Source organism: Rhipicephalus sanguineus, chromosome 6, assembly GCF_013339695.2.
Source record: "Rhipicephalus sanguineus isolate Rsan-2018 chromosome 6, BIME_Rsan_1.4, whole genome shotgun sequence".
Taxonomy (NCBI): Eukaryota; Metazoa; Arthropoda; class Arachnida; order Ixodida; family Ixodidae; genus Rhipicephalus; species Rhipicephalus sanguineus.
Window position 1 is genome coordinate 161,145,894 of NC_051181.1, and position 132,391 is coordinate 161,278,284.

Below are 132,391 nucleotides of genomic sequence, written 5' to 3' on the forward strand. Positions count from 1 at the left end.
CAATGCACGCCGAAGAAAACAGCACGCATCCTACGTGGAATGATCATCCTTTTATAAAGTACGTTAATCAGCTTTTTTTATGTCTTAGAACAAAACACACTTTTTAGAAGGCATATGATTTCTATCATTTGGGCTACTTTTAGTAGAAAACATTGCAACTTTTGAAGCATTAAAACCTGCAGCTGCTTGCCTGACCAGCTCACCAGGCGTGAGGCGCAGTAAATGAAAATACTATGCATTTAAGAATTACGCATAATTTGACTACCTGTTTTTTGTTATGAAACGAAGGAAGATATACAGGGTGTCCCAACTATCATGCAGCATCACTTTTTAAAAATTCAGGGACGGCGTTACGCGAAGCAAACCTAGTACATATTGCTCACAGTAGACTGGGGTACCCACTACTAATTTCTTCATTAATTGGGTTAACTCGACAAATACAAACGTAGTTATGAAAATATCCATGAGGCATATGTAGACATGTTCAAACAACGTCTAACTGCAATTTCCACAACGTACTAATTACGTGCTCATTTTCCCGGCTGATAATGAAAGCCCGCGAAATATGAAAAGTAGCATGTGACTGCGCTCCCACCCGCAAATGAAACTAGCGCTCTCAAATATTCTTACTGCAAACAGCCGCTTTGCAAGAGACAGCGTTCCACATTTTGGCAACGGTACAGCTTGGGCACCAACAATATGCGACGCAATTTCGCTAGGATTCGCTCTGTACGCCACTATCATTATTCACATCTCACGGCCGACTGTTCTCATTGATAACGCGGCCGGAGCGCTGTTCTGATTACGGCCTGACTCTGTAAAACCAAGCGGTGCGTTTCTTCGGCGGGAGAGTGGTAGACAGGACGATGAATAATTTTTTTAATGCGAGTGAGTGAGTGAGAACTTTATTGTGGTCCAAAAGTGGCAGAAGCTGAACGCGACTGGAGGTCCCGCTAGCTCAGCCAGGTGGCTCCACCCAGGAAGGTGCCGGAAGCTGGAGCCTCTCGGCGATGTCCCGGGCCCTCTGGACTGCCAGGAGTTGGTCGTTGAGTTCCATGCTGCGCACGGCAGCCTCCCAGGCGGGTTTGTCTGATAATCTTGACCCCGAATTAAAGGGGCACAGCCAGAGCATGTGTTCGAAATTGCAGTGCTCGTGATTACAGTGCTGACAGTGAGGTGAAAAGTCTGGATCGATTCTGTTTAGCATGGCTGGAGTGATGTACGTTTTTGTCTGCAATGCGAAGCATTTCTTAGCGAACCTCAGGTACTTTGGCCGTTTCTATCTATATGTGTCTATCTATCTATCTAGCCGCCTGCGTCTGGGCGCTCTCCTGGTCGTCTCCATAACTTCTAGTATGCCAAAATTGGCATAGCAATGGATCATTGTATGACCAACACAATTCACTGGTCATGACATGAATAACGCAAAACGCCTGTCGCGTACGTCATGAAACCCTTTTCCTCAGTCCCGTGTGTCAAATACCCGCATTAATTAGAAATAACAGACCAGAAAGCCAAGGAAGGTATAAGGGATGTTATTTGTAGTAATTAACGTAAATATGAAGAAAGTAAAGTGGACGAAAAAATAACTTGCCGCTGGCAGGGACCAAACCTGCGACCTTCGAATAACGTGGCCGATGTTCTACCACTGAGCTACGGCAGCGCTCATCCTCCCGTCCATTTTATGGGGCATATATGTGCATTTAAGCCTAGGAGTGTTAGTCAGCGCCGCTAGTAGCCATGGTGGCGGGTTGCCTGTTCTGCCTGCACATATAAGAACACGGCGATGCGCAACTTCAACGTAGGCCGCATACCACTTCGCCGGCAGCCAGACACAGAACAGACAGACAAGCAGCGGAATCGGTGAGGTCTGCGCTGCGCACGTCAATTAAAAAAACAAAGACATTCCGCTCACTGCCTTCTACGTGAGAACTCTCAAGAAACCCTTTCACGCATGCACCCGGGTTTGTGAAAGGTGCGTGCGTTCTCCATCATGCGTTCTCCATCATAAGCACTACATATCAGCTTAACGCGTCTGGTGTTGTTAATACCCATGTTGCTGTTGGCATCGTTAGCAACTGTAAACAGCTGGTTATATAACACATGTGTGACTCTTCGACATATGTGTGTGCGTATATTGGCGCTGAGCGCGAAAATTACGCCACAGTTACTTTCCTGCCACATGCTTCGCATAACATCGATTCCCATGGTACGTATGATCTGCCGAATTTTTTCTTTCTGCATTTTTTCCTTTATACTGGCTACATCGCAGTGAGCTTGTTTGAGGGTGCAGGTTCTGATGCGCGCAGCGGCCTAGTCACGTGTCTCTTTTCATATTTCGTGGGCTTATCTTGATCAACCGGAAAAAATGAACGCGCCAATAGCGCGTTGTTAGATGTCACTTGAACATGCCCACATACGCCTCCTTAACATTTTGACAATTAGGTGAGCACTTGTTGACTTACAAATATAATTATGGCTAAATAACGAAACCTCATTAAAGAAACATTCGGCAGATCCCACGCGTTGTGGGAATTGGATTTCATGAGAAGCAGTAAGCGAGTACTTCAATGCTGTATATTATGGCTTTGAGCCCAGCGTTACGAGGTGGATCGACGTATTTCAGTAAGTGCAGTAGCTGTGAGTACATCGTGGGCTTACCAGGCACGTCGACACACACTGGCGTTTAAAGGGTAACTTGTGGTCTGAGGTAACGTTAGCACTCACGTTAGAGCACTTACGTCAGCATTATCGAAACGAAGTGCACCTCACGGTGCAATTATATGAATATGACACGCAACTTTAGTTAATGTATTAATCCGGGGTCGAGCAATGCTTCAATATAGCTTGTTGAATCATAGGAACACAAATGTAACGTTTATTATGCTGCTATAAAAGCGGAGCCAACACTGGAACCACAGACGTCTGACATGACGGCTTTATCGAAGAAGTACATATGTAGTGTTTATTGCTTTCTTGTAAAATTAGATAGCGAGCACCACAACCACAGTTGACGTTGCACCGACGTTACACCTGCATAGGCTGTTTTTCCCAACCAATTTATAGACCGGGCGTGGCTCTGTGGTAGAATACCTGATTTCCACGCAAAATGTTTGGGTTCGATTCCTGCTGGGACCCTCACACTTATTCTTTGCATTTGTCTGGTCAACGCTGCCGATGTCATTTTTTGTTAACACTCTCGCGTTTAAATTACCAATGTCTGTTGTCGCCGTTCCTGGGTAAATAGCAATTGTCCATCACCTGTGGCGCATACCCGTAAACCACGGCCAGTGGTAAACGGGTATGTGCCACACGGGTCTGGAGGAAAGGTTTTGACGACGTACGCGACAGGATTTTCACGTTATTCGTCTCATGACCCGATAGTCGTATTCGTGAAATCCTCTTACCCTCCCATGCCAATTTTGATCTACACCAAGTTAAGGAGGTGATCATGAGAGCACCCAGACGTAGGCGGCTAGATAGATAGATAGATAGATAGATAGATAGATAGATAGATAGATAGATAGATAGATAGATAGATAGATAGATAGATAGATAGATAGATAGATAGATAGATAGATAGATAGATAGATAGATACGCTCAAAGTGCGACAGGTTCGCTAAGAAATGCTTCGCAAATTAAAAGTTAGCAGTGGCTACTCCAGTGTAGTGGGACCAATATGCAGTAGGATTGCTTCGCGTAACGCCGTTTATCTTTTTTTTTTAAATCGTGTTCCGTGATAGCAGGGATGCCCTATATACAGTCAGTGTTTGCAGTGACTAACAGAAAAAAAAAACGCCAGGCCTGCGCGGAAAGCGCAGCACAGTCACAGCGAAAGTTGGAAAAGCGCCATTTCTAGAGCCCGTTATAAACTCTCTTGGGACAAGTACACTAGCAACGTACCCACTACGCCACAAATCATAATTTTTGTGAAGTTGGGAAGCATCCACTACACCATTATTCGTCATTCTGCGTAGAAGCGAGGTACCACTTAAAATCAGCGATTCGCAACTACACCAAAGGCTGGGTATCCGAGGAGGTGGCTCGCATGCTCAACCCCAGGGCCGGGGACTTCGGGTGAGGCACGATTACGGACAAAGCCCTCAAGTTGTTCGCCGCGCACATGGGGGACATTGCAGCTTACTACACCAGCAGCCGTAAAAGCAACATCAGCAATGCCAACGGCCAAAGACCCACTGGCACCCTGCCCAGCCAAAATGAGCTCGCCCACCTCGTCGCGAGGCAACTCACCCGCAGCGACGCGGTCACCCAGGGAGCAGCCGTCCGCCATTGTTGTGAGGGACTCCGGTGGACGAACGGCGGTGGAGGCCACCGGCTCCGGCACCGCCGCTATTGACACCACCACCACCCCCGTTGCTGCGGCAATCGAAGTCGTGGCGGAAGGAGCAAGGGACCAGAGGTACGCCGACTGCTATGCCGAAGAGTTCCCGACCACGTACCACGAGGCTCTTGGGCACTAGGAAAGACCGAAAGATATATCCGGAACCCCACGTGCGTCTGTACAGGTCGCAGGCGGTGGACCTGAGGCGGCTGCAGACGGGAACTTCCACCAACCCCTATCACCTGCACCGCCTGTGGCCCGCACTGTACCCGTCGCCTGGCTGCCCGTGGTGCGAGCACGGACGGGCCGATATGGCCCATGTACTTTGGGAATGCGAAAGAAATGAAGATAGGCTACGAGGAAGGACGAGGACAACCGAAGGGCCCTCTGAAGCGGGGCGCCTTGCTGAGCGATGGCGAACCGCTCTTCTCAGCGAAGTCTCCGAAGACCAGGATTGGGTCTTCCAGCGGGTCAGGGCCGTCGCCGAGGACCTCGGAAGATGTTCCTCGAATGGTGGATCCCTGGCAGTCTAGCCCCGGGCACAATAACAGCCGTTGGACAAATAAAGTTTATTCAACTCAACTCAATCTGTAAGGCATTATGTGCACTTTGTTGATGCGATGGCTGATGACGATGAAGAATTATGGCTGAGCCCTTTGTAATGGGTTGGAAGCATTAAACGACCCACTAGTTACGTAATTCGCATTGTGTGACACCTGGTTACAGAATTCGCGTTCTGTGTCGCCTGATTGTTATTTTACTCTTCTACCACGCTACACGAAGCCTGTATAGGGTCTTTTCTACTTCTTCTACCACGCTACACGAAGCCTGTATAGGGTCTTTTTGCAAAGCAGCTTCAAGCACCGGCATGGCTCTGAGGTGGAATACTGGGCTCCAACGCAGAGGACCCAGGTTCGAACCCCGTTCCATCCTGGCAATTTTTTCTGCCTTTTTTTTGTGTGACAGCGGTTACGGATACCGGCGGCGGCAACGACGGACAACTACGGCGCCAAAAACAGCCCTTGTTGTGATCTCATCGCAGAAATTTCGCAGTAAAAGCAGGCACGCATCCAAACAAGCGAAAACAGAATAAACAAGCACGTGTTTAAATATGGCAAGTGCAAAAACAAGAGTGGTCTCCGCATGCGCGAACCCGCGCCTTCCAAAAAACGCACACTCTTTATCACACTCAGTGAAATGAACGTATATATATATATATATATATATATATATATATATATATATATATATATATATATATATATATATTTACTGCAGAACGATGTCATTGTACAAGCCAAGATTTCTAGACAAGTAGACGGCACCGTCTATAAAGTCAAAGTTAATTTTCCATTCTGCCGTACAGAAAGAAAGGACTGTGAAAAAAAGCTATGTTTTAAAACACCTTGACTAGTTCACAGCCCCATACAAAAAAGAAAGCAGAAAAATAAATATACTTATAAGTATAAATATAAGTATATATATAACTATGTATGCATATAGTATATATTATATACAGAGTATATATATAGATATATATAAAGTACCCACATTTCGAACATCGATAGTAATTTTCAAAAAAAAAAGATTTCGAAGGACTTTTTAAAACAAAGTATATGGTACCTCAAGTAACTTCACACACCATCCAGTAAGCACTCTAAAGTTATCTTTTTTGAACATGATTAACAATTATGTTCAGTAACATATATGGAATGATTAACATATTATGAAGGACGATGATTCAGTGAACTAGATAAAGTCACAATGAACCATAGCGCGTGCGCCTTTCAATTGCCTCAAGACTTCAATGAAACAGGATCTAATGTCAAATATTGTCTTCGCCAGACCGTTCTTTTTTACGAAAATGCACTGGGTGACGAGAAGTTGTCCTCCTTGGCAGTATGCGCGCGGCGTGCCTCCATGAGTCGGAGGGTACTCTTGAAAAACTCGAATCAAGAAAAATGTTTGTCATGGCAGGAACCCGCAGGCTAATATAATAATAATATCTGGGGTTTAACGTCTCAAAACCACGATATGATTATGAGAGACGCCGTAGTGGAGGGCTTTCGAAATTTCGACCACCGTGGGGTTCTTTAACGCGCACCTAAATCTAAGTACACGGGCCTAAAATATTTTCGCCTCTATCGAAAATGCAGCCGCCGAGGCCGGGACGAACCCGCAGGCTAGCTTCTGGTAGCAGGACAAAAGCCACCGAAAGAAACAAAAAAGGCTAACGAACGGTTTCGGAAGAATGGGAGACAAGGTGTCCGTTCCGGTCGCTCAGCAAGGCTAGCGCATGTACCATGCATTCATCGCGCCAGTCGACGACAATGGCCACAATGAAAACGTGCGAGGTGCGCGAAAAGAGAGGGATGCAGAGGAGAACTCGCTTCCTCGCTCCACTCCACAGGCGGCGGCGGTGGCTCACCGACGGAAGAGACAATGAGGCCCTTTTGCTTTGCCTCGTCACCCTCCCTCCCGCCATTCATTCTGTTAATGCTTGTTCAGCGCAGACACGTCCCAGCTGCTTCCGCTACTAGAAAGCACGTGCAGCTCACCACAGTGACAAGCAAAGGAGCGTCTGTAGCACGGGCGAGGCGAGGTAGGAGGTCTGAGCTTGAGAAACGCCTCATTAGCAATCTAATTAAAAGCGAAAGGGACGAGCATAGCAGGTAAGAGAACGAACGAGGTCGTGCAAGGGACGAACGAACGTCATTGTTTTCACGACGGTGTTGGGCAAAAAAGCAAAGAAAAGGTAAACATTGTACAAGAACATGTAAAGGGGCACTGCTGTTCTCTTTCACTTTGTCAGCACTTTGCAGCGCATGCAGAAACACCGATTGGGGCATGTTCTCATCGGAACAACGTGAACTGTGTGGTGAGGGAGACCAGTTTTGGCCGTTGTGTATTTCTCTGTCATAAGACAAAGACTTTAAAACATCAGCAGTCATTCTGGCTTAAAAAAAAGCACTCGCAAATACCACTCTATAACTTTTCGAAAATCTCCCGCACGTAATATAGTTAAACAGTAGATTCATTAAAGAGTGGGACCACTGAGTTACAAGTAACGCTGCTCTTTGGTGTTAGGCAGAGTTCGTAAGTTTCCGTTGCTTTCTTCTGCTATTACACGTCTATTTTGAAATCAAGGTCGCTGCGTACACCATGGAAAAGTACAGGAAATTCTGTTCGTGAAAATAAACAAAATGTTTGCAGTGTTTCAGCTAATATATCTAGCACTACCACGGTCACAGACTCTTGCACTCCAGCGTTTCACCACCATCACCCGAAAACAGTGCTCCAGAAGAAGCCTTAGAAGATTAAAAGCAAATCATGATTACACAAGCGCAGTGCATCTTGCAGATGTCCTGGTCACACATAAGATTCAGCTTATATACATTTCTGTAGTACAAACCTCGTTTGACTAACATTTGCTACCCATTAAAGAAAAACTGGCAGACAGCTCAATCCCTTGACTGAGTGGCTGAAGACAATAGTGGTGTTACAACAGCGGATAGTCAACACTAGCCAACATTTACCAAGCTGCTGAGGTGGCCTAATAGTTACGGCACTCGGCTACTAACCAGAAAGACCCAAAACACTGTATATATTACCTGCTGCATTGAATGCAAAATTAGGATGCATTTGTGATGGCGTTATAGGCACAACCACAACCTTGTTATGGGTTAATGCGAATTACTTTTGACCATCTGGGGCTTTTCAGCACGCACCCAAGTCTGTACGAGCTCTCTTCCACGCTCTCCAGAATCACGCGCTCGGGAAGAGAATAAGCTCGCTACTTCGAGCTTTAGCATAATGTCATTGTCACCAAAGAACCGCGGAGTGTATCATCGCTTCCTGTAAACATTTTATAATACCCTTCGATTGCAGAGGTAGCTGTAACCGTTGCTTTATTATACTTCGAAGTTTAGATAATTTCCTAAACTCCCCACTTCGCCAACTATGGTGCGACACGCGAATGCAATATACTGCTTGCGACTGTACCACACCTAGAATACGCTAAAATTTACGGACTGATTTGTTTTTAGGTTTATATTGAGCATATACATATAATATAATGTAATGGACTTCGCTTTCGAAGCCTTGAAGCCTTCATCTGGTGCCCGAATCTTTTTGCAAAGGACTAAACCGGAGGAGAGGTGAAAGAAGAACAGAAGCTCTGTGTAATACTCCTTATGCGTTTCACTGCAGCTCTCGTACTCGGAATTTATGCAGTTGTCAGCGTGCTAGATCAGAAACTTTCGAGCGCAGCACATAACGCATGCAAAAATCCAACTGCTCCGAGAACGCACTGAGCTTCGGATGAGAAGCCCTACGCAGCGCTTTCCGGCAAACAAAAGAGGCATGCATAACTGTGCAAAAGCTAAAGAGTGTCATTCTTGCATTATGCATGTGCGCCGAGCCTATGGACTACGGTTCATGGCTTTGATTTATAATTCATGCACTCAACTGGGGCGCATACTTTTCTTGTAATTATTACCTTTTCTCTATTCTTTTTAGCGCGCCTCCACGCTGTGATTTGTATGCAGTCTTAGTGCTTTATAAACTTCTGAGCCTCCGAAACGTACATCTGTAAGGCCCGCTCATTTCCTCCGTTGGTGAATCATTCATGTGCACTTTTGACTGCAGCGACGAGCTTGGAGAGGCGCAGTGGGGCTCGGGAGGCAGAAATGCACTGACATGTAGTGCAAAGATAGAAGCTGAAATAGGAGATGCACGAAACGAAAGATTTAAATTGTTGTTTTTCTCGTTTTGTATTTTTTCCTGCAATATATTATTATTCTTACACACAGCGGGTGCCTTTGGACTATTGCAGGGGTGAGGATAACAATAAATAATAATTGTAGACAAACATTTTCGATGTAGCGAAGTGTTAACAGAAGATTTAGGTTAGACTAGATAGGTTTGCTGAAGGGGAGCATCACTATTATATCTACATTATACAAAACGTATAACATTCTGCGTAGACTCAGTCCTGTTAACATAACTTTCATTTTTCTGAATAGGGCTAGATACTATTGATGCATACTTATTTATCGGGTCATTTATTGATTTCTATGCTTTTATTTGTGGGCACAGAATACACCGATGACAAGATAGAAAATTACATTCATTGCACCGCGTTACTGCGTTGAAGTACAGTGACCTGACAAGTCGGATTGCACAAGTCCATATAGCGTGCCGATGTGACATGTTGCGTAATCAAGAAGTTTGACTCACCCAGTAAGGATATGGAGCGAGTGATGTTCACTCCTGTAAGGAACCCGCCCCTATGTTCTCGTAAACTGAGGCCTACAGACGAAACGGGAGAGCGTTCGCTGTATAGACTCGTGGTGCTAAACAGCGGACGCCCTCCCCTTTCGTCTATATGCCTATGCACTGCAATGACTGTATGCCTACGCATTTGGAATATTATCTTAATTGTGATAATAATCAGTGGAGTAAAAGCACACAAAAATCCCATTTACCAGTATGTTTCATGGTTGTAGCGAGACATAACTGCGCAAATGACTTCTCGAGCTGACATGAGCACATTACTCGCATGCACGTTTTCCTTGGTTGTGTATGCTTTCCCTGAACAGCCCTCCACTCGCAGACATCTTTAATAGACACTGTTTACACGTTCCTTCTGTAAAACGCATCTGCCACTGCCCATATTGGCTGATGCACTTTAGTTGCAGGCTGGTGTTCTGCGTGATAGCGACCATAGTATTTCCAAAACAGATGCACAAAGCACCTGCGACGTTCTAGCGCCTGCGTCGTGTACATTCTCCTTATCCTGTGTCTAGTCCGCGCTGGCCATCGTGACTGAGGTGAAACTTTACTTGTGATATTATTAAACGTGCACCCCTCTAAAATGTCGGCGGTGTACTGAAGGCATCCCTGCAGTTAGAACATATTGCTAACGGCGCTCTTCTTTGAAGTGCTACTACTTCAGCAGAACGTTTTACACAGAACAGAAGCTCAGAATGTAATTGCTTTATAGGACATTTCAACATAGGTTTTGCCAGGAGGCCGTTCAGCGATTTCTCCCGCCACTAGCCGCTTCGTAGAAGAAATTGGCATCGTTTGTGTTTGATGCTTCAAGACTAGAGCGCGTCTCAGCAGCCTCGGGGCCGTTTTGAGGAGCGTTCCGTACTTTCAAGTAGACCTGAGCACCTTAAGTGTTTTGCGGAACTTTCTTTCATCGCGCGCTTAGGAACCGCGCTTTTATCGACCCCCTTCCTGCGACCACTTCAGTACGTTTTGGTTTGTAATGACGCTTTTAGAAACGACCGGTGAGAGCATAAAATGGACTTTCCTACTTTCCGACGTGGACTCTTTGAAAGCAGGCTCTCTCTCTGAGCACACGAACACAAGGGGGGGGGGGGGAAGGTGCCTCAAAACGCGTCCGCGTCCACCACTCAGAAAGTATATGAGACGGGAAACCGATATGTTGCTAATCGGTCTATGTAGTATTAAAGCACCACAGTGAGCTGAAGCGCTATTCACACGCGAAACGTCGTTCGTGACTATAGAAGGCAAAAGTTTTAAGCGAAAATGAGAGGAGCTAGCAAAGTCAATAGTCTAGGCTCATAACGATTCGAGAATGAGATAAAGGTGAAGACGCTAAATTGTTTCTCTTTGCCTTTATAATTTAAAGAAACGTAATATGCATAAAAATCTATCCTCACAACTGTTTGCAAAAATAGTCACGTGCGTTCTTGATCGCATGTAGCAGTGTTCAGTAATAGCGCAACAGCAGTATTTCATTGCCAGGAGAAGCATGACTAACTGCTCTGTCCTTGCTTTGCCTTTTCACTCCATCTCTGTTTGACAAATGAGCCAATAAGCTGTAATATTGATGGCATGTTTTGAGGCTGGAAAGCACAAATACTAAAACGAGTAAGTGATGACGACATCTCGCGTTATCGAGAGAACAGCTGTGAATCATTTTTCAAAAACATGTTAGCGCAAGCACATAAGTGAGAGAGAGAGAGAGAGAGAGAGAAATAAAAATTAACACCATCTTCCCAAAGGGAACCCTGATGGGATGCGAAGCAGCAGCGTTGCGCACTGGTGGCGTCACGGGGTGAATGGCGCTAACAGCGGTGGAGAGGGTGAAGCGAGAGAGAGGTGACACGTACAGACATGCTTCAACGCGTACATTAGGCGCGCGTCAGGTTTATTGCGCGTGAACCGACGAGTCGGCGGCGTAGCGAGCGGCGGTCGCGGTAGCGGAAGGTGCTGCGGGCGAACGGACGAGGCGGCAGCTGCGGGCGCTGCGGCGAGCGCGCGGCAGGCGAGGGAGAGAGTGACGTCAGTGCGCACTGCGCGGGGAGCGTGACGTCAACGCGCAGCGACGGCGTGACCTACTTGGCACCGCTCCAACACCTGCGGCGAGGGGAGCGCGTTGCGGCGCGTTCGTACGGACGCACGGAGGGACAGCGTTACACAGGCTAGTCAAAGAGCTGCTTCGCATCTAAAACGTTTATTTGCGAAACAGTGTTCCGAGCACTGCTCGGTATCATCCGAAGGTCAGAGGGCTCCCTAGTCCAGGAACCCTCTGGCTTCAACTGCCCTCTTGGCCTTGGTGACAATTGATAGAGAAAAACATAGGTACAACAGTGCACTTTTTTATGCGAGCAAGTTATACGAATTAATTAAGAGCGTCAGAAGCGGTCTTTCGGTCTGTTTTTATGTCTGCGTTAAAAAAAAACATTTTGCGAGCTAGAATGTGGAAAACGAAGTCTTCAGGCATAAAAGCACAGCACAAAAGCTATCTGATAACACTATAAACAAAACGAGGTATAAACTAAAACATTCAATTAATTTAGAAAAAGAGGTATATGGTTGGCGTGAGGCTCACCGTATTTATTCACGCCATACCATAAGTAGGGTAACATCGGCTACTCTTATTGGCTATGTTGGCTATCGGCTATTATGACAATGTAATAATACCGGTGTCACATAGAGACTTTTGATCGAGATTAGGCCGATCCGGATTAGCCACGATTCGAATAAGGTCACGGTCACTTTTAGGCTGTGTTCCAAACCTAGACAGCATCGTACTGGCAGTCTGCGCTGACAGCTTCGAAGACAGCATCGAGCCCCTGTCTTCCGAGTAATGGAACACGTCTGCGTGACGTCTGTGCGACGTGCAACTACCTCACGTCCACAAGAGAAAGCTTATGAAAACAAAAGGAATTGTTGTTTTTCTAACTTATTTCGTGTTAGAATGTATGAAGAACTGAACGTAGGTCACATTAAGTGCGCAAGGAAGAGTCTAGTTCTGGACACACCACCATACCAGAGAGATCCCAGAATTCCGCTCAGCCGCGATCTTGTTTGGACAGCAAAGTACGTGTTTATCTTCAATGCTGTCTTCGCGAAGCTGACTATTTTGCGGGCTATGTGAGCACTAGAATGATATTTAAAATGGCCGCTGTACGCTTAGCTGCCTATTTCGCCCTCTACGGCGAGTAGGGATCGCCGTAGAGAGCGATCGGGATCAAAACAATCGCAGTCTTCGCATCGGGATCTGGCTCCAAGATTGCGATTTGGATGACGTCTGCACCAAACTCGATCCGAATTTTTTTTGACCGTGTAGCAGCTACTATTATTCATATCGATTAAGAAATGCGATCCGGATCGGCCCTGATCGCAATCAAAGGTGTGACACCGGTATAAAATCACTAATGTCTACTGTAATATGACTGCGCCTCAGTGCACTAAATATTTTGCCCACTACCACCGTTCTTTTCGCCGCCAATCCCTTTCGTCAGCAATTTATTCTCTGCAATATAACATACACCCAGTGTTCAGTCTAAAAATGATTAGCCGGACTAGTTGGAATATTGATGTTTGATGCATTTCCAGTGCTGAGCAGAAAAGCAAAAAGACACGGGGACGTAGACAGACTAAAGATCAAGGAAATATAAGGATGAGAAATTTCGTTTGTTTCACAAAGGTTCTTGCACTTCAGAGAAAATGAAAAATGCGTAGGCACAGCATCCATCGCATCGTCGACGAAAGAAACAGATAATATTTCTGAAAACATCTCTGCCGTGCATTTCCAATGAGGGGCATCATGCATGCGCCACAATTCCTGTACCGACACATGTTGACGCGCGATCAGTTAGCATAAAAGCCTGCTTCTTCTGTGCAATGAAGCCAGATGAAGCGCAGTGTTCTTACAGTTCTTTAAGATTTCCGTGTCTCCATATTTTTTCCAACTTCTGTTAAGCCCTGGTAATACATCGAACGTTATTTTAGTGTTCATTCGACTACACTTGACGAATAAAAATCATGTCGTACTGCTGCGTTATTCTGTGCAGTAGAAAGGTCAATAATAATTAACAAGAAGGGATCTTCGTTAAATAGAGCCGTGTCTACATTCGGTTTCTCTCAAAGACCTTTCCATCGTGCACATTTGTGCACGCACACGTACCTTAGCTTAGCTTTGGCCTGCATACTGCGGCTCCCATTCTATGAAAAAAACTCTCTCTCTCTTCCTCCCTCTCTCTCTATTTATCTCCACTTACACGCACGACGTTTGCATGGACGTTTCCTCATGCATAATTTTTCAGCGCAGGATTAGCGAAATGCAAAAAGCACTGGGAGGCATGTAGCTCAGGGCGCATTTCTCTGTCTTTAATTTATACAGGATTAGCTCGGAAACACACAGAGAATAAGAAGCAATCGTTATACATTGTATTTTATGTTGTTTGTTACAAACATCAAAACGCTGTTTTTGCTGCGTTATTAGATGTGACAGCACCTGTTCCAGAATGTGCTGATGCTGTATTTTACGTTTGTGGTGGAAGCAGCTCTAGCAACAAAGACAATGTAGAGTTAGAAAAAAATGCGACACACTGCAGTTATGTGACATCATCAGTGGTTGCTTTTTAAATGACTTTACTTTGCCTCTGCCTTTAGCACTGCTCCCTCCTGAAAAGGAATAACCATCTAGTCAATCTGTTCACGTTCAAAACCCTGTTTTAATGCGCCTTGCAAGTTATAGACGAAAAAGAAACGTCTGAGCTGCTCAAAAAGTACCCCGGCTAGGGAACACTTAGTCAATCGCGAAGTGACTTAGATGTACGTCCACGTCAGATGCCAACCTTTTGGTACAGCTTTCGGAGCCATACTGTTCTTCTCTACCCTTTCCTTTCTATCATTCCCCCTCTCCCCCACCCCAAGTGTAGGGTAGCCAATCGAGTCAAAACTTGGTTAACCTCCCTGCCTTTCCTCTTCGTATCTCTCTCTCTCTTTCGGAGCCCAACTTGTGTGCTTTTGAAGATACCGAAGAAACAGTATGAAAACTAATATTTATATATTCCATGTCATCAATAATTTCTGTACTGTCCAAATACCACTTGTCTACGATGTCTGCTCATAGCGAAATTTTGTTCGATTCGTCTTTTTGAGCTCGTCGGCTTTGTTTCTTCATAGAATTTGCTCGCTAATCCGCCGATACACGGGCGCAACCGTGGATGCGTTCCTCTGGCTCTGAAAAAAATCTGTTGGTTCGTTGTTTACGTCAGTCTATCGAGTCACGCAATAAAAGTTTCAGAGCCAAGCCAGAGTTTCTGATTAGTCTGTCGTAGAGCGTAGCTATTAGGCAAGCCGTTACAATGGCCGCGCGAATTCCCCGAAACGGAGTAAGACAGAGTAGACATAATAAAAAAAAGATGCAAATAGCGCACAAAAGCAAAGCTTCCAAAGGCCTCGGCAACTCACACGGGAATTGAGCGCATAGGATCCCGTTGCAGGATCAGAGCCTAGAGCCATCCGCCCGGAGAGAAAGGAGGTACGGCACCGGGGTGTGTTAATTGGCTTAAAGAAGCGCGCCTCTCTCTCTCTCCTTCCGCGTTCCCCGTTTTCGTCTCAACGTCCCTTTTCACTCCGGCAATTTGATTAGCCCCATTTTCACCCCGGAGCCGAGCTGACTGAGGCCCGCTGTATATAGGGAAATGCCGGCGGTCTCGCGCCAAGCTTTTCGGCCCGCTTGTTTCTACACGTTATGATACACACAGCAGGCCGGTGTGACGGTGTTAAAGTCTACCCGGTGCACGCGTATGACCGCGGTTGTTTGACTCTTAAAGTAAACGGTGAAGCCGTGAGAACGAGAGAGAGAGGGAGACGAGAAAAGTCGGGAGGTCATGTTAAGGCAGGTAGCGCAAAGAAACACGGACACAAGCGAAGAATACTAGCCCAGTTATCCGTTCCCGGGAGGTCAACCAGACGCGCGTCCGGTTTTCTATCCTATACAGAAGAAAGAGGAATAAAATTAAGGGAAGGGGCGAGCACGAAAAACACCGCTTCGTCGGAGAGTTCACTTAAAGCACAGCTTGTCACCAAGTCTGCAGTGGTCGGTTGCCGAGCTTCATGTTTGCATTCTCATCACGGCGCTAAGCATCGCACTTGGAATGCATGCGAAGTCTACGAATACATAAGTGACAATTTTACGGTGGACGCCGCTAGTCGGACAGTTCGTTGAACGTAATGGTAACTGCCGCGGGCACCATTTTTTGAAATCATTCGTACCATAGTGCAATTATATTTATAGGCCGCAATAGCAGCCGATCTGTGAAGCGTACCGATGTACGAGTCCTTGTACAAAATGATTTCAGCAGGTGTTCTGAAGGTATGCCTTTCAGGGCCTTTTAGAGGAACAAAGGAAAGACAGGGAGCTTCACCGGAGGATATCTCCACTTGGCTGTCCTGTGCTTAAAAGGAAAAGGGTGATATGAAAGTTTGAAAGAGAATGATAAAGGAGAAGAGTCTATGAATGCGGCACACTATTTCTATGGCTGTGGCAATGACCAACTGTAGGTAAACATTTTTCCCAAAAGAGTTCTGTGGAATCCCGCAAGGTGATGATCAGGAAAGGGAAAATTGACATCCATCCGTTCGTAGCACGAATCCACAAGGAAATCCATACGAATTTCTCATAAAGAAAGCTTCTTAGTTGCGTTGCTGAAAAAAATTTTCAGCAATTAAGAAGCTTTCTGAGAAATCCGCATGGATTTCCTTGCGGCTTCGTGCTACGAACGGGTGGATGTCAATTTTTCTTTCTTAATCGTCACCTTGCGGGATTCCGCAGAACTCTTTTCTAATAATATGTGTTCACGTGCTTTGAGTTGTTGATGAATTCACATTCGCGCTGCTAATGGCTAGCTTCCTGGTTAGCTCAATTGGTAGAGCGACCATCCCGGAAAGGCGTTGGTCCCGGGTTCGATCCTCGGACCAGGACGAATTTTTTGGCAACTTGGCAACTAAGAAGCCTTGTTTCTGAGAAATCCGTACGGATTTCCGTGTGGCTTCATGCTACAAACGGGTGGTTGTCAATTTTTCCTTTCTTCTACACAAATATTTTATCAATGCACAGTCTGAATGTGTTGTTCAATCCGGTATACCTAAACATATATATATATATATATATATATATATATATATATATATATATATACAGGGAGAGATCGAGAGAGAGGGGGGAGGAAGTATCACGCAGGCCCCGATACTTTCATTTCATTTCATTTATTTGGGAATTTTCACAAAATGTCCAGGAGGAGATCAAAAAGAGAGTGTCTGTCTCCTGACTTGGCCCACTCTTCGTGAGGCACTTCGGGCAGGTACAGCAAAACACATGGCAACATACAACAATACACATACAAAAACAATAAATAAAGGAATACTGCAATAGGAGAAATATAAGACAAAGATGCAAGCAAAACTGTTCCTCAGCGAGAAATACAAAATGCACTATGATCAGCACCATTTAACATATATTTAAATACATGCAAATTGAAATGTAATATGGAAAACAATGAATACATTACATACAATAAATACTTTCAGCACACGCACCATAGAATTGTCTTCAATTTATTACATTCATAAGTCGTTTCCTAAATTGTGTAACGTTTGTAGCCTCCCCAGCGTATTGAATTATTTCAGAAATCTTGCTGCAAAATAGAACAATTTGGTTATCAGTTGACTGTACGCCATAGTTAGACCGGCACATTGGCCCGAACAACGCAAAAGTACGCAAATTATATGTAATATCTCTTCTTAACTCTGTATCAGAAGATATTTGAACGTTACCTCTAATTTTCTTAAAGATAAACATGGCTAGTTGGATCCTATAGCACTGGCAATGGCAGTACATTGTACACACGAGAAAGAGACATGTCTATGGGGACCGAGGTAGTTATTAAACTTAGTGCGCGTTTTTGGAGAAGAATGATCATTTCTCTCTTTGTGGCTAGCAGCGCGAAACACGTATGCACGAAGGAACTAGAAGTGGACACAACACAGCGCTGTTGTGTCCACAGCGCTCAACACAGCGCTGTGTTGTGTCCACTTCTAGTTCCTTCGTGCATACGTGTTTCGCGCTGTTAGCCGCAATGAATCTACACCAACTCGCCCAGTTTTCCATCCTTCTCTCTTTGTTTTGTTACACGTACCCCAGCCTAAAATGCAATACCTGATTTGCGAGTGGATAAAAGAAAAGTAAAGCTGCCGTTTAACTCTCCCTGGAAGGAGATGCTGCGTGCGTCGAATGAGACCGATCGACCTTGATATCTTTATTCCAAGGTCGTCCACATGGTCAAACCAACTAAGCTCGCTTTGAAAACATACGCTGAAGAATTGGATTTTATTTACCTAGGCAGTATTTTCCTCATTGAAAATCAAAAAGATAGCATGATCTAGGGGCCTATTTTTTATTTTTGCAGAGAGAGAATAAATTCAGTTTTTTTATGTTTAATTCTAGCTGGTTGACCGTAAGCCATGATTTTAGTTCATCCGACCAGAAACTTGCGGTTATCTCAATATCGCGGAGCTCTAAACCAGAAAAGAATGCATTGGCATCGTCGGCATACATGACTATGTTTGGAGTGAAAGGAACGCTTACTATATCGTTGATATAAAGTATAAAAAGCAAAGGACCAAGTATCGATCCTTGGCGAACCCCATATTTAATTACACCCAAGTCAGACTTAGAATTATGAAGCTGTACATATTCTTTTCTGCCACAAGGATACCTTATCATAAGATCAAGCGCAATCCAACGTATTCTATAGATTTACAGTTTCCTAATTAATATGTGATGCTTTATCGAGTCAAAAGCATTACGAAAATCCAGAAATATTCCTACAGTGTAAAGCTTTTTCTTTCAAAGTTACGAAGTAGGCTATCCTTAATACGGAGTAGAGCAGTCTAATTTGACCTCCCTGGTTGGAATACACACTGTCCTTCAGAAATGACATTTCTGCTTGCTGTAAAAAAATATACCCTCTTATATATCAAGCGTTCCGCGACTTTAGAGAAAAGCGGCAATATGGATATTGGGCGATAATCACGAAGTTCATTATTGTTACCTCCTTTAAAAATTATTGCTACGCGAGCTTTTTTCAGATATATTGGTATTATCAGGCAGGCATTTCAGCCTTCGTCAGGGCTTTATAATATATATATATATATATATATATATATATATATATATATATATATATATATATATATATATATATATATATATATATATATATATATATATATATATATATATATATATATATATATAATGCGGGCGCGCGCGCGCGCGCGTGTGTGTGTGTGTGTGTGTGGCTTCCGACACTGAGGGGAAGATGTACACAACACAAGCGCTGCGGAAAATATATACATAAACTATGAACGAAAACAAAGCAACAGAAAATGCCAGATGTTAGGCACGTTCTAAGAATATGGGTGAGGAAGCAGCAACCATAATATCACTACATGTCCATTAGCCAGACAAAAGCGCAATCTCCTTTTCAATGAGATTAAGTAATTTTCTTGGCTTGTGTGCTTCTTCCCCTGTGTCCCATTTTCACGCTATTTTTCATCAAAGTGAGTTTGGTAGCCATTAGGTTATTATAAATATACTGTACAAAACATTTTTTTTGTTTTCTAAATTGATTCTCCTACGAAGCTCTGCGCGCGTGAAAGGAGGCCCTAAAAGCAAAAACTGCGCTTGATCACCAGAGGAATGATGTCATCTTCACAAGGTTCAACGTAAAATAGAATCTATTCTAAGATTTCAATAAGCTGCCGATGGATTCTTCCGGAATAGGCGACCTCTGACATCTTTATTATTATCTTTTTTCGGTTTATACGACGGATATCTGAAGCTGTGCGTCGGATCAGAGAAGCTTTCAGGAAAAATCGATCCCAGCAAGAAAAAAAGGAAAGCAATATTTCGATCCGCAACATGAGCACGTCTTGGCCAATGGTCGAAAACGTAATCCTCAGGACCCACTTGGTCTCTCAAAAAATGGAGGCAGCTAAAAGGGTCGATAAGAAGTATGTAGCAAAAGAAGCGCATCACAATTTGCTCCAATCGGACAACGCTGCTATAAAAACTACGGCCTTTAATGCTTAACTAAGGGAGTTTTGCAGTTATTTATACGTAAATGTTCGAGCACTGAGGCCCCGGGAACCGCCAAAGGTGTTCGTTCATGAAGGGAGTTGCCTATATAAGGCGACAAACCGGTAAAGCCAGACGGCTGTTCAAATATCAATCAATGGTGTCTCAGTCATCCTATTGGTGTGGCATAGGTTGCCTTTTAGAAAATTTTGAAAGCCGCAAAAAAAAAAAAAGAACGCTCGCCTAGAGTGGTACCTGGAGCATAACAGATATGCCCTGATGCTATGACCGGCTTTCGGCGTGGACGGTGTTCTACAGGTAATGTTATTGACCTTGTCACGTCTGTACAGCAACAAAAAAAGCCTAAAGAGGTTATCTGCGGCGATCATGGACGTGAAAGGCGCATATGACAACGTATTGCAGGAAGCTATCCTTGGGCAACACTGGATTGGGGGGCCGTGTCTATCCATGGATTTACAGCTGTTTGAAGGACAGAACCTTCTGTGTTCAAACAGAAGATGGTACAACAACGCAGCATTGCACTTGTCGCGGCGTACCTCAAGGTGGAGTCCTGAGCCCCATACTCTTTGACCTTGCGCTCATCGGTCTTGTTGACGTCCTTCCGCGGTCCATGCATATGTCAATATACGCAGGCAACATCTGCATCTGGGCATCAGGGGTCACGCGTCTGCACGTACGAGCCAGGCTTCAGCGAGCGGCTACACTGACGTCAAACTACCTCCAAGGACGGGGACTGGAGTTGTCGTCGGAGAAATGCTCACTGGTGGCGTTTACGCGCAAGGTAATGACCCCATACGCCATTAAAATCAAAGGGCGCACTATCCGCTATGAGAAGACCCACCGTTTCCTGGGAGTGATAATAGATCGGGACTTGTCCTGGAGCCCCCACGTCGCCTATATGAAAAAGAAACTCGCTATGATCACCGACGTCCTAAGGTTTCTTGCGGGAAAATCGTGGGGTACATCTGTACGAGCGATGCGTCAACTGTATACTGTACTTTTCCTCGGCTTCATGCGCTACAGCTTACCTGTGCTGGGCAGGACCCAAAGAGCAAACGTACGCGTCCCCCAGTCGATTCAAGCTCAAGCATTGAGAATATGCCTCGGCCGAGATGCGTGTTCTCAGCAGCGACTGCCGTCATCGCTCGTGATCACTCAATCACAAAATACATTCGCGTTGATATTTTAAGAATACACATAAGACATGCCGCCCGGATTCCATCACACCACCTTGCCTCACTTCGAGCTTCTAGGCCACACTCTGCGTTAAATGGTATTATTGCTTCGCATCGCACAGTGATTGCCGCGAACTTCACGCACGCAGCAAGGCCACCGTCACCGTTGTGTGTCTACATCCACTGGAAGCCCTCACCACCATTCCCGGAATACAAAAGAAAAAACAGTCGTCACATGTGGCCCTACAACAAGCCATACTACGGTTCCTGCATGAAAAACACAGTGGGCGCCTTCATATTTACACGGACAGATCAGTTTCTTCTACAAGCTCAGCAGGGGCAGTGCTCATACCCGAGAAATCCTTCACTATAAAATTCAAGACGTCGCATTTAACATCATCGACGGCTGCAGAACTAACCGCCATCCGTGCTGCTCTAGAATTCGTAGTTGAAGAACAGCCACATGCACGGTCAGTCTTTTCAGGCTCCAAAGCTGCCCTCCAGCATTATGTCGCCATATCGTGATGGACCAAATGAACAGTTAGTGGCCGACATCAAACTGCTTCATCACCGCGCCATAGAGAAGCAGCACAACATAACTTATCAGTGGATTCCGGGGCATTGCGGTATCCACGGAAATGACCGTGCAGATGAAGCCGCCCGATCCGCTCATGATGCTCTCCATTGTGTAGCTATACCGTTATCAAGAACGGACGCCGCTACAAGGCTTCGGTCACTCGCACGTGAACTGACACTAGCACAGTGGAACTCGACGGAACTTACCAAAGCCCGTCTTCACAACTTGGACCCAACTCTACAGCTCCGTCTTCCGTCGGGAATAACACTCATGTGCCGCCTGTGTCTCGGGGTGGCCTTCAAGAATGCTTACTCGTTTCGAATCGGAATGGCCAGCAGCCCGACATGCGATAACTGCAGCTGCGAGGAGACAATCGCCCATCTTCTCTGTTAGTGTCCTCGCTTCAATGCACCAAGAAAAGAACTGGAAAAAATGTTAGATAGACTTGACAATCGCCCAATGTCGGAGGAAAAGGTCTTAGGACACTGGCCGAAACCGTCCTCGGCACAGAAAGCTTTGAGAGCGTTGTTGCGCTTCTTGCGGACAACTAGTCTCGGAGACAGACCTTAAGTAGTATCGTTTATCGCATTACTATCCTTTTTTTTCTCTCTCTCTCTTCTTTCATTTAACATCTCTTCTCTATCAACTTTTATTCCCCTTACCCCTTTCCCCAGCACAGGGTAGCCAGCCGGCCTGAGAACTGGCTAACCTCCCTGTCCTTCCGTTTTTCATTTCCTCCTTCTCCTTGAAAGCCGCAATCCACAAAATCTCCGTATTTATTCCAATTGTAGGCAGATTAGGAAGGATATCGACATTGATATAACATATTAAAAAGGTGTGCTATATATTATGTGGCATGGGCGTATAGTGCACAAGTACATTTTGTCTCCAGTAGAGCCTCAGCGTTCTTTTTATGCGTCTGCCTGCGAGCGTAACTGGCTCGGTAATGTAATGGCAGTGTTCAAGTTAATGTCTACAGCTCTCACGCTATCATGTGGCGCGTGTTTTACCGTAATCAAACGGGTAGCAGTGGCAGTGCTGGTCCTCATCAGCGAATGGATGAACATAGTAAGAGGCTGGCGATGCTTTCCGAAGAAGAGAAGTGCACCCTTCGGCGAAGCAAAGTGAGCGCGGACAAAGGGAACGGCTGTCCACGGCGGGAACCAAGGAAACCCGAGCAACGCGAATGTTGCGCGGGAGAGCAAAGAGAATGGACAGCTTTTCTCCGCGAACGCCGATCTCATTGTCTCAGAACGAGAGGAACCCGCCAGGCCCTCGGGCAAACTAGGTGGCTCAGCTTGGATAAGGGTGCGAGACAGCGGAGACGGGATTTTCCCCTCCTTCCGCTGTGCGGTTTCCCGGCGGCAACTGGAGTCTCTGGAAATGTGAGAAGTGCGTGCCACTTCTGGCGGCTCTGTGTGGTCGGGTGTATATTTTAATCGTAGATAAGGAGGAAATTGGGGCATGCTATGTTCGCTACTCTTTGTTCTACAGAGCATGCGCAATACATATGGCATGAATCGGTAAATTCGTGCCCTATGGAAAATAATGCATTTCGTTAAGAGCCTCCATGTATGACCTTATACATTGGCCCGCTCGCTCACATGCTAATGCATTCGTGCATGCATGCCACGGTATCGTTGCTGTGCCTCTTGAGATGTCCTCGCTTACATGGTAACCGCTTTGGATGACCTGGATCTATATGATGACACATATTATATTATATATATATATATATATATATATATATATATATATATATATATATATATATATATACTCGAGGAAATGAAGGCGCACACTCACGAAAATTGCATATTCTTTCTCATTTACGTTTCGGCCGTGGCACGGCCTTCGTCAGAATAAACTGAAGTACAAGCATACAGCCGCTTTTATGGGCATCAACACGTGGGTGAAGTGAATATACGAAATTTACAAAACAATGATAAAACAGCTATAGTACATCAGGCAGCATCAAGGGCATGAACAAGCGCTTACAACGATGAGCGATTGACTGCACTGGTCTCGATGGTTGCACGTGAAGAGACAGGACGATAACGACTGTTCAATAATCAAACTTTTTTTGCAGACGTGTTAGGCATGTTTCATTGAAGTTATGAGAAAAGTTCGAACATCAAGACATCACAGAAAGGCACGACACTTTATATATATATATATATATATATATATATATATATATATATATATATATATATATATATATATATATATATATATATATCATGCCTGAGTACCACCAGCACCATCCAGCTCCTGCACCACTCAGTTACGCCCAAGTTGTCGCCAGGACAACTTGTGGCGAAGCAATTGGTACTGTTTAACGGTTGCGTTCTCCAGCGGCTCCTAGTGGGTCGTCCTCTTATAAACGCCGCTCGCTCTCGGAGCCCGTGCTCTTGCCTTGACTGTCGCCATAGTGAATTGTCGCCGAGTCCCGTCCAATAAACCGCTTAACAATATATATATATATATATATATATATATATATATATATATATATATATATATATATATATATATATATATATATATATATATGCTTCCAGGCACTTTATTATGTCAACGTCATTACACTTGCCATAAGAGATCTACTTATGAACAACTGTCACGAGATCAAGTACTGCTTGCATTTGTGGCTAGTATTATGTACATATGTACTATGTACAATTCCCAACCGGATTTGAAAAAAAAAAATCCGCGTGATGATGGAATTGTGTAAAAAGGCCTGGGGTGCAGCCTCACTGGCGACCACAGCCAGCAATGCACTCCCTCACCAGAGCAGGATTGGCCACCCTGGTGTAGTACTTGGCCACTACCTCCCACATGAATACACCAATTAACCCTCGGCCCTCAGTCCCCAGCGGCTGCGAAGCAACTCACCAAGGCGGCGGCCAGACCTGCGACGCAGCGGAGGGTGCTAAGAATCTCTGGGTCCGGACAGGCCGCCTTTGGAATCTGAACTTGGCTACGTATAACGCTAGAACTTTATCTAGTGAGGCGAGTCTAGCTGTACTATTCGAGGAATTAGAGGGTGTTCAATGGGATGTAATAGGGCTCAGTGAGGTTAGGAGGCCACAAGAGGCATATACAGTGCTGAAGAACGGACACGTCCTATGCTATCGTGGCTTAGCTGACAGAAGAGAACTAGAGGTGGGATTCCTTATTCATAAAAATATAGCTGGTAATATAGAGGAATACTATAGCATTAATGAGAGGGTGATATGTATCGTAATTAAGTTTAATAAGAGGTACAAGATGAAGGTGGTACAGGCCTACGCGCCTACATCCAGCCATGATGATCAACTGGTTGAACGCTTCTACGAAGACGTAGAATCAGCAATGAGTAAGGTAAAGACACAGTATTCTGTACTGATGGGCGACTTTAATGCAAAGGTAGGCAAGAAGCAGGCTGGAGATCATGCAGTTGGGGAATATGGCATCGGTTCTAGAAACGTCAGAGGGGAGTTACTAGTAGAGTTTGCAGAACGCAATAATTTACGCATCTTGAATACCTTCTACAGAAAACGGGCTACTCGTAAGTGCACGTGGAGGAGTCCTAATGGCGAAACTAAAAATGAAATAGACTTCATAATGTGCGGCCACCCGGGCATTGTACAGGATGTGGAAGTAGTTAACAAGATCCGATGCAGTGACCATAGAATGGTAAGATCTAGAATTCAACTAGACGTGAGGAAGGAACGGCAGAAACTGATACGCAAGAAGCCGATTAATGAACTAGCTCTGAGAGGGAAAGTACAGGAATTCAGAGTTTCACTTCAGAATAGGTATGCGGCTTTAACCGAGGAAACCGACCTTAGTGTTGACGCAATAAATGATAATCTGACTAGTATCATTAAGGAGTGTGCAGTGGAAGTCGGGGGTACAGTCGTCAGACAGAACACTGGTAAGCTATCCCAAGAGACGAAAAACCTCATTAAGAAACGTCAAGCTATGAAAGCCTCAAGTGCAACAGACAAAATAGAGCTGGCGGAGCTTTCGAAGCTAATCAATAGGCGTAAAGTAGCCGACATAAGAAAGTATAATATGGAGAGAATTGAGCATGCTCTAAAGAACGGAAGAAGCCTCAAAGCTATGAAGACAAAACTGTGCATAGGCAAAAATCAGATGTATGCACTAAGGGACAAGGAAGGCAATGTCACAAACAATATGGATAGAATAGTTGAGGTAGCGGAAGAGTTCTACAGAGATCTGTACAGCAGCCGAGACAGTCAGGATGATAACGTAAGAAGCAGTATTAGCGCAGAGGAATCTGACATCCCACCAGTATTGACGGGAGAAGTAAAGAAAGCCCTAAAGGGAATGCAAAGAGGCAAAGCAGCTGGTGAGGATCAGGTAACATCAGACCTGTTGAAAGACGGTGGAGAGATTATGTTAGAAAAACTGGCCACCCTGTACACGAAGTGTCTCTCGACGGGGAGGATACCAGAATCTTTGAAGAATGCCAACATTATCTTGATCCATAAGAAAGGGGACGTGAAGGACCTGAGAAATTACAGGCCCATAAGGTTACTGTCCGTTGTCTACAAACTATTTACAAAAGTAATTGCTAACAGAGTTAATACGACATTAGAGTTCAATCAACCAAGGGACCAGGCAGGATTTCGTACAGGCTTCTCAACAATAGACCATATTCATACTATCAATCAGGTGATAGAGAAATGCGCGGAATACAACCAACCCCTATACATAGCCTTCATAGATTACGAGAAGGCATTTGACTCGGTGGAGACATCAGCAGTCATGCAGGCACTGCGGAATCAGGGCATCGACGAAGCCTACATAAACATAATGGAAGAAATCTACAGCGGCTCCACGGCCACTATAGTCCTCCATAAAGAAAGCGAGAGAATCCCAATAAAGAAGGGCGTACGGCAGGGAGACACGATCTCTCCAATGTTATTCACCGCGTGTTTACAGGAGGTTTTCAGGGCCCTAGATTGGGAAGAATTAGGGATAAGAGTTAATGGAGAGTATCTCAGTAACCTGCGATTCGCTGATGACATTGCATTGATGAGTAACGCGGGAGACGAATTACAGCTCATGATTACTGAACTGGATACGGAAAGTAGAAGAGTAGGTCTGAAAATTAATATGCATAAAACTAAAGTAATGAGGAACAATCTTGGCAGAGAACAGCGCTTTGCGATAGGTGGAGAGACACTGGAAGTTGTAAAGGAGTACGTCTACTTAGGACAGGTAGTAACCGCGGAGCCGAACCATGAGAGTGAAATAACTAGAAGAATAAGGATGGAATGGGGCTCATTCGGCAAGCATTATCAAATCATGAATGGTAATCTACCACTATCCCTCAAGAGAAAGGTATATAACAGCTGCATCTTACCAGTACTTAACTACGGAGCAGAAACCTGGAGACTTACAAAGAGGGTTCAACTTAAATTGAGGATGACACAGAGAGCGATGGAAAGGAAAATGATAGGTGTAACCTTAAGAGACAGGAAGAGAGCAGAGTGGGTCAGGGAACAAACGGGGGTTAAGGACATCATAGTTGAAATCAAGAAGAAGAAATGGATATGGGCCGGGCACGTAGCACGTCGGCAGGATAACCGGTGGTCGTTAAGGGTAACTGACTGGATTCCAAGAGATGGTAAACGCATGAGGGGGAGACAGAAAATTAGGTGGGTAGATGAGATTAAGAAGTTTGTAGGTATAACGTGGCAGCAGAAAGCACAGGACCGGGTTGATTGGCGGAACATGGGAGAGGCCTTTGCCCTGCAGTGGGCGTAGACAGGCTGATGATGATTATATATATATATATATATATATATATATATATATATATATATATATATATATATATGATCCACTGGACGCTAATCAACCGAACTCTACAGCGTGGGTACCTCCCTCTCATCGCCCTTATTACTTCTCCCTTAATATAACAGAGAGCTGAGCTATAGTTGGTAAGTATTCATTTTAAAGAGACAGGGTGTGCAAACACGGACACAAGAGAGAAGTCAGGACACCACAAATGGCGTTTGTGCTTGACTTCTCTCTTGTGTCCATGTTTGCACGCCCTGTCTCTTCAACATGAATATTTCTCCCTCTCCTCTGCATATAACGAGCAGCAAATATTCGATGGAAGACGTTCATGTAACTACGACATCACTACATCGAGAATTGCGGTATTTAGGATGGTTTACTGTGAGAGACTGATTGCCAAAGCGCATCTTCTGAGATTCTTTATTTCTTAGCCAGTCTGCACGTAGGTTGTAAAAAGCTGCTTGTAAAAAGCTGCTTGTAGAAATGTTGCTTGTAAAAAGAAAATGACAGTGAAGGGTAGCGCCTGTTATTAACATCTACAAGGATAGCAGTTAAATCCGTGCGTTTATTGTTGTTAAATATTGATTAATATGTCTTCTCAATCATTCATATCACGCAGTGGAATACCTCCACTGTTGACCCGCAAGTCGCAGGATCGAATTCCGGCCGCCACGGCCACATTTCGATGTAGGCGAAAATGTTTAAGGCCCGTGTACTTAGATTTATGTGCCCTTTAAAGAACCCCAGGTGGTCGAAATTTCGGGCGCCCTCCACTAGTGCGTCCCTGGTAATCATATCGTGGTTTTGGGACGTAAAAAACCCAACAATTATTCTTATTTACAAAGGAATATAATACGTGACACCATCCGTGTCGCAGGCCACCGTACAAAAACCAGATAAATTTTGGCAAGGCCCTTCGTCTTCTCGGCAACTGCCTGCCACCGTAGCCCGAGGAAAATACCCGAGGCATTGATCTTCGAAATGGCCTATTATCGAAGCGCAGCCACACGTTGAGACGCATCAACGTAGGATAATCCGGCCGGCCGGGCATGCAGACCCGCAGAAACGTGAGCGCTAACAGGCAGCCGTGCAGCCGGGCAGAATAACTGAGCTCGAGAGGACGCCCACCCTTCTTGGACGACCGGTAGCAAGGACAAAGGAGATGATTACATTCTGCGCGTTATCGATATAGAACGCCCAATGTGCCACGGGGAACACACTCGCTCCCTTCGGGAACGTGACACGCCAATCCGGGATCGTCTAGTCGTTTCTTCTTCCGCGCCCGGTCATATTCCGCGTTGGTTTATTTTTCCTGCCTCCTCTTCTGGGAGCCCTGGCGCATGTGGCTCGGTACCCTGCTATGACGCCCCGCTGCCTTCTGCTCACCGGCAAAGGATCGAGAGTTCTGGTTGTGCGATCGCATTTATATGCATGCAGTCTGTCATGAACGACGTGTCATAGCGTCGGTAACGAACCTTTGTCGAGGCATGCTCACGTGCAGATAATAATAATAATAATAATAATAATAATAATAATAATAATAATAATAATAATAATAATAATAATAATAATAATAATAATAATAATAATAATAATAATAATAATAATAATAATAATCAATCAATCAATCATTTATTTAACGTGCCCAGGAACAACCGTGAGGTCTTTGTGCAGGCGCACGCAAAAATAAATCAATAAAAATAAACAATACAATACAGACAGTCTTCAGAAATAAAAAAGAGCAAAAACACGTAGACAAAGAGAAATGAACACTAAAGGGGAGGAGTAAAATAAGACAATATGAGAAATATTGAAGGGGAATAAAAAATTAGATTGCACATATACAACTATGCGGAAAGACGGAGAAGGGAAGACTTTGTACACTGTGCCATACTATGTCAAAACAGTGCAAAGCTCGGATAAAAACAGTGATTGTGGACTATGAAAAACGTCAAGATCAAGAAAATTAATATTATAAAGACTTTGTATTCTGTGAACGGTAGAGTGTTGGAAGAAGCAGGCGGGTACATGAAACGGTCTGTTCTCTCTGGTTAACTTACGCGGAATTCGAAAATTAACACAATTGAGAAGTACAGGGCAGGATATGAAACCGTGGACTAGCTTGTAGAGAAATAAGAGATCAGAACGATTTAACGAATAATAATAATAATAATAATAATAATAATAATAATAATAATAATAATAATAATAATAATAATAATAATAATAATAATAATAATAATAATACATATCTTTTTCACCATTATGATGTTGATGGACACAAACTAAAGACGATTGCGACGATGCCGGGATGGGGGTGGTGGTTCTTCGTCAGAAAGCAAAGCTATCATTTATAACTTCCTGACGTACGCGTTAAGTACGGTTTAACTGGAATTGAAACGCATTTAGACGCCCACTTTAATATCAGATACCTCGAAGCGCTGTTATTTTTCCCTCTTTTTTTTTCACCTTTTTCTGGCCTGACTTCATTTTATTTCTGTTTTTGTTGTTGTTGTCGTCGTTGCTTCAAAACTCTTTTTAATAGATTGTGAGAGATAACGCAATTCGGACGGTTCAAGTGGAACTCATAAAAAGGTTCACATTACTGTGACGAGAGTAGAAGTGTAAACTTCTCAACTGAAACCAATCACTACTGAATTTATAGGGTTGTTCAGTATTTGTGTTAGCAGGAATTTTAAGATTTCTTTTTAGCCTGATTTTCATGTCTTGAGAATAACTTCATGAACTTCGCCAGATCCCCGTATTGTGGGAATCGGTTTCCTGCAAAGTAAACAGCGAGTAACTTTCGATGCTGCATTTTTCGGCTTTAAGTCAAGCAATACGTGGGGGATCGACGTGTTTTTGTAGATGGGGTAGTTGTGTGCACATCGTAGGCTTGCCAGACATGTTTAAAGGGTAACTTATGGTCTTACGTAACTTCAGTACTGACGTTAGAGCAGAAACGTCAGTTTTACCGCAACGAAGTGCTCGCTACGGTGCGATAATGCGAATATCATACGTAGCATTCGTTAGCGCATTCCTCCGGGGTCAAACAACGCTTGACTATAGCTTCCGAAGTCATAGGAGTATACATGTAATGTTTATTAGACTGTTATAAAAGCGGTGCCAACACCGGCACCAAAATCACGTTAATCAGACATGACGCCCGTATCATAGGAGTGCATATGTAATTTTTATAATCTCGTTACAAAATTACATAGCCAGCACTGCAACCAGGATTGACGTTGCACCGATCTTTTTACGAAGTAGTTTCAAGGTCTGGCGTGGCTCTGTGGTAGAATACTTGACTGTCACGCACAATGCCTGTATTCGATTCCTGCTGGGATCCTGATTTTTATTCTTTGAATTAGCCGGGTCAACGCAGCCTATGCCGCATTTCCTTAACGCTCTCGCGTTTAAATTACCAGCCTGTTGTCGCCGTTCTTGGGTAAATATAAACTGGGAATCACCTGTGGCGCATACCCGCTTACTGTGGCCCGTGGTATACGGGTATGTGACACACGTTACTGAAGGAAAGGGTTTCATGACGTACACGACAGTATTTTCGCATTATTCACGTCATGACCAGACAGTTGTCATGACCAGACGTTATTCACGTCATGACCAGACGCCGTGTACACCAGCGTTGCTGGGAGCTCATATTGAGTCCATTATTCACTGATTTAGTTCATTATTGCTTTATTGTTTTTGTTGGTCATGCGCTAGCTTCATCAGTTTACTTGTAGGTGAAGTGTTGCCGCGATTTCGGTGTCATTTTATGTGAATCGCTTTTTTTTTGTCTATCGGTTTTCGCTGCTGTTTCATCCTCGTTTCTCGCTTTTTATTGAGTCGTGGCTTACAGTGTTCTTGTGAGCACAGCTAATTTAAAGGATCCGTGCAAAGGTTCCATGTTAGGGTACATATAGCTCACTTTCTGGTAATTTCGCGAGGAATTCCGATATAGCTCTGTGCGCACATACAAATGTGGCTGGCGTCGCAAACTTCAATCGTAAGTCAGCGCCGTCTCGTGTACTGTGTCTTCATTGTTACTGCCTTGTCTCGCTGCGTTTGTCCCTACTTAAATATGAACCAGATTGCCGAAATAAAAGTCCTACAATCAGGGCGTTTTGAAATAAAATATTCGTTGAACATCGGACTTCTCCACTCGCTACGCAACCGATTCAGCAGGAGAGGCGAGCGCGTAACCTATTTCTGCGCGATCCCTCATGCGACGTCATGCCGACGGTATAGCGTCAGTCGTTGCAGTGGTGGAACGACTGGCGCACGCAGTCATAACAAAACGAAACAAACAGTCTATAAGACGATGCAAAGGACATAAATGCATTTGCGCAGGCTTGAGCTTTATTATTACCGTGTGCACAACCTTCTAATGTCAACCTCAGCAGTTTTTCCTCGATCAAACTCCCTTCCTCTCTCCCTGCCTAACAACCAGCCGCCAGATACTTTGAGATTTTGCCGGGCGCTTCAGCTAGAAATAGAGCTCGGCGCACATCTCAAAGTAACAAGGATTGTTCCTCCCTCCTCCCATCTCGACAGAGGAAGTCGCACCGCACTGCAAGGCCCATCCGAGCGAGTCCAATCCTTCAAACTCAGCGCTTCGGCCGACCAGAGTCGTGCATCAGCGGCGTGGCGCGAAACGAAGCCGAGACCGCCGGTTCTGAGGAACTTTCCAAAATGCGTGCCTGCGTTCACTCGCACGCACACACGAATGCAGATGCGTGTTGTAGGCTCCTACCGCAGAATAAACGAATGTAATACAAACGCACAAACACACTCACGCGCACACACATATATAGCACGCATGAGTGGGATCCCTTAAAGACCGGAAAAGAAGCAAAGCTGGGGTACGCGCAGACAGATTTTGAAAAGGAGCTCAGAAGCAATAAAACATAATAAAAGAAGGAAAACTCGCACATAAAAAAATTATTAAGCAAGAAAGAGGCACTAACCAACGAGCTCGCTTCGGAGGAAGCCCGATGCGCATCCCTGCTAAGCCTCAAAGACAGAAATGCGTGGTAAGCGAGTAAAAGGAATAGCGACGCCAGGGAGATCAAGACGAAAGGCGGCGGTGCGAATAAAGGAGAGAGGGAGAAAAACAAGGGACACATCTGGCAACGATGCATGCGAATCGGGCACTCTGTTTACGTTTCGCGTGCACTGCCGCTTGGACGTGAGCAGTGCTGTACTTACATAGGCGGTAACCACATGAAACGCGTTCTTCATCTACGCGGAATAAGGTGTATTCCGTAGCGGATTGTTCTCGAGCTGTAATGAATATACCGCATATGGCCCGGTGTACGGGCAAACTTTTACAAGAAATGTTTTACGAGGAAAGCGACATATATATATCATAACGTTTAGTCAGACACATGCAGCGCCCTGTTATGCTGACTGCTACGAAGTATGCAGAGCTAGAAATCTTTGGAAATAGCGCTTCGTTGCTTCGCGGTATGTCAGTGAAGGATGAGCAGTACAAGCAGGACAATTTACCAAGTGTAACAAGTTACCTACATGTCGTCCCCCATACGGTTAGTGAAGGACGCTGTTGGCGTGGTGCCGTCGCCAGTTTTGCCTAGAAGAACAACTGCCATAGATGAAGCGCGGTTATGTGTGAACGCTTCTTTACCGAAACTAAAAGCAAAATGAGAAGAATGTGGCAATTCTGAAAGAACTCCTTATTGGGCAAGTTGGCACTATGGCTTACTATGTCTACTTTGTCCATGTCTACTCCGTCTTGCACGAAATACAAAGACTTGACAGACAGCGACTCATAACTCTCTTCTCTGTACCTTTTCACGATATGTATTTCGTGCAAGGTACAACTAGACACATAAATAGGGTGGAAAAACAACGAGTACATAACTTGTATAATTGAAATTGACTGCAGTCATTTAGTTAATATCGAAGCGCACGAATTTATTTCATTGACACATCTACTTGAGGAACATTAAACGAAAAGGAGAATGAAATGATCGATGGTTTGCTCTTGCAACACGGCGATGAATAATTTATGAAGATTGATAATAAAACCGGCTGCTTCGAATGTATTCATACCCGAAAAAGGTTTTGCGATGCAATTCTTATTTAGCCAATTTAGAAAGTACCGTAATACCTGCAATCGACGTGCCTCGGTTAAGAGCTGGAAACGTGAGAGAAAGACCGGCTGTGTAAGTGCAATGTCGCAATGCTACAGGCAAGAGCAGCGTTGTTCCTTATTCGAACGAAGCCCACCATTGTGCAATGAAACTCGATTAAAGCTAGGCTCGGTTTCTCGTATATTATGTACCATTATAGCGCTCAATCTATGTTTCGACTTTCTTCTAAATCCACGATGGATTGGCTGTTGGAATGCGTAAGCGGAGCAGCTAGACCAATCGTAACGGTGTTTAGAAATACTAAATTTCGTTGTTTCCCTTTGACTGCCGCTTTCACCATAGCGCGAGTTTGGTGAGTCTTCGTCAGAGTGAGTCATCCCAAATCAAGCATTGCTGATCTTGAGTCTGAGTGAGTGTCCGGATGAGGATAATTTTGGTGAGCCTGAGTCCGAGTGTGCCCCAAGCGAAAAATATGTTCCTGGAGGTAGTCTGGAGTGAAATAAGTTGGCTATCATGAGCACAGGTAGTAAAGAAAGCGTAAATAATAACAGCACAAATAATTTTATGTGTAAACTCTGATCTTTGTTTACTTTTCTTTTTGTATTCGTCATTGGACCGTCATTAAGACACGTGAAGTTCCAAACAGCCCGAAGATTGCACCACCTGCTTCCCACTTATGTTCCGAAAAAAGGTTCGCGAGGACGAACGTGCTCAGATGAATTTTTCTCTCGGAGCACGGCGCACAGCATTCAATGCATGGGGCAATACTGCCAAGGGCACACAAGCCTCCGTCTCCTTTTTGTTCATCCCGTAAAGCGCGCACGTGTCGCGCGCGGACCGCGGCGAGCCGCTCATCGCGCGCGCACGCCGGACGCAGAGCGAGGAGCCTCTCCCGCATCCCGCAGCCAGGCAGGGAAGAAGAGCAAGAGGAAGGGAGGAGAGAGAGGTGAGCAGCTGCGAAGAGCGCGCCCCCGTTTCGGGACGGCTCCCTCCTCTTGGCGCCGGGGATGTGCGCATGCGCTCTGGAGGCAGGCGCGCACTAGTGGCCGTGGAGAAGAGGAGCGTGGGGAAATCGATTCCGGGCCGCCCCGAGAGTGGGACACAGTGCGCTGTTCGGTCTGCACCGCGTAAGGAGCACGGCAACGCTGCGGTGGCTGGGCGCTGTGCCGCGGCGGCGAGGCCAGGATAAGAAAAGAGGCGGCGCGCCTCCCGCGCGCGAAGAAAACAAGGCGCCGGGGCTTGGGGAGAAAAAAAGACGGCGCCTCCCTGGCGCGGCGCGCGTGGCTTGGAAACCGAGCGTCGAAGGCAGCCTGTCGCCGCTTGCCTCTTCGGTCGTCGTCGTCGTCGTCTGCTTGCGCGCCCTGGACGAAGACAACGCCTAGGCCGGCTTCTCGGGAGCTGGCATCGACTGACTGTCTGCACACCCAAGCGCCCCGGGACCTCGGTCGCATTTGTCTTCGCAGGACCGGCGCTACCGCCGCATGGTAGGTGGGAATCATAGAGTTGTCTCAGTTCTCGAAACGCCGCGTCGATTGGGGCGCGTTCATCGCCGGCGGACGTTCACGTGCTCCCGTTTCTCCACGGGAAGGGTTTGGCAGCCCCGCCTTGTGCGCTGAAGGCTAAAGCCCGTTTAACGAAATCCTGGCAGCTGCATGTCAAGCACGGCGCCGCTGAGATGCACTTCAAATGGAAGGAAACCATCGCTATCGTAAGCTTGGTATTGGTTGTATGGCGACAGGAATGTTCTCTGCATCATTCAAAGTGGCCTTCGTTGTGGCTGCGACTGTCATCAGGGCCATCTCGCACAATACAATCTCCTACTTTGTCGTTTCCGTTAAGGATCAAACTCTACTTACAGTGGTATATCAACACAAGGACGTTCTGCGTTCGTCACTCTGTGCACGAGGAGCAGCCACGTGTGTTCCGCAACATAGTTCAGGGAACGGAATAAATGAAACACATAACCACCGGGATTCAACATCAGACGCCACATAAGCTTAACGCGTTGATATAAAAAATTCCACTTGTGGCAAAAGTGCTGGAAACAACATAGTACGCTTAACATAAAAGCCGAGAAACGCCGACAGTGAAAGCACTTCAGCACGTACATTCTTCCTCGTGACACACGTGCTTTTTACTCGGCTTTCAGCCAAGTAGTGCGCATACAAAGTACGCGCTCTGTAGATCAGCCGTCGCTTCTTTAAGATGCACTAAACTACTGAATTTCGCATTGTCTCTGTGTCAAGTACTTTTTCTTTTTTAAAATTTACAGCAAGGAACACCAGCAGAGTAGGTGGCAAACTGTAATATCGCACGTCATATTTACAAAGCTGAATAAGCAATAATATAAATGTTCCTGCGAATAAATTGTTTGGTGATTTCGGCCTCGGCAGCGCGTTTTCTTAAAGAAAGAAAGTGGATGTTTGGGAGCGTTGGCACGACATAGTGGAAATTAAAACAGCGAAAAAGGCCGAGAATCAATGAAAGAAGAACGCAGAAAACAGCACTGTCAGTGTCCACCCGCTGGGCACAGACCATACGCTTTGCACATGCTGGAACAGTGGTGTTGTCTGTGGCCTTCTCTTACTGCTTCTCTGTAATTTGCCCTGCCTTAACTTCTAAAGAAATAAAAGCTATTCTTCCGTTTACTGTGAACGGAATCACAAAAGCGCACGACTACGAGCGTTCGCCCTTTAGAAATTGTGCCTCGATACCAAAAAGTATTTCCGTGTGAAGAGCCATGGTCTCAGTAACCGCGTCGACATTTATAAGGTGAAATAAATTGGGGACTGCCACATTATTCATGTGGTAGCAGCTGCAGTAAAAAGTGACACATTGAACACTCGTTTGGACGACAAAAAATCAACATTTACCCGCGTATGTAACGGCAAAGTACGCTTTTATGAAGTTGAAAGAAAGGAAGGTGCATTCATGCACGTACGTGCCCGCAGCTTTCATTTAAAAAGCGAGCCATGATATATACGAAAGCACTAATATATAATAAACACGGTAAGCTTTGAGGCTCTATATGTTTTTATTATATTTATGTACACAATTTTGTTAACGACCGTTAGTCGCAACGCTTTCAATTTAACAAGGTGTCTGCTCTCGCTGATGCCCATGGGAGACATTTGCGAGCCGAATGTCGTCTCGCGAAGTTTAGCCACGGACTGTTTCAACAAACTAAAGCGTTCTCCTAAAACCCACACCCAACCAACCACCTGAGCATTTCACAAAGCGACGGCTATTTGCACGTTTATTTCAAGTGCTTCTCCGGTGAAACTCAACGTTCCGCAAGCTCCAGTTTCGTTGTTCCGCGGCACGCACGCTGTACTTACTGCAGCACACACATGAGATGTACGCCGCGCACTCGGGACCAACTGGGTGCAATCAGCATTTTCCAGGTGTGCTCAACAGGGACCCACAGCAACAGGAAAAGAAGAGAGGAAAACGTCAGTCCAATAAAAACCACGCAATACTACAGAACTTTCTTTGAAAAAAGTTACTTTGCAAACAAAATTAAATGGAAAGGCACCTGTCTCTCGTGTTTATGCTGCCTTTTGTGGCCATGCTGTAGCAAGCCATTCTCACGCCCTTAAACTAATGCAAAAAATTAAGATGAATGAAATTCCGCAACCGTGGTATTGCGCTACATAACATCTCCGCAATAAGTTCGCGGGTATTTAATTTTCTTTGCCTCCTTTCTCGTCATTAACCGGCGTGGTAGCTTAGCGTTTAAGGCGTGGCGCAGCTAAGCGAGAGGACGCGGGCTCGATTCCCGGCCACGGCGGCTCCATTTTGACAGGGCCGAAATGCAAGAACACCAACGTAATTGAATTTATGTGCACGTTAAAGAGCACCACAAGGTCAAAATTAATCCGCAGTCCCACACTACGGCGTGCCTCATTATCACATATCGTGGCTTTGGGACGTAAAAATCATGCATCTTCTCGTCATATCTTGGTACGTTTTAATGGCATAACACTTATTTGCGGTGAACTTCCATTGTTCCAACACGGACAAAAGGGGCCAACCACACAATTATTTGTGGTAATATGAAAGACATTGGATTTCTGAGCAAAAAGAAAACCAAACTGAATTGTTTTATGAAAAAAAAAAGGCAGACGATTCACAACAATCACATACGCATTCTGCTTGATTGCTGCAGTTAAAAATCGTCGTTAGTTGCCTAGCACTCCCGCCGGCATTACTATCCGGAATATTACTCGAAAAGGTAAACGTAGGTTGCTCGCGCGCCGTATTTCACAGTGATCCGTTCAAATGTCGTCATGTCAGCGTGATCGTTTTAATAGGGAGTTTTCGAATAGGGGCCCCAAACGTCTTGGGGCCCCACAGAAATAGCGTCGAGGCCATTACGCATGCACGAGATCCAAACACCGTTTGGGTCTTGCGTTGGGAACGCTATTTCTTGAACTTAGCGGGAGCCCCAAAACCTGCCCCAAAGGTTTTGCGTCAAACACATATGACACCATCCACTGATGCGATGGCTCTTGGCCAAGACTAGAGTTACCTATAGAATTGGGGGAGTGTCCAAAGCGCCGCAGACCCTATTCGAAAACTCTTAGCTCCTACTTGACCCAAATTTAAGCGAGCACACGCAAAGGGCTTTGGGGCCCCTATTCGAAAACTCCCTAATATAAGCACCACAAATAGCGTATGCAGACAGAGAAAACGCGGAACCAATCGTCGACACATGATGTTCAAGTAGATCAAGACAACGGAGACATGTCGTATGTGGTTATATCCTGAGGATGGCAGCTTCGCATGTAAGAGTACTGCCAGTCGCCCTTACTTCTTAATTTTAATGTGGTCGGGTTTCACCAACAAAGACTGTTAGCACCACTCGGAGCAAACCGCACAGCAATATTTCGGAAGCTTCTCAATTGTTTCAGATTGTTCCTTTAAGATTACTTGCAGGACGCGACTAGTCAAGCTTATTCGAGAGCTTACACGAGCACCAGTGATAACACTGGAAGGTTCGATCACTGATGTATAAAAGACGACGCATTCCGACGACGATCAGATTACCGACGGTCGCCGACTGTGGTCGCCGCTATCAGAGTATACAGCGTGTGTTGCTTGTACTTTGACCTCTCATTTTCGAGCTTTCATCGTCACGACCACTTGAGAGCAAGCCCCACGCAACCGTAAAGTGCAGGCAGCGGCTGTAGCGAGAACGAGAGGTCTTTCTCACTGTACGTTATGCATCGAACACCCATCTCTGAGGCACACTTTAGTTCCTGCAAACCGCACTGTATAGAGATAGCCTGCTCAGGAGACGCAGTCTAGGCCATCGTAGATTTTTCTTTTCGCGAAGCAAACAACATTCGAATAGAAGCAGGCGAGCCTCTTTTCTTTGTATTCTTCGAGCCGATCGCCGTTTTCGGTCTTCGGAAGTGCGGGCAAGTATGCGTTCGCCCGAGCAGACTGGCATTTCTGTGTTTTCTTCATGGCTTTTGAATTGCGAGTGCGACCAGCACTGGAAATGAAGCGCGCAGCAGCGCGGAGAAACTAGTCTTCTGCTCGTGCGGGTTTCCCGTTTCTAGCGAAGCCTGCGCTGCGCGTTGCTTCTATAGGCATCACCCGCGGCATGTGGACTTTATCTGCGCAACGGGGTTTCTCCCGTTCGCAATTTATGTTTGTATGCTGTAATGTTTTTCTAACTCCACTTCTTTACAACAACATAAATAACAACCAGAAAACCGAGCGCATTAATAAGGACAAGACAATCTTTTTATGTGAAAATTGACTCGTAAAACCTATGTTGATATTGTAATGATGAAGAACGGCACAGGGCACGGGCGTGCGACCGGCTTGGGGAAGGAAAAGAAGGACGACGTTAGAGAATAAAAACAGCCGGCCCAGCGAACGGGTGCTGTGTCTGTCTGTTCTTCTACAATGGCGCAGTCGTCGAAAACGAAGCCTTAAAGAAGACACCGCCTGTGCTCGTGCGTCGTCGGCTTTCCGGACCGCCATCTAAGGAAAGCCGTCCACGCCTCCTTGGCCATGGAGCCCGCCTACCTGCCAACGCTTCAAGCACCGTTCGGTGACGGTGTCTATGCCCCCTCGGCGGCTCGACTTTTGTGCACCGGCGCCGCGGTAACACTTCACGCGATGATGATGATGATCGAAACTTTATTTCCGAAGACGCCGCAGGGGCTCCACTTGTCTAGGAACGCGGTTAACGCTCCCAATTGCATATGGATCCCGTGGATAGGACTCTGTCATCATGTCAGCCTCTAACGGACGCCGTCCACGCGTCCTTGGTAATGGACTGTGCCGCCGTGAGTAGCGGAGCTGATGTATCCTCCGCAGATGCCTGCCCTGGCTCTCCATGCGAGTCACCCGAGAGCGCCGGGGAGATTTTGCGTGCCCTAACGCAACTCTCGCAAGAGCTCCACCGCTTTGCTTCGTTGCGTTGCGGGTTCTGGCCGGCCGCCTTACCGTATCTCACGCATTCGGAAGTACCGGTGTTCCGCGGCTTCCAGGATGACGCCGATGTGTGGGTAGCGACCATCAATGCGCTCGGCTTGCGCCATGCCTTGCCCGAAAATTAAAAAAAAATGGCTGGTAGCCCTCGACGAGTACGAAGATGTCAAGCAACGTTCCTGGACCGAATGAAGTGGAATAAACACAGGCCTACAAAGGAAAAGGAAAGATGAAGGACTCGGTAAGAGAAAAAGCAGCGTGGTTAACCAGAAAAGCGTCCTGTTGGCTACCGTATTCTGGGGAAATGGGAAAGGCGAATGCGCACGTGAGATGGAGGCGGAGGAAGCTGCGCTGGTGAAATCGTATTAAGCGATATTATTGAGGGTCAAGTCTTGAAACCACCAGCACACACACGAAACGAGAAAATAATAATAAAAAAAGCTGACAGGAACAGATGTCATTCGGCCGCGATTATCATCGGTCTTCCAAGGGATAGAGGTTTTGATAATAAGCCTGTTTCAATAAGCTTTATTGTGGATAAACAGTGTCCTATATTACCAGCTGGGCTTTTAAACGCAAGGCTCGTAACCGACGGAAGATTAAGTACACACTGTATAATTATAACTATAAGTTTTGCGGGCATATGGAAACATTTTATGACATTTTACCACAATAGATAACAAGTTCGACGCAAGAACAACGAAAGAAAAAGACAAAAAAAAACAGTGATTGCCTGCTTCTGGGCTTCCTGTCAAATCCCGGTGATGATATTACAACAGCGAACCAGCTGATATTTCATAGGCCTCTCGTTGCCTTAAACCTATTTCTCTTATTTTTTTCTTCAACGCAGTAAAACGTTATAGGTCCACTGATAAAGGTGACTACGGAAGCCCGTCGTTCGACACAAACAATACCGGCGCTGTTGTAGGCGCAAGAGATCGCGCCGCCGCTCAGATGCCGCTGACAAATAAGGCCGCGGGCGGCAAACGCGCAGCCAAACGAACCCGGCGGCACGGTACCCCAGCCACGTCAAACACCCCAGCTCAACGGGACGAAACGCCGGAAGAAGGAAGAAAACTCTTTCTTTACCGAGCGGGCAGGAGCTCTAACAAACCCTTCGACAGGAAATATAAAAAAGGCAAAGTGAGGGGAGCGGATAGAGGACGTGTGGCTCGAGTGGTGTGGGCGACGTGGGAGACGGAAGAAGCGGTGCAGTTATTTGCCGGAGAGGATTGAAATAAGAATGGACAGACGGCGAAAACAAGAAAGACTGCGAGAACAACAATGCATAAAAGAGGAAGCGCAAGAAGAGCTGTTGGAGCGGCTGCCGCGCGGCGCGACCTTCCTGCAAGCAGTGAACGAGGTTGGCCGCACAAAACAAGTAAATCTCGGCCCAGTAGCAGAATTCCAGCAGTGCGCGCCATGCCGAGCGCTCAATACTGGTCCCGAGACTGCGGCGCGCGGTTCCGACCACGAACGGGCCCCCCACCTCCTTCCTTGCGCCTAAGTCTTTTATTTCGGCGTCCTGAGGGGGAGACGAGAGTAATAAAATTACGGCCGTCCGGCGGACTCGGTTGTCCGCGCGTTCGCCTGGCCGATTCTCTTAGCTGGGCCACCAACGGACGCGGTGGCAACGTGGCTCCTTCTCGCTCAAACTTTTCCGAGTCCTTCCGGCCGAGAGAAGTTTAAATACGTGGTGGCCCTTCGCGGTGCGCCCGGCAGGCGAAGACCACGGCCGACGCGGAACTACGCCCAAGTGAAGGGCGAAGCTGAACTTCCTTCGGTGTAGGCCGCCTAGACGAGGAAACGGCTATGACGTTGCTTGGCTGTTCATTGATGATGAGATAATCATTTCTTTCGCGCCTACGGTAATACAGTGATTTAAAGGAGACGTCAAGCCGTCTATCTACGCTCTTTTCTGACAAATGCGCTACCACTGTGATGTCGTCTCATTTTCAGTCAGTTAAAGTGTTCGATATAAAATTCGATATAAAAAATGGCTCAGTGCTAATACGTAATCGCCAAGTTTGTGTAGACAGCGTTAAAGTTGGGTAAAACATAAAGAACAGTTAAATTTGCAACAATTCTTATCTCACCATCTACCAATCATGGCCGGCGGATCCCGATACTGCAGTGAGTGAATTGTCGCTCGGACAAATAAGAAAGCGGGAAAATATATAGCAGTGGGATATCGTAGTTAAATTATTTTGTATGTGATCTCAAACGAGGCTGCACACTCTTGATAAAAACTGCAGCGTCTTGTTGAGCGGATCAGGAGCTGCGAATGTTACTGATACTGTAAAATTTGAGTGAGCCAAAATGATTACATTCAGCGAAGCGACACGCCAACGAAAAGGAGAAGCGAAAAAACTTTGCTTTAAAACGAATGTAGTGTTAGGTAGAGTAATGACTCCTTTTCTGCCAATCTGTAAGGAAAAGAAAGCCGATGTAGGTACACAAGTCTTTTGGCGTCATAGTAACAGTGAAACCCAAGTGCAGAAACCTTCTCCAGTCGGGGCCTTGGCAACAAGAAAAGAAACACTGCAACGCATGTGCCTGTTTTGAAAGTAATACGCGTTTTGTGTATATGGGGACCGTGCTACAGTTTACCATGCTCATCTCACGAGACTGAAAAAAAAACTGGTTTCATTAGTCACCCTGTAGTGAAGACGGTGAGTGCTACTCGGAAAGGCAGGGGGTATCACAAAGGCGAAAAGAAGACGACGTATGGTTGGCTCGACACTTCCGCTGGCTCCGCCATTACCCCGTAATTTGCCGTGACTGCTGTTTTGTTTTATAAACAAGTGCTGCTCCTAAACGCCTTGTTTTAACCCCATTATTTGTGATGCTAAATAGCTAAAACGTGGTCTTTAAGGGCGCGCGAACTTGAGCTTGTTGGTACATATCATTGTAACGCGGTGTTTTCTGCTACAACGTGGCGCATGCTCGTGAAGAGGATGGATCACACTCTCACTTATCCATAGTCAGTTCCTTCCCCCTACTTTCACTGTCACAACGCATGGCTATCTGCAAGAATATGCATATCTCGAAACTGCAATTGATTGTGGTTCCGCTGAAAATGACGTCCTAGTAACTTGACTTAATACCCAACAAGCAGGCAAAAAATACAAATAACCGCGTCACTACGAGTCGTCGCCGTGAGATTTTGAAGCACTGACACGAATTAAGAAGCTAAAGTTCGAATTTATCCACCTCATCACAGAGAGAGTAAATTATTAACAATGTCAAAGGCTTAAAGGCCTGCAGTTTACCGCCATTAGAGTTCGGGTTGAATTATATCCTTCGGTATTATGGCATCAGAATTTTAATATTAGCTGACGTACATATCAGCGGCGCAGCCCCAAATGCAAGGATGATCGGCTATAAGCGCGACACGTTTTAGGCAGAAAATATTTTGTAAACGATGACTTGTCAAATGCTTCATTATCACAAGCATCGTGCTCTGTATCAGTTTTTTACACACAGCTTACGGCCCAGTTGAATAATCGGAATTTGGAACACAAACTTAGCTGCTCCTTGGTTTCTATTTCACTTGATAGCATAGGCAGCACGGTTAGAAGCATTAAAAATGTGAGGGTAATGAAAGTAATAACGAAATAAAAATTCCAGTAGGATATAAGTGTAGAAGCTTGGGCGGGTTGGTTTCAGTTCATGACGGCGTATAATACAGCGCGAGAACTTACGAGCAACGGGGCAGAGTAGAAAAAATGGTTGATCCCTCCATCATAGGAATCGGAATAACACGAAAGTAAAGCGCGCCCTCACATAATTAACTGAATGTTTACTGTACATTGATATAAGAGAGTTTCCACGCTGTATATCGATGTCTGGCAGCTATAGCACCGTTTAAAGTGGATGCATCCACTTTGATTATTGGTGGTACATCTCCATCCCGACGACTAACGTCCATGTTAAATGATTAAACAAACCCTTGTGGTAGCTGTAGTAGTTAACGGTGAAAGCGTAGTGAAAAGAACGAGGTGTGATAGCCAGAAGAGCGTCGCATATTGGACGTGGAACTTGGTCGTCATCCCGCGGCATGTTAAAATGTGATTGAACACCACGGCCGGACTAGAGGGAAACGCAAAGCGCGTCGTGCCGCTCCGGTAGCCCGGCCGCGATTTTTCTCGGGGCAAGCGCGTGAGCGGGGAACGCTGTGTTACAGCCAGGTGAGGCAGGCGAGCGTCGCAGAGCTATTTTAAATACGATAGTCTTTCTTGGGGAACTTAAACGCAGAAACTTTGGTCTGTCTTTCTGTCTGTCTTTCTGTTTGTCGGCACGTCCCTCGATTCAGCCACTCGGCCAAAGTTGAACCACTTGCACAAGGGCCAGCCATCATGAACGGCTCACTAGGTTCATACTTGTGTACATGGTTGATCAAAAAGCAAACATTACGCATATCTGAGGCGCAACATCACTAGGTAAGTATCAGGTGGTGTGTTCCTTTATTAGAAAATACATAGATACGTAATTCTAAAGACCCTAGTTTCTTAAGCTGCGCTGAAAATGCGACTGCGCCGAAACTTGGCTTCCTCCGTGCCCTCTGCGCGAGCTCATGGCTGTGTTTCGGTTTCAGTTCAGTATTGCACAGTACGAGTGCCATAGGGCGCCGCTCTGGCATTCCTGCTTTACCCAGGCGACGTGAATATAAAAGAGTGTGTGGAGAGTACTCGTTGAGTGCGGACGTTACTTCTGCTTCGGCGCTTCGCGCCAAACCACGTGTTCGGGCTGGCTGGCGTCCCCGCCGGTCGCGTTGGTCACCGCCGGTCTTGCCTGCTGCTGCGCCGGGACTACCAGCCCGCAACACAGCATTCACGTTTCCTGACGTATTGTCAGATGGCGTTCATATCTCACGCAGCGCCTCTTCTATCGTCTTTAGACGACGTTTGCAGCGAAGCACGCAGATACGCGGCCAATTTTTTTTGTTTGGATTAGCGCAATACTATGAGCGAGGCCGACGCTTTTACGACGCTAGGGCTAAGGTCGCCACCTCGCGATGTGTTAAGGCATTGACACAAACTGAACTTCTACTGAAAACGCGCCGAATGGGACGGACGTGTAACGCGTTGCAGGGGCTAATCGCGGAGACCACAGTAATGACGAATTACATTACCGCTCCCACAGGGCAACACCACCCCGCCGACCGGCAGAGTGGTAGATATAAAAGGCGCTTTTGTAAAGCCTCTGTAGTCTGTGGCAGTGGCGCACTGGATAGCGTGCCCGGCATCTGTTGTTGCGGACCGAGCGGTCGTGGGTTCGATGCCCGTTGACGGAATTTTTATTCTTTGCCATCTGATCGTGTAAATTTTTTTCACGTCATTTCCGTGACGGAAATACGTCAATGAAGTCTTGGTGGACCCCGGCATAAAACACTTTCGTGTTAAAAGAGCTTCCAACTGACCTCCGAACTCTTTAACCGACTTCCAACTGTTCCAAGTGACTTACAACTGATCAAAAGGCCAGCTGGAAGTAAGCGCTGCTCTTTTTCTACTCCGTCCCTTTTTTACCTATTTGTTCATGCGCTGTATTATACGCCGTCATTTCCAGTAGGATGTACCATGCCGTCACGCGTACATGGCGGTCCCATCATAAATGACACCGATGCTATGTCTGGCGCTTTTGTATGTACTTGTCTCGAGATGCATTCTAGAAAAGAGCAAACGCTTTGTCTCATTAACAAAACCTTTTATGACACAAAAAATTCGGCAGATCCCACGCCTTGTGGGAATTGGCTTCATGTGAAGCAATTAGTGAGTAGTTCTTTATGCTATATTTTTTGTCTTTGAGCCAAAAGTTTCGAGGTGGATTGACGTGTTTTTCTAAGCGTAGTAGTTGTGTGCCCATCGTTTTTTACCATACACGGCGCCTACACTGGCATTTAAATGGTAACTTATGGTATGACTTAACATCCGCACTCAGTTTAGAGAACTGACATCAGTATTATCGAAACGAAATGCGCTTTACGGTGCGATAATGTGAATATCATACGTAGTTTTTGTTACCGTATTCCTCCGGAGTCGAGCAACGTTTGAATATAGCTTGCTGAATCACAGCAATACAAACGTAATGTTTATTACACTTCTACAAAAGAGGAGCCAACGCTGGAACCACTATTTACGTTGACCTGGCATGACACCTGTATCATATATATATATATATGTGGGATGCGGAGTCGTGAAGGACGGATCCCAACATAAAACAAAATGATGTTTATTAACGTAGTAGCAGTAGCAGGGCAAGCATGCCGATGCTGCGCTTCGAAAGGTTAGAGAAACAAAACATGAAACCAAGCTTGGTAGCTTGGGTTATATAGCCAGCGGTGGTGACGTAAGCCTCCGACGGAACTGCGTGGCGCTGTCTTTTATCGGAAACGTGTTGCAGCAGGTAGCTGTGTCACGCCGGGCTAATCAATGACGAGACGGAGGCTGCGTAAGTCTGTGTGTGTGTGTGTGTATATATATATATATATATATATATATATATATATATATATATATATATATATACACGATAAATATTTCATCTTTATTGCATTCTTATCCACAATTGACGTTGCAGCGACATTACACCGGCATAAGGTCTTTTCCCAAAGCACTTTCAAGACACGGCGTGGCTCTGTGGTATAGCATACCCGACTGTCACGCAGGATGCTTGGGTTGGATTCCTGCTGGGATTCTGATTATTATTATTTGTATTGGTCAGGTCAATACTGTCGATGCCTGCTTTTCTTAACGCTCTCGCATTTAAATTTTCGATGTCTGTTCTCGCCGTTCCTGGGAAGATATAAACTGTCAATTACCTGTGGCGCGTACCCGCTTACCATGGCCTGTGATATACGGGTATGTTCCACACGTGTCTGGAGGAAAGGGTTTGACGACGTACGCGACAGAATTTTCACGTTATTCATGTCATGACCAGACAGTCAAACCTTCTTACCCTCCCATGCCAATTTTGGTCTACACCAAGCTAAGGATGCGATCACGAGAGCACCCAGACGTATTCGGGTCGATAGATACGCTCAAAGGGGGTTAGGTTCGCTAAGAAATGCTTCGCATTTAATACCTATTTTAGTAGTTGTGCGAGCAAAAGAGAACTCGATAGGAAGGTTTCAGCCAGCCTCCAAAAATGATATGCAAACAGCTAATCACTATTGCACTTCACAAAGCTCATACAAGCAAAAGCGCGCAGGCGCAGTACTAATGCACACTCTCTCCCTCGGGCGCGCGCGACACACCGTGGGTTGGATCTTGTTTGCCAGCTTAATGCACCTCCGGGAGAAGAGAAATCTGAAAAGCCTTGCAAAGGTCACAGACGATGGATTTGGCGGGCTCGGCTTATCCCACGTGAGACCGAAAGAGAACCGAGGCAGAGAGCGGAAGCTAAAGGAAGTACGCAAGCGGCCTCTTTATTTCTACCTCTTCTGTGATATGCTTGCTCACGGATAGCCAAGAGGCGCAGAAATAGATAATCTACTACAGCAAGCGTAGCAACGCAAAGGATCTTTGTGGACGCACGTCGGTTGACACATTTTCGCTGCGGCAAGAAGCGTGGCGGCACGGCAAGGCGGAAAGCTGCGGGCAGCTTTTAGCAGCTCGGATGCTCCCTCGCTTCCATTCACTCGCCCCTTCGATTCCCTCGCACCGGTGCGCTGCTCCGATGCGAGGACGAAGGGGGAAAGGCCAGAGAATACGGCCTTCCGCTCTGCTTGTTGCGTCGTCGCGCGGAGGGGATTTGGCCGCAGGACGCTGGGGCAACGAGGCGCTAATTGAAGGCTTGGCATGCCGATTCAGCGCGGACCAGGGGCCTTGGGACGCACTCTGGCCTGCTCTTGCCCCCCACGAGCAGCCGAGCGGAGCTGATTAACCCTCTGGAATGCACGCCCCGCGTGTGCGTGCGTGTGTGTGTGCGCGAACGACGAAGTTTGCGTCCCCTAGTACTTACCTATCTTTCATAACGAAAAGCAACGCGATGGTATCTCCTCTCGCGGCGAGTCTTCTATCTCCTCTAGGTTCCTGCAACGAGAGACCTTTTGATTACGCGGAGGTCGAGACAAGGGCATGGTTTAAGTGAACACGATATTATCCCACAATTATTAAGCTAATAAACAGAAGCAATGTCCGAATTTCTTTTGGATAGTAGGAGTTCCTAGTGCTCTGGTCAAAACCAAACATTCGTAGTCTATGCTTAGAGCCCCGAGATTAACACAATACAAGTGCTATCTTCCTGCAAGCCTGCGCGCGCATTATCTTTTTCTCTTATATTATAGTCTAGTGGGGGAGGTACACCACGCTCTCTCATCGTACTAAAATGTAGAAAAGCGGCTTTGCTTGACCTATCAAAGAAAATGGCAAACCTCGTGCGTCACAGGAGTCTTGCGTAAAATGACAACGAGCGTGGTTTAACTGAACTAAGCGCGATAAGACGAAAACGAAAAATGAAGGACAACAGGTCAAGCGCTTAAACAGGAAAGCGCTTGTCCTGGTGTCCTTACTTTTTCGTCTTCGTCTGTGGCGCGCTTAGTTCGGTTAAACCATGCATTTCAACAAACTAGCCCAGCTGTCGATTCTCTTGACAGCAAGTGATCACGTTGATGGTAGCCATGTAGTCGGCATTAATACCTTGCACAACATCCTTCTGTACCGCACAACCTGGCGCATATATATTTGTTGAAGCAATCACATGCTGTCTAGCTCTCATAAAACCTTTGCGAGGCGCTCTTTCTTTGCAGCAGTGCAGTTGGAATATGCGACGCTACAGAACTTGCGCTGGCAAAAGTGCTAAAGGAGAAAATAACTATGTAGAATTAACGAAAGTGGCTGACGGCATGTAGCTTGTATATTGCTGTGACAGTCAATTCAGTTCCTTGGTGAGAAAAAGAGAAAACAAAGGGAGACTGTGTTCTGGTCGTGGCACCCACCTAGTATGGCTGTATACCTTCAAAACACATCTGTGTGTTCTATACCAATATAGTGCGTGATGACGCACTCACCTTCTGTAACCTTGTGACTACGTTTTTGGTACAATAAAACCCCGTTCAGCCTCCGCGTCTGTCGTTATCTTTCGTAATTGCAATGCCAATTTTCTTCCCCATTATTGGTATGGCATGATGAACTTTATTTGGGTCCTGAAGATCAACCCTCAGGTTGACGCAGGCGGCACCCACATCGGGGCAGTACGGTTTAACCTTACCGCCGTATCGTGGGCATTCTGGACGGCTTGTACTTGATCTGAAAGAGCTCCACTGTGAAGTACTCTTTGTCACCATAAATTGGTGGCATGAATTAATTTTGGGTCATAATTTTCGGTCAACTCACCCACATATCTATCCCGGTTGAATGCCTATTTCGCTCAATTAAGCTCTGAACTTGTCAGAAGTCAGATGCGGATCGGTAAGTACTCGCAGATTTATAGAAGCGAATATACATCCCACTTATAAGTGTAGAGGCCTGGGCTAATTGGTTAGTATTCATACTGGCAGGGTTTTGCAGCGCGCGAACATAGGAAAAAAAATGGTTGATCCCTCCGTCATAGGAATTGGAATAATACGAAAGTAAAGCGCGTCCTCACAGAAGTGACTGAATGTTTACTGTACATTGATGTAAGAGAGTTTCCACGCTGTATATTGATGTCTGGCAGCTATAGCACCGTTTAAAGTGGATGCACCCACTTTGATGATTGGTGGTACATCTCCATCCCGACGACTAACGCCCATGTTAAATGATTAAACAAACCCTTGTGGTAGCTGTAGTAGTTAACGGTGAAAGCGTAGTGAAAGAACGAGGTGTGATAGCCAGAAGAGCGACGCATATTGGACGCGGAACTTGGTCGCCAGCCCGCGGCATGTTAAAATGTGATTGAACACCACGGCCGGACTAGAGGGAAACGCAAAGCGCGTCGTGCCGCCCCGGTAGCCCGGCCGCGATTTTTCTCGGGGCAAGCGCGTGAGCGGGGAACGCGGTGTTACAGCCAGGTGAGGCAGGCGCGCATCGCAGAGCTATTTTTGGTTTGGATTAGCGCGATACTATGAGCGAGGCCGACGCTTCTACGACGCTAGGGCTAAGGTCGCCACCTCGCGATGTGTTAAGGCATTGACACAAACTGAACTTCTACTGAAAACGCGCCGAATGGGACGGACGTGTAACGCGCTGCAGGTTCTAATCGCGGAGACCACAGTAATGGCGAATTACATTACCGCTCCCAGAGGGCAACACCACCCCGCCTACCGGGAGAGTCGTAGATATAAAAGGCGCTTTTGTAAAGCCACTGGAGTCTGTGGCAGTGGCGCAGTGGACTCCAGTGGCTTTACAAAAGCGCATTTTATACACTGGAGTCTGTGGCAGTGGCGTAGTGGTAATAAAGAAAAAAAAAGCAGTGGCGCAGTGGATAGCGTGCCCGGCATCTGTTGTTGCGGACCGAGCGGTCATGGGTTCGATGCCCGTTGACGGAACTTTTTTTCTTTGCCATCTGATCGTGTAAATTTTTTCCACGTCATTTCCGTGACGGAAATACGTCACTGAAGTCTTGGTGGACCCCGGCATAAAACACTTTCGTGTTAAAAAGGACAGAGTAGACAGAAAGAGCGCTGTTCAGCACTCTTTCTGTCTACTCTGTCCTTTTTTCCTATGTTCGCGCGCTGCAAAACCCTGCCACTATGAATACATCCCACATCATGTTCGAACTTAAAAGCGGCGCTACTTTGCATTAGCCGATGCGTTTGTTCGCATGCGATAGATATTAGAAATATCAGCTCACAGTACCTTCGTACTGTTTGCAGTACAAAGCGTGCTTTGGGAGAAGTTCACTCGAAGCTTTTAGCCAAAGCAATGCTTGCGTCACAGTAAATGGAGGGGATAACCACAGCTGAAGCTGCAAAAAAAGTTCACTTGTTCATGCCACGCAAGTTCTGCTTTATAAATAACACGTTTCCTAGTTCCCATGAATCATATTATACAATTTATTTTGACAATCATGGCAACTGGAAAGTCTATTACTTCCAGTACCGACACTCAAAAAGGATCAAAAGTTCTGCAAATTGCGCAGCGTCTTCTAGATGTTAAGTAATTCCAGATAAAGGCAATATTGCGTCTCGCCTTACGTAATCATTCCACTGCGAGCGATGGAGCAGTCTATGCACTACGCTGTTCCCTAAAAATAAAGGGAGATTAGGGCAGTTTCGCTATGCGGGAAAAGCGCCGACTAGTAATCAGCTTATCTTTTGCGGGTGCACCAAGCGTTTCGCGAGCACGTGATCAACTGCCTGAAGCGGCGCCTTTACTATTTTTTATTTATTTCAACATACTGCTGCCTCGAAGGGCTATCGCAGGACTCATAATCTATAGTACCCTATAATCTCTCCTTAAAAACGCGCGTTGGTGCCCGAGGGCTTCCAAAGTCCGCGCTGTGTTTCGTGATGCAGACGTTCCCACGCTGAGCGGTTCCTCTCGCTTGCTCCCCTCTCCTGCTCCAAGACGATACCGTTCACTCAAAGCACTTTAGGCGCCATGTCTTCCTCGATCAGCGCTTAAGCACGTGCCGCCATGTGAGGGTCTTAGACGTAGCTCGCCCGGCGGGATCCAAGCCGCGTCGCAGTCGCCTAATGTTTGTGACAACCTCAGAGACAAACGAACTAGGTTTATCTATCAGAACTTCGTACTCGGCTCCAGACGATAATGGCACTTGAGGGCAGACGATCTTGTCATAAATGTCGGAACGGTTTTTTTTTCTTTTTTGCCGGCGCGATCAAATAGACTCCATAACCATCGGCAGGTAATGTTTACCGTATGCGAAGCACTCTGCAAAGAATGTGTGGCAAAGCAAGTGATCTAGTTTATTCGAAATATGCAGCTTTTCAAATTGCGGGGCCACCGGCAGACATACCAGTAGATCAAGAATTTTTTTTTCTATTGCCACAAGACGGAGAAGTATTCCCCGTAGAATTTCACACAGCTGTGTTACCAGGAGAAAGTACGCTGCTTGTGCATGTATTAGTCGCTCTTGTGGTGGATAGGCCAGTGGCAGGGTGTCCAATGCGCAAACAAGAGCGCAAAAGAATTTTTAAACTTCGACTCTGTGCTTAAAGGGAGATTATGGAGCCAAAGTAACAATGAAATAAGTTATTTAAGGTTTTTAATTGAATTCTGTAACTTAAAAGGCCAAGAGAAATGAAAGTGGATAATACTTACTGCCGGTGGGAACCAAACCCATAACCAACGTATAATCCTGGAGCGTTGTCTTTCGACTCTACTCTTATAGGACTCAGTAACTGTTTGTAGGGCCGTTTTTTCCATAAACAAGTTCGCCATGGTAAATATTTTTGATACGGAAACTTAAAGGGGCCCGACAACGTTTTTCTGAGTAATCAACGAATAACATAACCTCACATCGAAGCTTCCTTAGCAAGGTCGACAACTGAGCTAGCTCATGCGGACCTATTTAAGTCAGAAATAAAGGAGCGCAAACAGAGGCCAGGTCAGACAGACAAAACAAGCGCTTAATCAATATATACTGATGGGCTGGTTGATGAGCCATGATGTTGATGAAGCAGCGCACAACAAACACGTTCACGCACACATAAAGAAGACACAAACGCAAGCGCTGGACTGAAACTGGTGCTTTAACGTTCAATGACCAGCCTTATGTAGAGTAGCAAGCGCAAGCGCTATGATAGCAGTGACATATGAACAAGACAAAGCATGACATTTCCTTTAGAGAAATTCAAATCAAGATGTGATCACCGTCCAAGTTTACGTCGAGCTTTTTTACGTAAGGCGGGTCGTCGTGAAATACCAGTTGCAGTCCAGCGCGTGCGCTAGTGTCTTCTTTATGTGTGCGTGAACGTATTTTTAGTGCGCTGCTGCATCATTATCAAGCGCTTACTCGAAACTAATCAGCTGCGAGTAAGAGCTTGTTATGCCCGTCTGACTTATAGGCTCTGTTGTTCGCGCTCCTTCAATCCTAAACGGAGTTCCTTGCTTCACAAATCGATTGCCGCAAAGATTTTTCGAATGCGACAAGCACGAGCGTAGTTACAGGGATTGGTTGCACACTTTAAGCACGCTTATCTCTCTAATGCTACTTCCGAATTGTCCAGATTCAGCGTCGCACGTACGTAACATATTGAGAAATTCACTCAATGTAAGGTGATAATTTGAACTAGTGCCGACAGTACTGCGTATTGTATATAAAATTGCCATGACTGGAAAACAGGGAAAAAAAGGCTTAAACATACGCTTTCAGTGACGCTGGTCTCCTAGAAAGATTGCAAGTTCTATAAAGTACACAGGATTTATATGTTTGCTGGTCAATTTCAGCTTCACGGAATTCCCTGAGAACAATAAAAATTGAAGAATCTAAGTGTTACTGCTTTCAATTTGCCAACCTTTGGCATTCGTTACGATGCCACACACGCAAGTCTCCTACATCCCTCATATTGTTCTCTCCGATGATTGCAGCATTTAGTTTCGAAGCTGCAATACTGGCATTATGTGTGAGCTCAGTTACGGACTGCTCAGTTATCGACCTATGTGGGTGTTAGTCTTCCAGGAGAGACGAATTCGATCTACCGTATCGCCTTCTGCGCAAAAGGCTCTTCAGGGTCGTAATCGAAGGTGCTATATTACTGCTCGTCCTTGGCAGATATAAACAGAGGTATAAAAATACCTTGATGCATCATATATATATATATATATATATATATATATATATATATATATATATATATATATATATATATATATATATTGTGATGCCGAGAAACAAGAGACATAGACACAACGCCTGTTCAATAGGCCGGCTGTTCTATTCTAAACTTGATCTTTCTCTGCTTCGCCGTAGCCGCCCGCGCGCCAGCCTCGGTGCCGCTTTTCGTCATCACACTCGGCCATGACTGCGACTCGCGGACCATCCGACAATGTCTCCGGTGGGCGGTGTTGGCTACATCGCGGTGGTCGGGTTCCACCACGCTGCAACTTGTTTGGGAGACCTGCCCGAAGTGCCTCTGGTGGGCGACACTGGTCGAATCGCTGTAGCCGGTCTCGACCACGCTGGGGCTTAGCCTGAAACTTTGGCGATGCTAACTTTGAATGTTGGTCTCGGCCATACTGCGACATTGCACGGGAAGCTGGCTCGTTTGTCTCTTGTTGCCGAAATTGGCTCTTTCGCGGCAGTCGAAGTTGCCTGCAACGACGCGGCTTGGCTCGTCGATCTGCCGTAAGTGGGTCTGGTGGGCGACCCTGGCCGTGATGCAGCGGTAGTCGCACGCCAAGCAGACAATCGTTGTGCCGCCTCAGCTTGACGCTCTGGTCTTTATCTGCGTTTGCGTGCAGAGCCGGCGAAGACTTGCGCAACGCAGAACGCGTGCGAACTCGGACAGGCAGCGGGACGGGATCGTCGTTATTTGACAGAGCAGCATCTCCCTCGCGGTCATCGTACTCTTTTGCTCTGCGGTGACTGTCCGAACGATCAGTGGTGAGTCCTGTAGCGACGAGAACAGCTTCGTCTTGATCTGCGCGGCGTTCAGGCGGTACGCCCGTAGTCAGAACGAAGTGCGTCGCGTCATCAGCAGGCTCGCACGCCATGTAGCCCGAATTGTCGATGCCGACACCGTCTGCATCGATAGGCCCGGCCATGTTGTCGTCAGGAGATCTTGACGAAACGGCCAGATGTTTGACGATTGTGAATTCGTTTGCATTGGCTTCTGCGAGTGAAACGCTCGCACACTCGGCCAATGACTGCCGCGATTTCCGGGGCTGTGGCTTCCAAGTGATGGTCGAATATGGAGTGGCGGTTCGTCCATTGTTTCCAACTTCCTGCGAGGAAACTGACGTCAGACAGCAGGCCGACGGCTCCGTGCGCTCTAGTGCTGACCAGCTTAGAGGCCGCGTCGGGGCCCGCTGTGAATGGGACGTGGTCTCGGCGTCTATCCGGGATGGTATGGTCTCAGATACCGGGGCAGGAAGTGGTGCGCCTGGTTTCGGAGGTATGTGCGTACCAGGACAGGTTGTCAAACTGCCCGCCGGTGAGCTGCAATGCGCAGTTGCAGCCTCGAGGTGGTTCTCCTCCTGAGCTCCATGCTCGGTCGCAGTCAGATTGGCCTCGGTGGTCGCATAGAAGTTGGAGGGTGTCCGGCCAAAAGCAGCAATGAGCTTGAAGCTCCACTCCGCCCACGACTGCTGCCGCACGCCTTCGAATCTATGCCACGCCGCGGCAGCATGCCGAAGGCGGTCAATGGCCACGCACCGTTTCCGTTGGTCCGTCCACGCTTGACGAGCTCCTAGAGCGTTGACGGTGGCCACCCAATGGTCGGCGTCGTCCTGGAAGCCGCGGAACTCCGGTAGTTCGCAGGCAGCCGGTGATGGTGATACGGCAGCCGAAACTCCGGAGCATGACGACGCCAAGCAGCCTAGTTGGTATGAGAGCTCCGTGAGGGCATTCAGGAGCTTTCTGCGGCTCTCGGGTGAGCTCTCTTCATGGTCTTGCAAGGCGGCGGCGGCCAACGCGGCATTGAGTGAGTGCAGTGCTGGCAAGGCGGCAGGACACAGCACGGAGATTGACGCTGCCAAGGCGTTCACCGTGACTCGGAGTCGCGTGATGGTGGCGGAAAGCTCGGCGGCGCTCTCGGGCGAGCCGCGCGAGGAGCCAGTGGTGACGTCCGAGGAGTTGGACACAATCGGTGTACTCACAGAGGAGGGACCCTTGTCCGAGGGAGCTTGGACAGCACCCCTAAGCGGCTCGGGTGCCGATGGAGCACCGAGTAAGCCGTTGTCGCTGCGGGAAGCGTGGATGAAATTCCCAGGCAACGGTAGGCTGTGTACTGTCGTGGCGGCGCCGGGAAAAGCCTGCCCTTGAGCCACTGAGGAGGCCTGGACGCCGTCCTTGAATGGTGGCACAGGTGCTTCAGGCAGAAGTAGCGAGACGGGCTGCATAATCGTTCTCTGGAGGGAAGGTCCGCAGCGCCGATGAGCCACGAGGGCGCACTTACGGTTGATAGTTCGTAGACTGCGCCATTGTGATGCCGAGAAACAAGAGACATAGACACAACGCCTGTTCAATAGGCCGGCTGTTCTATTCTAAACTTCATCTTTCTCTGCTTCGCCGTAGCCGCCCGCGCGCCAGCCTCGGTGCCGCTTTTCGTCATCACAATATATATATATATATATATATATATATATATATATATATATATATATATATATATATATATATATATGCTCCATATACTCAAGCTTTAATCGCTCATGATCATTTATTTCGGTTGATCACAAAAAGTTTTACTAATAGCAGTTCAGTAGTTTGTTCCAGCGGTACAGAATGGAGAAATCATAGGAAAAGAACTGGCAAGAACACTCCCAAGTGATTACTTGTAATAAATATTTGGTTTAGGCTAGTTGATCTATTATATATAATTATAGACAGTGCAGCGCACGAAAACGCGTCAAAAAGGAAAAAAAATGGACACCTGCCTCAGCGCGCCGTCTGTATCTACGCATTCTCCGTGTTGCTGCGCACTACGCTGCCTAAATGCTATGTCGCTGACATCTTCTGTAAATGCATCGTTAGGCTGCAATACGTCTCGCATTTTCTCGCAGAAGGCAAGCCAGTATAATGAGGAGTATGTTGGCGCGTTTGCTCTTATGTTAGCGTGTCAGGAGCAGTTACATTCATTCTTCGTGCTGTGTTCTGCTTTAACTTTGCCCACAACCTTGGGACGAGATACATTGTTTGAGCTCAGCAATCAACCCGATCAACTGTGGGCCGTCCGGCACACCGTGGCAGCCGCCCGTGTCCAAGGACTCAAGTCCGTCACTATTGGCAGGGTGCTTGTGGCCCCACTTCACCTAATACCGCCGGGCACGTTCAATAAAGTTTTAGATGCGAAGCATCTTATGGCGGAGTGAAATCCGGTGGTGGTGGCGCGGTGGTGGTGTGCGGCGTGACCACCCTTACTGCGCATGCGCAAACCCTCTCCACACACCTCTTCTCCACACACCTCTTCTCCACTCCCCTCTCCCCTCCTCCTCCCCTTTCCACTTTCATCTTCTCCACTCCACCTCTGAAACGGGGGCTCGAGATGCCGAAACACTGCTTGGCATCGCCTCATGGTCCCCTTTAGCGAGAGATGGTGTGATTTTTACTCACTCACATGTTGAAGCCTGCTTATATGTATGTGCTATTTCTAATAAGCTCTCAGTTTTAAGTCAGCGCTTGCCTTCGCTTCCCCCGCCCCCCTTTTTCTTTATATTCGATACGCAGCGATGTCCTATTCTCTAGCAAGCGATATCCCATGCGTCGTCCTTGTCCCTTTAACGCTACGGTTTTTCTCCTCAAATCCTAGCGGAGATCGCTAACAGAAGCCTTCATATTGCAATGGAAATAAATGGGCTGATCATGATTAGTCTCAAACGGGAGTGGGCTTCCTGTCGAACAGGCCGTAAGGAACAAGAGTCGAAAATAGCATAAAACTTAAACATGTGCCTCCGCATACAAGGAAATAGCAAAACGTAAGTACATATGACTTAAAATAAAGTTCATATAAAGCGAGAAAAGGTTGCTCGGTATTTAGTGTGCTAATAAGATGGCTGCTTTGAGGTTCTCAAGCTTTTAGAGAAAAATAAAATCGACGTGAAGCCCATTCAAACTTTATAACCGCAGAAAATAATAAAAATATATCAAAATATATACGCTTGCTCCCGTTATATGTCGAGAGAATAAAGCTAAACATACAAGAAAAACAGATAAAGAATAAGTTGAAACTACTGCGTCCCACATCTCATATTGGGTGTCAACGTCTTGACAGTTTTTGTTATAAAGCGGCCGAAAACCAAAGTGCAATCCAATATAGCCTGCCACGATCCGTCAAACCAGTGGACCGATTCCTTCCAGTAACCTGGAAATACTACTTTTCTTTTTTTTTTTTCTTTAGAGCCAACCAGTGCCGGGCGCTTCCGTTTCTAAAGGAATAAAGTCAAGAAAGCATAACGTGAGCGCCAGGCAGCATGAACTTGCCGTTGTGAAGCCTTGAAGGGTGATGTTACTGGGGCGGCGGCCCTGAACAGCGGCCCTGAACTGTACGCACATCGAGTAAAAAAAAAAAAACACGATAAAAGGTGCACAGGTTCTAAGTTTCTGTCAATGTAGACTTCGCACTTGTTGGTCACGAACTGTCGTACGCGAGTCTTTACACTAAGTGTTCTGTAGCGTACCGTAGCCAAAATAGCGAAATTATAATTTCGCTTAATTACAATGAATTTTTATCGTATAAAAACGTTCGTAGAACGCCAGTCGGACACACCACGATGCACGAGAGGGAATATAAGTGGAATCAAAATTATCGCTTCACTGCGGTCCCGCTCACACGTGCAGGGGCCCTGTGCGAAGTATGTGACTGCGCGGCCAACTACAGCCGATGTTCGTCGATGCTCCACTGATGACACAAGCCTTTGGTAAAATGTGTGGTCTGGGCTTCGAAAAGACCATAATGAGGCACCCATTTCGATGGAAGCGTGAGGCCTTTCATTAACGTCGCTCTGTATTGCAGCTTTCTCAACATCATAATCCCACTGCAAGAAGCTAATAAAAAGAGACAGAAGCATTAGCATCGCAAAAAAAGTGTTCTGAGCGCATAAAACACTCGTAAAAACAAAGCTCCTGCGTGAAAACAGCCAAGACTATCTATCCTGCCACACCGATAGATTAGCGAGAGAAACAAAATACAGAAAAATTACGGCGGGCAACTCAGTGGGGCACAAATTTGCATGGAAACAAACTGCCGTTCCAAACGTCGCGACAGTTTGGGAGGGATGAGCGCGCGAAACTGCTCTTCAAAAGAGCGAGGCCCGCTATCTTTCTCTCTTCTTTCGTTTATTTATGACTCGAGTGCGGTGCTTTCATTTATTTTCTCGCAGGAGCCGAGAGATCGGGAGAATGAGCGCGAACGAATGATGTGCGCTTTCAGAGAGAACCGCGTGACGCGCGTAATGAGTGAAAGAAAAAGGAACAGCGGCGGGAGCGGGCAAGAACAAAAGCGGGGAGACACGCGGTAGCTAGAGAATCGGGAATCGTCCCTTTCCCGCGCGCTCACCTTATTTCCCTAAAACTGCTCCCCCCTCTTCCCTCTGTTCATGCTGCGGAGTCGCACGCACCGAGATGCGAACTTGCGAGGAGGAAATGGTACTACTTCGCTCATTTACCTGTTCCGTCTTTATTTATCTTTTTTTTTTTTTTTTCACGCGGCGAGAGGTCGTTTCCTCGCGGGACGAGGAGAAGAAAAAAAAGGAGTTCAGCGATAAACTACGAGCCACGCTGCTTTCCCTTCAAGCACGCGGGACAAAGTTAACGTAAAAGAGACACCAAAGAAAAAAGGAAGACCGATGCTCCCGGCGCGAAATCTTTTGTGACAAACGCACGCCAAGATGTGTGTGACCAAGGAGAGTTACTGAAAGGAGATTGCGGTATCTGCAATGAGTGGAACCGCGCACGGGCTTCAAAAATGTCCCGCAAGGAATGAAACATGAGCAGACATAAAAAGAGGCTGCAGTCTCACCGACGTCGTGCGCGTTGAGAAAAAAGAAAGCGCGCAAAAAAGAAAAAGAAAGCTTAAAATACGAGTGAACCGGAGAGACCGCCGCCTCATTTGTTCGCATTGGTGCACAATTGTGCGGCGTCTCTCTGGCAACTTGGTGTCAAATGAACTGGCGAAGATTGAGAGACCAAAAGAGGAAAAGAAGAAGAAAGAGAGGGAGAATACGAAGAGTACACCTATGACGAGAACGCGCTTCCCACGCTGAAGGGGAAATAAATAAATAAATAAATAGATTCGCCGGTCGTGTTTTTCCCGTGCTATTTCGCATTCGTTTCTTAAGCCGCATTCTTTCTTTGTGCGCGTCCCTTTACCGGGCGGCACATTTAAATTTTTCATCTTTCCGCGATAGTGCGCTTCGAAATGCATAGTAAATCATTCTCTTTGTGCGCTGCACGGTAGCAGCTCGTTCTGACGAAACGCTCGTGCCGCAGCTGCTTCATTCTCTTCCCGCTTCGCCAGTTATTTTTTGTCCGTGCTCTTTCAATGCTTTATTATGCTCAAGGAGCGAGAGATAAAGGAACGTCAGCAAGGAAAGAGAACAAAAATTTGCGCTCGTTACTTTCATCACGAACGTGGGTGGAAGAACGCTCAGCTATTACAACGTCATCGGCAAAGAAGAGTTGAAAGAACAACGCGAGACAATTTCTGCAAAAACCCAAAACAACCGCTGAACGGGGAACGGAAGAACAGACGGGGCTGCGAAGGGGGTGATGAGCCCGAACATTCGTCAACCTTCCTGACACTTGTAAGAAATTCAAGCTAAAAAACTGTTGTAAGCCCAGAACAAAGACTACAAAACTATCAAAAGTGCAAAGAAAAATTTTTGAACACCGAGCGCAGGCTGTTTCTGACATCTCTGATGTCAAACTATTAAAACTGGGGCGGAAGCAAGTGCCATTAATTGCGTGCCCTGGACAGGCAAGTCCGACGAGAGGAAACATTTGAGACAGGCCTCGCGCGAGTTCGACCATCCCCGGTTTTCTGCGCATCAGAAGTGTTATTTCTTTTTTATTCTCACGTGTGTGTGTTTTTCTGCACATCATCTTTATTGACATTTTTTTTTTCAGCTGTAGCAGTAAGAGTCTGCCTCACCGCTGAAACAGAAGTATGAGCGTAATGGCCAATTATAATGTTCGAACGTAAAAAAAAACACTTTTTGATGCACCCTGCCGGCTCTACAGTGACTTAAGCAAAGCAATCTGCGCGCGCGCTCACACACACACACACACACACACACACACACACACACACACACACACACACACACACACACACACACACACACACACACACACACACACACACACACACACACACACACACACACACACACACACACACACACACACACACGCGGGCGGGCGCACATACGCACACACGAGGCGAAAAATAGGGGCGAATACTTTTTGATTCGCCCACGTACATGGGAGCTCAACGGTGCCTACAAGTGACCTTATAGGCAGAACAAAGTCGTACTTAAAACGCAGATTTACATTAGCAGCAGTGTACTTTCATGACACGATTATGTTTACTCTCGACAGGAAATATCAGCAATCGTCCAATGCTGTCCTCTTCAAGGCGCCCAGTCCCACTATAGTTTGACAGAACAGATAGTCCTATTGGACGTGTGCTGCGCATAAACAAACTGGACGCGATAGTTTTAAAAATGTGTTCTGCTGCTAATATGTTCACTTTGTACTAAGCATTCATGATACTTCGATGAATGAGGACACTCCGTGGCCATGGGGTTTTATATCGGTTCTTATGTCAAGTTTTACTGCTTCCACCAATGTACCACCGGACCTGTTGTAGATAAGATTTACTTACCCTACTTTCACGACGCCTTTCTTTACTTGCGCTCATCGAAAGGCGTAAATGAAATGCCTAGGTATCAATCTCAACGCTGTAAAACCATGTGCTTGCGTGGTGTGTGCATTTTAGGTGACCTCATGATTTCACAAAAACACTGGAATGCAAGGACGAAGAGTCGGCGAGCCTTGCGGTGGCATTCCTGGATGCCAGCAACCATACTGCTGGTTTTCCTTTTCGCTTCTTTTGTCGACGTTGGCGTTTTTCGACGCGGCGACCGAGTCCAGTAGAGCGCGCAGAGCACACTGCCCCGGGCGTCGGAACCACAGCGGGAAAGCGCCCCGAGCTGCAAATGGCGACCAAGGGGGAGCGAAGAATGCGAAGAGAATGCGCAGGAAAGGCTCCCGGTGGGAACAGCGAGAAATGAACAAAAAAATATTTTGCGGAAGAGAGCGGCGCGGCCGATGTTTGGCACAGAAAAAGTGGCAACGAGACGGCTTTGCGCACCACAACAGTTGCTGCGAGTGGAACACAGAGAGGAGAAAGAGAAGATAACAAAAAGTGAAACAAAAAGGAAAAGAAAAGAAATTGCTAGCTGCTCGCGTCAGCGGATCGTTCGTCTCGGCCAAGTGGGCCGTCCGGGACCGAGGCCACTGTCCCGGAAAGCTGTTGCGAAGAGGCCGTTTCTGTTGGCCTCGGGGTGTCCCGCTGCGGGCACGGAGCCTCCAGCGCGTCCGATGGACGTTGTTTCAGTCGCTCGTTTTATTCAGCAGCTGCGGGAATTGACCGGTAATCTTCGTATCGAATAAGTAGCGAAAGACGATAGCGACAAAGAAAAACAGGCTTCGCGTGTTGGACCATGACATTCGTGCGATAACTGCAGCGAAGAAAATCTGAACCAATATGGGGTGAACAAAATAGAGGTACAGAAAACTTTAACAATTTTTTTCCTCGCGAGATTGACGCTTCCATAGGAGGAGACAGAGGGATAGAGAGAAAGGCAAAGGAAAGTCAGGGAGGTTCAGCAAGTTGTACCCGGTTTGCTACCCTATGCGGGAGGAGGGGGAAGGGCAGTAAAAGAATAGAAAAGGAAGAAGGAAAAGGATTACAACTAATACGCTCGCACGCATAGCAGCGTTCACCGCGCATGCTTAGAAGGTCTCAACCCGCAAACTGTTAGAGAGTACGATTCGGCTGCGACTGTCTTAAAGGAAGAGTATGTATGATGATAAAAGAAAGGCAGTGAGGTGGCTGAGACCCCCAGTGCTGGGGAAGGGGAAAAGTGCTCTTCTAAACTACGCATATAATACCTGTAAGGATGCGTTCATGAGCGGAAGCAACTTCATTTGAGCCGGTAAAGTAGCAGTGAATGAAGGGCCCGTCAACATCTTTTCTTCTCTCCCAAGCTATTCTGACGAGCAAGCCACGTTTATAGCGCTTATGTCCACGCGTTTGTAGAATATCATTATTTTTTGTTTTTGTTTTTTTTTCATAGCTGACGACACTCACAATCCGTTTTCGTTTCAGGCCATGCGGAGTATAAAAACGTAAACGCCTTCGCAATAGGCCATATAGCGACGAAACAGCGCCTCTGACTGCAGCGTTCAAGAGCAGTTTTTCGTGCGCCGTAAATCAGTGGCATTCCGCTGCTCCGAAGGCACCCGCCCCGAGGAGAGCATTTCAATGAAACGACGAAAGGCTCTCCACTAATTCGACTCGAGGCGCAGTTTGAGCTCTTTCTTTCTCGTATTGCTCGTAACGATCGGCCGTGATAGTGCATCTATCTCTCTATCCACTCCTCCGCGGCGCCGTCTTGCCGCGAGAACTGAGCAAGCGCGAAGCGGCGATGCAGCGCGGCGCGGAATGCAGCTAATGAGAAACTTGAAAACCACTGCGGTGCGTATCCGTGGGTGGGTGATGGGAAGTTCCCCATTCCCGGAGCTACGTGAAGCGTTCGTCGCCAAATTCGCTCAGGCGTAGCAAAGCCCCTGTCGTGCTCTCCATGCCAGCGAGTGTTTCTCCAACGGAATGTCTGTTCGGGCGTAAAAGCCTCGCTAATAAAACCGCGTAACCGGCCTTCGAGCTACTCGCTTTACGTAGCGCTATGAGAGCGGGAAAATTTGATGCGAGTGCTTTGATGAAGCCCTCGCCACAGTCGCTTCGCGCGTTCCACGGCCGCAATCGCCGAGCCTTCGGGATAGAAAGGTATTGGGCTTTTAGGGAGAACTCAATTTGTGAATGCATTGCATGTTTCGTTCGCGCAGGAGAAAATGTAAAAACACAAGTGGATGCAACTTCAGAGTGGTACTTTCAGCTTTTATGCAGGAAACACGGTCAATAATTGATTAGACACTCGCTGTTCACGCTGCAACAAATGGAGCATAATGTGCGCGCACGCAGCTTACATTTTAGGGATGCGAGCAGTTGAAGTAAACTATGCCGTCGCATATTTTTCCTTTCTTCTTTACAGGAAAGCCCAAACACTCAAAAGTTGTGATCAACAGGAAAGTTTGACATTTCTCTTAGACTACAAGCACGGAACGCTTTAAAGTTGAATTTGATATTGAAGCAAATTTGCATGTGCATTTTTGGCACCACTAATTACTATTCCTAAGGGCAAGCTTTCGAAATAAAAAAAAAAGTAACAGTTACTGTTTGTCAATGCTGTTTCTATATATATATATATATATATATATATATATATATATATATATATATATATATATATATATATATATATATATATATATATATATATATATATATATATACTGAACCAAACCGTAGCTAGTTTAAGAAGCCCCCTCTCTGTGCTCCAGAATAACGTGGCCAGTATAGACAATCAACGCATTGTAAAGATATTTCAGATGTGGTCCAATCACCTTAAGTTATCACGCTATATGGTTCGCAAGTATACAGATACCAGCTTCTAATGTTACTGAACATATTACCGAAGAGATCTTTCCGATGGCAAGCAACTCTCACGAAATAGAAGTTATGAAAATGCAGCTCGTGTACTCTAGTCTGCAGCATCAATTCCTGTTAAAATAAGGACTCTTGGAAATAATTTGTCAGTTAACTTATGCTAACGAACCACGTTTTGAAATGGTGGGAAAGCGCTGTGAAGGTCAAAGTAAATTAATCATTCAGCAGCAATGACAGGAAAACAATTATTTAGCTACCTTTTGCCGATGCATGCCATTGCGCATTATCAACGGCAAAAGATAGATCTTTATTTAACATATGTAATGTTATATTCTCACGTTACATCTGGTATGCGCTCAAACTCTTTCCCTTCCAGCAGCTTGCCGTCAGCAGAGACGCTTCCTGCGCAGTTTCGGCAACAACGTTCTGTCTTTTATTACAAAGCGAGATTTGCAATTACGTTGCATAGAGAACGGGTGTACTTTCGTGCCTGCGCACCTTCACTTGTCATCCCTGTAATTACTAAGCACCCAAGGTTAAGAAAGGAAACAAAAAAATCCCTCCGGTAGTCTCCACGCAACACGTTTAGCGCATTAGTGAGCGGCCTCTGTTTCCGGCGCTGTGCGCTACACGATATGAGGTGCAACGGCCCAACTCTGTCTAGAAAAGGCGAGCCTGATAGAGTTACGGGCCCGAAGGGAACCGCAACCGTGAGGTGCGCTTCGGAGGCGAAAAAGCAAGCCAGGCGGTGCGCGTTTCTCGTATGACAGCGAGTAGTGCGACGGACTGAGCGGACGTAATTTGCCTTCCGCCACCTTTCAGCAAAATGATAATAACAGCACGCGGCAGTTCACGGGCACCATTGGCGACATCTGTTACCCGTGAACCACCGCGCGTTCATATTAAAAGTGGTCGCAGCTTGCTGACACTCGCAAGCGCGCCAAGCGACGAGCGGCTGAGCCGTGTTTAGCTGTTTGGGGGAGCTGCGGCGTGCGCGGGGGATTCGGTTCATGCAGTGGCAGCAAGCAGCAGCAGCAGCAGCAGCAGCAGCAGAAACCAGCGGAGCGGGAGATGGAAGCCTCTCGCTCCCGCAAACACAAAAGTCCTACCACAAACACAAGACCTGGCCGCGGCGGGGAGAACTCATCATGCAAATGAGCGATGCCAATGCCTTCGCCGCACTCAGCGGGAGCCTTGCGAGGCTATTTGTGAGCAAGCGCGTGGCGGGAAGAAGCGGCGGCGGCGTCGACGAAAGCGCTTTTTCGTGTCTCTGCCCTTTCCTTCTGCTACGCGCGCGATCCTTCTGCATGCGCCCCGCCATCTCACTTGCCGTTTGCGCGGGACTCTTGCTGTCGCTCGGCACGGTTTCCTGGCAGTTTCCGCTACACCACTTGCTCACTAAAACAGTGCAGCAGTGGTATCAGCTTCATCCACAGGCTGCCTATACTGTCCAAAATTTCTTACTAGGCTGTCTATATTTGCCGTTCTAATTTCACAGCAAGTCCCTCTCAGAATGATCAAGGATCCCATATAAAGAGCGCAAATAACTCGGAAGGCATTCTCAAGCGCGCATGGTTTCGCAACCTTCGTTCGACCACCAGTGCGTTTGTGACCGTTCCGTAACTTGCACAGCGCTGCGTGCTTCTAGTTGTGCGTGTTACAGAGCAGAAACGAGCAGGCTGGTCTCATCATCGCCGCATGCGGCTTGTTTTCTCGGCCTTCGTTTTCGGGTTTCATGCGCGTGTTTCGTTTTCGCCTGCCTTTCTTTTATAAAAAAACAAAACAAAGAAGACGGCGCGCGATGCGTTCACTGCGAAATTACGACACATGCATTCAAACTTTGCGCACGTTGCACTTACTCTTGTGATGTTGACTCCACATGTTGCTATAGCTGAGGCATAACACACGGAGGCACAGCACAACTTCGCCTATTTGGATGAAACGAGAGGCCTATTAACTTGGGCAAGTTAACTTGGGCCAGCTGAATATTACTGGTTGGTTCTCATAAAAAAAGACATCTATCAACACATACAGAATGCGCTTATGGGGCTGGTTGTCTTTTTTTTTAATAACACTCATCCCGGACGACGTGATTAGCCAGCGACGTCAGAACTGTTGAACTCCAGTGGTATCGCAAAAGGCATTCAGTGTCTTGGTGGTGAAGACGCTTGTCCTCGGCTATTTGGGTGTTTAGGTCCCAGTACACTGTGTACGGGTCTATGGGTGCTAAAATATGACACGTAATTATTTGCAGTTATCAAGCCGCACCTGCTGGCCGCTGACAAGCGCGCGCACAATGGGCTTAAACTACGAATTCTATCCCTGTGTTGGAAGGGGTCAATAACGGGCTTCGGACCAGCGTGGATCATCAATACGGGAGGGAAGTCTGCTTTACCGCAGGCGCGTCTCAACTCCCCAGTATTAAAGTGTATTGTCTCCGCCGTCGGTCAACACGGTGTACTGATGGACGACGACATATATAATTCTGACTAAAGCACCACTGACAGCATCGCTGTTAAGACAGAGTATATGTGATTTCTGACACCAGAGTTCATAGCACAGTAAAAAAAAAAAATTCGTCTTGTGTACCATGTGGTCTCTCGCGCACTAATTTACGCAAGTAAGTGAAAATTTCAACATTTTAAAAAAATCAGAAAAAAAACAAGAAAGAACAAGCTAGCTTAACTTTTCTTACTTACCTTGTGTCTCTGCATAATACGACAGGTGCCTAACGCACGGATACCTTTAGTTGTAATTCTCATACGCATGACAGGACGCCATCGCTAAAAATCAGTCAATCCATCAATGAACAGTTCATATGTTTATTAAGGCGAACGTCTTAGATGCCTTATCAAGCGCGATAAGTGACCGTCGGCGGCGTCAGCATCAACACGTGTGATGCAAAATATCGTCATGCGATGACGTCTCCTTACGACGTCATCATCAATTCACAGGTCGCCAAAATCTGTAACTTCATCGCATGACATTGTCGCTTGGTCAAAAGGCCCCACCTTTGCAAAGTGCAAACCAGCTTGGGCGCAGAAAGGTTCAGGTGGGGTAAGGTGTGGGGGGGGGGGGGGGGGGGGAGTGAATGCAATTGACTGTGAAGAATAAGAAGATTGCTTTCGCCTTCGAGAAATCTTAGGGAAATTCATATGGGACCGTGTTACTTTTTCATGCTGACTGCAGTGTGCAAATAACTTAGTGTGAAAATATATGTTAGACATATCCAACAGACCTTACAGATAGACTGTTCTTATAATTAATCAGTTCTAGCATAAGTACTTCGTTGTGAACGCCGGTCTGAATCGTGTGGCTTTGTTGACGCTTTTCACCGGACGCTGTTTTTCTTTTGCTGGAGATCTTTCTAGATCCAAGGGTTACAAACCGCCGTCTAGACGAAGACCCCCTCCGCTGGTGCCAGACAATAAACTTATTTCCCCTTCCTCCTCCTCCTCCTCCGTAGACCTTACGTTCTGACATTCCGGTCAGCGAACTTTAATACATCACCCATGACAACAGATAAGAAGACACCACATAGCGCGAGCTCGTCTTGTACCGGAGGTGCTCGCTACAGCATGAGAAAGAAAAGGGCGGCACGCGACGTAAACCAACCGCAACGGAAAAGACAGCGCCGTTTTGGGGATTACGGATCCGAAGGGGCTCATAAATAAAACGCAGCCTCGCCGAGTCCCCGAACGGTTGCCTCGTTCGAGTCGCGCGTGCATCCTTTGTACTGCGTGTTCCTTTTAGCGTGCGCCGTTAGGACGTAATTGCCGGTAATTAATGAAACGACTGCTAGATCCCACCGGCAGCGCTATGGGCTTTACCGTACGTGGCTCTTTTGCCAAGAGCACATTCACGCTCAGGCTGGCAGCGGGCACAAGGCTCAGGATGGCGGTAGCCACGTAAATTTATGAACGCCGTGAGTAGAGCCGCATGGATGAGCCGTGCTAAGCGAAGACGACGATCATGCAGGAGCTTTCCGCAAGGGAAGGCTTCGGCCGAGGCCGCCGCGAGAAAAAGTTCCCGAGGGGGATCAGCGCTAGACTTGAAACACGCGCGGAAAATAAAGGAAGGACCGGCAAGAAAGGGGCATTTGGCAGGATACACAGCAGAGAGAGGAATGGAATAAATTGCGCCTAATTCAATGTCCGAATTTGTGCGTGGCCTCACCCAGAATAATGATCTCACATACGCTTGCGAAACCCTTATGGTGATGTTTTTTTTCTCTCGTTGAGAGAAGAAAAATTTGCGTTGCAATTCTAAAGAGATTTGGAAAGTATGAATGCTGCGTGCCGTTAAACCTGACTTTACCTTACCCTAGCCGTATCTCTTTAGACTTCGAGCAATCGCTGGAGGCTAGGAGTCGAAATCGTTTGCGCCGCTCAATTTGCACGCACTACGTCGAGACCGTCTCATGGTTTCATAAAAAAAATGATACTACATTTCTTTTAGGTATCGTCACGCTTAAATAAATAAATAAAGTAAATTGTTGTCATAGATGTTGTATACAAGACCTGAAACCTGATCTCGTGGAGTTTGGCAGCCTCGACAAAACACGTAGCAGAAGTGGGGCTTAATTTTACCAGTCTTCATTCACAAAATTTTTAGCTCTCTCTCCAAGTAAACAAGGCATGATTACCACTTAAGACCTGACAGTAAACTGTATCTATCTTCCTTTGGAATGTGGCGGGAGCAGAACACAGGCCGAATGGTAGCACTTTAAATTTGTACAGACCATCAGGAGTTATCAAGGCTGTTTTTCGCCGTCGTGTTCATCGATTTCGACCTGCCAGTAGCCGCTTCGTAAATCTATGGAGGAGTAATATCGTGCATTTCGAAGGCGGTCCAGTGACCCGTCGATGCGCGGAAGAGGGTAAATGTCTTTCTTCGCCACTTTGTTGAGCTTCCGGTAATCGACGCAATATCAAAGAGTGCCGTCCTTCTTCTTTACCAGTACGATGGGGGACGCCCATAGACTGGTCGAGGGTTGGATAACGTCGTCGTCGAGCATCTGCCTCACCTGAGAACGTATGACCTCTTGTTCCTTTTGTGACACTCGGTAGGCGTGCTAACGTGCTGGCCGTTCAGCAGGGTCTGTTATATAATGCGGTGCTTCACGGTCGTGGTTTGCTTTATTTTGGATGTAGACGCGAAACAGTCACCAAACATATGTAGAATACAGCGGATTTGCTCCTTCTGAGCGCATGACAGTTTCGTATTGATATCGACTGTATTGGCTACCGCGGTGTCACCTTTAACGGCTGCGGCAATCGGAGCAATCGTTGAACATGCTTCATCGTCAATTGCTTCGAAGTGAGCGACGGTCGTTCGCTTGGCCAAATGTTGGTATTCGCCGCTGAAATTCGTAAGCAAGAGCTCAGTCATCCCACGTTGGATTTGGATTATGCCGCGGGCGACGCAGGTTTGCCTATAGCCGAGAGCACCGACAGGTTTGCTTCGGCGATACTGCTACTGCCATGAACTATGTCGCTTTGTACAGTCACGAACATACTGGTCTTCTGCCCATTGGCTCTCTTGGTTACGGGCATGGCCATCCGCAAACGTTATGAGTGAGTCTCGAAGATCAATAACAGCTCCGTGCTCGCGGAGAAAATCCATGCCAAGGATAACTTTCCGGGAACATTCGCGCAACACGATGAAAGAAGCGATGAACGTCGACTCCCGGATTTGCAGCCTGGCGGTGCACCTCCCGATCGGTGTTAAGAGGTGACCTCCTGCTGTCCGGAGGTTTGGTCCATGCCCTCAAGGAGTCGTAACCTTCCTTAGTTCAGCAACGAGTTCAGCGCTGGTAACAGTAATCGGCGCCATTTTCGATCAGAGCAGTTGCCGGATGGTTGTCAACAAGAATAGAAATGTCAGCAGAAACGCGTTTTTCGTCGATGGGAGGTGTCGGCGAAAAGGGATCGTCGGATGTCGGCGGACGAGTCAGACGAGGATCTTTCAACGATCGCGCAACAGCGGTCCGACCCCCGCAGGCCTGCTGTTCCTAGTTTGCCCGGCGTGGTCTACGGGACCTATAGGCGATCGTCCCGAAACGACATCGGCGAACGGTGGAGTGCTGACCCGGGGATGTAGAACGTCGAGGAGACGGAGAGCGGGATTGGCGTCGCTGAAGAGTCGAAGACTGAATGCTTGCCAAGTACTCGGCAATAGCGCAGGACCGTTCACCATCACAGGGTCGACGAGCATCTGGCCGAAAGCTAGGGAGGCCCATGTGTCGGTACGAACCCTCACGGTACAAGCGGCCTGGCTCACCACAATGGTATCAAAGGGGCCGTATGTCGGGAGCGTGCGACACCCTAGATTTCCGCATATTAAGTCGCGGGTTCTGGTCATGCGGCGGGCCCGAGAAGTACTTCGGCGTCTGCAGGATAGACGGCCGGAGGGAATAGCACACTGCCGGCGCAGGAATGCGCAAAGCTTCCGTGTACGTTAGCAGACGAGCTTCGGCTGGAGGAGCCACCAACGGTTGTAGCCAGCTGCCGCATCTCTTCGCGGACGACGTCCGTTAGAGCAGCCACTTAGGGCTGGGGAGACGCTGTGCGAAACTTTTGCAGCTCCTCGCGTACGATGCTGCAGACTAGCTCCGCGAGGTCGCTGATGGTCGCGACATCCGGTATTGCCAAAGCCGACGACAGACATGCAATGTTGTTCAGCCGCTCACTGAGAAGACCGCTGTCTTAGCATTCGCTCCATCGTTGTGGCTTCATGGAGGAATTACGCCACGGCAGCTGGTGGGTTGCGCACAAGTCCTGCAAACAGCTGCTCTTTTACGCCCCGCATGAGGAAACGTACCTTCTTGACTTCCACCGCTGCGGGATCCAGCTCGCCGGAACAGGCCGAGACATCTCCTCAAAGAGCATGGCCACGCTTTCGTTTGGTCTTTGATTCCTGGACTTGAGGAGACGTTCTGCTTGTTATTTCCGGTCGGGACTTCCATACGTGTTCCTCAGCTGAGTACAAAACTCCGGCCAGGTTGTCAAGGCAGCTTCATGGTTCTCAAACCGAATGCGCGCCGAATCCTCCAGGTAGAAGTAAACATACCGGAGCTTCCGATGCTCGTCCCGTTCGTTGGCGACAGCGACTCGATCGTATTGGTCCAGCCAGTCTTCAACGTCTCCGTATGCGTCCCCATGGAATGGTCTTGGGGTTCGCAGGGTGTTGAAAAGCCATGGAGCAGGCGGGGTCACGGTCTGTTCAATCTGGCTTGCCGTTGTCACGCTTGCTATGTTTCTGGAGTGTTCTAGAAGAGGGCCGAATTGGGGTGGTAGGCCTAATTGCCGCCGACTGCGCCGAAGGTCAGCTGGTTCTTTCCAAGGCGTCGCTGTTGATGTCGGGATCTTGCCTAGTGGTCGCAGTGCATAGACTGCTACCCAGGCACCTCCACCAGTAATGCCACGTGACGCTGTAACGAAAACCTGTAACTAGCAGTACAGGAGCACGTGCCGGCTGGTCCGATCACTGGCAAAAACGACCTCGTCGTCTTTTTCACGAGTTCGTAGTCGCCATCTTTTCAACAACGGCGCATGCCTGCCAGCAACAATACAAGCCGATCTGTACTCGCGGCAGTATATATACACTTTATGTCACTCAATTTACATTCGCAGTGGCAACGCGCGGGTGACGTACGGTGACATACCAGTACGGTACCCAGTGCTTCGTCACTCGTAATGATTCACATTAGTGAGGATGCGGTGATATTTTTTTTTTTTTGTCTGAGCCGTACTTTTGGGGACCGCATCAGGTTATAAACGGTTTTTACCGTGTGAGTTGGCGAAGCTGTGCCTCGCATTTCGATCATTCTTTTATTCGCCTTGGTAGCTTAGCAGATGACGGGTCACACTGCTGAGTTAGAGGACGTAGGTTCGACTTCTCGGCCAGGGCGGCCGCATTTCGATGTAGAGCGAAATACAAGAACACCCGTTACTCAGATATAGGTGCACGTCAAAGAAACATAGGCGGTCAAAGGTTTCCCACTACGGCGTTCCTCGTAGTCACATCGTGGTTTTCGTACGTAAAACTTCAGAAATTATTGTTATATTAAAAAATTATTGTAAAGATTTGAAAAAAAAAATTTGGCTTCTCTGCACAGTGACTTTAATTGTGGCAAAGCACGCTTTACAGGGCAATGCAGTAGAGAAAGTGTCTACAACACGTTGGCGGGCTCGTTGGTTCGAATGCACGATAAAATGTGTAAGCGCGACCGAACTAGGACGTAGTGGACGAGGAACGATTGCGTAGAAGAACGCTTACGTAACGAGATCACCTGTGTATCTGTTTCTTGTACGTGTTCGCCGAGTCGCGCTTGCATATTCTCTCGGAAGAAAATATTTGTTTGGTTCCTAATTATTCCAGGTATGGATAACATAAAGAAGAGAAATGAGAGGGTTGCTCGATTAGGCGGTCGATATTCAGCATTAGACCCAAAAACTTATTGCTGTTTAGCGCAAACAGATAACAAGGGAAGGGGGCAAAACGCAGCATACCTGCAGAACTTCATATGAGTAACACCCCATTCACAGCCGTTACTGAAAAACCTTCCTTTCTGAAAGAGTACGGTGCAGCGCTTTGAAGTTTTTTCGGTATGTTGCGCATGTCAGTGCGTATGTATTTGGATGTAACAAGAAACGAATAAACATGTAGTATAATGTTTGCGCTGCCCTTGACCCCTTCATGTTTGCGCTAAAGAGCGATAATTTTTATGGTATACTGCGGTAAAGAAGGACAACTTTTATACGATAGCTTGGTGGAGCAGAAGAAGTTAACTTGAACCACGGCTCTGATCAACCAAGTTCCTCTCTCAACAGGCGTAAAAATCTAGCAGCGGCGAGTTTGGAACTTGCAAATGGCGCAGTACTTCTGTATTTTGATAGGTACTCTAAAACATTCCTTCCGTTTCAACTAAGCGCATCGAACTAAATTCAGATATTGCCTTAAAATCCGTGGCTTTCGCTTTTCCAACATATTTTTTTGATGAATTACGCCCTGCGGTGAAAGAAGAGCGTTACGATGTGGAGCCGTCGGGCTTTGTCATGGGAAGCATCCTAGGCAAACAGAGACGCCCAGACTGATAGCCTCTGCTAAATCCTCCGCCCGGAGAAGAAGACATTACCGCTGCTGACGTGGAAAATAGTAGCGCAAGACACGCGACGAAAGAAGAACCGGCAGACCAGCAGAGTGCTGAAAAATGAAACACAAACGACAAACCAAGAAACTCTGCAGGCAGAATAAACAAACCAGGAAGCAATACGAGGATAAATAAGCAGCTTGAGAAAGGAAGGCGTCGGTGCGCGTGAAGACGCTTCTCAACGGCTTCGCGAGCGCGCTTCCATTACCGGGCGCAGCGAAAGGGTCTCGGAAGCAGCAACATCAGCAATAGCGAGTGGGCGTGAGTGCCGAAAAAAAATATCTGCTGCAGGGAGAGGAAGCGAGCTAAAAACAAGGAAGAAAGGCCGCGCGAGCAGAGGGAAAGGTCCTGGCGCATCGGGGCCACAGTGTGGAGCCGCCAGATAAGCAAAGCCACTTAACCGTGTTCGATTCCATTTCCGGCGGACGTGCGGGGGGGCAGCGCCAGCGGGTGTCCGACCGTCTTTCGCCGTGGAGAAGCAGAAAGGCTGACGGAGGAAAGAGGAGCCTTTTCCTTCGGCGCGTGCCTGTCCGCACGACAGCACGAATGCACCATTCTCCTTTCAGCAACGAGCGTCCCTTTCTTATTTCTCCCACCGACGCCGTTGTCGCCCACGTCGTCGCCTGACACTGACAGCGCGACAGCACTACGACGACGACGCATCGCAGGTGTTCCTTTCCTTGTCGTCTCGGCTGTAGTACGGCGTGCGTCGGTGACAGGACGCAAGCGAGTTAGCGAGAGGATGCGGGCTTGCGGCGTTCGCATTGGCTTGCCTATGTCACCGAGGTGGCCGCGAGCTCCGTTATGCCTGTGCGCCCTCGGCACAAAGAAGCGTCGGGAACGACGTCACGTTCGATTTGCTCCACCTCGCATGAACGCGCACCGTCCGCTGCCGTTTCGTCGTCCATCGGAAACTTAGTTCTTCCGTTCTCGTATTGAAGGCCCAGCTGCCAGGAGAGAGCGCTAAGCGGTCTTCCGCCGCCATAACTATATAGTCGACTGTACCGCGAGCCTCGGTGCCGTTTCCCCAATTACATAGGACGTGGGTGTGGGCGGGAGAGGCCCGTCGCTGCTCGCTTGCCTTGTCTGCTCGCTGCCACCGCAGTTTCCGGCGCTGCCAGAAAATGACGGCTGTCGCGGAACGTGTCACGCCGCTGGAAAGCGGGACATGACAGGGCACGCTGCGTACGTCTGTTTGTACGTGCTTCCTACTGGCATTGACTGCGCTCGTTGAAAGGAAACAAGATGGCTGAGACAGAGAAAAGGCACGAAATGGAAACGACGCAGTAACGCTGCTCAGGGTGGTAACAAAATGTGTCACGTCCGTGCCATAGCCCGACGTGCCGTTTCACGGCCTTTGAAAGTTTCCGCGACAGGCTCGTGTATGCCCCCTCTCTGCTTTGTACGTTGACGGTTCTCCATTTAACTGCTCATCTTTAGTTGCGGATATGACTGACATAGCCGGCCAGCGCTGACACGTACAAGTAGATTACATAATCCACGATGAAGGAAACGCAGGTAATTGAGAGTCCCAAATCGGAAAACTTTTCTTTTGTAGCTATCTGTCAATGCGTCGTCACTATCGTTAATAATGCGTTTACGGCATGTGTTCTCATGAACTAATCTTGCGTAAATAAAGCTTTGTGAGTACGGGAACAATCAACAGCCAGTAAGACGTCACCACCAATCATAGCAACTATTGAATCAATATGTTAATGACTAAGAATTTCTCTAAGTTACTCCCAGGCCAACTAATCGTTTGTTATTAACTGCTCCGTTTGTCGCAGAGCGGACATTTGAAGTGCTAAACCTTGTTGGAGGGCTAGATAGTTTTGATTCGTATATCTTTTGCATAAAAGGTCGAAGGAAAATTCACCGAGGGCCCCCCTTTTGTCAGACGCATCTTATGAATCCAACAGGAAATAAAACGTAGGAAAGCATAGGTGGCATCATTTGTAGGTTTTAATTGAAGTGTAATAATTGCAAAATAAAGCGAAGTGAGAGCAGATGAAAGAACAACTTGCCGGCCCGAACCTCACCCCTTAGAATTACGAACATCTATTACAGTATCTAATGTCGTTTTCTTTCGCGTGTGTACGTGTGCGTGCGTGTGTGTGTGTGTGCGTGTGTGTGTGTGTTTGTGAGCGCGCGCGTGCGTGCGTGCACGCGTGAGTGTGTGTGTGTGTGTGTGTGTGTGTGTGTGTGTGTGTGTGTGTGTGTGTGTGTGTGTGTGTGTGTGTGTGTGTGTGTGTGTGTGTGTGTGTGTGTGTGTGTGTGTGTGTGTGCGTGCGTGCGCGCGTATGCGCGCATTTAGAATTGTTTGCACTTAAAATTGACCAAACCTTCGGACTGCTAGCACAGCACCTCACTATTTGATTAAAAATTTATTTGGAGAGTTCGTAATGCAGGCATTGTTGCCGCACTTAGTAACTTATTCATGCGAAATATAATGAAAGTTTATGGCACCTTACGCGCTGTCACGGTAACAGTCCCGCAGCCACTGACTCGGTACTAGCTTTCTGCATAGATAAAGCATGTCATAAAACACTTATTTGCTTCAGGAAAAGGCGAAATCTTACAATTTATTTTAAGTGCCGAGAACTTCAGGGGCCGGGTTATCCTCTCATGTCGTCGTGTGGTGTCACGCTCAAAGTACTCAAATAGGTCAAGAGAGGGCGCTACGGGTTTCCATTCCCGCCTTGGGCGCCGATTAAGCTGCACGTTTGGAACGCCAGCGTCACCGAAGGGCACAATCGTCTGTCCGAGCCAGCGAAGTGATAGCGAAATGCCAGCGCCGGGAGAATTAGACGCCGATCTACGGAAGAGAGAAGCGTGGGCGAAGCGTCAGCGAACGCTAGGTAACCGTCAGCTTCGGAAGACTCAGTCGCAAGCCGAGTGCCAACAAAGGCAGAATCCTCAGCCCTGCTTCGCAGTCGTCACGGTGTGGAACTGGCAGGATTTTTATGGTGCTTACTTGTTGTGCACTTTCACAATATACGTTCTCGCAGAAACTTCACACTAGTAACTAATTACATATTGAAACTAATAGCTAATAAACTAATCAACTCATAAAGAAAAATATTACTTTCATGAACATTATCAGCGCCGACGTTAAGGCGGCAGGAGCTACAATTGTAGCACGGCTTTTCATCGGCATGCCTTCCGACGCTGTCAGCGTTGATATAAACAGGCAAATAAGTCGGCTGCACACTAGCAACGTACAGCTAGACAAAGCTCAGATAACTGTCCCCTCTTTCAGCTCGGTCATCACTTGTCGGGGCAGCTGCATCGCGTATTACAACGCACAACGGACAATGCGATAATGCGAGAGACACCTGGCAGAGCATTATTGCCTTCGTACTACAGGCTGTCACTTTGTGTGGTCCTGTTACATGGCCGTACAGCTCGCACGCATACGTACGCCAAAGCCTACGCACATCACCGGAGAGTCGCAATCAATACGACCAGGTGCTCTCGGTGGGTACGCATGGCAATAAGCTTCCTGCCAAGCAGGGGCTTCCTCGGATATTGCTCTTGTTCAGTGTAGGCAGCCAGACACACATATTGAAACGAGCGGAACAATATCATTTATGGGCCACGCTTCGGGGACCGCTCGCACGGAATAACCGAGCTCATTTATTCGCCCCACGGACGACCGACCGCGATTCCAGAATGGAGTTTCTCCCAGTCAGCTGAAATTCTAGGCTAAGGCTGTTCCTTTTTTTTACCTTTGCGTAGCAACAGCGCCTACGTGGCTGCACGTTTGTTATCGGAATTCCCCACGTGCAAGAGAGCCTCCAACTTCTTACGCTTCTGCTCGTGGTCGGCTAAGTGCTGCTTTCTTTCCGCTGATGCAGCACGATTGTTCAATATAAAACAATAAGCAACGCAGTCGGATTTTATTACTATTGCACGCCTCAGAGCCTTCGAACTTCCCGCTGTGCACTTTCAACTCGTCCGCGGATTATATGCTAGCTCTGCATGATATCTTACTGCGCTTGGGAAGCTTTCTCCATCGTGAAACTGACTCATCAATCGCACTTGACACGCTCGGATGCTGAAATCTGAGGAGTCATTCTCCACAGAAAACGTCAACGTGGAAAAGTTAGATATGTCCCACAGTTCACGTTCTCTTTTTCCCACGTACTACGAGAAAATAATTCGAAAACGTCTTCGACATTTTTAACCTAATGGCCATGGCGACGAGAATGTCGGCTAAAATGCAAACACTACTTCAAGGATAAATAAAGCTTAAAAGACTTGGCCTAATTCATATTCTCTAAAAATTGACAATATCACTAAGACCTTCGATAAACATTGCTTTTCAGGAGCAAGGCTGTATACGCCTTTCGAGTTTGGCATGGCTGATGCGTTCGTCTGCTGCTCTTGCTACTGAGACAGTCGATATCTTGGCCTACGCACAGGCAAATTATTATTCTGTCCACTGAAAACCCAAGCAAAGTCGATTTTACAACAGCTGCATGCTGCTCGGCAGGGAAGTGCCCGAAGATGCACCTCTGCTCAGCGCAATAAAAAAATATATATATTTCTTCATATGACATATAATTTCGGCTCATGGATATCTTCAAAAAACTCTGACCTCTTAATGAAACAGTTATCGTATTCATACGCTACTTCCTCGATTTTCTTCGATTAGCGATTAGGTAAGTTACTGGTTTGTGCCCATACTAAGGGCATATTATCATTGACATTGAACGCCAAAGCACGCTAAGTTACCTGTCGTCAAACGTATAGTCGTATTGATATGGAGGATTGTGCACAGTTTTATTGAGTTGAACAAGAGGACGTTTGCACCTGCGAAACAAGTATGCGAAAGCAGATGAAAATTGTTTCGCATACTTATTAAAATGAACGAAATGCGCTTATTCAGCAGGCTAAGCTAACAAGCTTTTATTACCACTGTAGAACGGCCCTTATTGTTGACAGTGGGTTTTTTTCACCGGTGCCCCATTCTGCTGCAAGTTCCGCAAGGCGGTAGGAAGTCTTGAGCCTTTAGCATTCGCATATGCCCGCATCGTATCTCGGGTTCAGGCAAACAATATCAATCAATACGTTCCGTTTGACGCTCAGACTGCCTGCGTGAATATACCAAAACATCTCTTCGCAATAAGCAAATTGCAAAGAGGCCACTGAAATGAGAAAGAAACAGCCAATCAAAAATAAGAGATAATAAAAAACATAAAAAAAAACAGAAAGGTCCCTTAGATGTCGACAGCAGAGCGATTCATCAAACACTGCAAGCAGTGGCGCGCTTGCTCTATCGGGAATGACACAGAATGGCGGCCCTTTCATCGACCCCTGCGCTGCTTTTCATCTTCGCCGACCTATCGCTCTCCTTGAGCGTCTTCCTTTCTCATGCTTACTTCTATTTTTGGTGTTTCTTTTCTCCCAGTGGAACGTGTTCGGCCAGAGCACGGCAGGGTAGTTTCGTAGTTCACCATGCTCAGGGGGCTCCCTCGCTGCTGCTATCCGGCGTGTTTTGCGCCGAGATGAACGAGTGGTCCCCAGCGGGAGGTGGCGCTGGTGCTAGTGGTAAGACCTCCGGGCACAAAGGGAGGTACGCGGGCTGTCGTCCTTTATGTGCCGACAACGAGAAAGCGGCCGCCATGTCCTGCGTTCGTAGGCACCCAACGTCCTTTTTTATTCTTATGCTCCAGTTATTGCGGACAGCGGTTAAAGAGCTGCGCCTGAGCCCGAGATCTGAGAGCCGGCACGCCGTGCTAGTAATAAAAGCGCAGAAAACCGCCGCGGAATCGACGTCGTCGGCAGTGGTGCGCAAGCTTTCGCGTCCTCGGCCATCATAGAATACCCGCGAACATTGCCGGGCATTTTTCTAATGTCACGCAGCCCTTGCAGACGATGAAAAGACACTGCCTTAATATGCGACTACGCTTTATCAGCGTTTATTTTCTTTCGTTTAGATGCGATCAGTGCCGGAACTGCGCCGCTGATGGAATTAGGCTCTTCATTCGGCGATAACCTGCGCACGCATACTATGTGCCAGCAGGTCGTCAGGCTAATCGTTTCCACAAAAAATGAGGGAGATCTTATGGCTGAGGTAGTTATGAAAGGCGCTGGTTGCTTATGCAAGATATTCTTGAAGCATTCATGCAAGTACAATGCAGGGCTAAACGAATGTCGCTAAATACTACCTTTGGTCGTTTTTCTTTCCCTCCACGACGGCAGGGCTTGTCCTGATCAACGACACTTTATTCACATCGAGGACACTTGAAAAAATGTTACCAATGTTAACTTTAACAAATGTTAGGTGGCGAGAGAGGCCACTTCCGCAACCGCAGATCAGCAGAAAGTTCAACAACACTTTCATCTCCACATTCTTAAAAAGTTCCAAGTATCCTCCGCAATTTTTTTGCCATTCGTGTTGGCGCCAACCACACCAGATTTTTTTTACTTAAACGACATATGAGGCGTTCGCCTTAATAACCAATAAACGCATCGCAAAGGCGCTAGCGAGGCTGTAATGACTGTCGCAAGCTGCCTTGTTAAAGGACAGAACAGAAAGAAGAAACAGAAAGACGTCGTAGAGATAGGTGTGTCTGGGGAGATATTCTCGCCATCTACGCAACGCCCATATATAATTACAAGTTTTGAAAAACGGTCCGCTCTTAAAAGTAGAGCCTCCCAAAGGCTGCAGAAACCCGGTATCTCTCCGAAGTAGAGCACGTTAGACAGCTAAATCATTCACATAGTCTTCTAGATTAGGGCGTCTTCGCACTTTGAAAGTCATTAATTCTTGAACAGCAGGGATTACAGCTGGAAGGCTGAGACGATGATATGCTGGGCATGCATGTCTGCTACAAGGCCGGGAGGCATGCCGTGGACAGGTATAGGTTTCACCACTGTTCCCAGGTAAGACGTAAGGCTGCCTTTGCGTGACGAAGGTGAGAGGGTGGCGCCCTGATGAGACGCACATGCCCTCGTTTTTTCTTTACTTTAGGTTTTCTTGCTTTAATGAGGCGCACGGCGACACGGGAGATTGAGCGAGTGTTCAACCCTCAATTTCAGGCTCACACTGCTGTCAGCGGGACAATAAAGCGGCAGTGTTTAAGCACCGCCAGGTATGCAGCGCACTTTCCCGAGGTATGAGGCACTCTGGCGAGTAGATAAAGCTCGGGCTCGATGGGGACATTGAATTCTGATGCTGTTCTGATCTGCTGTCACTTGCTTGCTGTGGGAAGATTGAGGTATATATAGCAACTCGGCTACTCTATTTCTCTACGTTCTGCAGCAGACGCGTAAAAACAAACAGTGGTTACCCTAAGAAACAAACAAGTAAAAGACAAATAGCAAACTGAAACAAAATATGGAAAATGCATGGCGACGGCATTCTCCTGACTAGAGTGCACTTTGCAATAGAACATTTATATGCTCACATTTCTGTCTAAGTTGTACCCACAGAATATAGAATAACCCGTCTGTTTACTCATAACTGCACACGGCTGCACATCACAAAGGCTTACAGAGTTCAGTGTCCTCTAATAAGTCTTTTAAGAAGGTGCTGGCCTTTTGCTGCAGATGCTTCGGAGGCCACAATGCAAGTAATTTTTGTGATGTAAACGGGCACTTGTCCAAGCTTGCTAATTTTTCTCTAACTTCCTTCTTTCATTGGCGTACTTTGTGCATTCCAGAAAAATGCGACCAACGTTCTGAATTTCACGAGAATTACGAATACACGCCTTGTTCGTGATTGATGAACGAGTACGATTCAAGGGAGAAACTACAGACAAGCGTCGTAGTCAATCTGACGATGATGATGTCAACATGCGTTTGTCGGCAAAGCTAGCAACTGGAAAACTGCGAAGAGACATAATAAGCCAACCTTAAGCGGGAAGCTCCTTGGTAACTGATTGGTCATGACAGCCTAGCTACCATGCTTCCTACTCGGGCATTGTGTTCTGCAAGAATATCCTTCAGTCACAAGGACAAAGAAATAAGCGTTCAAAATGTTAACAAGATGAGCTGTCTTCTCTAAAGATTAAAATATATACTTCATATTCAATATACAGCAGTATGTAAACGGCTAAAAAACAATATGGTCATAAACAGCCTGTGTTAAACAACGCCTGCTTTCTGACAACTTGTCACAGCTTACGTGCTATCATTTCAGCAATCAAGCAACGAAAATTGAACAAAAAATGACGATACGTCTGAAAATTGCCGTACAAGCCACTGTGAATGTTGCAAATTTAGCGTATTCTAATAAAGTTGCGCTTTTTCTTTTAATTCTTGATATATAAAGGAACAGCAAGTACGACGCACACTGTGTTGGAATTCGCTCGGTGTGGTGAATTTCAGTGTGTGCGTCCACCGCCCCTTTTCCGTTCATGGCGCTGTCCCTGTTTATATATTCAACAAACTCAAGACACAGCTCAAAAGCCCGAGACGTTTTCTCTGTAAGGTTTCCTGTAGCAAACACTATTATTTACGCTACGCGTCCATGGTATTCCAGGCGCGCTACCTTATTTGTGGAGCGCGCTTGTGTGCAGGGTACACAGAAAGGTACACACTGCTATGCTATGTTTTACGATGTGAAGCGACGAATGGACGCCTGCAGCTCCTATATAGGACGACGAAATTTGAGATCCGCGGAATACGGCGATAAGTATAGGGGATTCGCATCAGCACTAAGGGTGCGCAAAGAGATCTCGACAATGCCGATATGAATTCATCCGCTTTCATTCTAGCACCGTAATCTTCCATTACAATTTTATGCATATTTGAACCGTTTATGCAAACTGAATGCAGACGATACGGGTGCTCACTAATTGCTTCACTGTCTTGCAGAGGTATGAAAGAATGAAATATTTGAACCGTCAGCACCGCCTTTGTGATCAATAGTTGAGACTCGCAGAGGCATTCGCCTTCAAATATGCGGGTGCACAGAGCGTTCGGTCATGCCAGATGAAAGGGATCCAAAAAGTATTAAACGCAGATACAAAAGAATGTGCTGCATCAGTTCTTTTTTTTCCGAATCGCTACTCTGCCGCCGGTCATGCAGAGAGCTGGATCCATCGACTATTGGATTCTGCGCTTCGCATTCTACAGGGTTCCGCCGCTGACGTTACAATATTGCTCCCTACGCAGCCGGTGCGAGTGTTCTCAGTGATCAGACTACAACTCCGCAATTGAAATGCACAATTCTATCCGACCACCCGTTACACGTCTTTCTTCCTTTCCGCCTAACGCTCTTCAAGGAGAGGAATGCAATTACAAAGGGTATGCCGACAGAGCGACGAGGGAAATAAAGCAGCCGCCGCACTGTCACCTCAATAATACTATGCAGTGCCCCTGCGTTTAGTGTCGCAGACAGCGGCATTGCAGGCCTAAATAAAAGGACGGCCGCACGTCGCCACGGCTTTTGTCGAACCAGCGTCGGTGACATCGTTTCGTCCGTTATACTGATTAACCGTAATGAGGGCAGCGACTAATCGCGTGTCGTTAATGCGGACTATGCCTGTTGCGAATCCCGAGTCGGGTAACCTAACAACGGCTACGCTCCTGGCAACGCTGCGTAGTTGTTTTGGCATTGTGCACGGGTGCGCAAGGCAACTAGTACTTGTTTGTTTTTCTTGCCTTGCTTAGACAACGAAAAACAAGGAGGCAGGAAGAAGAACACTTTCTCTTGAGCCCTCACGGAAATTAAATTAATTCGAGAGAGAGATGCGAGGGCCGGCGCCCAGAGAGCGAGCGTTCATTTTCAAGCTCCACGTCCCATCACCCGATACTAGCCTCGCCCCTTGCTGCTCCGCCGGAATAGCATTCCCTAGGCGGCGACTACTGCACATTTGTAGGCACTGCTGTGTCACGTGATAAGGCGCCAGATACGCAGCCTGCAGCGCTCATTGCCGGAGCGGAAGTTTGCTCACCGGAACCATCTTCACTTCCGGTTAGAAAACGCTCTTCGCACTCCCTAGGGGACTCTTTTACCGCAACGTCTGGCATGTGTGGAAGGCAATTTCGCTCCCTCAATATCTCACGGCATCGCATGACCGGCTTGTCGCGAATATAGCTTGACATTCTGCATTATTTTTATTGTAGTGCACGAAACATAGCGATACGTAAAAACAAATAAGCCTTCATAAAAAAAGAACTGCTGCGCCTATTGGCTGAAGAGAGGAGAGGTCTCCAAATTGGGTGCTAAGAAAAACTAGCAAAGATATTGTAAACTTCCGGGCTAGCGTGAGGGCAAAGCCGTCGACAGAAACTGCCCAAAACACGCATAGTCATCTAGGATATCCACCTCCGATATCGATTTCTAAATTCTAAGCCTTGAAGGCACGTTGAAGTACTGAATTAAGGGCACAAAAGCAAATAAATAGTACGCAGTGTTCGCACACCAGTTTCGCGCTTCTCACGCTAAGCTGGATAGAAATGAAACCTCTTTCTGCGGAAATGCTCCCTGAATGTTGTACCTTCGCACGGTGAACATGACAGCAGAATGTGTGCAAATTGAAAGTATGTATATTCGGCACCTTATCAGTTCCCACAACTATTGTATTCGTGCTTAAATGTTCGCAGCATGTAAACTTCTTTCTTGTTACACAACTTTAACATTTTAACCTGTACTCGCACTCAATGCTATGTGTTGTTTCGTTGTACGTTGATTGTTTTTGAGTGATTCAGGTAAAGAGAACCTCGGCTACTCACTTTCTTTGTGCTTCGACGCCAAAAAAAAAAGGAAAAAGGAAACATGATGACGCTAGAATAAATGAGCAATTACCTAAATAGAACCATGCAATAAATAAAGAAATCAATATGGCAGGTGAAATTTCACTGATGAAAGTTCACTTTACATCTCTTCACTTGAAGTCTTCCATTACCTCTATTATTAATGACAACTAACAGACAATAATGCCAAGGAAAGTATAGGGGATGTTATTTGTAGTAATTAGGATACAAATGTGAAGAAAGAAAAGTGGACGAAAAGATAACTTGCCGCCGGTAGGGACCGAACCTGCGACGTTCGAATAACGCGTCCAATGCTCTACTTAGTTCTCATTAATATTGTTTCTAACAAAGAAAACGAGCCCTTAAAAGTTACCTTCATTACCTCCATTAGTTGTTCATAGGACAGGTCTAAAATTCTTGCCTAATGTACACTAAACCGGTTGTGGCCCGCGCGTATCTTAAAGCTTGTTGAATTTGATTTATTTTTTGAAGCCTTAAATGTATCTTGTTGGATGTGGGCGCGAAAAGACAAGTATGAAGGAAAGAAAGGCTTCTCTTCGTCCTTGCCTTTTCGCGCCCAAGAAGCACGACAGACCAACAAGCGCGCATCGCTACCCTCGTCTTAAATGTATGTACGGGAAGTATTCGGCAGCTCACGTTCAGTAGGTATAAACTCTAATGATATGCGGTGGCCGGACTTTTAAATTCTGAAATAGTCTGAGCAAATGTGTTCTGTAGTGGGCCAAATTTCTTGTATAGAAGTCTGCCGTAAAATAACGAATAATAGAGGGCTATTTTGATTAGAAAGCACTGGTATGTCTTATTTTATCGAAATGATCCGCAATTTTACGAAGTTGCACGTAAATATGGTTTCAAGGGAATTTCACGAGAGATCTTATTTTAAACTTATTGAAGAAGGCGAACGAATTGAAAGGCCCGTTTCTTTGCACTCGTATTTAGACAAAACTTAATGAAGCCAAGGAAAGCGTAAATGGCGTGGTTCGTGGTCTTTAATTGAATCATTGTAATTATGGCATAAAGGAAAATTATTTATAGCGGACGAAAAACAACTCGCTTCTAGTGGAGACCAAACATTATGTGCGTTCATCTGTTCCTGTTCAGCTCCAGAACAACAAATCAGATTTCTATAAGGTCGTCGTTTGCTAGTTGTTATCCATTTATCCCATTGCTATCAGACAACGGGATAAGTGGATCATCTCCTAGAAGAAGCGAAGGGTGGAAAGGTATGCTTTACCGATCTTATTTTGCTTTACCTGTCGCTGAAATGAAGACATTCAACCACTCACTCACATGTGCTCTACGTTTCGACAGAGTGTCCGAGAAGAAAGGAAGGAAGGAAAAACTTTACTGGGCGAGTGAGTTTGGTCCCTTTGCGGGCCCTGGACCACCGCACGGCCGTCACATTGCGCCTACGTGTCAGTCCGAGAACTTTTTTTTTTTTTTCAGTTCAATGCCATGTTGATGTGTTCGCACGGCCCGACAAAATTTGCATTTTTCAAACCGTTCGGTTTATTCAGTTATGCATATTTAAAGAATGCTGTAAGCAAGCGAACAGAAAAAGATGGCAGCTTAAGTTGTCTTTTTTAGAGTAGAATTTATGTCTCAGAGAGGAGCATAACCCGTTATTAGGAAAACCGAAACCCTTCATTTTGCGGCTTTCTGTCTATCGACAGTTCGTGGAACAAAAAAAAAAAGGAAAGACAAGCGCAGAACGATTAATTCCTCCAGGACTAAGCAGTAAGTTTTCGATGTGAAAATTTTTCGATGCGAAAATATTTTTTATTTAGTGAGCGAGGTTTTACGAAAGAAAACCTGTCCCTCTGTGTGATCGCCTAAGACACGATAATTTTCCCAAAGGCCTGTTCGGCTGCTAATCTAAATTTTCTATCACAGCAATTGGCGCCGGAAGGCATTTTTGTCCCCGCCATTACTAGTTCGAGATGAGCCCGAAATTATGTACTTGAGAAATAAACGCACACGAAAAATGACCCCCTTGCGCCTAAAAACTATGAACAGGCCGTTAAGAAAAAAAAATAAAAGAAGACATGCCTGCAGGAGTTCACGCCGAACCGCACACCAGTACACCGGTGGCCGGAGCGGTGTATAAATACAAGATGAAGAGCAACCTTACCGAATTCGTTTTATCCTGTGAGCGTTTTCCCCGTTTGATATGTATGATGGGACGAGGGAATCGAAGAATGGTAAGGAGAGGAGGGGAGAAACGAAAAGGTACCAATGTGGGTCGATTCGTCATCACCCAGAGGAAATGGAATTTTTTACAGTCCAAAAATAGCTCCAAGAGCAGCAATTTAACGGGATGAGAGGCGCTCGGCAAATTTCCTGCCAGCGCACCCACCGCGCACACGACCTCCAGAACGTGGTACGTTTTTGTGATATCATCTTTTGGAACAGGAAACAAAAAAAAAGAAAAATCGTGTTCGCGACCAAAAACAGCGGGTGCTGGATTAAACGAGAGAGCGATTACTAGCACCGCTTGAAATGGAAACGAAGCATAACTACATTGACGTTGTAGTACGGTTACCGGGGCTCCTTCGCGAAGTTTCCAGGGATGATCCAATTTCTTAACATCCTTCTACAGTTTTGATCTCTCACGTTTTTGATCCTTCACACTTCTCCGCCACGCATTTTGCAAAAGTATCTCACCGCTCCACTTTCTCTTGTCGTTCTCGCTGACCCCGGGCGTCGCTGAAATCGTGGCCTCTCGCGTCTCCCACTGTAACGACGTATTGATCGCATCCGTGGGAGGGCGGGCCAAATTGCGTACCGCGCATCGCTTGCACAAAACTCGATTCGTTCGCCCAAAAACACGTCAGCCTCCCGATGTGACTCCTCCGTGCCGATCGGACCGAGTTGCCGTCATCAATATCAATTTTTCCGACTCGCCCGAGCTACGGAGGCAAGGTGTTTTTCGTAAACAACCCCGCTAGTATGGGACGTGCCCGGGCTCATGATATATATATATATATATATATATATATATATATATATATATATATATATATATATATATATGTTGCAACAAGCGTCTTCTCCTACAGATACTTGTTGTTATATTTGACAAAAACTTGGATTAAGCGAGCTGGTTCACGCAGAAAACAGGCAATTACGAACCACACGACCGTCAACGTCTGCTTTCACGCTGGCACAGAGTGGCACGATGTGCTCTGAAAAAAAAATTATATATATATATATATATATATATATATATATATATATATATATATATATATATATATATATATATATATTCCTGGGCTGTAACCGACTTAAATGACTTTTTGGGGGCCTAGTTAGTGCATACTGACAAAAATTACTTAGCGCGATACAAACACAGCACACAAGAAAGGTACTCAAGGGACAAGCGCTTAATCGAATGTAGGTTCCGCCGAACGTAAAAGCCTGCGAACGTCTGTGATCCCGCTAACTGCGGGACCTGTATGCCGTCGCAGGGACGCAAGTGCCGTGCGTCGCAACTGAAGGAACGAAGCAGTCCGGTGCATTTGCCGCTAAATCGACGTCTCGTGAGTGGCGCAAAAGCGAGCAATCACCTCTTTCTGGCGTGTACCTCTGCGAATGAACCTCTTACCGGGAGCGTGGTGCGTCTTATTCCGACGTCGGAGGCCCGCCGACTGTCTTGCGTACCACCTCGGCGCGGTCTCGAGGGAAATTCGTTTCCCATTAGCGGTCCCGCCGTCGCGTCACCTTTCCCATTCTCTTTCAGCCGTATTGCAGCCATCCTCGGCACCAGCGTGCTTTCTGGGCTAGACGCAAGTCGTAACGATAAGTTTCCCACGCTGCACAATGAAACATCCTGGACTGCCACGCAGGCTAGAACTCGTCTCCCCTGCCTTCACGACCAGGCGGAGGCTTGCTCAACATTTTCCTGTAGAAGCCTCCTGCAAGAGGCTTTTTCATCCGCTGCAAGCAAATAAGCTCGCGTGGGAAGAGGTGTGTGTGGATGACGCTGTGCGTATATTGACGTGCGTTGTGTAAGTCACTCTGATGTTTCGGAAATTTCGGGATGGCGCTTTCTCCCCGACAGCTTAATTTTCTGAAACAGTGTTGACACATGTCTGCTTTCGTCATCCGCACTTTCTTGTTTCTTTATTGTGCTTTCACCGACAACGTAATAAGTGTCACCTTTGAGACTTGGGTGTCAGAATAATACTGTGCGGTTGCATACTGAAGCAACGTTGTCCACTATTGAACGACCCAAGTCTGCATGCGAGCATTGAAAGTTATGCAATAATAATAATAATAATAATAATAATAATAATAATAATAATAATAATAATAATAATAATAATAATAATAATAATAATAATAGTTGTTGTTGCTGTTGTTGTTGTTGTTGTTGTTCCAAAGCCACGATATGATTATAAAGAGGCGCCGTCGTGGAGCGCTCCGAAAATTTCGACCATCTGAGGGAAAGTGACATCACGCATATCCTACATTATTCTGCGATGTAATGTCTTTACAGTTCTCTTTGTGAAATGTTGGATCAGAAAATATATGATAATGCGTTTTTGAGCAAGGCCTGTTCTTACGAGCAAGAAGCGATAGTTGTGGCCAGTGATGCATCGTCGTATATTCGTAATGAGGGGCGTCGGCCAATAATAAAGATACCTCACGCAGCTTCTTGGATGGCGAAATTTCGACCTTTTTCCAGCAGAGACCGAGATACGCGAGCAGTTTTGTCTCGCTCGGCATGGTCAGAAAAGAGGTATTCAAACATTGTATCGCACGACTGTCGGAGACTTTCCTTTGTTATCGTGCTACTTGACTGAGACTGTATTTATGGCACCGAAAGCGTCGGTAACCAGGACAGAGAAAGCCCTGGCGGTATAGAAGCGACAGACTCACCGCACTGACGTTCGATTACCTCGTTGTATCTATTCCATAAGAAAGCGGAGTTGTTCACGAGTCGATAAGCTTTACCTTTCACTCATGTATATATAAATGCCAATGCGCCTAAGGAAGGGGGGTTAAGTGCATGGACAAAAAATGCTCAGCAGAGGGAGTACGTATAACGCCCACTTTCCACAAACCAAAACAAAGAAATCCTCAGGGAGCCAAGCAGCATCAGTTGTGGCACCGCGGTTCTGTTTCTACTATTTCTCTTGTACACAAGGGATCAAATTACGCGCTCCATCGGCGCCTTTCGGACCCAGCAACTCTGGCCCGCAGATCCTCTGTTCCCGCCTTCCCCGAAGCTTATCCTCGCACACACTTTGATGCAGCCAGCCCTATCCCGTTCCCAACTGCACCGTCTTCGCATGAGAGAGCGGCAGCTTGCCTTCGCGAATCGGCCTGGTTCACGTGACGGCTGGCGCCCGGCCGACTCATCGCGCTTGTTTTGTCTGGGTGCCTTTCACTCCGTGGAGTTACGACTGTCTGAGTGCGCTTTCTCTGGGCGATCGCCGCGTTTTTGCTTGCTTATGAAACAAGTCGAGCGTGGATCCCCTTGGATCGTAGTCATTCTGCCGTGTAAGAAGGCAACTGGAGAGCAATCGAATTCCGCGGTCAGCAGTCTGCGATCAATAGAGGATTACTAGATGCAAAAGCTGCTACAAGACAAACTTTATAGGTGGCCAGCGTTCTATAGTCGTGAAGCTGGGAAGCAGGTCAAGCGTGTATAACTCGTGCATACGTGAGAAACAACAAAAACATTAAATTATCGTTGTTTTATTCGCGTATTATCGAACAGCGAGCTGTCGAATAAGATTGCTTGGTACAACATTACAATGAATGCCACGTATAGTAACAGTATCTGAATGGTTATACATACGGACACATTGTATCACTTCGGACGGGGTGAAAAATGAATGTAATGCAAGCCCCGGCGAGGTTTACTTACGCGAAAACACAAGTTACGACCTGTTTACTCTATCATTCCAGTTTCTGAGCGTCCTAACGAACTTTCCTGGCTAACACACTTTTCGGGATTTGTTGTTTCTTTTTTCTTCACACCGTGCCCGAACTCATTACATTGCGTTCGGTCGATCCCGTGCTGCATCCTTATTTTCGCGCTCCTTTGGGAAGAGCCCGTAGGACCCCCATGTTTACTACCAGACCGCAGGCTAAATGAGAACCGGCTAAAATAGCATAAAAAGAAACGTGACGCGAAAGAGGAAGTTTCCTCAGAAGAGATTGGATTCTCGTATCAGTATCGAACGACGGTGGATGGCTCCGCTGAAATCAAGCGTAATGGGAGCCAAACTCTGATTAGCCTGGACCCCAACGGGCGCCTTCGAATGGGAGGGCCGAGGCAGATAAGACCGTCCCTTCCTACTGTCTCCCTATAAACGCCGCGCGCGCCGCAACACGACTGGGCCCCTTCTCGCTAATCTGATCTTCTATACGAGAACTTTTCCTTCACGAGCACAAGTCCCTCCTGCATTAGGCTTTGAGCCGGAGCTTAAGGAGACTTTAGGACAGCAGTGCACAGTCAAGAAAGAAATGCTCGAGGAATGCCGAGGGCGGGGAAGGTGAAGATTACCGAGTGTACCGAAGGGTCAACTCGCAATGTCGCTGGCAACAGGACTGACGCAGCCGCCATGCGGACATGACCAAGGAAAGCGTCCTCACTGCTGCCTTTGCCGGGCCGAGAAAAAGACGAGCCTGCAAGGAAGGACATTCCGCTTCATCTTCATTCTGCAAAGATGGCCGGACGTCTGCCGGCTCTCGCGTAACGCAAGGCGAGTCAGGAGCAAAGCAGGACACGGGCTATCCCCCTATGTTCTCTGTTTCGTTGTTTTATTTTTTTTCAGTAATTCTCTTGCTCCTCTAAGATAAAAACAGGCAAAGCCAATCTCAGCAGTGAATATTGCTCAGGTTGCCTCGTCTCGTTCATCTAACACACACTTAATAGACTTTCGACCGGTTACTATAGGGCTGCACAGACAATGCGCGAGGGATTACGCAAGCCCACGCCGACCAGAGTCTATGCACGGTGGAGTCTAGACGATGGCTTTTTGTCTCAACCTCAAAGATTCTCGAGCAGCACTACAGGCCGATAACTTGGTTGGTATTCAGCGAAGTTTTCACAACTTCCTCGAATTAATTCGTCTATGGCGTCTTAGTCAAATTACAGCAACGTTTGTTTATCTGAATTCCTATTTTCATTCGATACGTAGCCGAATTGTTTAAGTGTGTAGATCACGGCTGTTGAAGATAACCATGGACAATCGTCGTCGCGTTATCATGCAAAAGATAAAAAGACATGATTAAAATAAAGATATCCTTTTGTCCCTCCAATTAGCTGCCTTTCCACAATGTTATTCTCTAACGTTTTATCTTATTTCTTAAAACGAGAGAGAGAGAGAGAGAGAACCGTTTATAGAAATGCGCGAGAACTTAGCTGGCATGCTGCTCTATGTGGGGGAGAGAAAGACACAAACTTAGGAAACGTCAAAAGATGCTCCCTCTTTTCTGTCGCCCTCATTCACCTTTCGTGCAGCGAAATATCTCACCTCACTGCAGGACGATGAAGGACTATATAACCACACGCCCAAGAGTCAGGAAAGTTTCAGTGCCCAATTTTTATCCTTAAAACAAAAAAAAGTAAATTAAGTGCATTAGTGCCTAGCCGCCGAAACAGCACTACAGTCGTGCCTAAGACAGCAGCAGTGCACTCACGAAGTACATCACCATTGCCTCAAGTACGCACCTCCGCGTGCAGGACAGTGCTGATGACCTTTATTAAAGGGTATGTTTATGGCCCGTCGACCTACAACGGTCACGGAAATCGAGAAATGTCGACAATGCTAGCTAACAAAATCAAGGGCGTAACCATACTTATTTTTTCTAAGAAAGGGGTGGGGGGTGGGTCAGGGTTCACGTACTCTTAATGTATGTTCGTGCGTTTGTTTGGCTATCCACGCGTATATTTCGGGGAAGGGAGGTCATGCTTAAAGGGACACTAAAGGCAAATATTAAGTCGACGTTGATTGTTGAAATAGCGGTCCAGAAACCTCGTAGTGCTACTTTTATGCCAAGGAAGTGCTTATCTTGAAATCACGTTTTAGTGGTCCGCATCGCGTTAGCGCACTTCAAATCACCCGCATGAAATCCGACTTTCATACGTCACTGTTGCCATGCCCAACGTTGCCCGCCTCTACTGCGCGGCCGCCGACACTAGTAGCAGCAGAGTGAAAGTAGCGGGACCCACAGCAGCAACAACGGCCATCGAAGCCATCGAAGCTTGCCGCAATCGCCGCAATGGATGTGGACGGAGAACTTGACAACGAGACATTGGCTCGCGACGCTGGGCTTCAATTCAGCGACTTGAGCCCCGATGAACGCGGTATGCTGCTGAGGGCTCGTAGTGCCGGCGTCGTTGCGTACTACGATAGCAGCCTCGGCAGCGACTCTCCCGAGCCCGAGCCCGAGCCCGAAAGCAGCGAGGAAACCAGCAGTGCGGTGTCGGGCGACGAAGTTGTGGTGGACCTGCGACTTTCACGAGCGCGCAAAAAACACGCGGCAGTACGCGATCCCGAAACTACTACTGAGACGCGACCGCGTGAGCGAAGCAGGGCGCTGGGCGAAGCGCAGTTTGTAGGCAGACTCTCATACGTCATCGGGATCACTTCGAAAATGTCCCACTCATGGAGCTCATCATGTGATACATTTAGCTTAATTTCTCTGTAAGTAGGACACTGCTGTTGATAATATTGCCGTTTTAGAAGTTGTCATACATTAAGCTTTCACTCTGATATAAATTGTTATTTGCCTTTGATGTCCCTTTAACCCCGCGAACCATCACCCTGGCTGCGCCACTGAAACAAACATTTTTTCGTATATGGACTTCGTACGAGGTTGACTTACAGAGCGTGACGGACAGCTATGAAGAAGTTCGATAATAATAAAAACATGGAGGACGTTCGCGTTTCGCCTTCAAGAGTAGAACACGATAGCGTAATCGGGACCCGTGCGCATCGCCTTCAACCATGCCTCAAGTAAAGGAACGTTCGTGCGCGTAACATTGGGCGTTTCAAACTATCCTAGAATGCCTACTGCAAGTGCAGTTGCGAAGCGCCCACTACGCCATAATTCTCCATTTTGCAAATCGGCGAAGTACCCACCACGCGTCCATAAGGTGCCACGCGCACCTGCGCAGTTGCACACTTTGTAATGGGTGGACAGCTTTAAACCACCCACTCCCTTCACAATTAACATGTTTCGATGCCTGGCGCAATTCTACGATTCTGTCACGCAATATTATATGCGTTAAGGAGGCTCCTTCCACTACATAAAATTCTTATAAAGATTTTTTTTTTCTTTCTTTTTTTTTCGAAGCAGTTTCAAGCTCTGGCGCGGCTATGCGGTAGAACACCTGCTTGCCACGCAGAAGGCCTGGGTTGAATTCTCACTCGGGCCGAAGATTTTTTATTATTTAATTATTTGCATCTATCTCGAATTTTCACTCAAGGACAACGCCGATTTTTCGCTCACAGCCAACGACGCTGATGTCGATGTCGATGCCGACACCAGAATTTCTGCGAAAAGAGCTCTTTACCGCCATCACGTTAATAATTGTTGAAGTTTTACGTCCCAAAACTATGATTTTATTATGAGGGACGACATAGTGGAGGGACCCCGGAAATTTTGGCCATCTGGTGTTCTTTAAGGCGCACCTAAATATATGTGCACGGGCCTCTAGCATCTCGCCTCCATCCAAGTGCGGCCGCCGCGGCTGGGGTTCGATCCCGCGACCTTCGGGTCAGCAGTCGAGCACCATAACTACTAGACTACCATGGAGGCTGCTATGCAGAATTTCGGTCATCTGGACATCTAAGGATTTGTGGTTAGCAAGTCGCGCCCGTATCCATGGGCATGGGTGGTTACCACGTTAGCAAACCAGCACCTAGTTGAAAGAAGCTAAGCGATATCAACGACAGCGAGCGAATGGCTGTAATAGAAAGATATACATGCAAGGGCATCGGGTATCCAAAGCAAGCTGACCGTGTACCGCTACAAGTATTTTTTGTGTAAAACACAAGAAAGCTCTGAAACGCATTTTCCGTACTCTGCGATTAACAAGAAAGCGATGATGAAGGTGTACAAAGAAGGTAGTGAAAGCTCGGGCTGAATTTACAGAGTTTTAACTCGTAAGCGCTGTCTTTCATTGTAAATTTGCTTTCAGCAAAATGCGCTGTACAGATAGGCGCCATTCTTTTATCACGCCTTTGCGTACAACCAAGCTGATTGGTCATTCCCGGCCGCAGCGGCCGCATTCTCGATGGAGGCGAAAATGCTTGATATCCCGTGTACTTAGATTTAGGTGCACGTTAAAGAACCCGAGGTGGTCGAAATTTCCGGAGCCCTCCACTCATATCGGGGTTCTGGGGCGTGAAACTCCAACGACTGTTATTCGTAATTGGCAATCTCTTCACGATGCGATACCTACTTTCTTATGTGTTACGAACAATTGACTCGTGCATAGATAAAGCTCTCGTTATGATGCCGACCGCTATCACAAATTGTGGGTACCTGAATTCTGACATAGGATCATTTGCTTCACAAGGGCGTGAGTTCGGGCTAGCTTCTTCATGGTCGTCAGAACTGCGCATAAAGAAACCGACGAATTGTGTGTTTCTGGCAATAAATAATCAGTTGGAATACAGCGCTCGTATGTCGCTCTGTTCATCGGTTATGTGCTGCTTAGACAATCATTTGATCGTGGATAAGAAAAGTTAGGAAAGTATAAACGGCACCCAGAGGTACAGCTTGCGCTTCTGGGTCACGTCAGGCAGGCAGCGGTAGCCAGTGGAGCCCTGGACTTGGGGGCCCACCCATCGAGCTCATGACCCCTTATCCCAACCCTTATGAATAAAGTTGTACTACTAGTACTACTACTAGGAAAGTATAAGGGCATGTTCTTAAGGCTCGCTCGAATATAAGCAAAATATTATTAAATATTCACTTTATATCCTGGAAATGTGTTATCATCACTTGCGTATCAACAGTGGTGTTAGGTGTTAAAATGCGTGATAGCACGCACTTGTACATGATGTACAACAGCACACGTTAAAAGCAAGCTTAAAATGCAGTGTAAGAAATATATGCATTCGATATCGATGAACACATGATAAAAGCACCATGCTATACATGCCCTTTCGCTTGTCGCCTTCCTTCGGAGACCAACTGAAGCTATTGCGTCAACGTAATTAATAAGGATCGCCGAGCGAGGCGTGCAGACAATCTTGAAATTATTGCTCTCGCTGTCAATTCATACGTCGCTTTCTGGGCACGTTTTCAAGCGTGCTGCGAGTGCCGAAAGCTTGCCAAAATACAATATTCGTAGTTAATGAATCAGAGGCAACCAACCAACGGAAATCCTGGGAATTAGAGCTCGCACGTTTCAACGCTTAAAAGAAAAAGTGGGGAGGAAGACATGACCGTGGCCTTTCCTTGGAGGCTGACAGCCGCCTACCGGTAATTTATTCGCGTAAAAGCCCCGACTAAACCTCTCAAAGCTCAGTGACGCTGGCGGTGCCATTAGCGAATTCATCAAGAAGCCAGAACTTTTCTTCTCGTTTCGCCAGCCAATTCAACGTTCTTAAGTGATTAAGCATTTTCGTTCAACGTTACCTGCTTGTTTTTTTTTTTTTTTATCTTTTTGTTCCTCAGTTCCTTCTTCATATCACCCTTAGTTTTGGCGCCGTGCATAGAGAAAAACTAGAAAGCATAAATCAGCCGCTGACGCGGACAGTTAACGAGGGGGCGACTTTCGAGAAGAATGCAATAAAGAATAAATAAATGTGTCAGTGAGGAATGTGCGTACGCGAGACGCTGCCTTCAATGCAAATGAAATGGCCGTCCCCGCACGTCTGCTCTGCTTCGCGACGGCGATGGACTTAAGGGGCCACCGATGCGTGCTGCCTCTATTAATATTTTCACCCTCCGCTCGGCACACCACTCGGGCGCAGTATATCGTGTGCAGAGATTATTTTCCTCCTCCTCTTTTCTTCTCTTTCGATCGTGTGTGTCTATGGCAGGCGCACTTCCAGCTCAATTTGAAACGCGTGAAGGGAGACCGAATCCCCCGATGTCTTTAGCCGCTAAGACGAACCACTTCTCGTGGCGACGGTAGCTTCTGTGCAATTAGATATCCTTCTTACTGAAGCGGATGGTCTCTTCATTTCAAGGGCTTTTTTCTTAAGTTTATTCGCATACCCACTAAATTAGGGAGAGAACTTGTAATACGAAGGGGAGTCACTTGCTATACTTTTGTATATTGTTCATCGACCCAGAAAGCAATTAGTTTGAGTTTGAACCACCTTCTGTTCATTTCTAGTGCGAAGTTTAACAGGATATATATATATATATATATATATTGCGACTACACAATACTAGCTGCACAGGGGCGTAGTCAAGGAGGGGAAAAGGGGGTTCAAACACCCCCGAAAATTTTCAATTTTGCTTGCGTTTGTAGGTGTACACGCACACCTACAAACGAACGTACATAAAGTATGGTTAAGCCCCCCCCCCCCCCCCCAAAAAAAAAAAAATAAATTCTGGCTACGCCGCTGTAGCTGCATGCCAGCTTCGTTCAGCAACAAGCATTTCATGTAGCTGATTACAACAGTCAAAAGCAAAGTTTATCGCTATCCAGAGCCTGATAAATACTAGAAGACATTTCGTGGCCTGGTATCGAAAGTAGTCGACAATTACGCTGCTATTACTTTTTTTTTCGTAGGTATTTTTAGAAAACCTTACTTGGTGTTTTTATTTCCTGAGTGACGATTAAGATATATACACTGATAAACACATAACACGCGTAGACTGCACTGTTTACAAAGTTTCGTTCAGGCTCGTGGCCCGCAAGAAAGTCAACAGCGCTTTCGTGGCGCGTAGCGCACAGGTGCTGCTTTGCCATGGGCCCAGAATATGTCGCAACCTGGAGTGAGTAGCATATCAGGCGAACATCCAGGCAAACATCTCCAGCTTTTCATTAAAATAGTTTCTATTTCGTCAACCAAACTAGAAGAACATAACGCTTCATCTTTGGCAGTTCTGGCTGGAAAGCAAACCAAGATTGAAATACCAGTCCGCTAATGCAACGCGTTGCCTAAGCAGTCGCGCAATATCGAGTGTAAAATGAGTGTAAAATGAATGAATGTCGAGTGTAAAATGAACGCTAGTAATAGACAGAAAAATTCAAGATATAAACAGGAGATCGTATCCGCTACCTTGGTTTCCCAGCTAAAGGTAGAAACAACCCGAAGTTCCACAGTCAAAGCAAAAACGTTCGTTCACGGTAGCTCAAAGCTACGTGTTAACCAATGTATACGCTGCACTCCGCTCTTTCTTCACGAGATTACTGAACTCTCGAGAATTTCACTTCTCAGCCTCTAAGCCCAACTGCCCGCATTTCCGTTAGTCTATTGTGTCGCCGGCTTGTTTGTTACCGTGTCAAGCCAAGTATACAAAAACAGGAACAGCAGCAGGAAATTAGAACCCCACCGGTGGAGCGCGCGGTAAAAATCGAAGCATGCAACGCAGTACCAGCCCGGCTGCGAACCATTGGACTGTCGCTGTCTACAGTAGCCTGCACTACTCGCGAGCTCTGCTATGCCTGAATGGACAAGAAAGGGACAAGAGAGAGCGGGTGATGAGGTGGCCAGTGAAGCAATGTTTTCTCCCCAGTGCAGGCTACATCCTCTTGCTCTCATTCCTTCCGTTTCCTCTGTTATTTCGCTCTCTCGAGGGAAAACAACCGGGGATTTGGGTTTCAGTTCCCTGCGCCTTAGGCCTATAGGGCAGAGGGGGACCGTGCAGACGGGAAATGGGAATGCGCTTTCTTCTACAGTAACAGTTGACGCAAGCGCGCAAACGTATTCATCGGCTCTTTGCGTCCGTATCTGAGGCAGGTTTCTTTGCTTTGCTAGATTTCAGTGGTTCTGCTCTGCTAGCCTTCCATCTATCTCTTTTTTGCATTCATTATCGATACTTTATCGGGTCCTTCCTTGTTAATGACGATGATATTGTTACGGCTCATACCGTAGCAATATCATAGTTACCATTAGTTTAGTAAAACGTCTGGTCAAGCAAGTCGGTTGATAACTTTTGTTTTATTCTGACATTGTTTCTTCCACCTTCCCCCTGTTATTCCGGATTTTGGTGATGCTGTTGGCAAGTGCACCTTATTTGTAGAGGTGTGTTTAGTGTTAAACCTGTCGTCTCCTTGATACAGCGTTGTGCCGTTAAATCTGCCACACATGTGCGCAGGATTTTGTAACGGTGCGTTGCGGGGAAGCGGCTGTTTTGGGGGTCCTCATGACTGTTTCAGCGAAACGTCTACCCCACCCCCTCCCCGCTCCTGCGTTCTTTCTTTTTCACGGACTACTCCTCTTTCCTTTTGACTCACCCAAAAGAGTGGTAAGTTGGGCTAGTTGGTAATGATCCATACTTAATGTAACTGCGCAAAAAACGGATGGAAACACGAAGGGCGAGAAAAGGACAAGGTTTGTCCTTTTCTCGCCCTTCGTGTTTCCGTCCGTTTTTTGCGCAGTTACATTAAGTATGACTCACCCAATTCGACACGCCGGCCCCTCCTTCTCCTCCCCCTCCCCCCCCCCCCCCACCCCCGCTTTCGCGATTGCCCTCTCCTCCTCCTTTTTTTTGGGTTGGAAAAAAGGGGACGAAGCATATACGCGTCAAAGAAAGCAGTTGCAGCCTTGAAGACAAGTCCGCTTGCCAAAACGTCGGCTCCAGCACAGCCCCTGTTTACGAATTTTTCATCACTAAAACTTGCATGGTAACTTCTGGCCTTGTTGGTTAGACTTACCTGCGTTTGGCCCAGAGATTTGTGAAGACGAGGACAAGAAGGTTCACACAATATTTGATTCGTTGAAAGATAGCGGTTGTGTGTGCGTCTCCATCTTCTTGTACCCATCTTCACAAGCGTATACGCGCTAAACTCCAAGAACAAAGCTTGCATCTTCTTTGCTAAATCGCTGATCACCGGCTCTTCGAAATTGGATACTTCGGACGCTCGACCGCACTCTCAAATATTTTCGGTTATGTATATCGCTGTCGCCCATTGCGGTTTGAACACACTCATGAGATCCGCTCACAACTTCTCCGCATTTAGGTATCGGTGCTAAACCAACCTCGAATAAATTGAATACGCAAAACCAAATTGAGGACATGTTGCAGTATACGCAGTAACGGCTCGCCACGCCTGCGTTCTAGTTTAACATAAATATAATACTGGTGATAAAAACAGTTCCCATACAATAAAGCACAAGGTGAGCTGAAAGGCAAATAAAGAGACAAGAGACTTGCACATTGTGGAGACTACTCGTATGTTAAAACAGTGTACAGCTCGGAAGAAAATAATGACTGCGAGTCATGAAAACCTCCAGATCAAGAAAATAAGCATCATAAAGGCTTTGTATCCTATCTTAAAGCAAAAAAGGCGCACTACGGGAACAAGGACATAAGGGAGGAACCGACGACACAAAGCGCACAAAGCGACGACAAGTGCGCTTTGTGTCGTCGGTTCCTCCCTTACGTCCTTGTTCCCGTAGTGCGCCTTTTTTGCTTTAAGATATGAACCGTTACCAACTAGCCCAAATGGCTGTTTTGCTTTGTATCCTGCGAACTGTTGAGTGTTTGCAGAGGTAGGCAGGTATACATGAAAAGGCTCATGCTACCTGGTTACCTTACGCAGAATTCGGAAAACAGTACAACTGAGCAGTTCGGGACAGGTTAAGAAACCATGAAGAAGTTTGAAAAAAAAAAAACTGATCCGCGCGGTTTCACCGGAAGCGAAATGATGGCAATGACAATAATCCAACATGCTAGAACGAGTTTCAGAACAGTGACAGCCTTAGCGCTTTCGCATCGTATGCGCTATCAGCACGGAGGCGATACTCGAGCGAAAAGTTCCCACGAGCTCTTCCATAAACAGCGCACCGCAGTACATACCGGCCCATCAGAAAGTGCCACGTTACGCGAAGCTGCAGCGAGCGACTTTCTCAAGAGCACCCAGCCGGCACCGGAGAGCGAACCCATGTTTTCTTTACGACCGAGAGAACCAGTACGTGCAACGCTCGCGCAATTTCCCAGCGCGTGCCGCTCAAAGATCAATATGCGCTGGCACACTGATCGCATTCGATGCAGGCACTAGCGTTACAGACATGCGCGGGGCTCGGTTGAAAAGATGTTTGGCACACAGGCGATTCGCGTGCAATATTTTCGAAGTGCGCCCCTTCTGCGCTCACTTCGCGCCCTTACCTTGCCGCTTGAAGCGGAGTGATGGAAAAAGTGGGTTGCTTTCCATGCGGGTTGTATCCTAGCTATACACCAACACATTCTATATACGCGAGTATTTTGGGCGGTTGCTTTGAACATTTATCACAAATGCACTCCCGCCTCATCGATGTGTATCTAAAAGAAGCAATTCAACAAATGACAGTTCATCGGTTCTTCTCTTTGTGAAATATAAACGATCGATGATGGCCTCGCATGCTCTCTGCTTCTCTCCATTTACCTCATGCTTTCGCTTGCTAAGGCACAGAGCGAAAAAAAAACGCCAGGCCTGCGCGGAACACGCTGCTCAGTCATAGCGGAAGTTGAAGGAGCGGCCTGTCTAGAGCCCGTTATAAACTCTCTTGGGCCGACTACTACAAGTACACAGGCAAGGTACCCACTACGCCATAAATAATCATAATTTTTGCAAAGTAGGAAAGCACCCGCTATGCCATTATTCGTACTTCGACGGAGAAGCGAGGCGCCCGCTAAGCATCTGTAAGGCATTGTGTGCACTTTGTTGATGCTGTGGCTTAAGATGATGAATAATTATGGCTGAGCCGTTTGTAATGGGCGGGATGCTTTAAACCACGAACTCGTTGCGCACTTCACATTGTGTGACGACTGGTTGTTATTTTACTCTTTTACCACGCTACCTCAGGTCGTTAACGTGATTCCTTGCCCGACATGACGCCTCCATAGGGTATTTTTGCGAGGGAGTTTCGAGCACCGGTTTATGTCTGTGGCAAAATATTCGACTGCCACTCCGAGGGCCCGGGTTCAAATCCCACTCGATCCTGGAGCTGGCCCGTGCTCACTAGATATAATGACTAAACAAAACAAAATGTCTTTACGGGGCTGGGGTTAGAATCCGGGTCCCCGCGGTCCGAAAGCGACTGCCTTGAACACTGGGCCACGCGCCCATTCTTGCCCAATGTGCGCTGAACTAAAGCATATGATTGTGTTCTCCCGACGATGCAAAATAAGACAAATGGCAGGGAGAAAAAGCATGGTTGACCCCTACGCCCAAGTTGAATAGGGCTCAGTCGGTCACGCTAAGGTCATTGCAGAAGCGAACGTATCCGGCCCCTAGAGCGCTTAATCGTCTTGATACTGACCTTCCGAAGTGGTGCTCTAAATGCCGACAGGAGTCCTGCTGTCTTGACCATATGCTCTGGCTGTGCCCATTCAATGTGGGCTCCTGTCTGCAGAGCAAGACTAAGTGGGACGAAGCACTTCGAAGTTCGTACATCACTCTTCAACTACAGGCTGCACAGAGGGCCCGGGTCGTCGCCGAGAGTCACCGTCCCTCGGTTCAGTCCTGGGTGGAGCCCCCGGCTTGATGGGGAGCCCTAGGTCTCCCTTAATTTTCCTCAGGACTATTTAATAAAGTTCTTGTCACTGTCACTGATCCCTCCGTCATATAGGAGTCGGTATAATACGTAAGTGAAGTGTGTCTTCACAGGAGTATAATTGATTGTTTATTGTAGGTTGATGTACGAGAGCTTGCACGATGTATATTGGTGTTTGGCAGTTATAGCACCGTTTGACGTGTATGCACCCACGTTGAGGCCTAGTGGCACTTCTCCATCCCGAAAGCTAACGCCAAAGATCATGATTTACCATTTGTGGTATCTGAGCTAGTTAACATACAATGGACGCAGCATATGCTGAATCACACGAAAAGTTGGCATCAACAGCCACACAAAAACCATGGTACTTGATATGCGCTCATTCAAACTGTCGTCATTTGAAGAGAGAAAGGCCAAGGCGTGCGCTCCCCGGTAACCTACGTCTGTGCTCATGCGTATACCGCACATCGCTTCAAGAATGCGAGAGGCAGAGTTCATAGCTTGAGCCGTGAACGCGGCAAGGCCACGCGGATGGCGTGTCTCTTTCTGCACCGAAAGCTGAAACTACACAAGCGCTCGCTGTCGGGGCTCGTTAGCGTCATGATGCAGTACTTCACCGATCAAAGACGGCAACACCGCCCCCCGCCAACCAAGGTTACTGTGAAATGGAGAAGGTGTGAGAGGTATAAGGCGCGTTTGTGAAGCCTGATGCATGAGCGTCGGTAGTACAGCAGGCAGAGCGCTCGGCACCTATCGTCGCGGACTGAGATGTCGCGGGTTCGACTCCCAGGTCACACAAATCAACGAAACTTTTCCTTCTGGTTTTGCTTTGTCATCTGTATTTCAATGACGTATTTCTGTGACAGAAACTACCCACTTCACTGACGTATTTGGGTGACCGAAATGCGTCAGTGAAGTCATTGTTGACCCGGGCATAAAACACTTTCGTCTAAAAACAATCGAGAAGTAGTACACTTACTGCGGGAGGTACATTGCAATATTTCGCGTTGGCGGACTAAAAGCGTTCTGCTATACAACGCGTAATGTAGATATGAGGAATTGAAGATTTCAGGGAAATCTTGACATTGACGCCTTGTGGCTTCGTGCTACAAACGGGTGGTTGTCTATTTTACCTTTCATGACAGACGCCGTGCCGATTCCACCCGAAAACAGCGTTCCGAGGACAGCCGCTAGAGAAATTAAGAAAAGTAGTACGTTAGGCACGCCCACGCCAAGCTTCGCTAGTCCCCATTTACCTTATTGGAAAAGGGCTCCTGATTTTTTTTTTCTCATTTCGCGCCATAGTGGTTACTGACACCGGCGGCGGCGGACAACTACGCCACCAAAATCGGCTGTTGTTGCGACCTCATCACCGCTTTCGACTGTAAAAAAAAAGAAAGAAACAAATATTGCGATCTGGTCTATTCCCTGCAGTCTCTTTTCTTCTCTTTCAATTTCTCTCTCTGTAGCTTACGCGATGCCAGCCTTAGCGTCATTTCTTTCGCCTTCAGAGTGAACAAATATTTATACTTGCGCAGTTTGACTAACCGCTTGACGAACGTAAGCGCAGCCGTAAGCGCAGCAGTATTCAAAGCCCCCATGCCGCGCTCGTGATCCCAGCTCAGAGAACCATCCGTGTGGCTGACTTTGATATCCTGCACTCAGTACCGGTATAACTGTGCAGTAACCGTGAACAGAAGTTGACAAGGATGCCTGCGCATGTCAACTGCACGGCCAGAAACTTAAGTAGCGCCGCAAGGTATAGCAGTCGAGATGCAAAAATAAAAATAACAAGATGTAGCCGAAATGACAAACACCGCTATAATACACGTACGTGTACACATGTAGTACACGACACGCAGACTTGCTCATACCCACGCGTACCTGTACAAACGTCTGCTTGAAGAGTGACACGATTAAGAGGCCCCAATTCGCTTGTTTTGTTGTCGACGAGCTTTGCGCCAAGTTTATATCTTGCTTTAAGCGTTGTTGTTTGTTTCAGTAGCTACGACCCAACACAACGACCTGCGATCACTCGCTGCAATGCATGGGGCCTGGCCAGCCATCCAGCGCATACTGGACTAGTGCGAGGGCGGTTTTATCAATAACTCACTGTTGCTTCACGCTACGGGCGTTTGATGGATTCCGTCCTTCATTAGCAAGTGGACACTTCAGCCCACTGCACAAAACTAGGGGGGGGGGGGAATACTCGACGTTCGCTGCGTCAAAATTCTTCGCTGCACTTATCTCTGGCGCATTAACAGGATGTTTTGCTGAACGCGAGACAAGTCTGGTTATGCTTTCAATTTTATGTTTACACCGAAAAAAACGTTAAAAAACGCCCAAGCTTGGAAAGAAACAGAGAGAAAAGGGCTCAAAGAGTACCGAAGGGGCTCAGGGGTGCGTCATGCTTCGCGCTGAACGCGGGCACAAGTTTTTCCTCGCAAAGAAAGCAAAAACAGTGCCGAGTAAACATCCCGACAATAGGAAGGCTCCAAATTCTGCGTTGTGGCGGTACTTGAGGTCCTTTATTCCCGGCAATGCTTTATTTTCGGCACTGATGGAGTGGAACGCGAGTAAAAAAAGAAAGCTGTTTATCACAAGGCGCAGCTGTTGCTCGCGAACGTCGTCCGCGCGCTGCTTTCAATGGCAGCATAGACATCTGAATCGTCAAAGCCTGCGTCTCCTGTGCTAGTTCCCTGGAGTGTTGTGTAATCCTTTACGCAAGTGTATAAGCTCACAAACAGGCGGAGAATGCGCTCTTTCTGTTGTCGAACGTGTGCCGAACTGTTTACTTAATGTCCCCGTTTGAATTGGGACCGGAGTTGAACGTTTTCGGTTTTACCTCTTCATATTCTTATGTTCTTTCCTTTGGTAGCTTTAGTACACCACAGTACATATTACTGGGCGTATTATTTTCATCCTGTTACGCTGCACTGTATTTTGTTGCATGTGTATTTAAACTGCCCAAACTTATTTTGTATACGCTCCCTCATCGCTTCTTGTGCACTTAATCTAACCATTATATACTATATAGTCGTTATTCTAACATGCAAAAAATGTAAGCTATTCATTAGTTTTATTATCAATTTCCTTAACGTTATTATTGGTAATAAACGTGCTATAAAAATGCAATATTTTGTGAAACTCAGTGCGCCACATTTCCGTCCAAGTGTAGAATTAATTTGTTGCTTCTGAAGTTAAGCTTCGCTCCTTGTTTCATCATAAGAATAGATGAGCTTGTTTCGCTCGTTTGCGTACGCCTCATATTGTGAAACTCATCTCGCCGGCATGTTAAGAGACAAATGGTTTTATTTGTCTTGCAGTTCAGTATATATATTAAACAGATCCTCTGTTTTTATTTAGCACGGAGATCACTTCTCGCGATACTTCCGTTTCGCTTTACTTCTAGTTTCTTGAGGCCAACGATATTGCGAAACGCTGCTTCCACTTTTCAACTTGAATTCCAGAGGACGGGTTACACTACGGCCGGAAGATGGTAGAGCCCAAAGTATTGTTCACTGGTTGTAAAGGCTGCCCAAAACGGCACTAACGTTTTCGAAACCGCTAATACGAATGAGCCCGTCGAGATGGGAACATATAAAGCGCTACGGGACTCATTCCTCAAGAAAGATTGAAGATGAAAGAAAGGAAATCCTTACTAAAAAGAAAAATGCAGCAGCATACATACGTAGCGAAATTAATACGGCCGTCCCTTTACGAACAAGACACCAGGAGGGAGAGGGAGGGGGGGGGAGAAGATAAAAGCCTGACATCAATATTGGTTCCACCAATCTGGGCTAAACAACAGCGCCACCGTGTCCATAGCTGCTGCAGTGTCAAGCGCCAGTCACAAGACATGCAGCGCTATAACGGAACGAAGCATTAAGCAAAGTCAACAGACTGGTGTCGTAACACGGAGAAGCCGAAAGTAAAGCGGAGGGAAGCAAAAATAATGATTCTGGAAAAAGCGATTTCCGAGAAACAGGAGCAAGAAAGATCTAGAAGGTAATGCTTAAAGCATACACTGCTCCGGGCCTGCGGCCGAGAGTAAAGCAATCTCTTATCCAATAGGTGCCAGGAATTCATGAGCCCCGATGAAGCGGCGTTAGTGAGAAGACCGCAAGCACACACTCCAACCGACCATGACCGATTGCCGCGAATGAGCCGGTGGCGAAGAGCAAAAGGACGTGCAATCCAGGCACGCGTGCTTTGAGAGGGGGGAAACGTAAATGAAACGCCCCCTCTCACTCCCCTCTGTCTGAGGCTCTCGCCTACGCGCTCTCTTGCAGTGGAACGACACGACGGAAGCTACACGAGGGAGAGAGGAGAGTTCACGCAAAATGGAAATGTTAAAGGAGGGAAAAGAAGAAAGCAACAGCCAGGGAAGTAAGCTATAGGGAATGAATAAAATGGGGGTCCGGGATAAGGGACAAGCGAGAAACCGGTCCGGAAGGGCTTCAGAGTGCTCCTGAAAACGTCATAAAGCCCATGCCTGGGCGCACAGGGGCAATAAAGGGAGCAAAAAGCACAACAAGCAATTGAATGAATGAAAGGGAGGAAGTTGATAAGGGATGAAAGGAACAAAAAGAATCGATAGTGCAGAAATGACAACTAAAGAAAAAAAGGACATTTAAGGGACAAAAACGTTAAGGGTAAATAAAAGAAATGTTCGATAACAAAGGAAAGGGCGTGGGATCCGCGGTGAAAAAGTAGAGAAAGGATTGCGAGGAATAAAGGCGCTGCAAACCGACGCCGACGGCTCAGAGGCGCACATTAGGAGCGGTCGACATCAAGCGAAATGAGACCGAAGAGCAGAGCCGAGAAAATGAAATCGTGTTACCTCTGTCTAGAACGAGAGGGCGCTTTGGCTCCACCTTCTCCTCGAGCTTTGCGACCGACCTCGGCTTTCCAATCGAAGAGAGGCGCCTCCTCTTCCAGCGCGTGCGTGCGTGTGTGTGCGCTGTTATAAATGGCTGTTGAAGCAAGAATGTGTTGGAAGTACTGAAGGCACTTCTTTGACACGGAGAGCCGCCTGTAAGCCCCTGCTGCGACCTTCCAAAACCGCCCTCCACCTCCCCTCCCCTCCCCTCCCCCCCCCCCCCCATCCTCCCAAAAAAGGTCCCTTCACAGTCGCCTCTCCTGACGGGTCACGCCAAAGTTTGAAAAGAGGAGTGCTAAAAGTGCCGCTGTTCAGCGTGTCGACGATTCTTTTCGTCTGCTTCTGCTTTGGTTTCTGACTTAATTTTTCTAGATTGGTGCACTGATTGTATTGGAAAGATGACAACACTGCAGAATGAATTTCAAGTGCACTTTAGACGACTCAGAGTGCAAGCTTCCAAAGCAAGATTCCTGCAGATCCCACACATTGTCGGAGTTACTTTCATGCGAAGCAGTCGTCTAGTGTATACGCCGTACTTTGTGCTTGAGCCAAGCGTTACGATGTGGATCTTTGATTAAATTGAGTAATTGTGCGTATATCGCGGGCTTTCCAGGCATGACGACTACCCTGGCATGTAAAGGGTAGCTCATGGTCCCACGTAACGTCAGTCCGCACGTTTGAGGAGAGGCGTCACACTTATCGCGACCAAGTGCACGGATAGGTGTAGAACGCCACGTACGAAGTAGTGCGCTTGATCGCGAAAAGGGCCGGTGTCCGTCTGCGCTCTTAAGTACCTACAATTGCAGATCCGTTCTGTTGTGAAGTTTTCTTCGGGCACTAATGTGCTGCATCTTTTTTTTTCTTTCTCCACAGATGAGTTCCTTGGGTGAGACAATGAGGCCACCGGCAACCTCGGAGCTACCACAGGAGGTGTCCTGCTGGCGAGCCTCCAAGCCGCACACTTGAATCATATGGGCCAGGCCAAGTCGCCTGGAGCACCCGTGACACACCATGAACCGTCCAAGCTCTGCAGTTAGCGCGACTACAGCGCCAGCACCTGAGCAATCCAGGAAGGCGCTCACGAGATTGGACCAGCTTGTGGTATTTTTACTCTCGTGCTGCTACGCGTTGTGCAACAACGCTACCGGTGAGACATCGTGGGACGTTCAGTGCCCCGTGGTGTGCAAGTGCAGCGTCGAACCATCGATGAACATGGGCATGAACCTGCGAACAGCCAACTGCTCGGGCCGCGGACTGAGGACGGTGCCTGTAGGCCTTCCATCTGACACGCAGGCTCTTCTGCTGAACAGCAACCAGCTGACAGACCTCCACAACCAGATACCGACGCTGCGCAGTCTGGTCGAACTGGATCTCTCGCGGAACCATATCAAGCAGCTCGGCCGCGGCATCATATTTCACAACATCAGCAGGCTAAAGTTCTTGGATTTGTCTCATAACGAATTCAAGACTCTATTCAACGGCGTGTTTAGGGGCATCGTGCACTTAGACACGCTTCTCATGAACAACGTGCAAATCAAGTTCATTGAAGAGCGTGTTTTCGACGGCATGCGTCAACTGCGTGTGCTGACTGTGGACCGCAACCACCTTGCCCTCCATCTATCCCGAATGGTTCCAAGACATGCTCGCCCTTGAGAGCCTGTCCTTATCGCACAATCACATCTCGTACGTGTACCCGCGCGTATTCCTGCTACTTCATCGGCTGCGCTACCTGTCGCTCGCTCACAACCGCATTCGAGGCCTCAGCGATCAGGCGTTCTTAGGCCTGGACAATCTCACCACACTGCACCTCGACAGCAACCAGCTGACACGGGTGCCGGCCTCGGCCCTGCAGAAGTTGCAAGGCTTGCACACACTTCACATTGGGAAAAACCCACTCACGGGGTTCCGTTCAGGCAATTTTGTGGGCCTGCCGATGGTCGAGCTGTTCGCAGACCACATCCCCACGTTGACGGTGATCGAGCGCGGCGCATTCCGCGAGCTGCCTCGACTACAAGTGCTGCGCCTGCACGACAACGCCAGGCTGCAGTATGTGGACGCTCAGGCGTTCGTCAATGTTCCGTCCCTTAGCCAGCTGCTGCTTCACCGCGACAACATCTCGGCGCTCAGCGAACAGCTCTTCCGTAACCTGTCTGCACCTGTGAATGTTTCTCTGCGCGGCAACCCACTCCTGTGCGACTGTAACGTGCGCTGGGTGGTCGAGGCCGTGTCAGCCCTATCAAACACGTCCGTTCGCTTTATGCAACCAGAGGAACTAGCCTGCCACAAGCCGTCATCAATGGTCGGCCGCGGCCTCCTGAACATATCCCTGGACGAAGTACCGCCTCGAGTGCCCACCATTCCTCGTCGGCACTGTGAACAGCACAGTGCAACGAAAGATCGGCGACGCGCAGGTGTTCCAGTGCTACGCCCTCGGCCTTCCCGAGCCCAAAGTGCGCTGGCTGCTCCCCAACGGTCGCGTCTGCAACGAGACCGGAAACGACGTGCACGTCCAGTTTAAGCCTCCGGGCAGTATCACCATCTACCACCTGAGGCCGGTAGACGTGGGAGCATACACGTGCGTTGCTGAAAATAGGCTCGGCCGCGTGATCAAGGTGGTCGACCTGGTCGTCGAGAACATCGACATCCACATCTTCCCACAAGGAATACTCTCGACGTCGGTGACCGTAGTGTGGAACGGCACGGCACGCAACACATTTCCCCAGTACGAGATCCAGTACAAACCTGATGACGGCAAGGACTCGCTGGCGGGCGCCAGCCCCAAGTCCGTGAGTAGCGCCGAAGAAGGACGATTCGAGTCAGTGACCGTGAGCCGCTTCTACAGGTCGTACACGATCAACAATCTCCAGCCGGAGACCAGCTACGTGTTTTGCATCGCAGTGAAGGACGACGAAGGTGATGCGCACATCCAGATATCGTGCACCCGCGCCCGAACCAGGGACGCAAGCTTCATGCTCCAGGGCATCCACTACACGAGCAACGTGGCCGTGGCCGTTGTGTTAGGCATCGTGTCTACCGCGATTCTCGTGCTCTGCGCGGCCACGATGGCGGCACGCCGTTACAAGCACAGGCAGTACGAGACGCCGCAAAAGTCGCTCGTCAGCAATACCGCGTCGCAGGTCGTGCCGCTAGAGAGTTTGTACAGTCCGCTTATGGCAAACGTGGGCTCATGAGGACCCGCACTGCGCGTCGTTTTGCGCAAGCAAGGTGTAAACGAGTCGCCTGGCGAACGCTCGACGCGCCCTTTTCTCGGTAAGAAGAGGCACGTGGACAGTCGAAATGAATTTGTGTAGCCTGCTACAACAACGCTGTCGTTCGCCCATGCAACCGAGGTGGAACCAGAGATAGAAGGCCTAGTTGAAACGTAAACACCTTTGAAACTAAAAATAAGCGGGAAATACGCAGCTACATTAGGAATCCACCTACTAACGCGACTGCCAGTTATGTATTTAAAGCAATGCTCTACGTCAGCGTGGTAACGCACGGCGCATGGACCTGCCAAGTTTTAAGAAGCGCCGAGTAAACGTAACGCCCGTGCCTCCGGGCAGCTCGCATAGTTGATGGCCAGAAAGAACTTTAGAACTTTTCTAGTACATTTAGTGTTCCTGTTCAAAATAATTCCCGCTTTTCGAATATTATGTTCTTCCTCGTATTAGGTCGACTGCCACTGCGTCAAAATCTCACTTTCTCACTTCCTACAAATTTTTACGAACGCTAATGCTCAATGCGTCCGCGAATAGTAGGAACATTTCTATGCGGGAAACTCGCGAGCCGACCTTATTGTGTTGTTGTTGAAGCGTAAATATTGAGGGGAACTCAAGTGGCAAGTGTGTGCACTTTCTCGGGCGACTCTTTGCAAGAGCAAAACTGTTCACAACGCCGAAAGAGAATGCAGCTCGACTAGACTACAAGTCCTCGTAGAGCGGGGACTAAGGGGAGAAAACAAAAACTCAACGACATCATCTAAAAGCAAAGTATCGCCTCTCCTACACGCAAGTTAATCGTAGCGCCTCTGTTTTCGCTGTTGCTTTTTCTTTCTTTTCTTTTTGCGTGTAGGCGAAGCCTCAATCATTGCCATTGTTAGGAAAGCAGGGGCGGGTAGGAGGGCAAGAGGGGGAGGGCGCGCACGTGTCTCAGCTCCTTCGGTTTGCTAGCTCACCGCGAGTGCAAACAAAACGACACAATTACGGCACCGCGCAGTTCCGCAGCGCCACTACTGAGCGTGCGCGCGCCTTCGTACTGCCGGTACTTGTACCAAGCTTCTTTGTAGCCTGCAATATAAAGTTAACAGTTGTTTCCTTTTTCGAAAGAAATATATACGTACTGTTCTTGAACACATACACACACACCTATTACACCTACAAACATTTCTTTTTTTTATTCGCTTTCCTTTCTTTCGTGCTGAGCGATAAGTTCTAACTCCCGTTAAAAAAAAAAGCTCGCAGCCAATGCTCAATTTGATACAGCGTATGGCACGAATGAGATGTTCGAGGCCTACGAGAGAAGTTTCGTCTCCCCGGCCTAATAACCGTTGATCGTGCTGTGTCACACACGCGCTGATTTCAAGTACCGTCGCAGTTAAAGTTTGCCTACACCAGTGCGGCTGTCATTTACGTACTGCCACGTTAATTTTCTTCTAGAGAATAGTCTGGGTGCCAGGGGTAATATTTGCGAGCTCTTACTCTGCGTAAACGCTCAACTATCGATTCAAGAATTCAGTTTGAACATTGAACGCGCATTATGGATCGTAAGCAGCTCTCAATAATCCTTCATATAACATTGATAATTAACTACATCAAAGGACGTATACAGTTGCAATATATTCGTGAGTAAGGTGCTGTAGACATTGCTTTCTTCTTTTGGCTTTGTTGTGCGACTTTCATTTTTGGTTGTGGTAATGTGGCTCAAGTACAGAAATACGCACATCTATTAACATTAGACAATACATATACTAAACTAAAAATTTAGACACACTACTCACCAAAAGACAAGCTGCCCATCTATACTTCAATAAAGTTGTTTATGAAATGAATGCTTCAGGTAATAAAGTTTTGATGGTTATTCAAATGGCGGCCTCATCTGCTTTCTTTCAATGAAGCAAATCGCGGCAACGAAAACCATTACCAATTGAAAACGAGTATTTACATCAGGGCATGCTGGTGCACATGTGACTATGCGCCAACAAAAGCTAAGAAGCCACTGATGTGACATAATTTCACTTTCCCTGTTGAAAACATTTTGAAATTGCAGAACCAGTGCCTTTAGGATGAAGTCGCTAGCATATTGATAGGTGTGCATTGAACAAAGTAGTGTTGGTCTGGTGAATAATTGAACTAAGATTATAAACTGGGCGCCTGCCCAGAAAAATGGTCGAAATTATAAAAAATAAAATTACAGCCACAGTTTAATTTCACGGTGTTTACACCAGCGTATCACCCTACCAGAACTTTCTTGAAACCTAAGCAACGTCTCCAAATATCTCAAGAAGTTATTGGTTCCGGATGGTGCTCTGCGTTTTAAAGCCGGTTGTGAATATCCCTGAAAAATGGGACATACTAGTTATGGTACTTTTGTGCCGCCCGAGTTTCTTTAACATGTAGCGAAGGAGAATAACTTACAGTTGCCCCAATAGCAATGTGCCTGCCGCTGTGGGAACTTCAACGCAAGACCTACTTCTCATCATCGACATCATTCCAACAGTTCAGCACATGAAGCATTGAAAATTGACGCCGAGGTGTTCAATGCGTGAGGCGCACTACAGTATGTGTGAGGCGTACTGATGCCGATAAAACAGCGGTGACAGTGGCGTTATGGTATATATATATATATATATATATATATATATATATATATATATATATATATATATATATATATATATATATATATATATATATATATATATATATATATATATATATATATATATATATATATATTGTACGCTCGCCACTAACGGCACCATTGGTACTGGACATCGGAGTTGCAACACGGAATAATAGAATGGTGTTGTAATTTATTTAAGAGCAATACGATGTAACATGCAACACTTCCCAAACGTGTATATTGAGCAGATGAACTCAAGTATAGGCCTACTAAAAGTTCAATAAAATGCGCATGGTGTTTAGGCTTGACTGGTGCAGGCAGAGCAAAGTAAACATGTTCTCCAGCATACTGCCCGCTGCTTCCGGAGAAAGCTGCTCGGTGTGGTCATCACATCTTACTAAATATTATATATTTACCTTTTCTGTGACCACAGTGTGCACATCATGTTTTGAGACTTTCCTCGCCAGCAGCACCACTGCCGTCTTGTACACTGGTAAGAGGTGTAAAAAATGCTGTCACTTCGACCTGATATTTACCATACCCGAATGGCAGTAAACTGACCATTTATCTTAGGGCCATGTGCACAGTTCCTGAGATTACTGGGAACTGCATGGCGCCTTAGTATGTGCAAATGCATACATTCTGAAAATTTGTGCAATCTTAAGGACGTTTTGTGGTTGCATGGGTAACACTCTAGCCTTTACGGCTGTAGAAAACCTTTATTATAGTAAACATCGAGCTTAAAGGGGTACTGACAGAAAATTTCGCGGCCGAGATAGCTTGCGGGATCGATTCCCGTGAACATGCGTATATCATCTGCAAAATTTCAACAGCGAATATAGCTTGTAAGGTATTTTAATGAATTTTGAAGTTTGCGTGAGCGATCGACATCCTCGCTCTATTGACACCCTCAAAGGTGACCCTCGGTGACCCCCCTACTTCCCTCACGTGACCACACTGCAACAAGTTATGATGATGTCATAGCCCCCTTTTTTTTTCTTTTTGCGGCGTTCGCTTCAGCAGCCTACTTCTCGGCGGCTGCTCGCGAACCGCGCGGAAGTGCGTCACAGTTCTGTGTGCTGACGTGATCGAGCGCTACACCCGCTAGGTGGTGATAGTTGCACCCGGAGGCTTGTCGTTTTTGAAACCGAAACTGACACTGGTCGGTAATGAGGAGCCTGTAATTAATCATCTGTCGCGCGCTGCAGAAAACAATGTGCCGTGTTATGACTAACAGGCCCCCAGCAACACATTGCAGCAAAAAAACGCGAGGCCAAAATTTTTGTGTCAGTACCCCATTAACATGTGCAATAAGAAAAGGCTTCGTTAAAAACTTTACACTGCTTCTGACCATCTGGTGTACATAGAAACATCTGATACGAGAATAAGGCAGCGCAAGCTAAGACAGTTTATTTGTTGCAGTTGTTATCGGTCGTCTCTTGCAGCGATTATAATTTTTGCTTGCAATAGAAAGGCGGGGAGCAAGAAATTTGCATTACCCACGCTTCACTCTTACCCATCAGATGCGAGGGTGCTAGCCATGGGAAAACCAAAGAGCTTTTTTACACTTATTTTTTAGTTTGTGCATTTATCGCAGCCTGAGTATCCATGGTCTAGGATTTGCTGGTTACAATTGGCCGAAGGAAGCGTGTATGACAAATTATCTGTTAATATTTCAGATCTGGTTCATTTCGGGGAATAGGCCTCTCGTACTGTTTGGGGCCATCAATTTTCGTTGCTTAGTAGGGAGGCATAATAATTTCTAGTCAGCGTTTTTTCATACAAGTCTCGCCTGGTTTCCAATATCGCGAAGATCAAATAATAATAAACTTTATCATCGCAATGACTGTCGGAGTTGTGCGTCCCAAAACCACAATATCAATATGAGAGACGCTGTAGTGGAGGGCTCCGAATTTTTCGACCACTTGGGATTGTTTAACGCGCACCTAAATCTAAGCACATGGGCCACTATAGTAGCATTTTGCCTCCATCGAAACGCGGCCGTGACGGCCGGGATACGATCCCGTGACCTTCGGGTCAGCAATCTAACACCATAACGACTAGACCACCGCGGTGGGTAACTTTACGACCACTGAAAGCGCTTTCATTGCGTAACTTGATTTATTGCGTCTTTCAATACTACACAACTGCTTTGACATGCTAACTATAGCTCTCGCACTTAGACTATCTTGGGGAGTGATTACTATATGTACACTGTACTAGATAAACGAAATAAATGAAAGGATAAGGAGGGCGTGATATAAGTTCCATGCAGCTGCAAAAACGGGACCCGCACTGCCCCTCAAGAAAAATCACGTGAATCATGTTTGTTCGCCAGTTTTGCGCGAGCCAGCAACGGCTAACCAAACTGTTCACCTTTCATCATTTACCAACAGGTTTAACAGCAACGACATATCAGGTGCAGCAGTTGCATTGAAACGCTCGACTCCATTTGATTGGTTGACGTGGCTCGGGCAGTCTAGCAATTAATGCCTGACCGAAAAAATAGTCGCAGTACGTCTTCCACGTTATTGTTTGATTTCTCCTTCAAAGCAAATGGTATAGGGTAAATTAAATCACCATCCCCAACTCACAATGATTGCCTTCGGCCCGTAGGAAAGTCGCCTGAGCAAACGATCAATTTCCGTAGTCTATGGCTGCAGGCCCGCCTCTACAACAAACTGCACCTTCAAAGATTGCGAGGCTGTCGCCCAGAAGGAATCAAGCAATCTTGTAAGTGCACTCCGCAGCCTCTTTGCGAGCGGCCGACCTTTTAGGCAGTTGCCCATAAATCCTACTGCCTGGTGTACGTTGGGCTTAGAGCACTGCTTCGGATCGCCCTACCATATGAAGATCAGGGTGGTTGCGAGAATCCTTCCTTTCAGGTGACGGTGGTGTTCGCCGATTTCTCCTTCTGCAGTTTCAAACCTCGGGTCACGCGGCACTTAGACAACACTAACGTGTACTTATGAGGTGCAATAACGGTACACAAACGCACAGATCTCACTCTCTCTCTCTCTCTGTCCTCTTTCCTACCCCTATTTCCCCACCCCATGTGCAGGGTATCAAACCGGTCACTCGCACCAGGTTAACCTCCTTGCCTCTCCTTTTCATCTATTTCTCTCTCTCACAGACAAGCAGTGGCCGTCATTTCATGCTCAGTTCGGCAACCCATCGGCTAACCATCCTTTCTTAGAGCGTTCGTTCACACTGTAAATTCACTATTAACCTCCTATTCAGAAAAATGGCCGTTACTGAACGCAGGCATTTGCTTCTTTTGGTAATAGGTGTCAGTTTGCGTAATAACAAGTATTGCATGAAATCAGTATGTGCCCTTAGAAGTTAAAGGCCTAATTGCAACGCTACATTGACACGCTAAGAAACACCAGACACTTTAGGCCGCTTTAGCAGTGTGGTATTCTGGGCCAGTTGGTTTCATGATACACGTTTCTAGTGAATGCCTTCTTTTAGTAAACTTCAATTGTAAGTCCAGCCTTTCTCCTGCGCGTCTCTCCTCTTGTGCTCGCGTCGTAACGTGCTGGTACCCTTCACTTTGTCTGTTAATTAAGCCACTTTTTGAGTACAAAAGATTAAGGCAGATGTGGGTTAGCGTTCATGTCTGCACGGCAAGAAGCAGTCACCCTCTCTTACAAATTAATGCATTTTTCTCGCTCTCCTTCAGTGCCGCACTCCGGGCTATTGCATCGCCTTGAGCAACGGTTACTATTTAGCAGCGCACCCCACCTTATTTTTGGAGGCCAACGTTGCTCTACTGAGATTTTACTGTTTCGATTGTCCGCAGTGCGCTACTTCCTGAGGGACTCTTCTTTTTCCGCTTGTAAAAGACGGTGAAGTTCTTCAAAAACGTCGACAGTGTGTCCCGCTTACGCACCGGGGTAAAGTGCTACTTTCACACGTGATACAAAGGAAATGAAAGCGGAAACAACTGAATTGATACAAAGAAAACTGATGCAAGGGAAACAATTTAATTGGTCTTTTCTTATGTGTTATAAACATGTTGACATAAACGTCGCAAGCATATTAATGAAGTCTTGATGAACGATAATCATCACAAGCGAAATAATTGGAAGCAATAACATATACTAAATGCTTCTTCAAATCGCCGTAAAAAAAGTAAAAGAAGAAAAAAACATCGAGGCTTTAGACATGATCTTGAAACTACTTCAAACTTCTAATAGCAATTTGAAGTAGTTTCAAGATCATGTCTAAAGCCTGGATGGTTTTTTTTTTTACTTTGGTGCGTGACGGCTGGGAACTTACACGTTCGACAAAGGGTCAATAGTACTTTTGTATACATGCTGGTGAACAAAGGTCAAAGAGGTCTTTTCTTTTTTCTTTTGCTGTATGTAGGCACACCTAGCAAGTTAACATAATAACTCCTTTAGCATCTGACCTGGCGTAACTCAGCAAAACGCTGGCGTAACGAAACGCACCCACTGCGGCGAGCGAAGCGACCTTCTCGCTGTCTGTCGCTTCCACGCGAGCTCAGCGGTAAGGACACAGCACGTACAAAGGTACGTGGGTTCTCCGTCGTCCTCTGTTTAGCGCTGTGCGCTTTCCATGATGAATTATCACAAACCCGCCTAAGCTTCCCTTCTGGTAAAAGTACGAGCCATCGGCTGATAGAGGTCAAAACGGGGCGCCTACGACCATGCCCAGCCTCTCGAAGTATGTCGTTTCTGCCTTAGCCACGCAAACCCCCATCCTGGATTCCGCGTAGGCCTTTCGCGCGATGGAGCATGGCCGGCACGTTTCTCCCAACTAGAGCCGCGATCGTCGGCTGCCCTCACTCGCATTCGCTCGCACATAGAACATACGACGCGTGGGGCGATGTTAGCCCTTGGAATTTATACGTAACCTTACGGCGCCGCCGACGGCGAGGGAAGTATACTTTTTCTCAATAAAAATGGTACTTAAAACGGCCGCGTGGTTTATACAAAGCCGCCTTTCTTGTTTAAATCATGTTCCTCTACCGCCGTAAAGTATATTACATAACATCAGCATATTCTCTTCTTAATTTACTTTGTTCGTATATTACATTGCGTTGACAGAATGTTTTTAAATGCGAAGCATTTCTTACCGAGCCTCAGGCACTCTGGCCGTTTATCTACCTAGCCGCCTACGTCTGGGCGCTCTCCTGGTCGTCTCCATAACTTGTAATATATCAAAATTGACATAGCAGCGAATCATTGTATGACGAACACGCTTCACTGGTCATGACATGAATAACTCAAAACGCCTGTCGCGTACGTCATGAAAGCCTTTCCTTCAGTCACGTGTGGCACAGACCCGCATACCACAGTTCATGTTTTGCGGGTATGCGCCACAGGTTCAACACAGTAACAGCGAACGTACACATTGAAAATTTTGGCAGATCCAATCGCTCCAGGCACAAATCCAGGCAATCCAGAGGGCCCAAGAATGGGCGGAACATCACGGTGTCCCAGCCCCGACTTGGACGCGGCCAGCGGCCTCCGCGGGTCCCCGATAGGGGTTCCCGCGAAAGCTCCTCAGGATCAAATAAAGTTCATTGTCTGTCTGTCTCACGCATTGTGAGAATATATATAATAATAATATCTGGGGTTTAACGTCCCAAAACCATATGATTATGAGAGACGCCGTAGTGGAGGGCTCCGGAAATTTCGACCATCTGGGGTTCTTTAACGTGCACCTAAACTAAGTACACGGGCCTTAAACATCTTCGCCTCCATCGAAAATGCAGCCGCCGCGGCCGGGATTCGATCCCATGGCCTTCGGGTCAGCACTTGAGAGCCATAACCACTAGACCACCATGGCGGGGTTTAGAATCTATATCATGATCCCTCACCGAGTATAACAGCTGTGGTGCAACGTCACATGTGGTTGTAGCGTTGCATACCTGCTCTTACAGCAATTCATAATTAGCTATCTTGATAAATTAATTAATGTCGAAATGTGTAGAAAAATAAAAAATTATTACATAAGTAATGTTCATCACGCACAATGGCTCGTCGGTCAGAACTCGTGCACACGAACAGCTGGCACATGGTCTGTCGATGTTCCAATTCATTGATGTCATGCACACGGTCCGTCAGAACGACCCACTGTCCTCTTCATTTCTTACAAGGCTGGGCGATAGCCTCATGCTGAACGAAGATGACGTCAGACTGATTGACTGCCGCCTTATAGATTGGACTACCTGGGCGTTTGTTGCCCAGGGCTACCTGGGCCACATACGCCCAGGTAGTCTACGAATACGATAAGCGCCACCCACTGATGTTGGTCTACGTTAGAGCACTGCACGAGCCGGATTTTTCGGCCCGGGCCCGGCCCGGGCCCGCTTTATGAAGCCCGAGCCCAGCCAGGACCCGTGGTTCCAAGCGCGGGCCCGGCCCGGGCCCGGGCGTACATGACCGAACCCAGCCAGAGCCCGGCCCGGACCCGTGGTTTCAAGCTCGGGCCCGGCCCGGGCCCGGGCGTACATGAACGAACCCAGCCTGAGCCCGGCCCGGGCCCGTGGTTCCAAGACAGGGCCTGGCCCGGGCCCGGGCGTTCATTACTAAACTTATCCAGGGCGCGCGTGTTCATGACCAGGTGATTTAAAGCTTACACAAGCCTTAACATCAGCAATTCGACCAGAAGGATAGCCACATATATGCGGTCTACGCCTCTATAGGCGCAACGAAGGACGCGAGCATCAAATATATATTTGTTTACTTAGAGATTGTACCGCATGTGCTTGTACCGTATGTGCTACCGTATGTGATTGTACCGTTTTTTGTATAATTCATTTTTCCTCACGCTGAAGCCATGCTCGTTATTGTGGAAAAGAAAAAAAAGTAGGACTTCAACTGTTTTTCTGTTTACTGTGCTAAGCTTTTTAAGAGCCAGCTCTTTGCACGCGTGACTTCATCTTGGCACAGAATGCCTTAGACCATACAATGCATAACGTTCGTGTGTGGTCGTAGGCCCGACTTAGGCCTTTGAATGAGCGGGCCCGAGTCCGGCCCGGCCAGCAGCCTCAAGCCCGGGCCCGGCCCGGGTCCGCGGCTTCAAGCCGGGCCCGGCCCAGGCCCGCACTTTCAAGCCCGAGCCCAGCTCGGGCCCGCCAGAAAACGCTTCGGACGGCCCGGCCCGGCCCGCGGGCCGGGCCGGCCCGGGCCCGTGCAGTGCTCTAGTCTACGTAGCACACTATCCAGGGCTACCAACCTCAATGGCTTATAGCTCACCAACGTAAAGGGTGACTCCAGGTTCCGACATGTCGCCGGCTCTATCGACAGACAATCTGTCGACGAAACGACCGAGGCATCCACGATTTCGAACAGCTGCACTATATCTCATACTTCACTACACATAGACCCCTCGTTGCCGCGATCCCGAACGGATATGAAACAAGTCCTATCCAGTTGCTGGTGCTCACTGGTCACGGTGATGATGACATTGTACAAGAACCGTCAAGAACCCCTTCCACACACGCGCACGGGCTCGTGAAACATGCGTGCGTTCTACGTCGTAACGGACGAGTATAATCGCTACATATCAGCTTACCGCTTCTGGTGGTGGTAATATCCTCGTCGCTGTGCGTTACTACCCTACAATCAACTGATCATGTAACGCATATTCGGCTATATAACATAAGTGTGTGCGTGTAAAACTTGCACATATCTTTAACGTCATATCGTAACGTTTCGCTCAGTAAAAAAATCACGCCACAGTCACCTTCCCGCCGCATGCTTCGCATAACATCGACTCCCATGGAACAGGGGACTTGCCGATTTTTTTTTCTTTTTGAAAAAACTCATTCAACAGTCGTTATTGCAAAGTTCACAAAACAAATGGCGGTAAAAGGCGACCAAATTATCCGGTGATCGAATGAAGCGCAAAGCTGCAGTTCCGACTCAAACCGAGATAGTTTGTTCCGGCACAACTGCCGCGTTTTCTTTTACACATCCCGACCATACCTGGGAATACGAGGAAATAAGTTCGACGAGAATCGACTTGTCTTTATGCATTTCGTTTTGCTACAGCGCGGCAAAGATGCTGTGTCCGTTCATTTTAACACGAAAGTGTTTTATGCCGGGGTCCACCACGGCTCCACTGACGCATTTCCGTCACGGATATGACGTTTTAAAATATAAAGACTAACATATGGCAAAAGAAAAACTAGAAGAAAAGGTTCCGTCACCGGGAGTCGAACTTACGACCCCTCGATCCCCAGCGCGAAATGACTCCGCCATAGACGGCACGTTCTTCGACATACTAACGGCGTGCTATTTATATACACCGTTTGCCGGTGGCTGTACACGGAGATCGCGGTAAATCAGCGTGTTTTCGTTATTACTAGCGAGATGGCGAGAGGGCTCGAATGGCGGAACGGCGCGCGTCGCCTCACGCGTTGAGATGAGCGGGCGCCTCTACAGGGCGTGGTCGCTCCTGCGCGCGCGCTTATCTTGTACGTCTTGCGCTGTCACCGCAAGGTTGCGCTGAAGTTACAGAGAGCACGAAGGTCGCTTCGCTCACTCCAGCGGCCGCTTTTGCGAAAGGAGCGCGCTGCTCACCAACAAATAAGTTACAACTGTGACAGTTCGCGCTCATCCTGTGTATACTTGTGCGTTCGTTTCGTGCGTCCTCCTTTGTATTTGACCAGCGCGCTTTAACTGTCGAGCTGTGAGAGTTGTTAGTTCGCGCTCATCCTGTGTATGTTCGTTGCGTGCGTCCTTTCTGCTTGAGCAGCGCGTTGCAAGTTTCGAGCTGCTTGCCGTTCTCCACGTGACATTAGAACTTGTTTCCATAGCATTCATTTCTTCGCCCTCGGGGCGAAACAATCCACAACAAACGCTCAACTACGTCTGTGAAGACACGTTTTACTTTCGTGTTATACCGGTTCCTATGACAGAGGGATCAACCATGTTTTTTTTTTCTCTCTCTCGGCTCGGGGGACGATCATATAAAAGCGCATCGAAGCCTGGTAAATTTCGTCTTGATGAAGATTGGTCTCCGATCGAAACGTCGACCAATAAACAGCTTTTTAGAAGCCTATGCCTTTTTCCTATTTATTTTACGGCAACCGAAGACAGACTCTTCACATTATATATATATATATATATATATATATATATATATATATATATATATATAGAGAGAGAGAGAGAGAGAGAGAGAGAGAGAGAGAAATAAACGTCTCAGAATACTGAGAGAACCGAGAAAAATAAAGAGAAACAAGAAAGGCCGCCCAGCTCCGCACTTCCTTAAGGCTTGGCACCACTAGTGCTAAGCTGTCTTAATTTTTTTTTTTCGTCTCGGACACTCAGCGAAAACAAGGAGACGCGTTTATCGTTGTTGTGCGAAGCGTCAGAAGATGTCGGTGTGATCGTCCGGCCGACGGGTATTCCTCAAACACCTCTACGCATACCGGAGTGCCGTACAAACTTAAATCATTTATGGGTTTCATCCGTGATGAGATAAAGAAAACTATGAATACGAACCACGGTCACTGAGCACGCTCGACATTACTGATGGCTTTAAGACATCCATACGGCCGCTGCTGATTTCGCAAGACCGCCACTGCATATTAATCGCAGGTCGTTTTTAAATGCGAACCATTTTTTAGCTAACTGCAGGCACTTTGACCGTTTCTATCTACGTATCTACGTATCTACCTATCTAGCCGCCTACGTCTGGGCGCTCTCGTAGTTGTCTCCTTAGCTTGCCACATACCAAAATTTGCATGGGAGGGAATTAGTGTGTGACGAACACGATGAACAGATCATTACATGAATAGCGTGAGGTACTTGTCGCGTACGTCATGAAACCCTCTCCTTCAGTCACGTGTGGCACATACCCGTGTACCATGGCCCATGGTACGCGGGTATGAGCCCCAGATGATTAACACTTTGTATCAGCCCAGGAATGGCGATAACAAACTTTCAAAAATATTTAAGCGATAGTATTATGGAGCTTGTGTTGCAGAAAATGCGATACAGGCATCGGCAGCGTTCTCGGTGGGGGAAATATTAGAGGGACGGAAAGATTGAAAATCTTGGTTACAGCCGCAGTCGAACCCAGGCATTCTGCTTGGTAGTCAAGTATTTATCCACAGAGCTACGCCAGTGCTTGAAACTGCTTACGAAAAAAGACCCAATAATGGCAACGAACGAGTCCTCCTCTTCTTCCTCCTCTAGGTAAGCGGCACATAACAATATTGCGGTAACGTCAACTGTGGTTGCAGTGTTCGCTATCGCCATTTGTAAGAATGTAATAAACATTACATATAAACTCCTAAGACTCGCCAGGCTATGGTCAACCATTGCTCAATCCGGAGGAATACGGCGAAAACCGCTTCTTATGATGTGCACATCATCCCACCGTAGCGTGCAGTTCATTTCGCTAAATCTGAGATCTGTGCTCTAAGGTGAGTAGCGACTTCACGTCGGGCCATAGGATACCCTTTGGCCGCCCGTGTAGTCGACGTGCCTGGTGAGACCATGATCAATCCTGTAGCTAGGGAAGGGGACAGCCTTAGGAGGCCCATCCCGCAAAATTGTTGCTTCCATCATGGAGGTACTTTCCTCAAAATGAATGCTACCCTCAAATAGCAAGTTTTTCAGCAAGTGCTTCCCCTAACAACCGCCCCGAAAAACATTGCTCCCGGCGGGCCTGCCCATGATATACTGACAACTACTCAAAATGCACAAAGAAGTCGGTCCAACTCGCAACGCTTGACTGAAAGCAATAAAAAAAAAATTCGGTATAAGCCACTACTCGCCTGCCGCTTCGCATGACATCGACTCCTAGAATGAGTGGTATATGCCGAATTTTTTATTTTCTTCTGCTCGTGTCGCTATTATTTCGTCCGTCTAACATTCTGATCGAGACGTAGGCGGCTGAATACGGTACATCGAGCTCTAGGATCGCGGAGCGCTCAGAAAGAGTGCCATAGTCGGCTTCGCTCGGCTGCGCCGCCGTGCGTCCATCACCGCGTGCTGCAGTTTCCAATATCCATCGTTTCCTCTTGGAAACGAGCGGCGGACTTAGGCGGCGAAGAGGCCGACTGCTGCGTTAAAACAGTGAACCTTCCGCGTCGTTGGCGATGCAAGGAATGTTCTCACGTCGCGAGCGAAATCGCTCCTCTTTCCGAAAGGCCCGTTCTTACTATCTTCCCTTCAATGCCAGTTACTGCGCGCCTCATCGGGCGCGGATATGGTTCTGGCGGCACGTCGAAAAAGCGTTGTTTCAGGGACCGTTTGTGCTCGGGCTTAGGCGAAGGCTTTCAAGACGCAATCAGGGTCCCGCGCAGCTGCCATTTCGAGCCGAGAAAGGCGGCTATCGCAAAGCAGCGAGCGCACCACGCTGTCAGCTCTAGTTACTCGCAAGTAATGGGCCACGGCGGAGTAATTACAGAAACGAATGGTCCCCGCCGCTTCCAACCACCGCTTCCCTTCAAGTTTTGCCGATTGCCTCTGCGGCGGCCCCGTTCCCCGAAGATATGAAAGGCCTGTATATAGGGACAAATTAATTCTCGCCATTTCAGGGGAGCCCGCAGCGGCGTTCGGTGTAGCACACTTCCCACATGCACTCCACCGAGACCGAAGTGACTTGCAGGATTCGTTTACAAACACAGATGAGCTATGGAAGCTCGAGTTCAAGGAAGGAGCTCTTCAATCGTAACGGGCTTTCGATTCCAGCCACGTATTTTTTTTAATTGAACGCTTTGATTGCGGGTGAGGTAGCTTTGGACTGATTCTCGAAAGGATGTGGAAATTCGTTCAAAAATCGAGGTTGATTTGCGACGTTCGTAATTGTGACGAGAAGAATATTTTTTATATATTTAGATAAGCGCTTCAAACAGTTCCATGGTCGTAATTAAAAGTATATAAAAAAACTTTCGGGGTCCCTAATGCGTTCTCCTAAGATGACTCGAAGGCGAAAGCAATCCGGCTTGGCTATTTTATCATCATGATCATCAGAGCTCGACAGGTCACGTGAGAAGCTGCAGTCTTTTTTGGTGCATGTGACTGATGGTGTTGATGACGATTAATTACAGTTCAGAGCTTTGTAATTGGTTGGGAGCTTTCAACCGCCCACTCGTTACGCAAGTCACATGGTGCGAAGCGCGGTGCGATTCTACGCTTCTTCCACGCAATAATAAATCTGTCAGTGCAATTTCACCTCCTTGCTCTACATGACATATGTATGGGACGTTTTTCCAAAGCGGCTTTAAGAGGCGGGCTTGAGTATTTTCTTCGCTATGTATATACATTAGGCACTTTTGTAATAAGTACCATGAAAGCAAAAAAAAAAAACATTTGAGGAGGTTCTGCGTTACAATACTTGACCGCCACGCAGAATGCTTGGGTTCGATTCCGACTCAAACTGGTTTTTATGAGGTCACGTGGGTTTTGTACCGCACGCGACATTTTGCAAGGCTAGCGTCTCATGACGCGATTAAGGTTTTCGCCTTAATAATTACTTTAACGGCATTGTTACGTTACTACTTAAGCATACCAAGACCCATCACCGTCTCCATAGTGTGCTTTCATAGATAAATCCTGGCGTACTACATGAAGCAGTAATTTAAAAAATTACTCCATCTCCCGCTAAAGGGGACCATGAGGCGATGCGAAGCCGGAGCACTTGCACGATCTCGTTCCGTTGGCGTTCGTTGGGCATGCTACCGACCTCGCGTCGTCGAACGCGAAGAGGAACGCTACGCGTGTCGTGTCTTCCCTCTAGCCTGAACGTTAATTCTCACAGGGCAAGCGGGGAGCGCGGTCGACAGGCGCGCGAGAGGGGGGGGGAAGTGTAGGAGAGGAGAAAGAGGGGGAGGGGACATGCATGCGCTGGCGCTCATCGCGGCGTTGCGCAGGAGAGAATTTCGGCATGTCGAGCCCGCATCACACTTCATCGGAAACATCAAGGGAGTCAAGCGGAGTGAACCGAAGCAAGCGCTGAACTGAACGCGCGCAGCGCTCTACCCGCTTTATATTCACACTTGAAGGAGAGGAGACTAGAGGAGGAGAGTAGCGCATGCGCCGCGAGAGCAGAAGCAAGAACGCAGGAGAAGCGCAAGTATTTGGTAGGAGAAAAGTGGAGAGAGTAACGCGCAGCTGTTGGAGAAAGGGAAGGAGGAGAGTTGCACATGCGCAGTGTGAGTGCGGACGCCAACGACGCCGCGGGACATGCCGCCGCTATAAGATGCTTCGCATCTAAAAAAATAATAACAACGGTTCGAACTTTTGCCCAGTGGTTTATACAATGACGGTTCCGCGTAGTAAGATGCTGAAGATAATTTTGAATAGGTAGAGTCAAATTTTACGAAACTTTTTTTTTTCTACTGACAACGTGTTTCATTTCAATTGTAGCAGAAACATTGATAGCGATATGATGAGCATTCAAATCGGGACGTACCCCAAAGATTTCAAAAAGGCGCTTTCTGAAAAAAAATTACTAGCGCTTAATTATTTGTTTCCCTCAGTTTTTGCATTGAATTAATAATTAATTCATACTTGTAATTATTTATTTGCCATGGGTGGTAAGCCGATGTACGACCAAAAAAAAAGAACATGTTATAATACTTAAATGCTAGAAAATGCAGATTGAATACACATGACATAAGCTAATAATTTAACCTTTTAACTTTATAATATAAATTCTGCTTCCCAGCCCTGAATAAAATTCGCTTCACAAGAACATAAGCGATAAAAATAGTTATCAAAATAAGTACGCACGTTGGCCACGCTATGGTCACGGCGGAATTGCCATTCTCCATTAAGTGACATCATTACACTTCGTCTCGTTCTGGTTGCGCGACAGAGTGCCCTGATTGCCTGAGCGGCAATAACCCGCGCGAACAATATCATCATTCAGGTTTTTCTCTGTGCAAGAAGCGAAAATAGGCTCAAACGACCCAGCGGCCCCTGACTCGCTTCGTAAAAGAAAGAGCCAGGTGGTGGATCGAGAGCTGAGGAAAAAAAAAAAACGAAAGGTGGCCAGGACAGACGCGATTGAGTGAAGCTGGAAAAAAAACTGGTGAAGAAGTGTAATGGCTGGCATTTTTCGTTGACAGCAGCTTCATTTAGGACGGATATATTTCACAGTGTCTAAGGCTGTAATTTTCGAAAGTCGGAGGGGTTCTCGACGAGAAACGAGAAACGAAAGTATGAAAATGCGAATGAATGCCAGATAAGGTACACGAGGCCAACATTATTTCAAATGAAAATTTGCCGGTAGAACGCCTTCATATTTTTTTTTTGTTCTTTCGCATTCACAGCCGCCCGTTCTTCGTCCGAAGGAGAGACGAAAACAATGAAAGGAAATCGAATAATGCAGCTTGGAGGAGGTGACAAAAGAAAAAAAAGACAGACATGTCGAACTCTTTAGAATGCCTTAAGCGGGAGAGAGAAATTTTGAGCAACAAAGGCATCATCGGTGAACTGGGCATCTCGAGCTCGTCCGCTAACCTATCGCGTCTGGTATCAGAAACGGGAATCGGAAGGAAAGAATGAAATAAAAAAAGGAAGACGAGGATCTTTCCAAGATCTGCTCGTGCATAATATACAGGTATGAAACTCAGACCGAGAGTTCCTAACCAGAGGAAATTGCAATATATCTCGGTATACTTTCATCACTGACAATAAAAAAAATCCGACCGACAGAACGCATGATTTAAACTGCCTTACCTCTTTGACTTTGCTTGTGTTTTCGTTTTTGAAAGCCCAACTGTTCAATAATATAGCCCTCAAGAAACGTATGCTGCACAAGTGTGGCGCATACGACCTGTTCGGCAAATGTCAAGCTTGAGGAAAACAGAGATACAGAGAAGGATATTTAGACAAGCAGGAAGATACACCTGATGTAGGTTTGGTTGATTACCTTACATGGAATAAAAAGCAAAAAAAAGATTGAAAGAAAAAAGTCACAGTTTCGCCGCAACGGCGAAGCAATGAATGCGATAGCAATAAATTGTAATGTAACGTGAAGAATGGAAAGCAGCTCGAAATTGCCAGCGCGTCGCTCGAGCCCAATGGACGCACGAAAAGAACGCACACAGGACGAGCGCGAACTAATGCGTCACAGCTCGACACTTTGAAGCGCACTGCTGAAACATAAAGCAGGACGCACGAAACGAACGAACAGGTACACACAAGACGAGCGCGAACTAATTGTCACTTTTGTTACTTATTTCTGTTTGAACAGCGCGCTCCTTTCGCAAACGCGGCCGCTGCAGCGAGCGAAGCGAAGCACCCCACTGACCCCACCGGCCGCCCCTTAAACGACCACGCCCTGTAGAGCGAAGAGCAACGGCGATCGCAGGAGCGGCGCGCGCACGTCGCGCCATCTATGTAGCCACTAAGAAAGCATGCTGAATTACATGATGTATATAAATAGCGCGCCGTTAGCACGCTGAAAGACGGTGTTGTCGTGGCCTAACGTCTAACGCGGCGGGCTGCAAATCGCGAGGTCGCCCGTTCGATTCCGCGCGTCGGAAAGAATTTCTGATTTATTTTTCTTTATGGCTTTTCTATATATATACACACTTATACATATACGGTGAATGACGGACATTTTCCAGCCGAGACTGTCCATATATTGCTATCGCAATAAAAGAAGAAGAGTACGACTGTAGTGAACCCTTCAAACTACACCTAGGTACCAGACAACGCCCTTTCAAAGTTTAATTGTATATAGACCCGCGGAAATCAACATTTTGCAGCGAACAATTTTATTAATTTAAGGCAAAAGTTTTGTACCGACCGACGGAAACAGCATGCATACCCAGGTAGCACACATGGTCTAGAAAACGTTTTTTTTAGGGATAAATGGGATAAAACGGATTCTAAACCAATTTCGACGTTTTAAAAACGTCACAGAAAATCCGTATTATATCCGTTTTCGATAACGTCTAGAAAACGTATTTTTTAAGACCATTTTGGTCTGGAACGTATATTTCAAGACGTTTGTTCGATTCTAAACCAATTTCGACGTTTTAAAAACGTCACAGAAAATCCGTATTATATCCGTTTTTGATAACGTCTAGAAAAAGGCATTTTTTAAGACCATTTTGGTATGGAACATATATTTCAAGACGTTTCTTCGATCATAAACCAATTCGACGTTTTTAAAAACGTCTTGTTCGTGACGTCTAGAAGACGCACTTATAAGACGTTTTGTCGCCCAGCAGCGGACTGCGCGCCACTTGGCCCTGCATGCATGGGCATGCATGAACCACCGCGAATTGAAATTGAACTCGAGCCTGCGCACGCCATCTCTCATTGCGATAAAGAAAGTAACGCGCAAAAGGATAAAGGCGTATGGTGTCTACATTGCATCAGCAATAATGAAGACTTCAAAGTTCGTTAACCAGTAAACTTTACGTAATTACTGTAATTTACTCGCAGCGATAACCGTCTAACTTCAGCACGAAAGGCCTTAGCGCTGACTGTATCCATCCGCGCGGCCGTTGCTTATGCAATGTCAGTTAAACTCGCCGATTTCGCATGGCGGTCGAGCTCACCGGTCATGCACTCTTTTGCTATATTTCGTGCTTGTGTCGTGGTTCGTGGAAGCTAAACGCAGCTGTGAAGAAACTATACTTCGCTGCGTGTTAGACTTGTGGACCGGAATGCAAGTATGTCTGTGTGGAGCGACTGTTACGCTGACTGACGGTTAGAGTCCCGTAAGATTCTCTGTGGAAAACTTCACTCATCAGCTTGCGCGCGGGACGCGCTCGCAATTCCTTTCTTCTATGCTCGAGGGACGGGCGTGGTTACTTTGATGTGCGATTAGTTTTCTGTGGATTTGCGGATACTGTAAACCACGGGCTTCTGTCATTTTGAAGTAAGTTCATTTTACTGCATTTGCGCTCAGTATTTGAGAACTATGACAAATGAAAAAAGTGTTCCGTTGCACACGGGCTGCATGTGTGAATGTTTCAGCAGTACGTGATGCGGAATTTATCAGCATACATGATAATGCTGTCGAAACGTAAATGCACGTCATGTTTCCGTCCATGTTCGAACGAACATGAGCGAAACCGTATGTATCAGGGGCGTAGCCAGAAATTTTTTCGGGGGGGGGGGGGGGGGGGTTAAACCATACTTTGTATGTTCGTGCGTGTGTTTTTATGTGTGCGTGTTTATATACGCGAGCAAAACTGAAAATTTCGGGGGGGGGGGGGGTTGAACCCCCCCCCCCCTTGGCTAAGCCCCGGTGTATATTTGTAACCCAATTTCAGCACAATGACTATGTTTTTTTCTTGGCGCTTGATGAGGTAGTTTCAATATATACGTTAGCTTAAGCTACGTGTGCCGCGTAAGAAGCAGTTTTAGAATGGGGTACGCAAAGATAGCGTTCGTTGGGCGCATATGCTATTCCGCCACTTAACGTGAGTACGCAAGAGGATGGCGTGCGACGCATGCGGAGTAGCAGTTTTACAATGGGATACGCAGATAGCGTTTGTTATGTACGTAGCGTATAATGCATGCGCAATGGCGATGAACGAACGCAAAGCTTTGCGCACCCATTTTAAAACTGCATTGTTGGAAGTTACGGCATGTGTCATCTGTTTTATTGTGTCACTGAAGTTGTGGATGCGAGAATCTTTGCAGCGACAGCGTACTGGTTCATGGTTTCTTCCACAGTACTAGCTGCATGTAACGAGAGGCTGGTCACGCTTCTCCGTTAGTTGCGAATTTCTGAGGGCATGAGTGCAAAAACGCGTTTCACGGGAGGAGTTCGGATTTTTTCTCAGTGCTGCCTTGACTATCTCGATGCGCTTTCGGACTTGTGATTTATGTTTCCCCTACTCTGTTAACCTCCTCCTTTCTCGGTAAAGCCGGCAGCTCTAGCAGAACCAAGAGGTTCTCTTGCGCGTCTTTTGTGCTGGTTAATATAGCAGGCTCGCTCTCTGTCGCCGTACGGTGTTATCGAGTTTTCATCTTTCACACCATCCTATTTTAGGTATAATAGCAAATATTGAAATGATTTTTTCTCCTATTTATTGCAGGTGGTACTGCCTAGATGTTAAGAGACGCACCTGGTTAAAATATAGCGGCTCGCTCTCTGTCGCCGTGCGTGTTATCGAGTTTTCAACTTTTCACACCGTCCTATAGGTATATTAACAAATAATGAAATGATCTTTCTACTATTTATTGCAGATGGTACTTGCCCTAGATGTTTAGAAACAAAGGCTACACACAACTAAATGATTACTTTCTTCTTTTCGATGGGCTGACTGACAGGTTTTAGTATGAAAAAAGATGGATGTAAAGAGATTGACATTTTCTCTTTTCCTTGGAAACTTTCAAAAACAAAAGGTCACAGTTTGTAAAGCAGTAAGTTTTTTGAGCGTCTTTGTTTGTCGGCATCTTCAAGAGAAACGCACTAGGGCTATTGTGCTAAAAAATATTTGAAGTGGAACGCTGCCCCATGCTGCTAATGGCACAACAACGTTCGTGTGTATGCTATTTGTAGTGTTCTTTGCAGACTTCCGATGTGCCTAGTGATTTCCATCAAGTACCTGTCATGAAGCCATGTGTTCAGTCTGACTTGCCACACATTGTGATATTTTGACACTGAGAATGTGATGTACTAAGTGCAATACCCTGATCTGCCTCGACAATACTGAGTTTACAGCTGTGTGCTTATTGAGTAAAAAATGGGGAAGAGTCCCAATTTCTTAGCTGATGTGTCTTATAACATTAATTTGTTCTTTTAGCCTGACATTTTCTAATACTGGGCATCATAAAAGAATCATGTTTTTTTTTATCAGGCTGGTATTTTTATATTCCTAATTTTTATTTATTCATTTAGTAAGTGGCTCATTCATGTAATTTTTGCGGTCGTTTCGATTAGTTTTCTGTTCATACATTTGTTTTCGCGCTACAGTGGTTTAGTTGTACTTTTTGTATATGTCGCTGTAACTACAGTGCTCATATTTTCTGCTAGCCGTGGCATTTAAGCTTAACTGTGTGCTCTCTAGGGATGTCAGACCATAATTCTGTGATAAGTTTGTACGCTGCATTTCGAAGCCTGAAACCGTTATCCTTTAGTGGGCACCGTTGAAAAACGTATGCTGCATCCACAAATTTTTAGCTAACGTCTAAAATGGGCCTTTTGTTCCCACGTCTATCTTACTTCTGTAATGATGCCAGAGCTTTTCCAAATTTTTTTTTCAGTGAGAAATGTTCCAACAGAGGCATGTTAAGAACGTTCCTAAAAGTTTCATTTTGTGAGCAATACACTTCAGCAACAGTGATTTTGCAAGCAATTACGTTCTTTTCATTACGCATTCTTGGCTCGGTGGGCCAAATATTATTTTGCAGTTTTGTTTTTGTTCTTAGTGATTTCAACACATTGGAGACGATTTCCTTTAACTGTGGTCTTAAGTAGCGCTACTGAACGATTGTTTTGAAACGAAGGGAGGACACACACAGGTGCTTGATGCATGCCTCCTTCCTGCTTGGAATGCTGTGTTGGAGCAAGATGGCGAGTTGGGCCTGTCGGTTTACGTTCATGTTTGGAAAATTAGGTTGAAGCACACTGAAAAAAAAACGTGGACAGTAGAAGCGGACAGGGTAAGTGCTGTCCTGTCCACTTCTACTGTCCATGTCTTTTTGTTGTGTTGCTGTGTTGGCTGTGGCTCGGTGTAGCGTCTTCTCATTTACCTATCGGATTGGTAGGGCAGATTCATCACTGTGCGATAACTGCAACTGCGTAGAGACTTCGATCATCATTTGTGCCGCTGTATGCTATTTCAAACACATCGCGGACTCTCCAGTGTGCCTTCAGGAGGACTTGACGGTCGGCCTTTCCCGAAGGAAGATATGGGAGTCTGTCTTCATAGCACATCAGCCCAGAAAACCATACGAGCCCTCCTGCAGTACTTACGGCACCAAAATG

General features: G+C 46.9%; 1 protein-coding gene across 1 annotated transcript; it reads left to right on the plus strand.

The window, feature by feature from the left end:
• Window positions 1-34,558: 34,558 nt before the first annotated feature.
• On the plus strand, window positions 34,559-111,733 carry LOC119396933 (leucine-rich repeat neuronal protein 1-like). Its single transcript, XM_037664319.2, is given in 4 exon segments — window positions 34,559-34,948; window positions 107,522-108,250; window positions 108,252-108,992; window positions 108,994-111,733. Coding segments are annotated over 3 exon segments (2,178 nt in total). The 5' UTR covers window positions 34,559-34,948; window positions 107,522-107,659; the 3' UTR covers window positions 109,840-111,733.
• The last annotated feature ends 20,658 nt before the right edge of the window (window positions 111,734-132,391 follow it).